The 144,179-nt window shown below is 38.1% G+C and overlaps 1 long non-coding RNA gene across 2 annotated transcripts; it reads right to left on the bottom strand.

Moving 5' to 3' along the window:
- Nucleotides 1-44,399: 44,399 nt before the first annotated feature.
- Nucleotides 44,400-109,020, bottom strand: LOC147379447 (uncharacterized). Of its 2 annotated transcripts, none has more exons than XR_015133151.1 (3): nt 108,507-109,020; nt 71,241-71,384; nt 44,400-44,505 (listed from the first exon to the last, which is right to left on the bottom strand). It is a non-coding gene; the product is annotated as an uncharacterized LOC147379447 (long non-coding RNA). The 2 variants fall into 2 exon arrangements; XR_015133149.1 differs by lacking the exon at nt 108,507-109,020 and adding an exon at nt 89,356-89,490.
- Nucleotides 109,021-144,179: the final 35,159 nt, after the last annotated feature.

The following is a 144,179-nucleotide window of genomic DNA, read 5'->3' as shown; positions in this document are numbered from 1 at the left end:
GCTGATTCCCAGCTACTTCAGTGTCACATGGTAGGACCTGGAATATTCACTGTTATTATACCCTACATGCCATGGGGTGTCCTGATTAAACAGTATTTCTGGATGTGTGTGAGCATTTTCTGGGTGAGATTAGCAATTTAATCAATAGACTCAGGAAAACAGATTTCCTTCCCCAACATAGGTGGGTATTTTGAGGAACTAAATAGAACTAAACAAAGAAAAAGTAGGAATCCCCCCTTTTGGCCTGACTCACTGCTAGAGCTGGAATGTCTTGTTTTTTCCTATTCTGGACTCAGGTTGAATTATACCTGAACAATACACTTTCTTGGTGGGATTTCTCATCCTCTAAAATCATGTGAACCAAGTCCTCATAATAATGATGTATATACATATGTGTATATATATATATATATATATATAAGTATCTGAATACAGAAATCTTCTATTGGTTGTTTTTGTATGGAAAACTGTAATATATTCATATCTCAGATATGCCCATGTTCAGACCAGCTCTGGACTTATAATTACATTCAATGATCATTCTCTAATATTGAGTAAGATTTGGTCTCATTCAATATCTGGTGCAGTACCACCATACAATAGTTTTTAGGGATCAACTAAAAATGAAGCAAGGGAATTAGAGAAAAACATCTACATCTGCTTCATTGACTATGCTAAAGTCTTTGTGTGGATCACAACAGTGGAAAATTCTTAAGGATATGGGAATACCAGACCACCCCATCTGCCTCCTGAGAAACCTGTATGCAGGTCAAGAAGCAACAGTTAGAACTGGACATGAAACAGTGGACTGGTTCCAAATTGGGAAAGGAGGATGCCAAGGCTGTACATGGTCACCCTGCTTATTTAACGTAAATGCACAGTACATCATGCAAAATGCTGGGTTGAATGAAGCACAAGCTGGAATCAAGAATGCCAAGAGGAATATCAATAACCTCAGATATGCAGATGATACCACTCTTATGGCAGAAAGTGAAGAGGAACTAAAGTGCTTCTTGATGAAAGTGAAAGAGGAGAGTGAAAAAGCTGGCTTAAAACTCAACATTTAAAAATGAAAATCATGGCATCCGTTCCCATCACTTCATCGCAAATAGATAGGCAAACAATGGGAACAGTAACAGACTTTATTTTCTTGGGCTCCAAGACAGTGACTGAAGCCATAGAATTAAAAAATATGCTTGTTTTGCGGGAAAAAAAGCTATGACCAACCTAGACAGTCTATTAAAAAGCAGAGACATTACTTTGCTGACAAAGGTCTGTATAATCAAAGAGTTGGACTATAAAGAAGGCTGAGAGCCGAACAACTGATGCTTTTGAATTGTGGTGTTGGAGAAGACTCTTGAGAGTCCCTTGGAATGCAAAGAGATGAAACCAGTCAATCCTAAAGGAAATCAACCCTGAATATTCATTGGAAGGACTGGTGCTGAAGTTGAAGTTCCATTATTTTGGCCACCTGATGTGAAGAGCAGACTCATTAGAAAAGACCCTGATGCTGGGAAAGATTGAAGGCAGGAGGATAAACAGGCAACAGAATGAGATGATTGGATGGCATCATTGACCCAATGGACATGAGTCTGAGCAAACTCTGGGAGATGGTGAAGGACAGGGAAGCCTGGTGTCTTGCAGTCCATGGGGTCGCAAAGAGTTGTATATGACTGAATGACTGAACAGCAAAAATGAAGACCCATAAAAAGGGCTTGCTAAACAAAGTATACACACATGCATCTGTTCTAGATAATATTAGAGTTTAAATGAGCTAAGATCAATAGGAAGAATAATATACAAAAGAAAAAAACCTCTCACATATATGAATAGATTATACATATTAATATTAAATAGATGGTTGAGGACCCCTTGAACATCCATCATACAGTAAGAATTGCCTCCCTGTTTCTAATCTTTGACTGCAGAACTAAGAGGTTTGTGAAGAGTCATGATTATTGCTTTTTGTGTCTACTATGAACTAAATACGAATGTATTAAACATGACTATATTTAATCTTTAACATCTTTAGTTTATATAATTTCTGGAGATAATTATTCTCAACCTCTCCATTAAATATGCAAAAGTAGCACTTTTTAAAAAGTTTTGCTTTAAATTTATTAGAGCTACTATACTTGAAAACTGTGAAAGATTTTCTTCATGCCACAGAAAATATTTTTGTTCATTCTATAGAAATTAATTTTATAGTCTGAATCTTTAGGTATTTTAGATCTGATAAACTTTTGATAGACATGTATTTTAATACATTTTTAATTTGTGAGTGTCTGCTTTAAGTATTTACTGAGGTAACGTGCAGCATTGTGTAACACAGAGGGGAAACTTTAAAAAGTTATTTTTCTTCATATTATTCCTCAAATCCTTCTCACCCAAGAAATTACTTTCAGCAAATCTCCCCTTTCTTTATTAGAATATCCAGCCCTGACTGACCCTCTTTCCTCAGAAATCCTCCCCTTTTCCCCTTTGATCCTTTCTTCTATTTTCTTTAGAAATAAATATACTGAAAATTTTAAAGATTAATGATACCTTAAACTTAATATTTTATAATAATTGCATTTTTTTTCTTTTATAAAAAATAAAACACTAAAGATACAAAGCTCCCTGCCTAACTCTCTCTGTTCCCATCTTTTCCTTATACCCCCCATCTTCCTCAACACTAATCTTTGGCTAGAATATAGGGATTATTATCCCTGTGAAGCTGTATAAGCCATTATTTTCTATGTGTGCATTAATAAATAATACGCAGCATTGTTTTGTGTACTTGCCAACCATAAATGGTTATGATGTTCATCCCATTCTGCAACTTGCTCATTCCTTCAACAAGTTATTCCTCTTGAGTACTGAGTCACATTCTACTTCATAAACCAAAAATTATTCTCATTTCTGTTGATGAGCATGTAAGTCATTTCATTTTTTCTATAACAGTCCCCCACATGTCTAAGCCCTCAGTTGTGTGTTAGTTGCTCAGTCATGTCTGACTCTTTGTGACCCTGTGGACTGTAGTCCAGCAGGCTCCTCTGTCCATGGAATTCTCCAGGCAAGAAAAGAATACTATTGTGGGTTGCCATTCCTGTCTCCATGGCATCTTCCCAACTCAAGGATTAAATGCCTGCATTGCAGGAAGATTCTTTACCATCTGAGCCACCAGGTAAGCTATCAAATTATGGTCCAGGAATAAACAGCATCAGTTGGGAGCTTGTGAGAAATGTAGACTCTCAAGGTTCACCCTAGACCACTGTATCAGAAAATGTACTTTAACAGGAGACCCCTTAGTTTGCATATTAATTTAAATTTGAAAAGCACAGTTATTTTACTTCTAACTATAGGTGCTACTATCACTGTTGATGCTACAGCTGCCATAGCTGTTATGTGTCCTTATAAAAATGCAAGAATTTCTGTACAAAGTGAAGTCATGAGGATCTAGCACATTCAAATTATCAACTCTTCTAAAAGTTGCTCTTTAAAAGGAGTGGACCTATTTACACAGTAACTAGCAATGTTAGAGAGTCCTCAGTTTTCCTCATCTTCTACAACAATTGATACAGTCATGTTTTCAAGTTTCTGACAGAACTTAGTCAAAATGATATTTTATTATTGTTTTAATTCAAATTTCCCTGGTCACCATAATGCTGAACCTTGGAAATGTTTACTGATAATCACTTCTCTCTTTTGTAAAGTGTCTATTATATAAATGTGTATTTTCTACTCTGGTTTTTTGTCTTTTTTTTTTTTTTTCTTAATTTAGAAGTTGATTATATATTGGGAAACCTATTTATTCCTCTCAATCTATTACAAAGATCTCTCATCCATGTTTTGTTGTTGTTGATCTTTTTAATTTGTTTATAGCACCTATTTCTCCTTTCAGAATGGAGAAGTCAAAGTTATTGTCCTTTATCATATGTCTATATGTGTATACATGTATATACATGCATGTTTTGTGTCATTTTTACCTAAGTTAAATTAATATGTACCTTTATGAGTATTCTAAACATACTTATTTGAAATATTTGGCCATATTTTCTATAAAATTACTTTCATCTGGAATAAATTCAATTACTAGTTGTTCATTTTGTTAGTAATTCTTATTACTAACTAGCATTTTGAAATTTTAAGTGCAGACCTATTTTTTAATTTAAGCTATGGTCATTTGTCTTTTGTATTTTGGGCTTAGTTTTACTTCTTTCTCCCTATCCACATACTCCTCTAGGTCAGTTTTGCAGTTTTCTCTTACAATGGCATTATAGACTTCCTTTTCCAAAAAACTGTATTTAACATCTTAGATATGGTTGTTGGGGTGGAGGAAGAAGGTCTGCTGTTAGTGCCTGGTTGCAGGGTGACAGGCAGGTCCATGACAATCTATGGATCTGCAGTCCCAGACAACAGGTCAACTTTCCGAGCCACCATTTCTTATTCCTCATTTATTATGAGGTAGGAAATTTGGACCAGGTCAGTGGGAAAAATGTTTGGAGTCACCCAACCCTTGACTTTTTCAGTCAAACTGGTTTTAGTCTATAGTCTCACAAAAAAGCTCTTTTTAATGTTAATTTCCCTGAAAAAGCTGGTTTCTCACCTAAATTTTTTGGACTCAGATCCCAACAATCTGGTGGCTTTTGCCTATTAAACTCTCCGTAATTCTGTTGTTTCTAGTCCATGGAGATATTTATTTGATTTGTCTGTTATGTTTTATCTTTCTATTTTTATATTTGATCTATCATCGCTATGGATTTGAAGTTTGTATTGCACTGGAGTATGAACTAAGCCATCTTGTCCGGAAGAAATGTCCTTTCGAATATGACTCAATCTATTGCCTTTCTTGTTTTTGGTTTTGCTTGTACTTTAAGCTAAATGATGCCTTAGGAAAACAAAGAAACCAAAAGATCTTCCTCCTAACAAGGCAATACCTTTTCTTTAATATTTTTGTCCAAGTCCATGAGGCTATTAATATTTGTATTTCATAGATTTTTGTGAGAATAAAAGTAATCATGCAGCAAAGCACCTAGCTCAGGTCTGGAATACATTAAACACTCAGTCAACTTAGGTCATCACTATTAATCTTTAAACCTGATTTGTTTATTGGTGGTTCAAAACATCATCACGAGTTTTTATAAATAGGTAACATACATCCAGCTCATATATTAAAAACACAGTGTGGGAGTTAAAATCCCCCCAAAGCTTCCTTAGTTACAATGAAAGAAAAAAAAATCATTCATTCCTCTGGTCTTGCATTTTATTCCTACAAGTCCTTTATGAACTATGATTGACAAGTTGCCTTTCTCCTTCTTTTACTCATTGAAACACAGATACTCACGTTGGAAAGAATTTTAAAGATCATTTATTTGCACTCCCTCAGTTTATAGATATAAAGGTTGCTCCTCAAAGAATAAACTATTTTTGCCCCATTTACCCAGCTAATGATTGATGTAATGGGTCTCAAATTCTGTTTTACTGCTTCTAAAACTCCTAATTTTATTTTAGGTCTTTTTTATATAAAAAATTATAACTCCCATTAAACCCCATTTATAACTTCCATTAAACCCTATTTATAGATTGATGATCCATGTACAACAAAGACTTTAAATGGAGATTAATAGATATAAAATGATACCACACTTTTCCTACTGCCCTGTTCAAATTCCCAACCTCATCATAAATCTTTCTATTAAACAGAAAGATTGTTTGTTCCCTGGTTTTCAAACTACCCACCTTTTTTCAAGCATATTCTTAACTTCATTCTATTAGAAAGAAGGAAGGACATAGAATTTCACCCAAATTTATTATGAACCACAAATAGATCATTTTGAAGTCTCTCAGAAATTATATTGTACACAGTGAACAAAGTTATACTACAAAATACCTAAATGTTACCTGAGATGTTTTCATTCACTATTATCTCTCCCTTGTGTTTCAACTTTGCCTAACTGAGGAAAGCCACATGGGGCGTAAGCGTACATGGGTTAACATGAGTCAATCAATGTGATAATATCTGCGTATACCTAACACAGGTGCATTCCATCTTATGCAGATCTAAACTTGCTAGCGCAAGTTTTCAGGCAACAGAACTTCCAATAGCTTCTCTGCCAGGAGAGCTGTCTCTGTTGACTGGCACTAATTATTATAATCATCCTACATAGAAGGTGCAACACTGCTGCCATTATGTTCTTCCCATGTCACAAGTAGAGTCTGTTTTTGGAGTTGAGTGCACAGCAGAAAATTGTCTCCTCCAGGCTCATAAAATTTCCACAAACAAAAATGAATTGATTTTTCCTATTTCTACACACATTACCAGGCATTTTAAAGGACAATATTTCTCAATTTTAGAAAATGTAAACAGATTTCACAAGACTGTAAGAAGTAATTATCTTGAAATCTGAAGGTTGGCTATCTAAAAGAGAATTTATATAGACATTTAAATTCCAACATGTCCTAAATCCTCACCCTCAGAATTCCATCTGAGTCATGGCTAGTCCTGGATAAGTTTAGGAAATTGATAATACTATCTCAGAAATACTCAATCTTGCTTTCTAAGAGTTTTTCTTATTTCAAAGCAACACTTTCTTACAGAACCAAGAATTCACTGCCCAAAACTTCTCCTTCAGTTTTAGCAGCCCTGCTTGTGTCAGGTTTCTTAATAATGGGAGGGGGTAGGGGAATGTGCAGGAGGACTCTTAGATATTCAGAAAACCCATTTTTATTAGCAATGTAACTTTGAAGAATTTACTTTGCTTCTTAGATTCCTAACTTATGAAACACAGGTAAGATTTCTGCTTACCAGGTTATTGTGAGGGTTTGTGCAGGTGATACACAAGAAAGAGTATTATAAGTAGTAGTTGATACCATATTAGTCATGTCTATACCAGTAAAAATTCAAGCCAGTGTACCATCTCTGCACACTGAACATTTCCTTAAATTATGAAGATCCAAATAATTTTAAGGTGTCAAAGACTAATGAATCAATGAGGTAGTTTGGGGACCAGACAGTCTTTTCCCTCGCCACAGAAATTGACACCTGCCTTCTGTGTGTGGATATCTGACACTGTCTCTAAGCCAATTTCAGTACAAAGAATTCCACAGTTAATAATTCAGGACATTTTTCAGCATTGAAGCTTGATGTTTCCATTGTTACCTAGGATCTAAAGCTACTTGCTCTTAGTTGCTAAATTATCTAGGAATTACCATAGTCACCCTCATGAAATATTACCTGAAATAAAACTATCATCAAGAAGTAGAGAACCCCAACTTAATCTGGCTTACACAAAGGAATTTATCAGCCCAGACATGAACTGGCTTCAAGCATGGATGAACCAGTGCATACAATGATGCCAGAAACCTTTCTCTTTCCATCTCTTGGTTCAGCTTGCATCTGGGTTGGCTTCTTTCTCAGAATGGTCTTCACATGAGGCACGATGATGGCCAGGTTCTCATCTGTCTAGATTAGCCACCCCCAGCAGAATAAGAGTTTTCATTTTCCAACAGTTTTCCCCCCCAAAAAACCAGGGAAGATCCACAGTGAAAGTTGTGGAAGGTCTGGCTTGGATCTGAGGCAGAACTGAGCAATTTAGAATGGAGAGTAGACAGTTCCCCAGAGAAAATAAAGTTGTTATGAAGACTCTTCAGTAGATGCTAGTCAGGCAAAAACAGAAGTCTGCTACATAACCCAGTCTCCATCATTCAAAACACTCTGGGTACAGGCCACCAGAACTTAAACTCACCAGATTCCATAGGAAAAGAAATCCACTTTATGGACAGCTGAGGTTGAGGTGCTTGATAAAAAGTCATAAAACTGAGGGTTCAGTTCAGTTGCTCAGTTATGTCCGACTCTTTGCAATCCCATGGACTGCAGCATGCCAGGCCTCCCTATTCACCACCAACTCCTGGTGTTTACTTAAACTCATGTCCATTGAATCAGTGCTGCCATCCAACCATCTCATCCTCTGTCATCTGCTTCTCCTCCCACCTTCAATCTTTTCCAGAATCAGGGTCTTTTCAGATGAGCTGGTTCTTTGCATCAGGTGACCAAAGTATTGGAGGTTCAGCTTCAACATAAGGTTCTTCCAATGAATATTCAGGACTGATTTCCTTTAGGATGGACTGGTTAGATCTCCTGACTGTCCAAGGGTATCTCAAGAGTCTTCTCCAATATCACAGTTTAAAAGCATCAACTCTTCAGCACTTAGCTTTCTTTATAATCCAACTCTCATCCATATATGACTACTGGAAAACCACAGCTTTGATTAGACAGACCTTTGTTTGTAAAGCAATGTCTCTGCTTTTTAATAAGCTGCATAGGTTGGTCATAACTTTTCTCCCAAGGAATAAGCATCTTTTAATTTCATGGCTGCAGTCACCATCTGCAGTGATTTTGGAGCCCCCCAAAATAAAGTCTGTCACTTTTTCCACTATCTCCCCATCTATTTGTCATGAAGTGATGGGACCAGATGCCAATATTTTCTGAATGTTGAGTTTTAAGCCAACTTTTTCACTCTCCTCTTTCAATTTCATCAAGAGGCTTTTTAGTTCTTCTTCACTTTCTGCCATATGCGTGGTGTCATCTGCATATCTGAGGTCATTGATATTTCTCCTGGCAATCTTGATTCCAGTTTATGCTTCATTCAGTCCAGAATTTCTCATGATGTACTCTGCATATATGTTAAATAAGCAGAGTGACAAAATACAGCCCTGACATACTCCGTTCCTTTCCTGATTTGGAACCAGTTTGTTGTTCTATACCCAGTTCTAACTGTCATTTCCTGACCTACATACAGATTTCTCAAGAGGCAGGTCAGGTGGTCTGGTATTCCCATCTCTTTCAGAATTTTCCACAGTTTGTTGTGATCCACAAAAGGCTTTGGCTTGGTTAGTAAAGCAGAAGGAGATGTTTTTCTGGAACTCTCTTGCTTTTTGGATGATCCAATGGATATTGACAATTTGATCTCTGGTTCCTCTGCCTTTTCTAAATCCAGTTTGAACAACTGGAAGTTCAAGGTTCATGTACTGTTGAAGTCTGGCTTGGAGAATTTTGAGCATTACTTTACTAGCATGTGAGATGAGTGCAATTGTGCATTAGTTTTAGCATTCTTTGGCTTTGCCTTTCTTAGGGGTTGGAAGGAAAACTGACCTTTTCCAGGCCTGTGGTCACTGCTGAGTTTTCCAAATTTGCTGGCATATTGAGTGCAGCACTTTCATGGCATCATCTTTTAGGATTTGAAATAGCTCAACTGCAATTCCATCACCTCCACTAGCTTTGTTCTTAGTGATGCTTCCTAAGGCCTACTTGACTTCACATTCCAGGATGTCTGGCTCTAGGTGAGTGATCAAACCAATGTACTTACCTGGGTTGTGAAGATCTTTTTTGTACAGTTCTTCTGTGTATTCTTGCCACCTCTTCTTAATATCTTCTGCTTCTGTTAGGTCCATACCATTTCTGTCCTTTATTGAGCCCATCTCTGCATGAAATGTTCCCTTGGTATCTCTAATTTTCTTGAAGAGATCTCTATTTCCATTCTATTGTTTTCCTTTATTTCTTTGCATTGATTGCTAAGGAAGGCTTTTTTATCTCTCCTTGCTATTCTCTGGAACTCTGCCTTCAAATGGGTATATCTTTCCTTTTCTCCTTTGCCTTTCACTTCTCTTCTTTTCACAGCTATTTGTAAGGCCTCCTCAGACAGCCACTTTGTCTTTTTGCATTACTTTTTCTTGGAGATGGTCTTGATCATTGCCTCCTGTACAATGTCACAAACCTCTGTCCAACGTTCTTCAGGCACCCTATCTATCAGATCTAATCCCTTGAATCTATTTATCACTTTGACTGTATATCCTAAGGAATTTCATTTAGGACATACCTGAATGGTCTAGTGGTTTTCCGTACTTTCTTCAACTTAAGTCTGAATTTGGCAGTAAGGAGTTCATGATATGAGCCACAGTCAGCTCCCAGTTTTGTTTTTGCTGACTGTATAGAGTTTCTCCATATTTGGCTGCAAAGAATATAATCAATCTGATTTCAGTATTGACTATCTGGTGATGTCCATGTGTGGAGTTTTCTCTTGTGTTGTCAGAAGAGGGTGTTTACAATGTCCAGTGCATTCTCTTTGCAAAACGCTGTCAGCCTTTGCCCTGTTTTATTTTGTACTCCAAGCCCAAATTTGCCCATAACTCCAGGTATTTCTTGACTTCCTACTTTTGGATTCCAGTCCTCTATAATGAAAAGGACATCTTTTTTGGGAATTAGTTCAAGAAGGTCTTGTAGGTCTTCATGCTGCTGCTAAGTCTTCATGCTGCTGCTAAGTCACTAAGACAGAGTCATGTTCGACTCTGTGTGACCCCATAGACGGCAGCCCACCAGGCTCCCCCCGTTACTGGGATTCTCCAGGCAAGAATATTGGAGTGGGTTGCCATTTCCTTCTCCAATGCATGCAAGTGAAAAGTGAAAGGGAAGTCGCTCAGTCATGTCCAACTCTTAGTGATCCCATGGATTGCAGCCTACCAGGCTCCTCCATCCATGGGATTTGCCAGGCAAGAGTACTGGAGTGGGGTGCCATTGCCTTCTCCAGTAGGTCTTCATAGAACCATTCAACTTGAGCTTCTTCAGCATTACTGATTGGGGCATGGACTTGCATTACTGTGATATTGCATGGTTTGCCTTGGAAACAAATGGAGATTATTCTGTCGTTTTTGAGATTGCATCCAAGTACTGCATTTCAGACTCTTTTGCTGACTCTGATGGCTACTCCTTTTCTTCTAAGGGATTCTTGCCCACAGTAGTAGATATAATGGTCATCTGAGTTAAATTCACCCATTCTGGTCCATTTTATTTCACTGATTCCTAAAATGTTGATGTTCACTCTTGCCATCTCCTGTTTGACCATTTCCAATTTGCCTTGATTCACGAACCTAACATTCCAGGTACCTATGCAATATTGCTCTTTACAGTATCAGATGTTACTTCCATCACCAGTCAAATACACAACTGTATGCTGTTTTTGCTTTGCCTCCATTTCTTTATTCTCTCTGGAGTTAGTTCTCCACTGACCGACGCATTTAGCACAGGCGGCTTCAACTGGTGCACTTAGCGCGGTGAGAGGAGCTACCCGATGTCCGAGGTCAGAGGCAGAAGCCGGGAGGAACCCATGCCCAAGGGAAAGTGGCCAAGAGGAGTTACCCATCATCCGAGGTCAGGGGCAGCAGCCAAGAGTGCTAGGCTGCCACGGCGCAGGAACAGCCTAGAGGTGCTACCCCACGCCAGAGGCCAGGGGCCGCAGCCCAGAGGAGCAACCCCACCTCCAAGGAGCGGTGCCTGCATGGGCACAGGAGGGCCTAGAGGAGCTATTCCATGTTCAAGGTCAGAAGGGGCAGTGGTGAGGAGATACTCCTAGTCCAAGGTAAGGAGCAGTGGCTGCGTTTTGCTGGAGCAGCCGTGAAGAGATACCCCACGTCCAAGGTAAGAGAAACCCAAGTAAAACGGTAGGTGTTGCAAGAGGGCTTCAGAGGCCAGAAACTCTGAAACCATACTAACAGAAAACTAGTCAAACTAATTACACTAGGACCACAGACTTGTTTAACTCAATGAAACTAAGCCATGCCTGTGGGGCCACCCAAGACAGGCGGGTCATGGTGGAGAGGTCTGACAGAATGTGGTCCACTGGAGAAGGGAATGGCAAACCACTTCAGTATTCTTGCCTTGAGAACCCCATGAACAGTATGAAAAGGCAAAGTGATAGGATACTGAAAGAGGAACTCCCCAGGTCAGTAGGTGCCCAATATGCTACTAGAGATCAGTGGAGAAATAACTCCAGAAAGAATGAAGGGAAGGAGCCAAACCAAAAACAACACCCAGTTGTGGACGTGACTGGTGATAGAAGCAAGGTCCGATGCTGTAAAGAGCAATAATGCATTGGAACCTGGAATGTCAGGCCCATGAATCAAGGCAAATTGGAAGTGGTCAAACAAGAGATGGCAAGAGTGAATGTCGACATTCTAGGAATCAGCAAACTGAAATGGACTGGAATGGGTGAATTTAACTCAGATGACCATTATATCTACTACTGCGGGCAGAAATCCTTCAGAAGAAATGGAGTAGCCATCATGGTCAACAAGAGTTCGAAATGCAGTACTTGGATGCAATCTCAAAAACGACAGAATGATCTCTGTTCGTTTCCAAGGCAAACCATTCAATATCACAGTAATCCAAGTCTATGCCCCAACCAGTAACGCTGAAGAAGCTGAAGTTGAACCGTTCTATGAAGACCTATAAGACCTTTTAGAACTAATACCCAAAAAAGATGTCCTTTTCATTATAGGGGACTGGAATGCAAAAGTAGGAAGTCAAGAAACATCTGGAGTAACAGGCAAATTTGGCCTTGGAATACAGAATGAAGCAGGACAAAGACTAATAGAGTTTTGCCAAGAAAATGCACTGGTCAGAGCAAACACCCTCTTCCAACAACACAAGAGAAGACGCTACACATGGACATCACCAGATGGTCAACACCGAAATCAGATTGATTATATTCTTTGCAGCCAAAGATGGAAAAGCTCCATACAGTCAACAAAACAAGACTGGGAGCTGACTGTGGATTAGATCATGAACTCCTTATTGCCAAATTCAGACTGAAATTGAAGAAAGGAGGGAAAACCACTAGACCATTCAGGTATGACCTAAATCAAATCTCTTATGATTATACAGTGGAAGTGAGAAATAGATTTAAGCGCCTAGATCTGATAGATAGAGTGCATGATGAACAATGGATGGAGGTTCGTGACATTGTACAGGAGACAGGGATCAAGACCATCCCCATGGAAAAGAAATGCAAAAAAACAAAATGTCTGTCTGGGGAGGCCTTACAAATAGCTGTGGAAAAAGAGAAGCAAAAATTAAAGGAGAAAAGGAAAGATATAAGCATCTCAATGCAGAGTTCCAAAGAATAGCAAGAAGAGATAAGAAAGCCTTCCTCAGTGATTAATGCAAAGAAATAGAGGAAATCAACAGAATGGGAAAGACTAGAGATCTCTTCAAGAAAACTAGAGATACCAAGGGAACATTTCATGCAAAGATGGGCCAATAAAAGACAGAAATGGTATGGACCTAACAGAAGCAGAAGATATTAAGAAGAGGTGGCAAGAATACACAGAAGAACTGTACAAAATAGATCTTCATGACCCAGATAATCACGATGGTGTGATCACTCACCTAGAGCCAGATATCCTGGAATGTGAAGTCAAGTAGGCCTTAGGAAGCATCACTAAGAACAAAGCTAGTGGAGGTGATGGAATTGCAGTTGAGCTATTTCAAATCCTGAAAGATGATGCTGTGAAAGTGCTATACTCAATATGCCAGCAAATTTGGAAAACTCAGCAGTGGCCACAGGATGGGAAAAGGTCAGTTTTCCTTCCAATCCCAAAGAAAGGCAATGCCAAAGAATGCTCAAACTACCACACAATTGCACTCATCTCACATGCTAGTAAAGTAATGCTCAAAATTCTCCAAGCCAGACTTCAGCAGTACGTGAACTGTGAACTTCCAGATGTTCAAGCTGGTTTTAGAAAAGACAGAGGAACCAGAAACCAAACTGCCAAAATCCGCTGGATCATCGAAAAAGCAAGAGAGTTTCAGAAAAACATCTATTTCTGCTTTATTCACTATGCCAAAGACTTTGACTGTGTGGATCACAATACACTGTGGGAAAATCTGAAAGAGATGGGAATACCAGACCACCTGACCTGCCTCTTGAGAAATTTATATGCAGGTCAGGAAGGAACAGTTAGAACTGGACATGTAACAGCAGACTGGTTCCAAATAGGAAAAGGAGTAAGTCACGGCTGTATATTGTCACCCTGTTTATTTAACTTATATGCAGAGTACATCATGAGAAATGCTGGACTGGAAGAAACACAAGCTAGAATCAAAATTGCCAGGAGAAATATCAATAATCTCAGATATGCAGATGATACCACCCTTATGGCAGAAAGTGAAGAGGAACTAAAAAGCCTCTTGTTTAAAGTGAAAGAGGAGAATGCAAAAGTGGGCTTAAAACTCAACATTCAGAAAATGAAGATCATGGCATCTGGTCCCATCACTTCATGGGAAATAGATGGGGAAACAGTGGAAACAGTGTCAGACTTTATTTTTGGGGGCTCCAAAGTCACTGCAAATGGTGACTGCAGCCATGAAATTAAAAGATGCTTGCTCCTTGGAAGAAAAGTTATGACCAACCTAGATAGCATATTCAAAAGCAGAGACATTACTTTGCCAACAAAGGTCCATCTAGTCAAGGCTATGTTTTTTCCAGTGGTCATGTATGGATGTGAGAGTTGGACTGTGAAGAAAGCTGAGCACTGAAGAACTGATGCTTTTGAACTGTGGGTGTTGGAGACTCTTGAGAGTCCCTTGGGCTGCAAGGAGATCCAACCAGTCCATTCTGAAGGAGATCAGCCCTGGGATTTCTTTGGAAGGAATGATGCTAAAGCTGAAACTCCAGTACTTTGGCCACCTCATGCAAAGAGTTGACTCATTGGAAAAGACTCTGATGCTGGGAGGGATTGGGGGCAGGAGGAGAAGGGGACGACAGAGGATGAGATGGCTGGATGGCTGGATGGCATCACTGACTTGATGGTCATGAGTCTGAATGAACTCTGGGAGTTGGTGATGGACAGGGAGGCCTGGCGTGCTGTGATTCATGGGGATGCAAATAGTCGGACACGACTGAGCGACTAAACTGAATTGATCTCCAGTAGCATATTGGGAACTGACCAACCTGGGGAGTTCATCTTTAAGTGTCCTACCATTTTGCCTTTTCATACTGTTCATAGCGTTCTCAAGGCAAGAATACTGAAGTGGTTGTCCCTTCCTTTCTCCAGTGGACCACGTTTTGTCAAACTCTCCACTATGACCCGTCTGTCTTGAGTGGCCCTACATGGCATGGCTCATACCTTCATTAGTTAGATAAGGCTGTGGTCCATGTGATTAGATTGGTTAGTTTTCTATGATTGTGGTTGAGGGTGTGTGGTGCTAACTGCCAGGTTTTACAAAAATCAGTGTGATATTCCTCCTAGAAATTGAGCTAAGAATTATTTTCAAATTTAGTGCCCGTTAAAACTAATTGTTACAGAACCATTTTCTGTATAGTGCAGAAAAGAAATATTGTGCTCTTTGTAAAACCCATATTATATAAAGCCAGAGTGTTTTTTACATTTTAACTTAATTTTCTGTGGGGTAATGGCTTTCTAGAACTTTGGAAACTGCAGACTGATGATAAAGCCTCATGATACTCTTTGCAAGTTGCAGGACCTTGGCAAAATTTGTCAACCACTAAGGCCTCAGTGGGTTTATCTGCAAAATAGAACACTATTGCACTGACTAAATGCAGAAGACTTAACCAGAGGAGCCTTTGAGCATTTTCAATACAAAGAAAATTCATAGTTTCAAGTAAAAATAAAAGGTACAAAAGGAAAAATAATGTTAAGGGCATAAAAACACCTATATACTTCTATCAAAATTTTTATCTAATGAGATGAAATCCTGTTTAAATATTAATACCATTATAGAGAAATGTTTACTTATCATTCTTATCCAAATGTCTTAGAATAAAGAATAAATATTTTCCTCCAAACCAATTTGTCATTATAATGAATTAGAGAGATGGCAAATATTGTTTAGAATTTTCTTCTGAAAATAGAATAATGGAACAAAATGCCAAGAACATTAGACCTCTGTCTTGGTTTTCTCTCCAACATTTAGACAAATTTGATAGGTGCTTATCACTGTATGTGCCACTACCAACAGTACTCCCTATGTTCTCATATGACACAGACAATAGGAGAATCAGTGATAATTAGAAAAATTCTTTAAAGCTAAACAAAAAGAGAACATAATATAAACACAAGAGAATGTTTTGAGGGAAGAAAAATGTTTTCCTTGAAATCCAAGCTACTTGGTTTTTTTAATTCCACGAGTTTTGTTCAATTAGAGACTTTGTATTAAAGTTGTCCTTTTTGTCTATACTTTGCCTTCTGCTTCAGAGTTCACTTATATTAAATCTAGTACAGTGGCTAAGGACACAGGCCTTATCAGGTAAACCCGAATTTCAGTCCCAACAACATCACTCCCTAAGTGTGAAACTTTAAATAGATTAAATAACCATTCCACTTCTGTTTTCTCATCTGGAAAATGAAAATAACATTTTTATCTACTTCAGAGAATTCTTATGGGGGAAGGATAAGGTAATACATATAAAGTTAACTGCAAAGAGCCTCACACAAAATAAGCACATGATAAATATTATATATTATGGCTATTATTTCTATTTCATATAATAAGCATCATTTCACTGCTTAGATAAGAAGGTCAAGAAGTCTATCACATGTAAGAGGTCACTGTTTAATAGTTGATGCTGTTCCTAAGTAGGTACAGATTTTCACAAACTGGCATAAGGATAAAATGAATCTTATCTTTAACCCCAAAGTACAAGTTGCTCATGGATAAAATAAACATTTCTATTTCTATCTAGGAAAAGAAGATCACATTTATTAACCACACTGAAATACAAGAAAAATCATTGCTGTTTTGTTCCTTCTAGTACACACAGGCCCCATGAAGAATGAGTATGTAAAACTGGAACATTTCTATTGTGAACATGCCTCACTGTTCAAATCTTCTTTTCTGCCTATCTCAATTTACTCCCCTTGAATGCTCAAGTTCATAGAATGTCTTTGTAAGAGGATTTACCACACTGTATTGCAATTTTTTTGGTTTCATGCTTACCTTCCCAATTTGACTAGGAACTCTTTAAAATGTCTAAATGGTAATTATATTTTATTTCCAGAGTTTAGCACACTGCCGGGTAAATAATAAGCATGCAATAAAAATGTATCAAGCAATTTAATTTGTACAGAGACTTTTCAAATCTCCTTTAACTTACATATGAGAGATTTCTTCAGAAACATTATGTCTTAGCCATTATTGCAATCAGATATTCTTCCTCATTAAGGGTTTAAGAAGAGCTATAATCCCTCTTCTATAGAAGCACATAAATATATGTGAAAAATACTGATTTTTAAAGCATTCCTATTATTATATTCAAAGGCTTCGGGTCATCTCATTCAAGAATACAGAAAAACTAATCTTAATGCTTTACTGAAACTCTATAGGATTTGAGAAATAGCATGTGAATCACTTGTATTAGTAAATGAGTCATGATTCTGCATATGAATAGACCATATGAAAAGACCATTCATAAACCATTTTTTAGACCCCATCTGATATTTTTGTAATCTGTCTATGGACACATCAATCTGGATCTCTCTTTAGTTTGAATATGGTATATAAAATACTAAAATATAGTTCTTAATATAAATATTTCTTAATGTATATTCACATTTTTTATTTCAAATGATGTATTTCTTAGCTTTGAAGTATAAATATTTTTGTAAAACCATTTCCTTTACAAATTTGACCAGGCTACAGAAATATGTAATCTCTCTTTATTCAACTCCTAAAACTCTAGCAGAAATACTTTCAGCCTATTCATGTATGATACTGTCTTGGAATCTTCCACTTTAACTATTTTCAACACATTTTCCAAATGCTAATAAAAATATATATCTCTATCAGAAAAACAAGCAACCCAATCAAAAAGTGGGAAAAAGACCTAAACAGACATTTCTCCAAAGAAGACATACAGATGGCTAACAAACACATGAAAAGATGCTCAAAATCGCTCATTATTAGAGAAATGCAAATCAAAGCTACAATGAAATGTCACCTCACAGCGGCCAGAATGGCCATCATCAAAAAGACTACTAACAATAAATGCTGGAGAGTGTGTGGAGAAAAGGGAACCCTTTTGCACTGTTGGTGGAAATGTAAATTGATATAGTCACTATGGAAGATGATATGGGGATTCACTTAAAAACTAGAAATAAAACCACCATATGACCCAGCAATCCCACTCCTAGGCATATTCCTTGAGGAAACCAAAATTGAAAAAGGCACATGTATCCCATTGCTTATTGCAGCACTATTTACAATAGCTAGAACATGGAAGCAACCTAGATGTCCACTGACAGAAGAATGGATAAAGAAATTGTAGTACATATGCATAATAGAATATTACTTAGCCATAAAAAGGAATGCATTTGAATCAGTTCTAATGAGGTGGGTGAAACCAGAGTCTATTATACAGAGTGAAGTAAGTCAGAAAGAGAAAGATAAATGCTGTAGACTAACACATATACACGGAATCCAGAAATGTGGTACTGACAAATTTATTTGCAGGGCAGCAATGGAGAAACAGACATGGAGAATGGACTTACGGACATGGGGAGAGGGGAGGAGAGAGTGAGATGTATGGAGGGAGTATCATGGAAATTTACATTACCATATGTAAAATAGATAGCCATCGGGAATTTGCTGTATGGCTCAGGAAATTCAAACAGGGGCTCTGTATCAATTTAGAGGCATGGGATGGGGAGGGAGATTGGGGGAAGGTTCAAAAGGGAGGGGATATTATATGTATACCTATGGCTGATTCATGTTAAGGTTTGATAGAAAATAACAAAATTCTGTAAATTTTGAAAATAACAAAATTCTTTAATCATCCTTCAATTAAAAAATAAATTAATTTAAAAACTACACCAAAAAAAAAAAAAAAAGCATATGTCTTTAAACTGTTGTAAAGTTAAAGCCTAAGTATTTAAGTGGGATTTTCCTTTCAACCTCAAAATAAGTCATTTTCTTTTCTTTTGAAAAGCACAGCCTCTCTTTCCCTAATTTTAAGTATGAAGTGATTTTTAACACTTTGTAGTTTTGAAAGGATCCTAATATTTTAACTCATTATGCTAGTTCAGAATTTAATGTGTTTTCTTTAACACTGGGATTAGGGAACAGATTTCAATGACCTTTCTTTAGGACCATTAATTTTGACCTAGAAGGCAATAGTAACACCCATTACAGTAGATGCAGAGAGTCATATTCTTGTGGAAGTCAGCATACATTTTCTTTATGCCAAATGTCTAGTTTCTCTAATTTATTTGCTGCATGTCCAATGCAATCACAACATGTTAAAACTGTATTTTAAAGCCTGTGTATTTCAGCAAGATTCACTCAGAATTCATTAAGGAAAACAAAATCTTTAAGTAGAAAAGACCAAGTATTTGAAAAGCAGTTGCTTGTCTTTCATATAGATTTGTTCATAGACCTTGGAATTCATGGAGACTTCAAGCTTAAGCTTATGCTTTTGAGATTCTAGCCTGCTTGCTCGTCATCTTCCTTTCAGGACTATCTGCCTGACAGAATTTGGCTTTGCTTAGCTAGCACCTACAAATGCTTTGGGGCTTCCCGGGTGGCACTATTGGTAAATAACCCGCCTGTCAATGCAGGAGACTAATACCCTGGAGAAGGGCACAGCAACATACCCCAGTGTTCTTGCCTGGAGAATGCCATGGACAGAGGTACCTGGTGGACTATTGGGTGCTGCTAAGTCGCTTCAGTCGTGTCCGACTCTGTGCGACCCCATAGACGGCAGCCCACCAGGCTCCCCCGTCCCTGGGATTCTCCAGGCAAGAACACTGGAGTGGGTTGCCATTTCCTTCTCCAATGCTCTATGGGGTACAGAGTTGCAAAGAGTCAGACACGGCTGAAGCAACTTAGTATGCAGGCACGCACAATTGCTTTAGCCAGTTCCTTGTCAAAAATCCTAACGGTTCTCTGGGTTGAATTTTGATAATCTACTATCACTAGTGTATTATAGGATATTATATGCAAAATCAAAACAGCACTAGAACCTACATACTTCATGATCCTATCCAATGTGGGAATGTGAATGTCTTCTAAAGAAACCTGAATTTCTATATCCAGAGATTGTTATACTCCTTTGTGCTTACTATAAAAAGACTGTAAAATTAAGATTTGGTAGAGTTTTAGATTTAAGCCTTAACTCGTAACTCTGGTGCTGAGCAATTTTGAAGAATTATGTAATTCCTTTCATATGGTAAAAAGGCCCTGAATTTATAATGATATCCAACAGATGTGATTTCCAACTTCTTCCTAACTTTGAATTCCCAACCCATCTTTTTTATGTTTCTAAGTCTGTTCAAAAAAATCACATGAATTTATTACTTTAAGAGTAATAATTATACAGAGTGAAGTAAGCCAGAAAGAAAAACACCAATACAGTATACTAACGCATATATATGGAATTTAGAAAGATGGTAACAATAACCCTGTGTACGAGACAACAAAAGAGACACTGATGTATAGAACAGTCTTATGGACTCTGTGGGAGAGGGAGAGGGTGGGAAGATTTGGGAGAATGGCATTGAAACATGTAAAATATCATGTATGAAATGAGTTGCCAGTCCAGGTTCAATGCATGATACTGGATGCTTGGGGCTAGTGCACTGGGACAACCCAGAGGGATGGTATGGGGAGGGAGGAGGGAGGAGGGTTCAGGATGGGGAACACATGTATACCTGTGGTGGATTCATTTTGATATTCGGCAAAACTAATACAATTTTGTAAAGTTTAAAAATAAAATAAATAAATAAAAATTAAAGAAAAAGAGTAATAATTGGATATTTTTAAGATTAGAAAGTATATTCTATCATGATGAAGCTGAGTAAGCTGGTTGTTTTTATATGTTGGTCCCAGAAATATTTTTATCAAAATGGCATTTTTATTTATTGCTCTGATTACTTTTACTGTATAACAAAAATTACACTACTGCTGTTCTATTATACATTATGGTTACAAAGATTTGATAAATCAACATATTCACTTTACTAAATCTACATTATTGTTTTAGTTATTTAATGGAAAATTACTACAAATAACATGACATCAAATTAGTTCACAAACCTGGCCATTTCAAAAATAGTGAACCAGATGATTTAGAGCATATATTCAACATTACTGGACTTTACATTCTTAGGTTCAACAATTTTCAAGTTCCATTTAAGATCTAAGAGTTATAGTAATTTTTAATTTCCCTGAAGCATACATTTAACCACATCATTGACAAGTTTTTCAAAAAGAAGTTAGTCAAATAAGCAAATGGAAAACACACCTCATAGCACCTTCATCTTGGTCTACTTAAAAGGAAAAAAAAGAAAGAATTATCTTGTGAAGTCTTAAGATTAAAATACCCTAAAACATCTTATAATTTATGTTTTTTTGCATAAAACATTCAAATGTCCTTCCAAGTTTTGTCTATTATTTGTTGGTTTATTGATCGGTTTTGTTAAGAGCTATATTTTCTTAATGGGATATAACATGACCATCTTTCAATAATATCAGTTTTACATCAGTCAAGTAAGCATGTTGTAGACACTTTTCTTCATCATCTCCAGTTTGTCAGCACCTTATCTGAACTGAAACCTAGAGAAGTAATTTACATATTTGCTTCTTTTATATCAATCTTTTCAATTATATCACATTTTTAGCTAACTTACAAATTAAAAATCTAATATTATGAATGGGATATCTCTATAGTGGGGGGTTGGGGGGCAGAGGAGACAGAAACCTAGAAATAAAAGAAGAGAGCAAGAGAGTGAGCATCCTTTTCCTTCTATACTAGGAAAAAAACACAACCATTTCTTTCAGACACCATTTCTGTTTTCATTTCTTTTTCAAACAATAAGTCAGTGTACCATTTTTCTAATATTTTCTGTGCATGCCACAATAAAAGCCATACTGGTCTCTCCTGTTATTTTCTGTGACGTTGGCAGGAGAAAGTAACACCTAAAGGAAACCTGACTGACGTCTCAACATCTGGCCTCCTTTCTGCCTCTTCCAGACCACATGATGGTCAACAGAGCCTGTTTTCTCAACACAGATGCTTACCACAAAAGACTTAATGATGGTAAAAGAATAGAATCCACATAAACTACATAGAAAAATGAGAACATTGTTACAAATAAATGTTTAATTTATTTTTACATGTTTCAGTTCAGTTCAGTTGCTCAGTCATGTCCGACTCTTTGTGAGCCCAGGAATCACAGCACTCCAGGCCTCTCTGTCCATCACCAACTCCCAGAATTCACCCAAACTCATGTCCATCGAGTCGGTGATACCATCCAGCCATCTCATCTTCTGTCGTCCCCTTCTCCTCCTGCCCCCAAACCCTCCCAGCATCAGAGTCTTTTCCAGTGAGTCACATCTTCGCATGAGGTGGCCAAAGTATTGGAGTTTCAGCTTTAGCATCAGTCTTTCCAATGAACCCCAGGACTGATCCCCTTTAGAATGGACTGGTTGGATTTCCTTGCAGTCCAAGGGACTCTCAAGAGTATTCTCTAACACCACAGTTCAAAAGCATCAATTCTTCAGTGCTCAGCTTACTTCACAGTCCAACTCCCACATCCATACATAACCACTGGAAAAAACATAGCCTTTTCTAGACGGACCTTACTTGGCAGAGTAATGACTCTATCTAAGTTGGTCATAACTTACCTTCCAAGGAGTAAGCCTCTTTTAATTTCATGACTGCAATCACCATCTACAGTGATTTTGGAGCCCCAAAAAATAAAGTCTGACACTGTTTCCCCATCTATTTCCCATGAAGTGATGGGACCAGATGCCATGATCTTTGTTTTCTGAATGTTGAGCTTTAAGCCAGCTTTTTCACTCTCCTCTTTCACTTTCATCAAGAGGCTTTTGAGTTCCTCTTCACTTTCTGCCATAAGGGTGGTGTCATCTGCATATCTGAGGTTATTGATATTTCTTCCAGCAATCTTGATTCCCGCTAGTTCTTCCAGCCCAGCATTTCTTATGATGTATTCTGCATAGAACTTAAATAAGCAGGGTGACAATATACAGCCTTGACGTATTCCTTTTCCTATTTGGAACCAGTCTGTTGTTCCATGTCCAGTTCTAACTCTTGCTTCCTGACCTGCATACAGGTTTCTCAAGAGGCAGGTCAGGTGGTCTGGTATTCCCATCGCTTTCAGAATTTTCCACAGTCTATTGTGATCCATAGAGTCAGAGGATTTGGCATAGTCAATAAAGCAGAAATAGATGTTTTTCTGGAATTCTCTTACTTTTTTGATGATCTAGAGGATGTTGGCAATTTAACCTCTGGTTCCTCTGCCTTTTCTAAAACCAGCTTGAACATCTAGAAGTTCACAGTTCATGTATTGCTGAAGCCTGGCTTGGAGAATTTTGAACATAACTTTACTAGCGTGTGAGATGAGTGCAATTGTGCAATAGTTTGAGCATTCTTTGGCATTGCCTTTCTTTGGGATTGGAATGAAAACTGACCTTTTCCAGTCCTGTGGCCACTGCTGAATTTTCCAAATTTGCTGGCATATTGAGTATAGCACTTTCACAGCATCATTTTTCAGGATTTGAAATAGCTCAACTGCAATTCCATCACCTCCACTAGCTTTGTTCATAGTGATGCTTTCTAAGGCCCACTTGACTTGACAATCCAGGATGTCTGGCTCTAAGTGAGTGATTACACCATCGTGATTATCTTGGTCATGAAGATCTATTTTGTACAGTTATTCTGTGTATTCTTGCCACCTCTTCTTAATATCTTCTGCTTCTGTTAGGTCCATACCATTTCTGTGCTTTATCGAGCCCATCTTTGCATGCAATTTTCCCTTGGTGTCTCTAATTTTCTTGAAGAGCTCTCTAGTCTTTCCCATTCTGTTGTTTTCATCTATTTCTTTGCATTGATCTCTGAGGAAGGTTTTCTTATCTCTCCTTGCTATTCTTTGGAACTCTGCATTCAGATGCTTACATCTTTCCTTTTCTCCTTTTCTTTTCACTTCTCTTCTTTTCACAACTATTTTTAAGGCCTATCCAGACAGCCATTTTGCTTTTTTTGCATTTCTTTTCCATGGGGATGTTCTTGATCCCTGTCTCCTGTACAATGTCATGAACCTCCGTCCATAGTTCATCAGGTATTCTATCAGATCTAGTGTCTTAAATTTCTTACTTCCACTGTATAGTCATAAGGGATTGATTTAGGTCATACCTGAATGGTCTAGTGGTTTTCCCTACTTTCTTCAATTTAAGTCTGAATTTGCAATAAGGAGTTCATGATCTGAGCCACAGTCAGCTCCCAGTCTTGTTTTTGCTGACTGTATAGAGCTTCTCCATCTTTGGCTGCAAAGAATATAATCAATCTGATTTCGGTGTTGACCATCTGGTGATGTCCATGTGTAGAGTCTTCTCCTGTGTTGTTGGAAGAGGGTGTTTGCTATGATCAGTGCATTCTCTTGGAAAAACACTCTTAGCTTTTTCCCTGCTTCATACTCCAAGGACAAATTTGCCTGTTACTCCAGATGTTTCTTGACTTCCTACTTTTGCATTCCAGTTCCCTCTAATGAAAAGGACATCTTTTTTGGGTGTTAGTTCTACAACGTCTTGTAGGTCTTCATAGAACAATTCAACTTCAGCTTCTTCAATGTTACTGGTTGGGGCATAGGTTTGATTACCATGATATTGAATGGTTTGCCTTGGAAATGAACAGAGATCATTCTGTCGTTTTTGAGATTGCATCCAAGTACTGCACTTCGGACTCTTTTGTTGACCATGATGGCTACTGCATTTGTTCTAAGGGATTCCTGCCTTCAGTAGTAGATATAATGGTCATCTGAGTTAAATTCACCCATTCCAGTCCATTTTAGTTTGCCGATTCCTAGAATGTCAGTGTTCACTTTTGCCATCTCCTGTTTGACCACTTCCATTTGCCTTGATTCATGGACTTGACATTCCAGGTTCCTATGCAATATTGCTCTTTACAGCATCGGACTTTGCTTCTATCACCATTCACATCCACAACTGGGTATTGTTTTTGGTTTGGCTCCATCCCTTCATTCTTTCTGGAGTTATTTCTCCACTGATCTCCCGTAGCATATTGGGCACCTACCGACCTGGGCAGTTCCATTTTGCCTTTACTGTTCATGTGGTTCTCAATGCAAGAATACTGAAGTGGTTTGCCTTCAGTGGTCCCTTCTCCAGTGGACCACATTCTGCCAGACCTCTCTACCATGACCCTCCTGTCTGGGTGGCCCCACACTGCATGGCTTAGTTTCATTGAATTAGACAAGGCTGTGGTCTATGTGATCAGTTTGGCTAGTTTTCTGTGATTATGGTTTCACTGTGTCTGCCCTCTGATGCCCTCTTGCAACACCTACCGTCTTACTTGGGTTTCTCTTACCTTGGACATGGGATATCTCTTCATGGCTGCTCCAGCAAAGCACAGTCGCTGCTCCTTACCTTTCATGGCCGCTCCTCCTGACCTTGAATGTGGAGTAGCTCCTCTCGGCCCTCCTGCACCCTCGCAGCCACTGCTCCTTGGACATGGCATTGCTCCTTTCAGTTGCCGCCGTGACATCGGGCGTGGCGTAGCTCCACTCGGCCACTGCCCCTGACCTCAGACGTGGGGTAGCTCCTCTCAGCCGCTCCTATGCCAATGCAGCCTGGCACTCTCAGTCTAGACACTAGCGTTTGGTGACTCAGACAGGAAAGAATCTGCCTGCAATGGAAGAGACCCAGGTTTGATCCCTGGGTCATGAAGATTGCCTGGAGAAGGGAATGGCTACTCACTCCATTATTCTTGTCTGGAGAATTCCATAGACAGAGGAGTCTGGTGGGCTACCATCCATGGGTCACAGATAGTTGGACACAACTGAATAACTATCACTATCGCATTTTTTTCTCTCCAGAGTTCATGTTTAAGCAATAATTTCTATCCTTCTCTTTCTTCCCCCACCTCTCAAATTTTACATTTAAATGGGTCATCAAGAAAAGGTGGGGAAGTGACTTCTATAGAAAGCAGCAACTCACTACTATGCAGAGCTTCCAACTCTGTTTCTGAAAATTTTCAAGCATGTAGAATACACCAATGGCTTCTTTCTTGCCAATCCAAAGACCTCTTTAAAATTCTCATCTCTCTTGACCTCTCTACAGGATGTGACACTGCTAAACCTGCTGTTATTCTTGAAATATTTTATTCCAGTGGCTTCTTCAATAGCATCTCCTCCTTACATTTCCCAGTACAGCTCTGACTTTCTCCTTTATTCTCTTTTAACAGTTCCTCCTACTTTGCCCACCATCTAGGCCATGGGTTCTCTGTGGTTTGTTCAGCTCTTTTCTCTTCATTCATCTACTTAACACAAACTGTTTTATTTCTTTTGAGATTTTTAAAGGATAGTTTTGTCTTTTTTCCCCAGGTTTACTGAGTTATATTTGACAAATAAAATTACATGTATTTAAATACATGTAAAATGTGATGAGCTGATACATGCATGTATTATGAAATGATTGCCAAAATCAAGTTAATTAACACACCCATCACTTCACAGTCACCCTTCTTTATTTTTGTGGTGAGAATACTTAACACTGACTCTCTTCGCGAATCTCAAGTATATAATACAGTATTATTAACTAGAGTCACCACGTCATACAATACATTTACAGAAAGCTTATATCCGTTGACCTACATCTCTTTATTTCCTCTCAACTCCCAAACCCTGGCAACCACCAGTCTACTTATTTTTGCCATCAGCTCACATTTTTTTAAGATTCCACATAAGTGATACTATACAGTATTTGTTTATCTTTTTCTGGATTATTTTGCTTAGTTTCATGCTCTCCAAATTCATCCATGTTGTTTCAAATGTCAAGATTAATGTTTTTCTGAGGGTAAATGATATTCTACTGTGTTTATGAATGTTTATGTATTACATTTTCTCTATCCATTCATTCATTGACATAAACTTGGTTGTTTCCATATCTTGCCTACTGTGAATAATGCTCAGTGAACTTGAGAGTACAAATATCTACTGATTTCATTTCCTTTGGATATGTATCCAAAAGTAGAATTGTTGGATCATATGGTAGTTCTATTTTCAATTTTTGAGGAATCTCCATACTGTTTTCCACAGTGGCTAAATCAAGTCATATTTTTAACAACAGTGTAAAATGGATTTTTTTTTTCATTTCCTTGCCAACACTTGTTATCTCCTATTTTTTTGAAAGTTGCCACCCTAACAAGTGTGAGGTGACAACTCACTGTGATTTTGATTGGTACTTCCCTGATGATTGGTGATACTGAGCATTTTTTGAAGTACCTGTTGGCCATTTGTATGTGCTCTTTGGAAAAATGTTTGGGTCTTTGCCCTATTTTAAATCCAATCATTTGTGGGTTTTTTTATACTTCAATAGAGAATCTCAAACCTAGTTGCAAGTTTAGCATCACCAAGTGAGTTTTTGAAATTTAAAATATTTTGTTCAAGCGTGTGCTAGACATTGGAATTTTAAAATTTTTCCAGGTGGTTCTAATGTGCAAGAAGTTTAAGGACCACTATTTTCAGAGGTACAGGAAGAATGACTGACTTGAAAAAAAAAAGGGGCAGGGGCAGAAAAGGGATTGTGAAGCAGCTTTTAGAAAATGTATACAGAATTCTATAAAGGTAAGTTTCTTCACAGAGATAACAGAAGTAGGCAGTCATTGGGCTCAACTGAGAAGCAGACTGACATTAGAATTGTTGTACCTACCTATCCTATTTGAGTCTTTTAAAAAATGCTCACCTATATCCTTCAATTCAAAGTGTGTTCTGTAACTGTCCCTAGGAACTTGTTAAAATACAGAACCTCAGTCCAACCTGGGATTTCCTGAGTCAGAATTGGAATTTTAACAAGAGTGCAGATACAGAAATGATACATCACTGGGTTCCTCAAGCACTGATTTCTTCTAAGTGTAGACCAAAAGGATAGAAAGCTTGAGAATTCAATGTGTTATCAGGAGTGAACAGATCAACATTATAAACATGAGCTAGGTAGATGCAGGAGGGTAGGAAGGAAAGGGCATATGGTGAGAAAAAAAAATATTAAGATCCACGTGCTAGAAAGCTGGTACAGTTAAAGTTTAGAAGGGTGTGGGAGGACTTGTGCAGGTGTTCTGGCTGCAGTTGTGTGTGTGTGAGTTGCTCAGTTGTGTCCAGCTCTTTGCGATCCCATGGACTATACAGTCTACAGATTTCTCCAGGCCAGAATTCTAGAATGGGTAGCCATTTCCTTCTTGCGAGGACTTTCCCAACCGAGGGATCGAACCCAGGTCTCCCAGAATTCTTTGATTCCTGCAAAAATCATTGCAGGCAGATTCTTTACCTGCTGAGCCATGAGGGCTGCACTTGTAGGAGCTATTAAATCACTGGAACATGGGGAAAGTTGCTTTATACTTGAGGAGTTAGCTAAGGAAAACAGAGATAAGGGACCAGATGGATAGCTCTGATAGGTTCTTGGAAGACAGTGACACTCAAGCTTAACAGTTTGGTAGCTTTAGTGCAGAGACCAATATTCTATCTAGGTTTAAGATGCTAGTGTCTGTGGCATGTACAGCAATATCCTATAGACCAAAAAAAAAAAAAAAAAAAAACTGAAAATGAGGAATTAGCCCTTCATAGATTGGTATGTGTATTGAACAGAGGCAGTCAAAAAGGGGCCCTCTTCCTGCCACAGTTTCATGCCTCTAAAAATCCTCTGTATTTCACCTATTGGCCCCACCCTCCCCATAACACCTGACAACCAATGATCTTTTTACTGTTTCCATAGTTTGGCCTTTCCCAGAATGTTATGGTTCAAATTCTACAGTAAGCATCCTTTTCAGATTGGCTTTATTCATCCTGTGAAATAGTAAATTAGTTGCTACTGAAAATGCAGTAGCAATTCCTATACAGCAAATCTGTATAGGATTAAACATTATTATAGTCACAGATATGAATGTTTACTCCTATAACATTAAAAGCATTAAATTAAATCCTTGAAGTAGAAAAAAAAAAAAAAAAGATATAGCAACAAATACCTGAAAAAAATGAGTAAAAAGCAGAAGCAAATCTATTATAAGTTGAAACTATGCTCATATGGCTCCAGTATTCTTGCCTGGAGAATCCCATGGACAGAGGAGCCTGGCAGGCTACAGTCTGTGGGGTCACAAGAGTTGGACATGACTTGGCAACTAAACTGCTACTACTGTGCTTATATGGAAAGCCAGCAATTTTACCACACAGAATTTAAGGAAAACTTAAGTTTTTCTGGGTACATGTGATTTAGAGAATTGATTAACCAAGAATTTACTCAGGAGGTTCTTGATATTGAAAAGATGCTATCTCTTATCAATACAACAAAACGCAAATTGAGCTTGTTAGGTGTTAGTTTTCCTAGGAACAGAAAAGGTAGCTCCTATAAGGCCCAGTGGGAAATCCTACAAACAGTATTTCCTACATCCATGTATCTTGAGGAATTACTATACCAACCCTAGGAAAGCAGGCTACAGAAAAAGTTAGACTGTTTTGTTGTAACAAGACAACCTCTACAGGTTATATATATACATATATATATATACATATATACATATATGTATATATATATGTATAGGGAACCAGACATATTTTCTGTGATCTAATTTTTATCTTGCATAGTGTAACAAAAATATTTACTTGCTTTTACTTTGTAATTGTCTCTATTAGAGAATAGAAGAATCCCATACAAGGTAATCTAACATTAATGATAAAGTTCTAATTAGACATCACGGTTCTCCATCATTTGGGTACTATAGTATGAGCAAAGGCCATCCTTGATCAGGAACTCTCAAGATATAATGGAACTGAGGAAAGAAAAGGCATTCTTGTGTCTTCTTCTCAAACTCTAAAACAATTCCACTGTTAGTGAAAAACTTCATTGGAGAATCAAAAACTGATGACCACATGTGTCTTACCTAATTACTATTTGATGTAATCCCTCATTTAAAATATATACATAGGAATATATACATGTACGTGTGTGTGTGTGTGTGTGTATACATATAAAGACTGATAGATGATCTGACTCTTGAAATTCTGAATGCTTCACTAACTTACGATTATAACATATCTTTCTGAGGTTCTATACCCAAATTTAACTAAAATAGCAGTCCCTTCCTTCCTTTCCTCTTTCCTTTCTTCCTTCTTTTCCCTGTGCCTCCTCTTCCTCCCTCCCTTTCTTTTTATAGTAACCTCTTCCTTTCTGATGATAAACAAAAAGAAAAAAGTTTAGAGGATCTACCAAGGATGCTTTTCTTAAAAGGAGCTATTATTAGGTTTGGGTTATAATTGTAGTTTGACTTCGAAACACCTTTATTGCAAAATAGTTCACATAACATATAATTTGCCTCTCTAATTGGCACAATGCAATGGTTCTCAGCATATTCACAGAATTGTGCAACCATTGCCACTATTTTAGAACATCTTCATAATTCTAAAAAGAAACTCCATAGAGGTTAGCATTCACTTCCTATTTCTCCCAAACATCAATGCCATTCCTTAGCCCTAAGCAAACACTAATTTACTTTGTCTTTATAATCTGGCCTATGCTGAACATTTGATGCAAATAATATCATGTAATATATGGTCTTTTGGAACCGATTACTTTCCTCCGGTACAATGTTGTGAAGGTTCATCTATTTTTGTGTCCAAATTATATTGCACTGTAAAGATATATCACACTTTGTTTATTCATCAACTGCTGGTCATCTGCATTGTTTCCATTTGAGGGCTGTCATGAAAAATCTTGGTATGAACATTCATGTACAAGTTATTAAATAAACAAATGTTTCAGTTCTCTTGGGTGTATACCAAGGAGTAGAATTTCTAGGTCATATGATAACTCTATTTAACTTTTGCAAACTAATAAACTGTTTTCCACAGGAGTGGAAATTTTACATTTTACATTTCCATCAGCAATGTATATGGATTCCTTTTTCTCTACATCCTCACTAACATTTGCTGCTATCTGTCTTTTGATTCTAAACATGATAATCAGTATAAAGAGGTATCTTATTGTGGTTTCAATTTGTATTTCTCTAGTGACTAGTGCAGAGAAGGCAATGGCAACCCACTCCAGTACTCTTGCCTGGAAAATCCCATGGACGGAGGAGCCTGGTAGGCTGCAGTCCATGGGGTTGCTACAAGTTGGACACGACTGAGCGACTTCACTTTCGCTTTTCACTTTCATGCATTGGAGAAGGAAATGGCAACCCACTCCAGTGTCCTTGCCTGGAGAATCCCAGGGATGGTGGAGCCTGGTAGGCTGCTGTCTATGGGGTCACACAGTTGGACACGACTGAAGTGACTTAGCAGCAGCAGCAGCAGCAACAGTGACTAGTGATGTCGAGCATTATTTCACATGCTTATTTCCCATTCGTACATATTCTCTGGAGAAATTCAAGTCAGATTCTCTGTCCATGTTTTAATTCAGTTATTTGTCTTTGTATTATTGTGTTATAATATATATACTTTATGTATTCTGAATACCAGTACCTTTAGACACATTGTCTCCCACACTGGAGTTTGTCCTTCTCACTTTCTTGATGGCATCTTTTGAAGCACACAAGTCTTTAATGTTGATGAAGCTCAGTTCATTTTTTCTATATCACTTATGTCTTCACGTTATATCTAAGGAGCCATGACTGAGCTTCATCAGGGTCACTAACATTTACTCATATATCCTTCAAAAGACACTACAGTTTTAACTCTTCCATTTAGTCTATGATTTATTTTGAATTAATTTTTGTACATGGTATGAGGTAGCAGTCCAAATGCATTGTTGTACATGTGATTATTCAGCTTTCCCAGCACCACTTTTGGAAAAGACTATTCTTTCTCTACTGAATCATTTTGAAAACTTTGTCTAAAGTCAATTGATTGTAAACGTAAGGGTTTATTTCTGGAATCCCAATTCTATTCCACTGACCTATACCCCTATCCTTATGTTAGTACCATACTGTCTCAACTACTATAGATTTGTAATAAATACTGAGATCATGAAGTATCAGTCTTCAAACTTTGTTCTTTAGTTCAAGATTGCTTTGACTACTCTGGGCCTCTTGTATTTTCAAATGAGCTTTAGAATCAGTTTCTCAATTTCTGCCTTTACAAAGCCCGATGTGATTTTAGCAGGAATAGTGCTGAATCTGTAAACAAATTTTTAGAATGTATTCACTTCCTGTATCTGCTGTAACAAGTCACTAAAAACTTGGTGGCTTGAAAGTATAAATATTGCTTCTTTCTCAGTTCTGAAGGCCAAAATTCTAAAACAAGGTATCAGCAGGGTCACATTTTCTTTGGAGGTTCTAGGAATACTCTCTTCCTTGTATCACCAGCTACTGGTGGCCACTGGCATTCCTTGACTTGTGGCCACATACTACAATCTCTGCTTCTGTGGTCACATTGTCTCTTCTTCAATCTGTATCAAGTCTCCTCTGCCTCACTTTTCTAAGAATATATATCAAGATCTTTAACTATACATGCAAAGACTCCTTTTCTGAATATGGTAACATTCAGAGGTTTCAGGAATTAGAAAGAGGACATATCTCTTGAGGGGATCACAATTTAGCCCACTACAGGAAGTATTCCCATTATAACAATATTATTTTGTAATCCATGAACACAAATGTCTTTTCGTTTGTTTAGGTCTTATTTAATTAATTTTGTTGTTTTTAGTGCAAAAGAATAGCACTACTTTTGTTAAATTTACTTCTTTTTTTTATTTTTGATGCTATGAAAAATGGAAACAATTTTACTTTATTTTCAGATTGTTCGTTTTTATATTTGTAAATACAAGCAATTTTGTATAGATATTATGCTTTGAAATTCTGCTGATTCATTTCTTAGTTCTAATATCTTTTTAGTGAACTCCTTAGAATTTTCTACATACAAGATTATATCTGCAAATTGTCTATCTTCAAAACTAGAAATAGGTCTATTCTCTGATTCTAATTTGGTTATTTTTCTTTTCTTTTTTTTATGTTTTACATAATTGCTCTAGCTAGGACCTTCAGTACAATGTTAGATGAAAGTGTCAAAGTAAATATCCTTGTCTAGTTTCTGTTTTTAAGGAAAAACTGAGGCTTTTTCATCAAGTGTGATATTGAAAATGTGTTTTTTTCATAGATGCACTCTCTTAGGTTGAGAAGCTCCCTTCTATTCTTAGTTTCTTGAATTTCTTTTAGTCATGAAAAAATGTTGGATTCTTTCAATTTTTTTTTTTGCATTTATTGATTTTGTCCTTTATTGATACGGTGTACTACATTAAATAATTTTTTGATGTTAATACAGCCTTGAATTCCTGCAATAAATTCCCACTTGGTCATATGCTATAATGCCTTTTATGTGGCTAGATTTAGCTCTCTAGTATTCTGTTAAAGATTTATGCATCTATACAGGTGCTGTTTATATGTAATCCTTCTACAGGGGTTAATCTTTTATGTCATACTTTATGTTCATAAAGTTCTTTTAAAGAATTACCTATCTACAATTACTCATATGAATTACCATGAGGTATCTCAGCATCCCTCATGAACCATAAATGTAGAAGGCACTTACCTCCTTCTCACTTCCAAGAATGATTAAATTGTATCAGAGTCATATCATGAATTTCCTTTTATTTATTTTAGAACTGTTGCTTAAAATTCCATTACAACTGCATTCCTTAGTGAAAATAATGTTTTAGTCTCTCAGTTGTGCCCGACTCTTTGTGACCTCATGGACTGTAGCCTGCCAGGCTTCTCTGTCCATGGAATTCTCCAGGCAAGAATACTGGAGTAGGTAGCCATTCCTTTCTCCAGGGGATCTTTCCAACCCAGGGATCGAACCCAGGTCTGAGCCACCAGGGAAGCTATCAGAGTTAATATCAAAGTCCTCAACAAGGAAGTTCCTGTCCCCTGGTATTAATATTTCAATAGCGAGTACCACTTTCAGAACTGAGTTCCATAGTTATAGTGATTCTCAGCATGAATGACAGAAAATAGAGCTAATGATATTGCACCATTCTCCACCCAGTTCAGAGACCTTATAGTTTCTACAACCTAACACTGCTCCACAGGTATTAATTACTTCTTAAGAGCCATGCATATGGGATATATACCATATCTTTTCATACAATACTCTTGAGTCAAGGACTCAGATATAAAAATACAGATAATCTGAATTATCTAAAAACACACATTAGGTACTTTATTTATAGTCTGACTTCAGTTTCCTGGGGTTACTGTTAAGGTTAAATAAAAGTGTATATTTCAAGTGTCAGGCCCTATGCCAGATACAATTAGCAAGTAATAAATGGCATCCTTTTGTTTTTACAGATAGATGAGGATTAATGGAAACTGTTTAGTAAAGTACTTAGGATCTACAAAAGGCTTGCAAACTCCTCAAAAGATTTTGGTATGGCTGTTGCACTGATGATAACGAGGATACTGAAGACACTAAATCCAGAAACACGGTTCAAATCCTAGCCCTACTATCTGTTCTCTACCTGAGACTGACCAAGTCCCTGAGCCTTATTTTCATCACATATAAATGGAGACGATGCCCATTTCCCAAAACTGTTGGGAGAAGCAAATGAAATGATGTTTAAGACAGTATTACTTATAGTGTAAAGCCAAGTATCAATATTTCTTATTCCCATAACCGATGCAATTTTGCATAAGTAGAACAACCATTCAGTAACCTTTGAATTGAAATCTATTGAATTTTAATACATCATTGTACATGTGTGGAATAATTAGGTTGTCATATTTGATTATGTTCAGATATCAATAATAGTTGCTTGAGATGTATGGCCAAAGTAGCAGAGTAGGAAGATTCTGAGCTCACCTTCTCCTAGGGGCATGCACGTGTGCACACACACACACACACCCAAAAATAAAAAAAACACAACTATTTATCTATTTATAGAGCTACCATCTACAAAAATGACGTGAAGATCAGCAAAAAATACTTTTCACAACTAAAGATATAAATAAAGAAGTATAACAAGATGGGTAGAAATGGAAGAGACACAGGATACTCAAGACCCACACCCCTGACTACGCAACCCACAAACAGGATGGTAATCACAATTGGAGAGGTTCTCCCCTAGGAGGAAGAGGTCTGAGTCTCACATCAGGCTCTGAAGCCTGGCGGTCTGACACCAGGAAGACAAGCCCTTAAAATACCTGACTTTGAAAGTCAAAAGGGTTTATATACAGGAAAGCTGGAGTCCTTTAGGAAATAGACTTCTCTTGTAAATGGTGTGTATGAAATCACTGCAAGTCCTAGCACAGAAGAAAGTAATCAGTAAGGAGCCTAGTCAGATCTACTTGCTGATCCTGGAAGAACCTCCCAAAGAAGCAGGAATCAACTGGGATTTCCTTTGAGGTCACAGACACTGGCAGAATGGTTATCATCAAAAAAGAAAAAAAATAATAATAAATAAATAACATATATTAGTGAGAATGTGGAAAAAAGGAAACCATAGTAACTATTATAAGGATAGTAAATTGATGCAGCCACTATGGAAAACAATATGGAAGTTCCTGTAAAAATAAATTATAGAACTACAATGATTCAGCAATTGATTGAATATGATTTGAATTGGCGATTCCACTTCTAGGTTTTTACCCAAAAACACAAAAAATTGAAAAGATATATGCATTTTAATGTTTGTTGCAGTATTATTTATAGTATCCAAGCTATGAAGGTAAAATTAAGTCTCTACCAACAGATGAACATATAAAGATGTGGTGTACATACATATGTATGTGTTTGTATATGTACAAACACACACAATAAATACACAGTGGAATATTAGTCATAATAAGTGAGATCTTGCCACTTGCAACAACATAGGTGAATCTAGAGGGTATTATGCTGAGTAACATAAGTCAGACAGAGAATGACAAATATTACATGATCTCCCTATAATATAGAATTTAAAAAATAAAAATTCATAGATATATAGAGGACTAAGTGGTTATCAGAAGAGAGGAAATGGGGCTTTGGTGAAATAGTGAAAGGGGATTAAGAGGTAAAACCTCCAGTTATAAAAGAAATAAGCCATGGGAGTATAACATACAGCCCAAGGAATATGATCAGTAATATTATAATAATTTTGTATAGTGACATATGGTTACTAGAGTTCATGGTAGTGATTGTTTCACAATATATACAAATATGAAATCATTATATAGTATACCTGAAACTAACATAATATCATATGCCAATTATAATTCAATTAAAAAATTTAATAAAAAATTTTAAAATGTTTAAAACACATCTCCCCAAATAATATTTGCTTTAGCAGTGAAATGTTTAAAGTTCAGAAATAATCTCTCATTGAAATAGCACCTAACAAAAAGCATTTAGAGACTGCTTTTTGGCAACAACTTTAAAACTTAAATTTTATCTAGAAGAATCTATACAGCATCTTTAAAAACAAAGGAGTTTAGGGCAGAGGAAAAAGAGTTCCAGCTGTATCTTTATTCCAGAGGATAAAGATAAAGGTGCTTGGGGTTAGAGAACTAAAATTGTTCTGGTTTCTGTCCCTCTGCTAAAGGAAATCTTCATTAAGATGTTAGAAGGAAAAATGCCCAGCTAACCTGTAACTAGCTTCCTAACTTTTCCAATAAATAGGAAATCCCAGGGACAAGGTTCTGACCCATGGCAATCTAATAGCTTCTCTACAGTAAAGCAGCAATGCTTTTCAGAAGCAATTTCTAAACAAATAACAAACACAGAATGTGCCCTGTGTGACCCCAATGAAATCATTTGACACCACTGAGTCCCATTTTTTTCTATCTGCAAAATAATACTACCCCCTATCCACATTCAAAATGTCGTCATGATAAAGGAGTTGATTCTCTAAAAGCACAGGGAGTCTGAGAGATGAAACATGCTCTATGAACACAAAGCACAACCCCTTAATAATTTATAAGTTCTTGTGTTTCTGTTTTGTTTAGTTTTTGATACTGAGATCTGGAGTGGTTATTTTAGAGAACTGTTTTTCTGTTCTATTTTTTCACTTATATAAGAAAAAACTGTGTAAGTGAAAGGTCTTGCTACAACTTCAGAATCAACAGCACACAAGACAGTAACTACAAGAGAACTTTCTGAAATATCTGCCATAGTTACAGACTGTCATTTATCTTTTTTCCTATGTAAGACTCCTATCCACTCAAGAAATATTTATTGAAGCTAGACTTCCCATCAAAAATTGTACAAGTGAAAAATCAGGTCACCATGGTGATGAAATATCTGACTTTGCTCCCACATCAGAAGAAGACAACTAACAACTATTCAAGAACAAGATACCACTGAAAGAATCCTAGAATATGAGGGTGAAGCAGAAGCAGTTCCCTGCATCTCAGTGATGAAGACAGATTTCATGAGAAGGTTAGAGAAGTGGCTGCACTTTGATCACTTTACCTCTCCTCCAGGCCAGTGAAGCACCACAGCAACAGCTCCCCTGAATCTCCAGCTCCTCCAGTGGGAAAAGAGAACCCACAGAAAACAAACAGCTCTCTCCCAGCACTGAAATCACTTAGTGGGAGCTCCTATTCTGATCTTGCTCTACAGGCACTCTGAATGTGACAGATCACGGAAGAAAGGCTTGGACCTACTGGCATACAAACCTTGGCGAATTGAATTCATACTTGCAGCACCCAAATAATAATAACCACCATAGCTTTGCTGATTTGCAGAACCATGTTTGGGGCTCACTTTGATCAGGGATCTCAGCAGGGTGCAGATATGCCTAATTTGGATACTCAAACAATGAGTTTTCCAGTCCTAAAGCCTGGCTTACTTATGCCTAGGCAAGCAGTTACAGCCTCACCTACTGTGGAGAGGACCATCTAGCCCATTATGGCAAGAAAGACTACTCATAACAGCTTGGATATTTGTGTTCCAGTGGTGCTCTAGTCCAGAGAGTGGACACAAGTCTCCAAACCATCATAGCCCCACAGCCAGCTGTGTCAAAAGCCAGCACATCCACCAGAAGGCTGGCACCACCGCTGGAATGCCCTAGGTCCCACCCACCAGTGAGCTAACACCAGCTCGGGGAAACCACAACCAGACACATAAGAATCTGAGTCCATCAATCAGCAGGCCAACATCCACTCTAGGAACCCCAGGGCCCTGTATTCAGGGACTTTGTAACCTGGTTTTGCATACCAGTGAGCAAGCACTAGCCCCAGAACCCTCTGGCACTGTTGACCAATGAACCTACACCAGTCCCAGGGCCCTGCAGTCAGAGTGCCCAGAAGCTGGCCTCACCCACCAGTGGGAGGAAACCAGACCTGAACCACCATAGACTACATTCTCAGTACCTAGATCAGTTACCAGCAACAGCTATATACAAACCTCATGGTGACCTAAAACTGAAAATTTATGATAGACAAACACAAAAGAATCCAAGCAAAACACTTAAGACACTGATAAAATCACAAGGAAAGAAAACAAAAGAATCAGATCAGATCAGTCGCTCAGTCGTGTCCGACTCTTTGCGACCCCATGAATTGCAGCACGCCAGGCCTCCCTGTCCATCACCAACTCCCAGAGTTCACTCAGACTCACGTCCATCGAGTCAGTGATGCCATCCAGCCATCTCATCCTCTGTCATCCCCTTCTCCTCTTGCCCCCAATCCCTCCCAGCATCAGAGTCTTTTCCAATGAGTCAACACTTTACATGAGGTGGCCAAAGTACTGGAGCTTCAGCTTTAGCATCATTCCTTCCAAAGAAATCCTAGGGCTGATCTCCTTCACAATGGACTGGTTGGATCTCCTTGCAGTCCAAGGGACTCTCAAGAGTCTTCTCCAACACCACAGTTCAAAAGCATCAATTCTTCAGCGCTCAGCCTTCTTCACAGTCCAACTCTCACATCCATACATGACCACAGAAAAAACCATAGCCTTGACTAGATGAACCTTTGTTGGCAAAGTAATGTCTCTGCTTTTCAATATGCTATCTAGGTTGGTCGTAACTTTCCTTGCAAGGAGTAAGCGTCTTTTAATTTCATGGCTGCAGTCACCATCTGTAGTGATTTTGGAGCCCAGAAAAATAAAGTCTGACACTGTTTCCACTGTTTCCCCATCTATTTCCCATGAAGTGATGGGACCAGATGCCATGATCTTCGTTTTCTGAATGTTGAGCTTTAAGCCAACTTTTTCACTCATCACTTTCACTTTCATCAAGAGGCTTTTGAGTTCCTCTTCACTTTCTGCCATAAGGGTGGTGTCATCTGCATATCTGAGGTTATTGATATTTCTTCCAGCAATCTTGATTCCACCTTGTGTTTCTTCCAGTCCAGCGTTTCTCATGATGTACTCTGCATATAAGTTAAATAAACAGAGTGACAATATACAGCCTTGATGGACACCTTTTCAAGGAACAAAAAGAACTACTAAAAGCCAAATAATTAACATAATGGGAAAAGTCCATAATTGTCAATAATTATTCTAAATTATCAATACCCATTGATAAAAGAAAAAGCAAGAGAATTCCAGAAAAACATCTACTTCTGCTTTATTGGCTATGCTAAAGTCTTTGTCTGTGTGGATCACAACAAACTGTGGAAAATTTTTTAAAGAGATGGGAATACCAAACCATCTTACCTACATCCTGAGAAACCTGCATGCACATCAAGAAGCAACACTTAAAACCAGACATGGAATTACATACTGGTCCAAATTGGGAAAGGAGTACATCAAGGCTGTATATTGTCACCCTGCTTATTTAACTTATATGCAGAGTACATCATGCAAAATGTCAGGCTGGATGAAGCACAAAATGGAATCAAGACTGCCAGGAGAAATATCAGTAACATCAGATATGCAGATACCACCACTATGTCAGAAAGCCAAGAAGAACTAAAGAGCCTCTTGATGAAAGTGAAAGAGGAGAGTGAAAATGTTGGCTTAAAACTCAACACTCAAAAAACGAAGATCATGGCATCTGGTCCCATCACTTTATGGCAAATAGACGGGGAAACAATGGAAACAGTGAGAGATTTTATTTTCTTGTGCTCCAAAATCACTCCAGATGGTGACTGCAGCCATGAACTTAAAAGATGCTTTCTCCTTGAAAGAAAAGCTATGACCAACCTAGACAGCATATTAAAAAGCATAGATATTACTTTGCCAACAAAATCCATGTAGTCAAAGCTGTGGTTTTTCCAGTAGTCATATGTGGATTTGAGAGTTGGACCATAAAGAAGGCTGAGCACTGAAGAATTGATGCTTTTGAACTATGGTGTTGAAGAAGACTCTTGAGAGTCCCTTGGACAGCAAGGATATCAAACCAGTCAATCCTAAAGGAAATCAATCCTTGACATTCATTGGAAGAACTGATGCTGAGCTGAAGCTCCAATACTTTGGCCACCTGATGCCAAGAACTGACTGATTAGAAAAGACCCTGTTGCTGGGAAAGATTGAAGGCAGAAGGAGAAGGGGACAACAGGGGACAAAATGGTTGGATGGCATCACCAACTCAATGGACATGAGTTTGAGCAAACTTCAGGAGTTGGTGATGGACAGGGAAGCCTGGTGTGCTGCAGTCCATGGGGTCACAAAGAGTTGGACATGACTGAGTAACTGAACTGAACTGATGCTAACTTTAAATAGATTAAATGTTGAATCAAAAGACAAGAGTCACTGAATGGATAAAAAACAAGATCCATCTATGTGCTGCCTACAATATCCCTGGGCTTTTCTTGTGGCTAAGCAGTAAAGAATCCACCTACAATGAAGGAGACATGAGTTTGATTCCTGGGTCAGGAATTCCCGCCTGGGAAATACCATGGACAGAGGAGCCTCAGGGAGCTACAGTCCATGGAGTCACAAAAGTGGTGGACATGACTAAGCAATTAAAATGACAGTAATAAGATACTCAATTTAGACATAAAGACACACATAAACTGCAAGTGCAGGAAGGAATGGAAAAAGGTATTACATATCAATGGAAAAAAACAAATTCAGGGCAACAATATTTATAACAGACAAAAGAGTTTTAAAAAGACTGTAACAAGCATTACATAATGATCAAGAGATCAATCTATAAGATATAACAGTTCTAAATATATATGTACCCAACATATGAGCATCTACATACAGAAAGCAAATATTAACAGAAATAAATGGAGAAATTAACAATAACATAATAATAGTAGAAGACTTTAATATCTTACATCCATTAACAGATCATTCAGACAGAAGATCATTAAGGAAGTACTGGCCATCTAGGATACATCTGATCAGATGAATTTAATGGATATATATAGAACATTTCATCTAAAAGCAGAAGAGTACACATTATTTTCAACGTATTTGGAACATCTTCCAGGATAGATCACTTGCTGTGACCCAGAACAAGGCTTGGTAAATTTAAGACTGAAATCATGTCAAGCATCTTTTCAGACCATAAAGCTATGAGACTAGAAATCAGCTATAAAGAAGGTGTTGAAAACAACCATGTGGAATCTAAACCATAGATACTAAAGCAATGAGTGACTGAAGAAATCAAAGAGGAAATCAAGAAATTCCTAGAGACAAATGAAAATGAAAATGCAATAACCCACAATTTATGAGATGCGGGAAAAGCAATTCTAAGAGGGAAGTTTATAGCAATAGAAGCCTATCTCAGAAACAAGGAAAAAATATAAAATGAAAACCATTACCTTACACCTAGATGGACTAGAAAAAGAACAACAACAACAACAACAACAACAAAAAAAAACACAATGTTAGTAGGAGAAGAGATATCATAAAGATCAGAGCAGAAAGGAATGAAATAGACACTAAAAACAAAAGAAAATATCAATGAAACTAAGAGCTCATCCTTTGAAAACATAAAGTAAATTGATAAACCTTTATCCAGACTCATCAGATAAAAAGGAGTGCCAAAATCAATAAAACAGAAGAAATCACAACCAACACCACAGTAATACAAGGGATCATAAGAGATCACCATGAACAATTATAAGCCAATAAAATTAACAACATAGAAGAAATGGATAAATTCCTAGCAATATACAATTTCACAAGGCTGAATTATAATGAAATAGAAAACATGAATAGACCAACTACCAGAAATGAAATTGAATCAATAATTTAAAAACTCCCAACAATAAAAGTCCAAGATGAGATGCATAAATTTTTATCATACAAGTGGAGAAGAGTTATTATCTAACTTCTGAAATTACTCCAAAATATTGCAGAGGAAGGAAAGCTTCTTAACCCAGAAGACAAGGTTAGAATCACCCTTATACCAAAATTAAAGATGCCACAAAAAAAGAAAAACCAAGGCCAATATCACTAATAAATATATAAAAAATCTTCAACAAAATATTAGCAAACTGAATTCAATGACATATTAAAAGAATAATACATACAATGACATATGAAAGAACAATACAACAATGACATATTAAAAGAACATGATCAAATAGGATCTATCCCAGGCATGCAAGTATGATTCAATATCCATAAAATCAATGATACATCACATTAACAAAATGAAAAATAAAAGTCACATGTTTATGTCAATTAATGCGTAAAAAGTTTTTGTCAAAATTCAACCTCCAGTCATAAAGAGAACACTCAACAAAGTGGGTACAGAGAGAACATAACATAATATGCCCACATTCATGCTCAGTCGTGTCCCACTCTCTGTGACCCCATGGACTGTAGCCTGCCAGGTTCCTCTGTCCATGGAATTTTCCAGGCAAGAATAGTGGAGTGGGTTACATTTCCTTCTCCAGCAGATTTCCCAACCCAGGGATTCAACCTGCATCCCTTATGTTTTCTGCATTGGCAAGTGCTTTCTTTACCACTGCACCACCTGGGAAGCCCAATAAGCACACTGCTGCTGCTGCTAAGTCGCCTCAGTCGTGTCCGACTCTGTGCGACCCCATAGACGGCGGCCCACCAGGCTCCCCCATCCCTGGGATTCTTCAGGCAAGAACACTGGAGTGGGTTGCCATTTCCTTCTCCAATGCATGAAAGTGAAAAGTGAAAGTGAAAGTGAAGTCGTGTCTGACTCCTAGTGACTCCATGGACTGCAGCCTACCAGGCTCCTCCGTCCATGGGATTCTCCAGGCAAGAGTACTGGAGTGGGTTGCTATTGCCTTCTCCGAATAAGCACACAATTAACACCATACTAAATGGTGAAAGCTAAAAGCATTTCCTCTAAGATCAGGAACAAGATGAGGATGTCTACTCACATCTCTTTTATTCAACATAGTATTGGAAGTCCCAGCCATAGCAATCAGGACAGAATAAGAAATAAAAAGCATCCAAATTAAAAAGGAAGAAGTTAAACTGGCACTGTCTGCAGATGACATGCTAGAAACCATAGCAAGTCCTAAAGATGTCACCCAAACATTAGAATTAATAAATTAATTCTGTCAGGTTGCCTGATTCAAATTTACTATACAAAAATCTGTTGCTATTTTATACATTAAAAACAAACCATGGCTGATTCATGTGAATGTATGGCAAAAACCACCACAATATTGTAAAGCAACTAGCCTCCAATTAAAATTTTAAAAATATATAAATTAAAAAAATTTTTTTAAACCAGCAGAAAGAAAAATGAAGAAGACAATAACATTTTCAATTACATCAAAAAGTATAAATTACCTATGAATAAATCTAAATCAGAGGTAAAAACCATGTACTCTGATACTTATAAAAGACTGATGAAAGAAATTGAAGATGAGACAAATGGAAAGAAATACCATATTCTTGATTGGAGTGAGATAAATCAGACAGTAAATGATTAATACTATATAATTTCAATTATATGGGGAATCTTAAAAAAAATGAACACAATAACAAAACAGAAACATTCTTAGATAATGAGGACAAATATTTAGTTGCCAATAGAGGACAAAATTAGAGCAGGAGTGAAATAAGTGAGGGAGATTAAGGGGTACAGAAGTACACATTTCTGTTGCAAGATAGATGAGTCATGGGTATGAAATGTACAGTGTGAGGAATATAGTCAGTAATTATGTAATACTTTTTTCTGTATGGTAACTGCTGGTAACTAGACTTATTATTGTGATCATTTTGAAATGCATAGAAATATCTAATTACTGTGTTGTATGACAGGAACTGACATAGCATTGCTGGTCAATCATACTTCAAAAACGAGATCAGATTTGTGACAGAGACAGAGAGTAGGTGGGTAAAGAGGAATTGGACTAAGGCAGTCAAGAGGTTCTAAGATAATTAAGTAGAGAGATGTAATGTACAATATGATGATCATAGCTAACACTGTTGTATATAGGAAAGTTAAGAGAATAAATCCTGAGTTTGCGCAAGAAGAAATTCTTTTTCATTATTCCTTTCTTTTCATTTTCTTGTATCATATGAAAAGATGGATGTTAGTTGAACCTATCATGGTAGTTATTTTATATATATATATATTTACAATATATATAAATCAAACCATCATGCTGTATGCCTTAATCTTATGCAGTGAAGTATATTATTTCTTATTAAAACTGGGGAATAAAGGAAGCCCAGATACTCAAGACAAGGTTAGGTCCCATCTTGCTGCTAAGTCGCTTCAGTCGTGTCTGACTCTGTGTGACCCCATAGACGGCAGCCCACCAGGCTCCCCCGTCCCTGGGATTCTCCAGGCAAGATCACTGGAGCGGGTTGCCATTTCCTTCTCCAAGGTCCCATCTTGGAGACAATCTAAAAGAAGACAGATGCAGAAACAAAGAGTCAAAATGTGATGCTGTTACCACTATTTGTAAGGTGGAACATGGCCATGGAAGTGGCTAATTTATTGTTTGGTTTGATTCATTTTAATCAATGATAGCCACTATTATGGCTGCTGGAGCCTCTTTGAACCATGTAAGACCCAGCCGCTGGGCAAAGGAAAAAACCAAGACTACTAGTCTGAGAACAAGAAGATCTAAGCTCTGGGCCCACTGCTGACATTAATTAGTTGGGTAAGCCTTATGTCACCATCTGCAAAAAGGTTTGCTAGGTAATTGCTAAAATTCCCTCCTGCTCCCACATTTACAAAACCTTCCTAGCATTATTTTTCTTGCTATTCACCTTTTCTTCCATCTCCTCAGCACTGTGTCTTTAAATCATTTGAAGAGAAACTGAATATTTATTTTCCTTTATCAAGGAAAACCAACACTATTATTAGGACAGATGAGAGACAGACCACTGTCCAGAAAATGAGATTTCAAACTGACCCTTTGTAAACCTACCAAAAACCGGCCTATATGCATGCTTTTCTGCTCTCTGGAAGATGCCTGGGCCCTCTCCGATGTTTTTATGGGGTTACAAAACAGATTAGTTTAAGTGGACTGACAGCACCAGCACCATTACAGTATGTAAATGAAGGGCCCTGACAAAGCTTCCCGAAGGGAAATGGATGAACGAATTGGCTAAATCAACTACGTATGAAAAATTGATCAACAAAGTACCAAATAATGAACAGCCGTAGGACATTTCCACTGCTCGAATAAAGAAAACAGATGATTTTTCAGTTCAAGTTCTCTGTTGTTAACACTTGGAAATACCTAGGCCTCTGTGACCCTCAAGAATTATGAAGTCAGGACCCACTCGCAAAACAGGCTCAGGATGAAATAGCTCAGGCTGCCAGAGTAGGGCTGGGGAGCTGACAAGAAACAAACTGCCTACCCAGCTGAGAACTGTCAAAACTTCACACACACACACACACACAGGATATTTTAAACAAGCCATTATTTGAGGGTGGCAAAGGAAGCAGGGAATGCTTGGGTTTTTTCCCCATCCCGAACTTCAACTTTGGATTTTGAAGCAGAAAAGGCAGCTTTATTTAGGATAATGGTTTGACCAAACCCTATATTTCTGTGAACTCATGTCACTTTTACTCTGCAACCAGCTTAGCTTCCTAGCATTCCAGGAACAAAAGCCTCAGCTGGGAGAGGAACAACTCTGATATGGCCTCTCCGCTGAGCTTCCTGGGCATGTATGTGTAAAATCCACCTCCTGTGCCTGGGGATGCCAGAACCCCAAATCCCACATGCAAGCTCAGGCCATCAGATAAGTGCTCTTGACTCCGAGGGGATTCTTTTGCTCTCACCATGTTTATCGCTTCTGATTTTCCTTTCAAGGGTTTTTAACTGACATTTCAAGTAACGTCAGACTCAAATTCAGTTTGTCAGAATGGATGTGCTCTGCTCCTCCTTTTAAGAGAAAAGCTTAAAGCTCAGTAATTAAAATGCTGATTAACTTTTAAATACTCAAGAGTTTTATTTTGCTTCTGAGAACCTCACACTTCAAGCTGGGATTCTTTACGTGGGGCCGAGGGGTGATGTTTATTATTATCAAATGTGGAGTATTAAGAAAAAGGGCAAGGGAAACTCAACTGAATGCGCCAGTGACAGTAGGAACATAAATGAATCCCAAGGAGGAGTGTAAGTTCTGTGGAGCATAAAGCTTTGCAAATGTCAATGACTGGGAGAGACTGGAGCACTGACCTTCAGGTGTGGCAAGGGGGAAAATGATATAGCAATGGGACCGGAGATGTAAGAAGGAGACAGATCACAGAAAGGAGGTTGATTCTAAGAGTAATAGGAAGACAGTCAAGGTTTTTAAGGAAGGACCTGATGTGAGCAGATAGGCTCTTAAATAATATGTTTCAAGAATTTTAATACCCACTGCTGGGCATACACACTGAGGAAACCAGAATTGAAAGAGACACGTGTACCCCAATGTTCATCGCAGCACTGTTTATAATAGCCAGGACATGGAAGCAACCTAGATGTCCATCAGCAGATGAATGGATAAGAAAGCTATGGTACATATACACAATGGAGTATTACTCAGCCATTAAAAAGAATACATTCGAATCAGTTCTAATGAGGTGGATGAAACTGGAGCCTATTATACAGAGTGAAGTAAGCCAGAAAGAAAAACACCAATACAGTATACTAACGCATATATATGGAATTTAGAAAGATGATAACAATAATCCTGTATACGAGACAGCAAAAGAGACACTAATGTATAGAACCGTCTTTTGGACTCTGTGGGAGAGGGAGAGCGTGGGATGATTTGGGAGAATGGCATTGAAATACGTATAATATCATATAGGAAATGAGTCGCCAGTCCAGGTTCGATGCACGATAGTGGATGCTTGGGGCTGGTGCACTGGGACGACCCAGAGGGATGGTATGGGGAGGGAGGAGGGAGGAGGGTTCAGGATGGGGAACACATGTATACCTGTAGCGGATTCATTTCGATATTTGACAAAACCAATACAATATTGTAAAGTTTAAAAATAAAAAATAAAAAAAGAATGTTAATTACCTATCAATGTATTTATCTGCACACTGAATGCTTACTTATATGCTAGTTAATATTCTAAGGACTTTACATAGTGTCCTATGAGATAGGTATGATTACTATCCCTCTTTAGGGTGGCTCAGACAGTAAAGCGTCTGTCTACAATGCAGGAGACCCGGGTTCAATCCCTGGGTTGGGAAGATCCCCTGGAGAAGGAAATGGCAATCCACTCCAGTACTATTGCCTGGAAAATCCCATGGACAGAGGAGCCTGGTAGGCTACAGTCCATGGGGTCGCAAAGAGTCAGACACGACTGAGCGACTTCACTCTCACTTTTCACTTACAGATAGTAAGTGATGCACAACAGGTCAAGTCACTTGCCCAGGGTAACACATCTTATAAGTGGCAGAGCTGTGATTTGAGCTCAAGCAATACGACTAAAGCATTTTTGAGTTTTAACCCATCGTAGCATTACTTCCGGAGAAGGCAATGGCACCCCACTCCAGTAGTCTTGCCTGGAAAATCCCATGGGCGGAGGAGCCTGGTAGGCTACAGTCCATGGGGTCTCGAAGAGTCGGACACGACTGAGCGACTTCACTCTCACTTTTCACTTTCATGCATTGGAGAAGGAAATGACAACCCACTCCAGTGTTCTTGCCTGGAGAACCCCAGGGATGGAGGAGCCTCGTGGGCTGCCGTCTATGGGGTCACTCAGAGCTGGACAGACTGACGTGACTTAGCAGCAGCGGCAGCAGCATTACTTCAATGCCCAGTCAAAGGTTATTGACAGTACCCAATATCTACAACACAAACTGTGTGTAAAATAATTTATCTAAAATTCATTCTAGTTTTTACTCTTCTCATTAGACAGCATTATTAAATACAACGAGTTCTGTACTTTCCACTATTTTTCATTTTCCCACTGAATGAGGGGTTTTAGATATTCATGGTCAAGTGCTTCATGTGAATTTTCCTTAGGAAGTAACTCAGAATGATGATAACGTGTAACATAATCCATAAGACAAAAACCCTTAACCTTCAAGTATCCCTTTTCACTTTTCTACTGTAATTGACACATTTTCCCTGAGGGTACTTCTTTCATTTCAGCCATTGTAGCTGTTACATTCTCTCCCAAAGATAAAGAGGTTGCCTCTACTTTGCTCCTCTAAATAACCCTTAGACCAAACCTCTTCCCTTCTCCTTCAAACCCCACATGCTTCTCATCTTTATTCAGTCACATAGTGACCTTCATGGTATGTCTCATCTAGTGACTTCACCCCTTTTATCTGGGCCAGCCCTTCCTTGACTTCCTTCTTTAGCCAGTTTAGACTTACCATCTTATCTCCATAACTTATCATCATAATAATACTCTTATAGATGCCTCATGTGGCCTTCTCTCTCCCATCACAATTGCCTGGAAACCTCCTGAATAAACTCAACTGTTTTTTTTCAGTCCCTGACTCTTGAAGCCAGAAAAGAGCTTCGACAGTATAAATCTGTGATTGCCAACTTCAAATGCACTTTATACTCCACTTCTGCCTCAAGGGAGTGTCTGACCTAGGCCACAGGCAGATTATTTGGGAAACGTTGCAGATGTCTGAGCATGACCTCATGCCAATTAAATTAATTTCTAGGGATTAGGTAAACTTTAGAATATTTTTAGTGCTTCTCTTGTAGCTCAGCTGGTAAAGAACCTGCCTGCAATTCAGGAGACCCCAGTTTGATTGCTGGGTTGGGAAGTTCCCCTTGAGACAGGATAGGCTACCCACTCCAGTTGTCACAGGCTTCCCAGGGGTTCAGACTGTAAAGAATCCGCCTGCAATGCAGGAGACCTGGATTCTATCCCTGAGTTGGTAAGATCCCCTGGAGGAGGGCATGGCAACCCACTCCAAATTCTTGCCTGGAGAATCACATGAACAAAGGAACCTGATGGGCTACATTCCATGGGGCTGCAGAGTTGGACATGACTGAGTGACTAAGCACATGGTTTTTTAGCATGTTTTTAAACTGCTTGGATGATTCTAACATGAAGCCAAAGTTTGTTTACTTAAAAACAAAACAAAACAAAACACTGCTGTTACCACTTTCAGCTGCTGATCTCATTCCACATTTCCATGAGAATCAGAAGCTATTAGATGAGAAATCCTTCATCTTCCTCCAGCAAGTCCACAGAACACTGTCTATTCTATCTCCAGATTTTGTTACAAATCGGCCCACATTTCACTATCTCTACTCACAGCCCTAGCCCAAATCACCATCATCCTTTACCTGATCTCTGAAGCTTCCCATCAGCATCTCTAATTCTACATGTTTTGTTTGCTATAAATCATTCTCCACCCACCTTCTAGACTGCTGTTGTAAACATTAAAAACATTCTATGACTTCTTATCTCACTGAGATTACAATGAGATAATCCTTGCCAAGGCCTTCAATATCTTTGTCCTCCATCCCCTCTTTAATTACTAAAGTGCATCCATTGTACACTCCATTTCTCTCACCAAATAATTCAAACACTAGCCTCCACCATTCCATAAATCAAGAGCCTCCTATGCTGCTGCTTCTGGCATGACCTCTGGCCTACCATCATCCCCACTTCCACCTTTAGACTGGCTAACTCCTACTCATAGTCAGGCTTTCTATCCAAGTACCTCTTCCACAGAGAGAAGTTTCGTTTCCCAATAAAATTCTCTTCCCTCCTATTTTTCTTTCTTATTAAATCCTGAGTTTTCCTTCTTAATACTTCTCATTTTTTGTAATCATTATTTCAAGTTTGTGTTTAGATATTTAATGGAGATAAATTCCATGAGGTCAGGAGCCATGCTGAATTCTTCTCCAATACATGCAAAGTCCTTAGTTTGTTTTCTGTCACATGGTGGAAAAGCAATTACCTATCTCCTGGTAATTTGCTATGTTAAAAAATTTGAGATCATTCTGAGCTTGTTTTCCAAGGAATCTTGGTGATTGATTCCCTACAATTTCTTTTCAAATTAAACCCAAACAATAATCTATTATGACTGTAATGTTGTCAGACTATATTAGACACACTTCAGATTTGATTACACCATCATTCTGGCCATATGTAAAGTATTCTTTCTCATAAAAATTCATGAATAATTATGGCCTCTGATATCCAGATTATAGTCTATTCTCCAATACAACACATCTAGGATTAACTGCATATCAGTGTATGTCTCCATCTGATAAATGGACTATCTTTGTCTTTCATTTCTTACTTTGTCATTTGATCAAATTAAATTGTTATATACTAATTCAATTTTATTGTCACTCAAAGCCTCATCTTTTGGCTGTACTGATCATTTTCATGAATGTATTTTCAATTTAATTTACTCTTTATCTGAATACTTTTGTTCTATATTCTTTGAATTGTTCTTTCATTAATTTTTGAGTTGGATGCTAAACTCATTAATTTATATTCATTCTCCTTTTCAACTATAAAAATGAAGGCCACATAAATAACCTTCTGTATCACAGATTGGCAAATTGCAGCCTGCAGACCAAATCAAGGCCCTGGTATATTTCCCCAGGGCTAAGAATGTTATTTACATGTTCAGAGTTGTAAATACAAAATGAAAAAGGAATATGTAACGAAAGCATGTGTAACTCAGTTTAGTTCAGTTCAGTCGCCCAGTCATGTCCAACTCATTGTGACCCCATGAACTGCAGCTCACCAGGCCTCCCTGTCCATCACCAACTCCTGAAGTCCACACAAACCCATGTCCATTGAGTCAGTGATGCCATCCAACCACCTCATCCTCTGTCGTCCCCTTCTCCACCTGCCCTCCATTTACCCAGCATCAAGGTCTTTTCAAATGACCCATAGCTCTTTGCATGAGGTAGCAAAAGTACTGGAGTTTCAGGTTCAACATCAGTCCTTCCAATGAACACCCAGGACTGATCTCCTTTAGGATAGACTGGTTAGATCTCCTTGCAGTCCAAGGGACTCTCAAAAGTCTTCTCCAACACCACAGTTCAAAAGCATCAATTCTTCTGCACTCAGCTTGCTTCACAGTCCAACTCTGACGTCCATACATGACCACTGGAAAAACCATAGCCTTGACTAGACAGGCCTTTGTTGGCAAAGTAAGGTCTCTGCTTTTTAATAAGCTGTCTAGGTTGGTCATAACTTTCCTTCCAAGGAGCAAGCGTCTTTTAATTTCATGGCTGCAGTCACCATCTTCAGTGACTTTGGAGCCCCCCAAAATAAAGTCAGCCACTATTTCCAGTTTCCCCATTTATTTGCCATGAAGTGATGGGACCAGATGCCACGATCTTAGTTTTCTGAATGTTAAGCTTTAAGCCAACTTTTTCACTTTCCACTTTCATCAAGAGGCTCTTTCATTCTTCTTCACTTTCTTCCATAAGGGTGGTGTCATCTGCATATCTTAGATTATTGATATTTCCCTGTCAATCTTGATCGAGCTTGTGCTTCACCCAGCCCAGCATTTCTCATGATGTACTCTTCATATAAGTTAAATAAGCAGGGTGACAATATACAGCCTTGACGTACTCCTTTTCCTATTTGGAACCAGTCTGTTGTTCCATGTTCAGTTCTAACTGTTGCCTCCTAACCTGCATACAGGTTTCTCTAGAGGTAGGTCAGGTGGTCTTGTATTCCCATCTCTTTCAGAATTTTCCAGTTTATTGTGATCCACACAGTCAAAGGCTTTGGCATAGTCAATAAAGCAGAAAGAGATGTTTTTCCGGAACTGTCTTGCTTTTTAGATGATCCAGAGGTTCATGTAGTGTTGCCAATTTGATCTCTAGTTCCTCTGCCCCTTCTAAATCCAGCTTGAACATCTGGAATTTCACAGTTCATGAAGCCTGGCTTGGAGAATTGTGAGCATTACTTTACTAGTATGTGAGATGAATGCAATTGTGCAGTAGTTTGAGCATTCTTTGGCAGTGCCTTTCTTTGGGATTGGAATGAAACTGACCTTTTCCAGTCCTGTGGCCACTGCCGAGTTTTCCAAATTTGCTGACATATTGAGTGTAGCACTTTCACAGCATCATCTTTCAGGATTTGAAATAGCTCAACTGGATTTCCATCACCTCCACTAGCTTTGTTTGTAGTGATGCTTCCTAAGGACCACTTGACTTCACATTCCAGGATGTCTGGCTCTAAGTCAGTGATCACACCATCGTGATTATCTGAGTCATGAAGATCTTTTTTGTACAGTTCTTCTGTGTATTCTTGCCACCTCTTCTTAATATCTTCTGCTTCTGTTAGGTCCATACCATTTCTGTCCTTTATTGAGACCATCTTTGCATGAAATGTTCCCTTGGTATCTCTAATTTTCTTGAAGAGATCTCTAGTTTTTCCCATTCTATTGTTTTCCTCTATTTCTTTGCATTGATTGCTGAGAAAGGCTTTCTTATCTCTCCTTGCTATTCTTTGAAACTCTGCATTCAAATGGGTATATCTTTCCTTTTCTCCTTTGCTTTTCACTTCTCTTCTTTTTACAGCTATTTGTAAGGCCTCCCCAGACAGCCATTTTGCTTTTTTGCATTTCTTTTTCTTGGGGATGGTCTTGATTCCTCTCTCCTGTACAATGTCACAAACCTCTCTCCATAGTTCATCAAGCACTCTGTCCATGTGTAGCTCAGAAAGCCTAATAATATTCACTTACTGGCTTTTTACAGAAAAAGTTCTCTCTCCTTGATGTGAACAAGGCTTTAGCTGCATCCTGTACTTTTGTTAGATAGTTCTTTATTTATCACTTAACTGTATTTCTATGCGTCATTATAATTTCATCCTTGGCCTATAAATTATTTAAACACATCCTTTTAATATCCTACTGAGTGTCAATTTGTATTTTGTGTAATTGTTGATACTAACTTATTTTCGGTAAGATGACTTGGCATGTTTAATTGAAAATATTTGATAGAAGTGCAGATTTACTTCATGACTTACCATATGATCTATATTTTTGCATGATCTATGTGCACTTGAAAACAATCTGTATCTTTGAAGTGTTGGTTGTATATTTTTACTCATTCATTAAATATAGTTGTTTAATCTGTTTGTTCAAATCATCTATATATTTATTGACATTTTGTTCAATCTATTAACTACTAGGTAAGAAAGGCTAATCTCTCTCATAAGTGATAAATTTATCAATTTTTCCAGTACTTCCAATTATTTTTGCCATATATATCTTGAAGCTCTATTGTTAGTTGCATACAAGCTTAAAATCTCTTGGTGACTTGAACCTTTAATCTTTATAAATAGGGGACTTATCAACATTAGCAATGCTTTCTGCCTTCAAAATAATCTTTTCTGACATTAATATACTTACAGCAATATTCATCCAACTACTATGGTTCATCTTTTCATATCACTTTATTTCTATCATTACTATATCACTATAAATAGAAGTTAATTGGATATTATAAATATATGTAGACCTCAAAGTCTTAATCAGAAACTGTACTTTATTTAAATTTTTTGCTGATATATTTTAATTCCTTGCTACCTTATTTTGCACCTTGTTTTTCTACTATTTCTGGTTTTATTTCCAACTTAGTTCTAAACTCATTCTATTTTTTCCAGCAGAAAAAATACACTCCAATTACCATAAAAATACTGAAATGCATAGTTAACTTGACAAAGTTTATGGTTAATCAACTTATTTACCAGTCTTCTTAATAAGGACACCACAGTGCTTAAACTGTAATTATCTCTTCATATTCTCTTAGTTTCTCTTGCTTATCTTAAATTCCTTCAAATTAGACTATAAATATCATACTTATTCTCTTTTTGTTTAACAGTTTATCTAAATGCTTGTCATGTCTTCTTGCTTAAGTGTTCTTTATGCAGTCAGTCCTCACCATTCCTAGATTCTGGATTTTTGAATTTGTGTATTTGCTAAAATTTACAACCCCTGAATCAATCACTGTGGCACTTTCACAGCCATTCACAGATTATATGCATGCTCAGAGCCACAAAAAATATGAGTCCCTCAATATATATGTTCTAAGATGAGGTAAAACAAGATAATACTCAGCTTTCTTTCAGCTTGCAGTCTGTAAACAAGGGTCCTTTTCATGGTCTATTTAGTGCCATGTTTTTTGTATTTTTATTGGTGATTTCATTATTTAAATAACCCCCAACCATAGTTCTGAGGTTCTGTCTAGTGTTCTTAAGCACAGGAGACTGTGATGTGCCTTTCAGAGAATTTATGTCTGTTAGATAAGTTTGTTCAGACATGAGTTTCAGTGGGGTTGGCCATGAGTTTAATATTAATGATTGAACAATAAAAATAAGGTTTCCTTAAACAGAAACACCCAAAAGTCAAGGTCATATATGAATTGGTTGGCAAAAATATTACGATCAAAGACTCACAGAAACCTAACTGTATTTCCCCTAGGAGAAATGCTTCAGTAATTTCTAACGTAGTGTTCATGGTGAATTCACAAAGCATGACTGCACCACATAACAAGAATCAACTATATCATGATTTTCCTTCTTCTTGGAATATCTTATTTTGAAATATCTTAATGAGTCTATTTGCTGTAAAAATTCAAGTTTTCATTTCTTTAAGTATGGTGGTGATTTAGCCACTAAGTCATGTTCGACTCTTGGGGCCAAAGACTGGAGCCCAGCAGGCTCCTCTTGTCCATGGTTTTCCAAGGCAACATACCGGAATGGGTTGCCATTTTCTTCTCCAGAGTTTCTTCTTGATCCAGGGATCAAACCCAAGTTTCTTGCATTGCAGGCAGATTCTTTACCTCTGAGCCACCAAGAAGTTCTATAACTTCATCTTTTTTTCTTGAAAGACAGTTTCACTAAATAGAGAATATCAAATTGATAACTGCTTTTACCACACTGAAACTGTTTCTTCATTGTTTTCTGTTTTCCATTATTACTACTGAGAAATCAGCTATTAGGCTAATTGTGCCTTTTAAAGTAATTTCTTTTTTTTTTCTTTGATCACTTTTAAACATCTTTGCTTTGCTGTTCTAAAACTTGCTAAGCTTCTTAACTGACGTTTTTCTTCAGTTCTGGAAAATGAAACTTTAGTTGTTTTTCCCTCTGAATATTTTATATCCTCCATTCTCTTTTTCTGGCACACTGAAGAGATACATTTTAAATCTTCTCAATCTATGCTCCATCTCTCTAAAACTTAACATTTTTAATTTCTCTGCTTGCTTTTACCTGTGAATATTTTCTTTAGATTAGCTTCAAACCACTATAAACTCTCCATTATATTTTTCTGAACTTTTACAATCTATTGACTAAGTCCAATTATTATATATAATAGTTTCTAATATTGAAGTTTAATTCCTTTTCTTAAAACTTCCTACATTTTATATTCTCTTGTTCCTTCATTATTTGCAATGCCTATTTTATCCCAAACATAAACCTTTTAAATTTTGTATCTGCTTAGTTGGCTCAGTGATCAAGAATCCACCTGCAATGCAGGAGATGCAGGTTTGATCCCTGGTTTGGGAAGATAACCTAGAGAAGGAAATGGCAACCTGCTATAGTATTCTTGCCTGGGAAATCCTATTGACAGAGGAGCCTGGTGGGTTACAGTCTATAGGTGTCACAAAGAGTCGAACATGACTGAGCACACATGCACGCACACACATTTCTGACATCTGCCATCCACAAAGTTTAGATTATTCTGTTCACTATTCCAGCTTATGCTTCTACATAGTGATTTTCTATCACTGTCACCTTATGATTTTTTACTTGTTTTCATAATCTTTGCATCTTTTTCTATGGTAAGCTTTTGAAGTCTGGGCTTAAATTCTTTCTCTCTAGAGAGGATCTGCATTTGGTTCTTCCAGGTATATGGGGACACATCTGACCAGAGACCAACTGAAACTAAATTTCCAACTAAATCCACAAGGTTTAACTCCTTGCCCTTGGCTAGAAAAATGCTCTGGGATGACATTTCCTTTCTCATTCTACCCAAGCCAAGAAAGACACAGGCTCATTTTTGCCCATAATCCCTGAGAGGCAGGTATTTCTGTAGTTCACCACTTGGTTATTCACTCTCAGAGGATCCTGACTAATACAAAGTGAGCAGCGAAATACAAAGAAGCTGCAAGAGACTAAAAATAACTGTGTGTATGCATAGCTGGGGCAAATTCTAGACAACAAGATACAAAAAAAGACTCACAAATTCCAGTTGTCACTTCTAAAGAGCCGGAAGCAAAAACAGGGAACAAAGCAGGGTAATGCACATGCTCCTGCACTCAATACCATCAAGGACACCCAAACCCCTCTGGCCCGACCCCTGGACATACCCTACCCTCACTCCTATATACACCCTTATGTAGAGAAGACTGCATCTCCCCAGAAATCATATATCAAAGCCTAATCCCCAATGTGACTGATTCGGAGATAGGGTCTGATTTGGAGATAGGGTCTATAAGAAGGTCAGTTCAGTTCAGTTGCTCAGTTGTGTCCGACTCTTTGTGACCCCATGAATCGCAGCATGCCAGGCCTCCCTGTCCATCACAAACTTCTGGAGTTCACTCAGACTCATGTCCATTGAGTCAGTGATGCCATCCAGCCATCTCATCCTCTGTCATCCCCTTCTTCTCCTGCCCCCAATCCTTCTCAGCATCAGAGTGTTTTCCAATGAGTCAACTCTTTGCATGAGGTGGCCAAAGAACTGGAGTTTCAGCTTTAGCATCATTCCTTCCAAAAAATCCCAGGGCTGATCTCTTTCAGAATGGACTGGTTGGATCTCCTTGCTGTCCAAGGGACTCTCAAGAGTCTTCTCCAACACCACAGCTCAAAAGCATCAATTCTTCGGCGCTCAGCCTTCTTCACAGTCCAACTCTCACATCCATACATGACCACAGGAAAAACCATAGCCTTGACTAGACGGCCCTTAGTTAGCAAAGTAATGTCTCTGCTTTTGAATATGCTATCTAGGTTGGTCATAACTTTCCTTCCAAAGAGTAAGTGTCTTTTAATTTCATGGCTGCAGTCACCATCTGTAGTGATTTTGGAGCCCAAAAAAATAATGTCTGACACTGATTCCACTGTTTCCCCATCTATTTCCCATGAAGTGATGGGACCAAATGCCATGATCTTCGTTTTCTGAATGTTGAGCTTTAAGCCAACTTTTTCACTCTCCACTTTCACTTTCACCAAGGGGCACTTTAGTTCCTCTTCACTTTCTGCCATAAGGGTGGTGTCATCTGCATATCTGAGGTTATTGATATTTCTCCTGGCAATCTTGATTCTAGCTTGTGCTTCTTCCAGCCCAGCATTTCTCATGATGTACTCTGCATATAAGTTAAATAATCAGGGTGACAATATACAGCCTTGATGTACCCCTTTTCCTATTTGGAACCAGTCTGCTGTTCCATGTCCAGTTCTAACTGTTGCTTCCTGACCTGCATATAGGTTTCTCAAGAGGCAAGTCAGGTGGTCTGGTATTCCCATCTCTTTCAGAATTTTCCACAGTGTATTGTGATCCACACAGTCAAAGGCTTTGGCATAGTCAGTAACGCAGAAATAGATGTTTTTCTGGAACTCTCCTGCTTTTTCGATAATCCAGCAGATGTTGGCAATTTGATCTCTGGTTCGTCTGCCTTTTCTAAAACCAGCTTGAACATCTGGAAGTCCATGGTTCACATATTGCTGAAGCCTGGCTTGGAGAATTTTGAGCATTACTTTACTAGCGTGTGAGATGAGTGCAATTGTGTGGTAGTTTGAGCATTCTTTGGCATTGCGTTTCTTTGGGATTGGAATGAGAACTGACCTTTTCCAATCCTGTGGCCACTGCTGAGTTTTCCAAATTTGTTGGCATATTGAGTACAGCACTTTCACAGCATCATCTTTCAGGATTTGAAATAGCTCAACTGGAATTCTATCACCTCCACTAGCTTTGTTCATAGTGATGCTTTCTAAGGCCCATTTGACTTCACATTCCAGGATGTCTGCTTCTAAGGTAGTTAAGATTAAATGAGGTCATGAGGGTAAAGTGCTAATCAGTGGGGCTGATGTTCTTGTAAAAAGACAAAGAAGCACCAGGAGCTCCCAAACACAGAAGAAAGGCCATGTTGAAGACATAGCAAGAAGGTACAGTCCATGAGGTCACAAAGAGTGATTCAAGACTGAATCAAGAATCAAGGTCATGACTGAGTGACTGAACAACAGCCAGCTACAAGCCAGGAAAAGAAGCCTCACCAGAAACCACCCTGACTGCACATTGATCTTGAACTTCCAGCCTCCAGAACTGTGAGAAAATAAATTTCCACTGTTTAAGCCACCTGATCTGCATTATTTTGTGATGGCACTCCTAGAAGACTAATATAAAAATATGGATATATTAAAATAAGCTTAAAAATACACATTCATAATAGAAAGATATATTTGTATTAATATCATGACTGACTTATACAATGGGATGTTTTTTCAAACAATATACAGTAGAACAAAACAAAACTTCCCCATGTCAGTTGAACTTCACTGATAGCTTAAAAATATCAATAGTTCATGCCATCTAATATACACTGATAACATTTTTTGATACCTGCACCAATGAAATTTTTCATTTGTATCTCATCTGGAAAAATACAAAGCATTCACAATAATAAACTAAATCTGTTCATATAAGACAAGATATCTTACAGTCAGTACTTGCTTAACACTCTTTTAAAGAGATGAAGAAAGAAAAATAGGACACACAATAAAGACTATTTTTAGATAGAAAATGAAGACATAGTGTCAAAATACTTTTAACCCAAAGGATAATAAATATACAGTATAGTAAGTGATGCAGCAAAAGCAGTATTGTGAAAATTTACGGATTTAATTGTTTATATTAAAAAAAAAGAGGAAAGGCTGAAAATTCAAAGATCTGCACTTCCAAAGACAGAAGTAGAACAGAAAATCAGAACTTTAAAAAAACAGAAGGGAATGACAAAGGAAAAAGTAGAAATCAGTGAAGCAGATATAAATAATAAACATGAAATAAAACATTTTAAAACCATAATTGGTTCTTTAAAAAGATTAGTACGCTTCACAAACTACTACTAAGATTGATCAAGAAAAAACAGAATGAAAACACTAATCATCATATAAAGAAATGACATTGAAAGAAAAGTAAACAGATACTATGAATAATTTTACACCAATAAATTTGAAAATTTGGATGAAATAGACAAACCACTTTGAAAATACAGCTTACTAAAAAAGACCACAAATAAAATAGTAAATCAAAATATATACCTATCCAGTTGAATCTATTACTTGAAATCCCCAAAATATGTCAAGCTTCCATACTTGTAACCATAAATATTCCCTAGCCAAAAGGTTTTAGCATAAACCCTTTTAGGAAAAAAAGAAAAAGAAAGAAAATGTCTCTAAGATTTTGGAAGGACTAGCACATCTTGATTCAAAAAGCAGAGGCGGACCAAAGAAACCTTAATCACAAACTAGTCTCTCTCAAACATAAACCCTTAACAAGATATTAGTAAATATAACTCAGCTATACCTAAAAAGGATTGTATAACACAACCAAGTGAGATTTATCCCAAGAATGAAAGGATGATAAATCAATTTTAAGAAAAACAAATAGTAAGGTATTATAGTATTGATTTTTGAGACTGAGATGTATATAATGTAATTTTTGTAAAATCTTAAAGTCTCTTTCCAAATCAACTTAAACTATATGAAAACAAGTTAAAAAACCAGGGTGTAAAACCAATTTCAAAATACTCTTACAGTATACTTGCAGTAAGGTCTTAAACCAAAACTTATACTAACAAGTAATCTCAAATTCGGGTCTAACTTAAGTTTGTAGTGGTGTTTTATCTCAACAAGCTAAAGTAAAAGATGTTCATTTAAATTAAAAAAAAAATCTACAAATAATAAATACTGGACAGGGTGTGGAGAAAAGGGAACCCTCCTACTCTGTCAGTGGGAATGTAAATTGATACATCCATTATGAATAACATTATGGAGGTTCCTTAAAAAACTAAAAATAGAGCAATCATATGATCCCAGAATCCTACTGCTGGGCATATTCCTGGAGAAAACCATCATTCAAAAGGACACATGCACCCCAATGTTTGTTTCAGCACTATTTACAGTAGCCGGGACACGGAAGCAACTTAATGTCCATCAACAGAGGAATGGATAAAGACGATGTGGTACACAAACACAGTAGAATATTACTCAGAAATAAAAAAGAACAAAATAATGCCATTGGCAGCAACATGGATGAACCTAGGAGGCTGCCTAAGTGGTACTAGTGGTAAAGAACCCGCCTACCAATGCAGGAGACATAAGAGACTTGGGTTTGGTCCCTGGGTGGGGAAGATCCCCTGGAGGAGGGCATGGCAACCCACTCCAGTATTCTTGTCTGGATAATCACATGGAAAGAGGAAGCTGGAAGGCTACAGCCCATAGGGTTGCACAGAGTTGGACATGACTGAAGTGACTTAGCATGCATGCATGCAAAAATGGACCCTAGAGATTGTCCTGAGTGAAGTAAGTCAGACACAGAAAAACAAGCATCATATAATATCACTTATATGTGGAAAATAAAAAACTTATTTATAAAACAGAAGTAGAATTATTGACATAAGAAACAAATTTATGGTTGCCAGGGGGAAGGGGTAGGGGGGAAAAATATTAGGGGATTGGGACTGATATACACACACTACTACATATAAAATAGATAGCTTATAAGAACCTACTGTATAGTATATTGAACTCTACTCAATACTCTGTGATGGCCTACGTAAGAAAAGAATCCGAAAAAAATAAATAAATAAAGCGTAACTGATGCTATTCCCCAGATGAAGTATTGTATGATTTCTCTTCAGTGCTCTTTCATTTTTTTTTATAAATCCAATGATTTATATGGTATCCTTATAAACAATATTTATAAATTGTTTAATTTCCAGTAAATTACAAAACTATTTTTATGCTATGCACATAGCATTTGCACTCACATTACTAAGAACAATACATCAAATTTTTGTCCAGTATAAGTGAATGACCAAGATATCATCAACTTCTTACTGTACAGACAGAATTTATTACCTGCTAAAGTAATAACAATGCCATACTTAAACCTGTTAACATTAGGTAACAAACATTTTTGTCACTAGAAATATTCTGTGTTTATATTTTAAGCAAATATGTTATGAAATTAATTAAGCTATAAGCTGAATTTCATTGCTTTCAAAAGGGACTACTTGTATAATAAAAAAACTTCATCTCTCTCAAGTTAATTAATTGAATGAAATATCATGTAATCAAATTTTAACATAGTTGCTAACATTTTCCAGTAGGTTATTTCAAATATGAGTCTTCAAACTCTTATTCAAAGTAATAAATTATAGTGAAGATCAATTTAATACTATATCCCATTAAGATTTTGAATGAACTATTAATTCTAACTTTGTAATTAACCAATTGAAGGTTTTATGGCTACATATACTGTTGTTAATCAAGTTTTATTTTCATTATTGGTCATAATAAAGTACTAATACTGTCTCTTAAAATGTTCATAAGCCTAATACATATTTTTTACCTGAAATATTTCTTCAATAATCTTGGGAAAGTCACAGATACTATAAATAAATTTAACTACTTTCCAGTTACCTAAGGAATTTAAAAGCTTAAAAGTTAGGGTAATGTTTCAGTAGACAAATACAATGTTCAATTAAGATACTGCATTCTCACATAATACAAAATTTGGAAAAATCATCTATTTAATACCAGTTACCAGTTAACTTTTTACCCAGCTAATTTTGCTCTATGTAGAAGAAAAAAATGAAGTAATATTTATTTGGAGGAAGAAATAATTGAATAATAAGTTTTTCAGTTGTTTTTGGAGAACATGAATTTATACACATGAGTGCTGATATTATTTTTTCTGATGTTAGAGGATATGGTAGAAAAGAAGATTTATGTCAGGTGTCAAAGCTCTCAAAGAAAACAGATTAATTGGGAGGTCAGAAGCAAAAAGCAACCAGAGAGGCACTGGGTCACACATGTAGGTGGCACATACCTAAAAGCAGAAGAATATAAAAGTGACAACAGGAGCAAGGAGAAAATCAAAGACCTGAAAAAAATAACATAATCACTAGATATTTACTAAATAAACATTTGCTGAATATGTGTTTCAAACAAGTGAATTAAAAATGAATGGATAAATGTGATAACATCATTTCTGCTTTCTAGTATAACAAAGTATGGGAGATTAACCAAGTATGGGAATATAATGAAGTATGGAAGAAAGAAAGAAAAAAAAGTAAGATTCCCAAAGAAGAATTTAATATTGATTAAGTCAGGGAAACAAGCACATGTCTTTAAAACACAGATTTGAGAGTGGTTACAGGGCAGGAGGAGGAGGGCTCAACAGATTATGAGATGGTTGGATGGCAGCACCAATTCAATGGACATGAATTTGAGCAAACTTTGGGAGATAATGAAGGACAGGGAAGCCTGGTGTGCTGCAGTCCATGTGGTTGCAAAGAATCGGACATAACTTAGCGACTGAACAACAGAGAAGTTGAAAGGAGACTGATTATCAGTGCCTAAAATATTCAGTTTTCAATTGGTGTACAAAAAATATTTGTTGGTAATATTAATGGAATCTAAGAAAAAATGACTATGCAAACACAAAGGCATCACTTTTTGGGAAAACATTTCTTGCTACATATACCCATAACATCCTTTTAAAATATCTAATACTTGTTTAAAACTTTGACTTCCCAAAATAGACTGTGTATTCCCTGATGAAGGAATTATGTTCAACATTTTGCCATTTGTCTCAAAACTTACTATGGTGCTTGGCACATGATAAACATAAACAAAATGTGAATGAGAAAGAAGAAAATAAAGAAGAGAGAAGGTGAGAGAGGGAGGAAAATGAGATGGAGGGAGTAGCAGAGAAAACAGGTTGGATAATGGAGGAAAATTAAGGTTGAAAATAAAGCCATGCTTAAATTGATTCCATGGCAAATCTCTCCAAAGAACATAGATGTAAAACTCATCAAAATACCAGTAAATTGAATTCAACACAGTATTAAATTCTATATGTAATTTACTTCAAGTTCACAAGGATGGTTTAACATCTGAAAATTGATTAATGTGATATATCATAGTAATAAGACAATGGATAAAAACCCTATGATCATCTCAGTAGCTATATAAAGAGTATTTAACAAAATTCAATATCCAATTAAGATAAAAACTTTCAACAAAGTAAATATACAGGAAACATATTTCAACATAATAAGGCCAAATATGTAAAGCGCACAGCTAACATCATGTTCAATGATGATTCAGGAACAAGACAGGAATGCTTACCTTTGCCACTTTAATTTAACACAGTACTAGAAGTCTTAACTAGAGTAACTATCTTCCCAGGTGGTGCTAGTGGTAAAGAACTTGTATGTCAGTGCAGGAGACATAAGAGATGTGGGTTTGAGCCCTGGATCAGGAAGGTCCTCTGGAGGAAGGCATGGCAACCCACTCCAGTATTCTTACCTGGAGAATCCCATGGACAGAGGAGCCTGGCAGGTTATAGTCCATAGGGTCACAAAGACTCTAACACAACAGAAGCAACTTAGTACTAGTACTAGAGCAAATAACCAAGAAAAAGAAATAAGATATCTAAGTCAGAAAGGAAGAGGTAAAACTCTATTTTCAGATGGCATATTATACTTTGAAAGCCCTAAACACTCCAAAAAATCATTACAAAAAATTCAGTAAAGTTAAGGAGTATAAAATCAATGTACAGATATCAAGTACATTTCTATACACAAATAACAAACTATCAGAAAAAGAAATCAAGCAATACCTTTAAAATTTTATCAAACCAAATACCTAGAAATAAATTTTATCAAAGTGAGATCTATATACTGAAAACTGTCACTGATCGAAGAACCTGAAGAAGACACAAATGAAAGGAAACATATTCTGTGCTCACAGATTAGCATTAAAATTGTTAAAATATTCATACTCTCAAAATGATCCACAATATCAATGCAATCTCTACCAAAATTCCATCATTTTTCACAGAATTTTGTTTTAATCTAAAATTTGTAGGAAATGCAAAAGACTTCAAATATCCAAAGAAATTGTGAGGAAAAAACAAGAATCAGGAGACATCAAACTTCCTGATTTCAAGCTAAACTAAAAAGTTATAGTCATCAAAGCAGTGTAATACATGCATTAAAAAGGCATATGTACAATGGAACAAAATAGAGAGTACAGAAATAAACTCATGAATATATGGTCACAACAAAATTATAACAAAGTAGCCAAGAATATAAAAAGGAGACAGGATAATGTTTCCAATAAATGGTGTTGGAAATCCTGGGCAGCCATATGCAAAAAGGTGACGTTGTATCCCACTCTTACACCAAATGCAAAGATGAACTCAAAATAAAATACAGACTTGAATACCTGAAACCATAAAACTAGAAGTAAATATAGAGGGTAAACTCCTTGATAGTGGTCTTGACAATGAATTTTTTGGATTTGATGCCAAAAGTAAAGACAACAGATGCAAAAATATGATGATGTAGTTTCCTCTGACTACATCAAATGAAAATATCTATCAACAAAATGACATCAACCTACAGAATGAGATAAATATCTGGAAACCATATATCTGATAAGTAACTAATATCCAAAATGTGTAAAGAAGTTATGCAAGCAAATAGCAAAGAAAAAAAAATCTGATGAAAAAAAAAAAATGGCAGAGGATCTGAACAGCTATTTTTCAAAAGAAAATCAATGGCCAACAGGTACATGAAGAGGTGCTCAACATTATTAATCATCAGGGAAATATAAATCAAAACCATAATGAGATATTACTTTATACTTGTAAAAAATGGCTATTATCAAAAAGATAAAAAATAACATGTTTTGATGAGGATATAGAGAAAAGGGAACCCTTGTGCACTGTTTGTGGGAATGTAAACTGGTTTAGCCATTATAAAACATACAAAGTTTTCTCAAAAACTTAAAAATATAACTAGCATATGATACAGCAATTCCACTTCTTGGTTACATACCATAAGGAAACATAATCATTACCTCAAAGAGGTATCCACATCCTTATGTGAACTGCAACATTGTTTACAATAACCAAGACACAGAAATAACCTGTCTTTACCAATGAATGAGTGGATAAAGGATGTGGCATATACATATGTCTATAAATACATACAGATATATGTATATATTCAGTTCAGTTCAGTTCAGTCGCTCAGTCGTGTCCAACTCTTTGCGACCCCATGAATCGCAGCATGCCAGGGCTGTCCATCACTAACTCCCAGAGTTCACCCAAACCCACATCCATCGAGTCGGTGATGCCATCCATCCAGCTCATCCTCTGTCATCCCCTTCTCCTCTTGACCCCAATCCATCCCAGCATCAGAGTCTTTTCCAATGAGTCAACTCTTCACATGAGGTGGCCAAAGTATTGGGGTTTCAGCTTTAACATCATTCCTTCCAAAGAACACCCAGGGCTGATCTCCTTCAGAATGGACTGGTTGGATCTCCTTGCAGTCCAAGGGACTCTCAAGAGTCTTCTCCAACACCACAGTTCAAAAGCATCAATTCTTTGGTGCTCAGCCTTCTTCACAGTCCAGCTCTCACATCCATACATGACCACAGGAAAAACCATAGCCTTGACTAGACGGACCTTTGTTGGCAAAGTAATGTCTCTGCTTTTGAATATGCTATCTAGGTTGGTCATAACTTTTCTTCCAAGAAGTAAGCGTCTTTTAATTTCATGGCTGCAGTCACCATCTGCAGTGATTTTGGAGCCCCCCAAAATAAAGTCTGATACTGTTTCCACTGTTTCCCCTCTATTTCCCATGAAGTGATGAGACCAGATTCCATGATCTTCGTTTTCTGAATGCTGAGCTTTAAGCCAACCTTTTCACTCTCCTCTTTCACTTTCATCAAGAGGCACATATAAATTGGAATATTATTTGACCATAAAAGAGAAAGAAATCCTGCCATTTACAACATTTGAGAAGGAACTTAGACCATGTTATCACCTAAAGCAAGAGATCTTTCCAATATGCCTAAGAACTATAGTTTTTGCTGAAATCCCTGTAACTTTAGGAGGTCAATTAACCTGGGAAGCGACCCCTTCTGTCTCAAGCCACTTGTTTTATTGGTAGACGAGTCATTAATTTTCTATTCCCCCTGATAGTTCTCTCCTGCTGATCTCCTCTGAACCCATAAATATTTTAATAGTATAAAAGTAATTAATGAAAACCTACTTATTATTTTTTAAAGTATTGAAAGAATGCAGGTGAAAGCAAAGACCCCTTTGACCACAACTTACAAAGTCTTCCTTTTAAAATTTCTGCATCTAAATAAAGATATAAGTAATCCTAATGACTTTTTTCCTTAGAGACTTCTAAGAACTTTTAAACTCATTTTTAAGACTTTAAAAAGAAGCTATAGAAACCTTAACACCTCTCATTTATCCAGTCATTAATCTATTATTTAAAAAATGTTATTTAGTGGCTATTTTGTTTGGGGTCCTTGCAGTACACTGAAGATACCACAGTGAATAAAAGAGACATGGTATCAGACCTTAGGCACTTACTACTTAAAGGAAGAAGTAGATATAGAATGAGAAATTTATCTGCCTCATAAAATTACCTCAAATTCAAATTTGCCAGATCTGTACATAGACAGATAAGACTAATACGATTTTCTACCATTATTTATTTTGTTCCTAATTTATCCTACCAGAAATGTCCAAACATGAATGCTGAAAGTAAACTAGCCCAGGTAACATTCTTCAGAGCCAGAGTCAAACAAACATAACCATATATCTTAGTTCATATTGTATAGAATTTTAGTTTTCTTGGGGTCTTGCTGAAGTTAAAATGCCTGCATATTGAAATACATTAATCATATAGTCATATTAATCAAGTAAAAGTTGGATTCAGTCAGTTCAGTCACCCAGTTGTGTCTGACTGTTTGTGAACCCATGGACTGCAGCACGCCAGGCCTCCCTGTCCATCACCAACTCCAGGTGTTTACTCAAACTCATGTCCATTGAGTCAGTGATGCCATCTAACCATCTCATCTTCTGTCATCCTCTTCTCCTCCTGCCTTCAATCTTTCCCAGCATCAGGGTCTTTTCCAATTAATCAGTTCGGCACATCAGGTGGCCAAAGTATTGGAGTTTCAGCTTCAGCATTACTCCCTCCAATGAATATTTAGGACTGACTTCCTTTAGGGTTGACTGGCTGGATCTCCTTGCAGTCCAAGGAACTCTCAAGAGTCTTCTCCAACATCACAGTTCAAAAGCATCAATTCTTTGGCACTCAGATTTCTTTATAGTCCAACTCTCACATTCATACATGACTACTGGAAAACCCATAGCCTTGACTAGATGGACCTTTGTTAGCAGAGTATGTCTTTGCTTTTTAACATGCTGTCTAGGTTGGTCATAGCTTTTCTTCCAAGGAGCAAGCATCTTTTAAGTTCATGGCTGCAGTCACCATCTGCAGTGATTTTGGAGCCCCCAAAAATAAAGACTCTTACTGTTCCCATTGTTTCCCCATCTATTTGCCATGAAGTGATAGGACCAGATGCCATGATCTTCGTGTTTTGAATGCTGAGTTTTAAGCCAACATTTTAACTCTCCTCTTTCACTTTCACCAAAAGGCTCTTTAGTTCTTCTTCACTTTCTGCCATAAGGGTGGTGTCATCTGCATATCTGAGGTTATTGGTACTTCTCCCGGCAATCTTGATTCCAGCTTGTGTTTCATCAAGCCTGGCATTTCACATGATGTACTTTGCATACAAGTTAAATAAGCAGGGTGACAATATATAGCCTTGACGTACTTCTTTCCCTATTTGGAGCCAGTCTGTTGTTCCATGTCCAGTTCTCACTGTTGCTTCTTGATCTGCATACAGATTTCTCAGGAGGCAGGTCAGGTGGTCTGGAATTCACATGTCTTGAAGAACTTTCCACAGTTTGTAGCGATCCACACAGTCAAAGGCTTTGATGTAGTTAATAAAGCAAAAGCCAATGTTTTTCTGGAACTCTCTTTCTTTTTCAATGATCCAATGGATGTCCACAATTTGATTTCTGGTTCCTCTGCCTTTTCTAAATCTAGCTTGAACATCTGGAATTTCACAGTTCACGTGCTCTTGGAAGCCTCTCTTGGAGAAGTTTAGCATTACTTTGCTAGCATGTGAGATGAGTGCAATTGGGCAGTAGTCTAAACATTCTTTGGCATTGCCTTTACTTGGGATTGGAATGAAAACTGACATTTTCCAGTCCTGTGGCCACTGCTGAGTTTTCCAAACTTGCTGGCAAATTGAGTGCAGCACTTTCACAGCATCATCTTTTAGGATTTGAAATAGCTTAGCTGGAATTCCATCAGCTCCACTAGCTTTCTTCATAGTGGTACTTCCTAAGGCCCACTTGACTTCGCATTCCAGGATGTCTGGTTCTGGTTGGGTGATCACGTCATCGTGGTTATCTGGGTCATGAAGATCTTTTTGTATAGTTCTTCTGTGTATTCTTGCCACCTCTTCTTAATATCTTCTGCTTCTTTATTTCTGTTCTTTATTGTGCCCATCTTTTTCCATTTTCAGGTGGAAACTTGGATTACCTAGACCATTTATCCACTGTGATCACTGTTTTGCTGACATATATAGTATGCATGCATATTTCCAGATATATGAAATTTACAAACTTTCAAGGGAATCAGTTATACTATTAAACAGATATTAGTTTCCAAATTGAATGGAAACATATTTTCCTATGACTTCTGTCCATTTTCCCATTAAATTATTTGAAGTCATATAAAATAAACCTACTTTTCTTCTATTAATATTCTTCAGACTCTTATACATGGCAGGGAGCAATATCACATGACTATGTTCATGTTTTGGCATAGCCAGGGCTGACTGAGCAAATACTACTGGCATCTTGAGTTTAAAGTTGTATGAATGGCAAACAGATCTTGAAAGTTAAAGACAGAGGCATCTCCTCTGGAGACATTCATTTATTTTTCAAAAGGCAATAGATCCAGGGGTCTTCACCATTTCTCCAGAGATGATTTACATTGTTTATATTACAGAGCAAAGTTCTATATTCATCTCTGTCCCCGATTCTTCCCTCCCTTTTTCTCCATCCTCTGAGAGATGAGGAGGAATAACTATGTCACCAGCCTCTAAATAAGCCAAGAGATCCATAATTTAGGAGTTTCTGTCCCTACTGTATGTGCAGGTGACATATTCCTTCATTATATTACCATATAGGGGGATGAGAAATAAACTGATTAAAGTGTTGCATGAGTAATTAAAATATTATCTGAGGCAGAAACCTCTTACTTTTCATGCCAGAATAAAATAAATGCATCTATAACCATTTATCAAAAGATAGCTATTATTAACATAGCTATTATTAAGACTTCTCTTCTTCAGACCTCATATCTTGAGATTCTTCAAGCTAATTATCAATCCCCTCAGCACATTAATAATATTTCACTATTAGCATGTCAATTTGCTACTGTCTTCAAAAAATAGGCCCCTTGAATAAAGTAATAACTAAGACATAGGAAATTATATTTCAATCTTCTTAATCCAACTTTACATGTTTGTATTAGCATATGGAAAAGGATACAATGCAAAGAAGATCTTTCTCTGTGTCTTTTGTTGATGAGACATGACAATAGTCTTCCTTAGACTACCTAAATTCACTTGAAAAGCTGTTTCCAGCCTTCTCCAAGCCTGACTTAGATATTCTTTGGCAGTCTTGGAATCCTGCCCATAGACTACTGGAAGAGGTACACAGCATTTTGAGTAACAGTAGTGTCTCAGAACATGAAAGCAGGTTTCAACACCTGCTTTCAAGTCATCTTCAGATATAATCACACAAAATAAACTTAATTATGAATTAAACTTTTAAATCAAGTTATCCATTTGCGCAAAGTGAATTCTGAAGGCTACAATAAATGTTATGGGAGGTGGGCACATAAGGAGAATAAAGTCAAAGTTTGCCCAAAATCTTAGAGTATGTGATATAAGTTTGGATCTAGAGTCTCAAAAGCTAAGAGTTTAGACAGAGCACACTATCAAAATGTTAGGCCAACTAATACATGTAATAATCATTTCTGAGCATAAACTTATTTGCTGGGAACATTTTTATATCTCCTAGAAACATTCTGGGATATTTCCTGGTCTGACACATCAGGTGTAATCTCTTAAACATTTACAGCTCTGAAGGAGACAATTTACTAAATAGTCATGTATTGTCCTCAGTAAAGAAACATTTGAGTAAGTAGAAAGCCATCTTTCTAAAATAAATTTTCTGTTAGAAAAAAATTGTGCCCACTTCTTACATGATCTTTTACTTACCTCACCAATTTGATTTCCCTATTTTCCTTTAAAAGATGCCTACTATGTGCTACAAACAACCTAACCTACAAACTTTCAGGGATATGATATGACCTTTTAAAAAGAAGTCATAACCTAGGTCTCCTGTTTTAACCACTGTCCCAGTCAATTTGAAATGCTAAAGCTAACCCTTTTTCCTTAACAATAATTATCAACAAAAATTAATTCATATAATTACTATAAGTGGATCACATGTTTTACCTATCAACAAAGATACTCAAAGCAATACATCTTCGCTCTTCATCCCCAAATTTCCCAACCTCGCCAGACTGGTTTTTCTTCTAAACAGAGGGAGCAATTTCATTATTTTAACTGGTAATGTCATTCCTCTCAGACCTGCCTCTATTCATTTCTATTCTGGTATTCTCTTTTAGAATTTTGCTTTTGGAATTGAACAGCTTTCAAAAAGAGAAAGCTGGTGTCTAAAAAAATGGGCTCCTCTCTTTAATGCCTTGGTTGACAGGGTACACAAGTACTCCAGAAGTTTACCTAGCTAATGAACTGCTCCTTGAACTTGGCAACAGTCTACACTTTCAAATGCCAGAAACTCCCAAGGAGCTTTGGATTTCAGCTAATTTCAGCTACAAATGATTCCTACAGTGTGTTTCTTCCATTAATTATGCTTAAGAACAAGTTCATTGTCAGCATGGATTTTAAAATAACCTTTTTCCAAAGGTTTCTTGTTGCATTAGAGCCCCTTTGCACTCCTCTGTCACTGAAACCCCGTGGTACTCACTCCAGGGAGGCGCTCAGCGTCAATGTGTGTCTCCTGTCTTCCGTGGCAGCTGATCCATGTACTGAAGTGACAACGTGACATAGGAATCCCATCCTTTCTAAGAACAGTCCTGCTTGATGTCTTTTTATTTTTCAAGAGGAGGTACTGTGAAGGAAAAATATTGGATGAGATAATTATTAGCATTATCATTTTCATGATTGCTATTATCAATCTCTGAACATTAATCCCTATGTGTTTTCCTGAGATTACACACCTTACCAACCACTCCAACAAAACCAACCAACCCAAAACAGTGGCTGAGCACCCACGTCAGCACTTTTAATATAGCTCAAATTAGTTTAGCTCTCGCTCAAAAAACACTTCATTGTTTCAGGTTGTTAACCACAGTCTTATAAAATGAAGCATGTTTACTGTCATTTCGCAAAAGTCATTTCTTCCTTTACTATTTTGGCACTGAAGAATTTCAAAGATATCAGTGTGGGGCTGTTATCGTGCACCAGCCAAAGCTGTCAGGCCTCATTACCTCCAAGACAAAAATTACAGACTAATGCATTAAACGCATGACTAGAAACACGCCGGGCACCCTCTCCGTTCTGCGGTAATGGGATGACACCCGCCGCCCGCAAGCTGAACTGCAGCCTGTTCCCCTCCCCCTTTGCATCGCACTGCACAGAAGTGGAGAGATGATAAACACCCAAGTCAAAATCGAATTGCTGGGTTTACTGCCGGCAGGACCCAGCAGCGCCGCTGTTCCTGTGAATGCAGTGCATTCATTTTCACAAACCCCATTTCAAGGAGTCTGTCATGAAGCAAACACACTTCTTATCTGCCTGAATATTAGCATAGCAGCTCCTGGCCCCCATTTATCTCTTCTACAAAGGGAAGAAGAAGTCAATTTGAGGGGCTTGTTCTGATTCTATAAAATAAATTGCTTTCAGTGATTACAGAATGATGTCATCCTGGCTGATGTGGATTGATTTTTTTGCAACTATTTTTAATCTTCCAGTCACTTTTTAAACATGCACTTTTGTTTCTCTGTGAGGTTTATATCTCAGACTTTACAGGTAAGTCCTGGAACACATCGGGCATCTCCAAAACAGACTGATGAGGTGACATTTTAAAACCCAACACGCTGATGGTGACAGTGAAGTGTCCCTCCTCCTGCTTATGCATCTATCGTATACACTGGGCCAAAAAAAAAAAAATCTCAGTTATTTCTTCCTGCCCAAATTTAAGCTATAAACTCTAGCCTCACTGCCCTAAATCATTAATGTTTATGGTGGACACCTGTGAGATCTACGCTGACCAAAAAGAAATGATGGAGCTTAAATGTACAACAGATAAATACATTGGTCTGTCTGTGTATGGTGCAGAGAGAATAAGAGCTTTGTCCTGAGATGGAAGGAGTCATTTTCCTGCCTTAACTAGGCAGATGCCTGAGCAAACCACTCAGATTTCCAATCCGGAAATTTTTTTAATTGTCAAATTGTAGAAAACTTGCATGAAAGCTTAGATCATTTGAGAAAATAAAACAAAAGAGGAAGAACGTAAGCTTTGCTGTGAGACTGACCTGGTATGAATAAAGGCTCTACTATTTAAGCAGTTGGGTGGCCTTGGGCAAGTTTCCTAATCTCAGTTTCCCCTTATGTAAAATGAGGAAAAACAATGCCTATTTTATAGGGTTGTTGGGAGGAGTAAGAACTATAAAGTATGAAGTTCACAGCAGGGAATTAGAACACAGCACGGTACATTAGAAAAATTCAGTGGGTGTTAGAGGTTATTATTATTTAACTGCAAATATGTTTTTAATTTATCTATTGAATATTTTCATTTGCTAAAATGTTATGAGTTTTATAGTCATAGAATAAGTATCTCAGCTATTCCACCTACTTACAGCAATGTTTTCTAGGATTACTATCTCCCTCCTTCTCTTTTAATGTTGATCAATTACATTAAGTGCCTACTCAGCTGTGAACATCTTCCAAGTCATAACTGTGAGTCTTTGGGTGAGCACGTTATTGGCTCACATGGACATGTGGGCATAAGTCTCACCCTTCCTTCACTACCCTTCACTTCCCCTAAGTTGTGAAGTGATCAGAATTCAAACACAATACTGTCCCCTCATTTTCCAGTTCAGTATTTCATTTCTGTTATCCTAATACAATACACATTAGTGGCTTTAGAGTGTAATTTAACCTAACGCTTCCCTCCCCCTTAATTGATCACCCGTGATGACCAGTGCATTATATGTTAGGTCCTGGAATAAATCATTAGATCATAGTCTCTTCCTTCTAGGAGAGTTCAGTGCAGAAGGGTGAAGTAAAATGCCCAAATAACTGAAATAGAAGATTTCAATTATTAAATGAGATAGCATTTAAGAAAAATAAAAATCCTACAGAATTATTATACACTAAGAGAACTAGAAACAGCTTCTATGAGATGGCATTTGGCACAAGCCTTGATATATGCTTAACCTATTTTTAAATTAGAAAAAATGGGATGGGTTTGGGAGGTAAAATAGACACAAAAATAAAAGACAATTCAGGTAGATGAAACTTTTGTATAGGCACTAGTAGATGTAAATCATATTGCTGTTTTGTTGAGTCACTAAATCATGTTTGACTCGTTGTGACCCCATGGACTGCAGCACACCAGGCTCCTCTGTCCTCTGCTATCTCCTGGAGCTTGCTCAAATTCACATTCTTTGTGTCATACTGAAGAGGATTTTAACTGCTTAAGTAAAATTTGGTTCTGAAATTGTAGGCAACGTTAAACACTAGAAGTGTTTGAACAGAAATAAAAAATATTTTCGCTTTCAAAAGAAATCTAGTAGCAATGTGAAAGTAATATCATAATGGAGACTGATGAGATATTAGGACATCAATAGAATCCTACTTCAAGAAATAACTAACAAGAGCCTGAACCTTAAGCTCCGCATTGGTAAGAAGATTCTTTACAACTAGCGCCACCTGGGAAGCCCAATGTGGTATTACACTCCTGGTAAAATACCTATTACAGAAATTTGTTCATTTAAAGGTGGATAAGTTCATTCTAAAGGACATTAGCCCTGGGTGTTCTTCGGAAGGAATGATGCTAATGCTGAAACTCTAGTACTTTGGCCACCTCATGTGAAGAATTGACTCATTGGAAAAGACTCTGATGCTGGGAGGGATTTGGGGCAGGAGGAAAAGGGGATGACAGAGGATGAGATGGCTGGATGGCATCACTGACTCGATGGACGTGAGTTTGAGTGAACTCCAGGAGTTGGTGATGGACAGGGAAGCCTAGCGTGCTGCGATTCAGGGGGTCGCAAAGAGTCGGACATGACTGAGCAACTGAACTGAACTGAAGTTCGTAATCGGAGAAGGCAATGGCAACCCACTCCAATACTCTTGCCTGGCAAATCTCATGGAGAGAGAAGCCTGGTAGGCCGCAGTCCATGGGGTCGCTAAGAGTCAGACACAATTTAGCTTCTTCACTTTCACTTTTCACCTTCACCTTCACGCACTAGAGAAGGAAACGGCAACCCACTCCAGTGTTCTTGCCTGGAGAATCCCTGGGATGAGGGAGCCTGGTGGGCTGCCGCCTATGAGGTCGCACAGAGTCAGACACGACTGAAGCGTCTTAGCAGCAGCAGCAAGTTCATAATAAATAACCGGGTCATCTCTTCCTTTCATGGATATCAACTTCTTATCACATTCTATTCCACACAGATTGATGGAAAAGCCTAAGAAGGTCACTCTGTCTTAACTTGTCACTTAAATGCAGCACTAGGAGCAGGGCATGTTACTCTCTCCTTTCTGCAGTGCAGAGGAAATGGAGATCAGAGATTAGGCCTGTAACTGACTCCATCCGCACAGACTCTTTTCTGAGCTATTATTACGGGCCGTATAAGGCCATAGGCAGACATGAAATATATCTCCTCTTCTCCATTCCTGGGAAAATAACTTAAATTTTCTACTTTTATAAAGCATTTCTTTTTTCTTCAATGGATTCAAAATGTGCTTTTAATAATCCTTTCAATAGCCCTCTGAAGGAAAATTTTATACAAGAATTATCATTCTGTCCTTACAGATTGGGAAAACTAAGCAGAGAGATTGAGTGTCTTGCCTGAGGCCATGAGGCAAGTTAATTTTAGAGCCAAGAATAGTCATCTTTACTGTTTCTCTGACACCTTAGCACAGGCTGCATCACTGTGAGTACATTTCTTGTGAACTGTGTCAAAGGCAGCAAGTATTACTATGATACCCACATTCTAGGTGCTGATAAATATAACCAGTATGATGACTATCACAGATGAGAATCAAGCTCTAGAAAAGGAAGATCATTAGGTTATACTCTCACCTCTCTTTTCCTCATATATTTATCTTATTTATAAAGGTCTCCTATGACCTATGTAAAAAAAAAAAAGTGAAAGTGTTAGCCACTCCATCGTGTCCAACTCTTTGCTACTCCATGGACTATAGCCTGCCAGGTTCCTCTGTCCATAGAATTCTCCAGGCAAGAATATTGGAGTGGGTAGTCATTCCCTTCCCCAGCGGATCTTCCCAACTCAGGGATCAAACTCAGGTCTCCTGCACTGCAGGCAGATTCTTTACTGTCTGAGCCACCAAACTAATCTTTTCCATTTTTATTTATTTTATCCAGTTCCTCACCAAAGCTGAAGTTTAGGCAGTTTAAGGTTCTACCCAGTGGGGCAACTTGCTTCTCAGAATCACATAATATATTTTGTCTTACCTTGTGCTCTCACAATTAAAAAAAAAAGACACAAAAATGTTGTAAGCTCCAGATGTATTATTTAATGAATTTGGTATTTGTATTAGAGATGGTTTTCTCTGGTGGCTCAGTGATAAAGAATCTGCCTGCCAATGCAGGAGACAGGGGTTCCAACCCTCAGTTGGGAAGGTCCCTAGGAGTAGGAAATTGCAACCCACTCCAGTATTCTTGCCTGGGAAATCCCATGGACAGCCTGGCAGTCCATGGGATCATAAAGAGTCAGACATGACTTAGTGACTAAACAACAACAACAGGTCATAAGTAATAGGACATCCAACTATCAGAGATGTGATGGAGATAGGCAATCTCTGGATTGATTCAGTAACATAATAATATCACTGCATCCCTAGGCTCCTGGACTACACCCTTTTTCATAATGACACTTCTTATTACCTCATGATGTTAAGAGGGCTGCTTTGATTGGGCATCAAATCCTTATTCAAAAATGGAAATGAGAAGTGGCAGAATGGCCCTGGCTGTGATGGACCGCACAGAAGTGTGGCCAAGAGGAGCTACCCCACTCCCAAGGTCAGGGGTGGCAGCCGAGAGGAGCAACCCCTCATCCAAGGAGCAGTGGCTGCATGGGTGCAGGAGGGCCAATAGGAGCTACTCCACATTCAAGGTCAGGAGGGGCAACCTCAACCAAGGTAAGGAGCAGAGGCTGTGCTTTGTTGGAATAGCCGTGAAGAGATATGCCATGTCCAAGGTAAGAGAAACCCAAGTAAGATGGTAGGTGTTGCAAGAGGGCATCAGAGGGCAGACACACTGAAACCACAATCACAGAAACTAGCCAATCTGATCACATGGACCACAGCCTTGTCTAACTCAATGAAACTAAGCCAAGCTGTATGGGGCCACCCAGGACAGGTGGGTCATGGTGGAGAGGTCTGACAGAATGTGATCCACTGGAGAAGGGAATGGCAAGCTACTTCAGTATTCTTGCCTTGAGAACCCCATGAACAGCATGAAAAGGCAAAATGATAGGATACTAAAGAGGAAGTCCCCAGGTCGGTAGGTGGCCAATATGCTACAGGAGATCAGTGGAGAAATAATTCCAGAAAGAATAAAGGGATGGAGCCAAAGCAAAAACAATACCCAGTCGTGGATGTGACCGGTGATAGAAGCAAGGTCTGATGCTGTTAAGAGCAATATTGCATAGGAACCTGGAATGTTAGGTCCATGAATAAAGGCAAATTGGATGTGGTCAAACAGGAGATGGCAAGACTGAATGTTGACATTCTAGGAATCAGCGAACTAAAATGGACTGGAATGGGTGGATTTAACTCAGATGACCATTATATCTACTACTGTGAGCAGGAATCCCTTAGAAGAAATGGAGTAGCCATTATGGTCAACAAAAGAATCCGAAATGCAGTACTTGGATGCAATCTCAAAAACAACAGAATGATCTCTGTTTGTTTCCAAGGCAAAATATCACGGTGATCCAAACCTATGCCCCTACCAGTAACACTGAAGAAGCTGAAGTTCTATGAAGGTTCTATGAAGACCACAAGACCTTTTACAACTAACACCCAAAAAAGATGTCATTTTCATTATAGGGGACTGGAATGCAAAAGTAGGAAGTCAAGAAACATCTGGAGTAACAGGCAAATTTGGCCTTGGAATACAGAATGAAGCAGAGGAAACACTAATAGAGTTTTGGCAAGAGAATGCACTGGTTATAGCAAACACCGTCTTCCAACAACATAAGAGAAGACTCTACACATGGACATCACCAGATGGTCAACACCAAAATCAGATTGATTATGTTCTTTTCAGCCAAAGATGGAGAAGCTCTATACAGTCAGCAAAAACAAGACCGGGAGCTGACTGTGGCTCAGATCATGAACTCCTTATTGCCAAATTCAGACTTAAATGGAAGAAAATAGGGAAAACCAATAGACCATGCATGCATGACCTAAATCAAATCCCTTATGATTATACAGTGGGGTGAGAAATAGATTTAAGAGACTAGATCTGATAGACAGAATACCTGATGAACTACGGACAGAGTTTCATGACACTATACAGGAGACAGGGATCAAGACCATCCCCATGGAAAAGAAATGCAAAAAAAGCAAAATGGCTGTCTGGAGAGGCCTTACAAATAGCTGTGAAAAGAAGACAAGCAAAAAGCAAAGGAGAAAAGGAAAGATATAAGCATCTGAATGCAGAGTTCCAAAGAAGAGAAAGAAGAGATAAGACAGCCTTCCTCAGCCATCAGTGCAAAGAAATAGAGGAAAACAACAGAATGGGAAAGACTAGAGATCTCTTCAAGAAAATTAGAGATACCAAGGGAACATTTCATGCAAAGATGGGCTTGATAAAGGACAGAAGTGGTATGGACCTAACAGAAGCAGAAGATATTAAGAAGAGGTGGCAAGAATACTCAGAAGAACTGTACAAAAAAGATCTTCATGACCCAGATAATCAAGATGGTGTGATCATTCACCTAGAGCCAGACATTCTGGAAGGTGAAGCCAAGTGGGCCTTAGAAAGCATCACTATGAACAAAGCTAGTGGAGGTGATGGAATTCCAGTTGAGCTATTCCAAATCCTGAAAGATGATGCTGTGAAAGTGCTACACTCAATATGCCAGCAAATTTGGAAAACTCAGCAGTGGCCACAGGACTGGAAAAGGTCAGTTTTCATTCCAATCCCAAAGAAAGGAAATGCCAAAGAATGCTCAAACTACCACACAATTGCAATCATCTCACACACTAGTAAAGTAATGCTCAAAATTCTCCAAGCTAGGCCTCACCAACACGTGAACTGTGAACTTCTAGATGTTCAAACTGGTTTTAGAAAAGGTAGAGGAACCAGAGATCAAATTGCCAACATCCACTGGATCATCGAAAAAGCAAGAGAGTTCCATAAAAACATCTATTTCTGCTTTATTGACTACACCAAAGCCTTTGACTCTGTGGATCACAAAAAACTGGAAAATTCTGAAAGCGATGGGAATACCAGACCACCTGACCTGACTCTTGAGAGACCTATATGCAGGTCAGGAAGCAACAGTTAGAAATGGACATGGAACAACAGACTGGTTGCAAATAGATAGGAGTATGTCAAAGCTGTATATTGTCACCCTACTTATTTAACTTATATGCAGAGTACATCATGAGAAACGCTGGGCTGGATGAAGCACAAGCTAGAATCAAGATTGCCAGGAGAAATATCAATAACCTCAGATATGCAGATGACACCACCCTTATGGCAGAAGTGAAGAGGAACTAAAAAGCCTCTTGATGAAAGTGAAAGTGGAGAGTGAAAAAGTTGGCTTAAAGCTCAACATTCAGAAAACTAAGATAATGGCATTTGGTCCCATCACTTCATGGGAAATAGATGGGGAAACAGTGGAAACAGTGTCAGACTTTTATTTTTTGTGGCTCCAAAATCACTGCAGATGTTGATTGCAGCCATGAAATTACAAGACGCTTACTCCTTGGAAGGAAAGTCATGACCAACCTAGATAGCATCTTAAAAAGCAGAGATATTATTTTGCCAACAATGGTCCGTCTAGTCAAGGCTATGGTTTTTCCTGTAGTCGTGTATGGATGTGAGAGTTGGACTGTGAAGAAAGCTGAGCACTGAAGAATTGATAGTTTTGAACTGTGGTGCTCGAGAAGACTCTTGTGAGTCCCTTGGACTGCAAGAGATCCAACCAGTCCATCCTTAAGGAGACCAGTCCTGGATGTTCATTTGAAGGACTGATGCTGAGGCTGAAACTCCAATACTTTGGCCACGTCATGAGAAGAGTTGACACACTGGAAAAGATCCTGATGGTGGGAGGGGTTGGGAGCAGGAGGAGAAGGTGACGACAAAGGATGAGATGGTTGGATGGCATCACCGACTCAATGCACATGAGTTTGGGTGAACTCCAGGAGTTGGTTATGGACAGGGAGGCCTGGCGTGCTGCAATCCATGGGGTCGCAAAGAATCAGACATAACTGAATGACTGAACTGAACTGAGTACTAGCAACTATCAGGTATCTATGTCTTATCAGGAAATAAGAGTCTATACTAAAATCTTTCTAGGAGAATTTTGTTCCTATTTCTTTGACTAGACCTATATCATGAGGCCACCTCTAACTTAAAGAAAAGCCAGAAAAATTTATCCTGGCTTTACACACAAGAGGAAGAAAGACAAACGGAGATGGAAACCAGGTATTAATCACAATTCTCATGTCAATCTGTGGAGACTTGTAAAACATAGTATACATGTCCATGACTTTGGTTTTGTAAAACCATATTTTTTGCATAATGCAAAATAATAATTTGAAAATAAATCAAAGAAATGAAGGAAATAAGGATAATGGAGAAATGCTGATGTGAAATGATTTAACAACAATACAATATTGTAATTAACCTCCAATTAAAATAAATAAGTTTATATTAAGAGAGATTAGATGTAACTGGATAAGCTGAAAGGTACCTTTTACAAGGAAAATTCTGATACCCTTTTGAAATATTCTGTGAAAATCCACATAGAGAATCAGAGTATGTAATTCAGCTTATCTGAGCTCACAATTTGAGTTCTTAGTTATTTTTTACTCCTCCTTTAATAATAATGTAATGGTCAGGATTACTTTATAAAGATAGCTTCATGTGGTATTACTTATACCCTTTCAGTAAAATAATTCTTAACTTGCCAATCATTCAGTAAAATATTGGAAATGAATATAGAAAAGTGCACTTAATTTTCTTATTTCCAATGTGTACTTCCAGTATATCTAAGAGATGCTTGATATCCAGTCATAATTGGGACTTCAGCAGATAATTGAGTTTTCCACCTACAGATCCTAGGAGTCCAGAATTTTCCCCTCCGTGGACCAGCTCAAAGACTGACCAATCCATCAGGATTCAACAAAACTCCAACTGGCAAGAGTAAGGCATATCAAGAAAGCATTTTAAATGGCACCTTGGAGTTGATACTGTGATAATTTCCAATGTTACTGCCACTCTGCTGTATGTATTTTAAATAAAAGCATTTTATTATTCAGTCATGTTCTGTAGCAAGTAAATCTAGAGTGGCACCACGTTATAAATTTAATAAGTAAGTATGGTTGTCCATTGTGATGTCTTAATGCCAAGCACAAGAAACGCTCTTTTTCCTCATTTTCCTAAGGTCCAGTAAGTGTTAAGCATTCTCCAAGATAAGGGGAAATTGAGCTGCTAATCTTCTAAACTGTTTGCATCTACTACTCTGATAATAACACCATCATCAGCAACATAGTAACAAATCTTTATGGATCAATTCTACTGTGTCAGGTCCTGTACTAATTACTTTGTGTCTCAATGTATTCCTCACAGTAACTCTATAAGGCAGAAAACATTATCCCATTTTATAGATAAGAAAACTGAGGGTTAAGGATATCAAATAACTAACCTATGAGAAAACATCTTAAGTCATTCCTACCAACATTCTAGGTCCCAACCAGTAATGCTGAAGAAGCTGAAGTTGAATGGTTCTATGAAGACATACAAGACCTTTTAGAACTAACACCCAAAAAAGATGTCCTTTTCATTATAGGGGACTGGAATGCAAAAGTAGGAAGTCAAGAAATACCTGGAGTAACAGGCAAATTTGGCCTTGGAATATGGAATGAAGCAGAGGAAAGACTAATAGAGTTTTGCCAAGAAAATGCACTGGTCGTAACAAACACCCTCTTCCAACAACACAAGAGAAGACTCTACACATGGACATCACCAGATGGTCAACAACAAAATCAGATTGATTATATTCTTTGCAGCCAAAGATGGAGAAGCTCTACACAGTCAGCAAAAACAAGACCAGGAGCTGACTGTGGTTCAGACCATGAACTCCTTATTGCCAAATTCAGACTTAAACTGAAGAAAGTAGGGAAAACCATTAGACCATTCAGGTATGACCTAAATCAAATCCCTCATGATTATACGATGGAAGTGAGAAATAGATTTAAGGGCCTAGATCTGATAGACAGAGTGCCTGATAAACTATGGAATGAGGTTCGTGACACTATACAGGAGACAGGGATCAAGACCATCCCCATGGAAAGGAAATGCAAAAAAGCAAAATGGCTGTCTGGGGAGGCCTTACAAATAGCTGTGAAAAGAAGAGAAGCCAAAAGCAAAGGAGAAAAGGAAAGATATAAACATCTGAATGCAGAGTTCCAAAGAGGAGAAAGAAGAGATAAGAAAGGCTTCTTCAGCCATCAATGCAAAGAAATAGAGGAAAACAACAGAATGGGAAAGACTAGGGATCTCTTTAAGAAAATCAGAGATACCAAAGGAACATTTCATGCAAAGATGGGCTCGATAAAGGACAGAAATGGTATGGACCTAACAGAAGCAGAAGATATTAAGAAGAGATGGCAAGAAAACTCAGAAGAATTGTACAAAAAAATCTTCATGACCCAGATAATCACGATGGTGTGATCACTGACTTAGAGCCAGACATCCTGGAATGTGAAGTCAAGTGGGCCTTAGAAAGCATCACTACGAACAAAGCTAGTGGAGGTGATGGAATTCCAGTTGAGCTATTCCAAATGAAAGATGATGCTGTGAAAGTGCTACACTCAATATGCCAGCAAATTTGGAAAACTCAGCAGTGGCCACAGGACTGGAAAAGGTCAGTTTTCATTCCAATCCCAAAGAAAGGCAATGCCAAAGAATGCTCAAACTACTGCACAATTGCACTCATCTCACATGCTAGTAAATTAATGCTCAAAATTCTCCAAGCCAGGCTTCAGCAATATGTGAACCGTAAACTTCCTGATGTTCAAGCTGGTTTTAGAAAAGGTAGAGGAACCAGAGATCAAATTGCCAACATCCGCTGGATCATGGAAAAAGCAGGAGAGTTCCAGAAAAGCATCTAATTCTGCCTTATTGACTATGCCAAAGCCTTTGACTGTGTGGATCACAATAAACTGTGGAAAATTCTGAAAGAGATGGGAATACCAGACCGCCTGACCTGCCTCTTGAGAAATTTGTATGCAGGTCAGGAAGCAACAGTTAGAACAGGACATGGAACAACAGACTGGTTCCAAATAGGAAAAGGAGTTCGTCAAGGCTGTATATTGTCACCCTGTTTATTTAACTTCTATGCAGAGTACATCATGAGAAACGCTGGACTGAAAGAAACACAAGCTGGAATCAAGATTGCCGGGAGAAATATCAATAACCTCAGATATGCAGATGACACCACCCTTATGGCAGAAAGTGAAGAGGAAATAAAAAGCCTCTTGATGAAGGTGAAAGTGGAGAGTTAAAAAGTTGGCTTAAAGCTCAACATTCAGAAAACGAAGATCATGGCATCCGGCCCCATCACTTCATAGGGAATAGATGGGGAAACAGTGTCAGACTTTATTTTTTTGGGCTCCAAAATCACTACAGATGGTGACTGCAGCCATGAAATTAAAAGATGCTTACCCCTTGGAAGGAAAGTTATGACCAACCTAGACAGCGTATTCAAAAGCAGAGACGTTACTTTGCCAACAAAGTTTCGTCTAGTCAAGGCTATGGTTTTTCCTGTGGTCATGTATGGATGTGAAAGTTGGACTGTGAAGAAGGCTGAGTGTCGAAGAATTGATGCTTTTGAACTGTGGTGTTGGAGAAGACTCTTGAGAGTCCCTTGGACTGCAAGGAGATCCAACCAGTTCATTCTGTAGGAGATCAGCCCTGGGATTTCTTTGGAAGGAATGATGCTAAAGCTGAAACTCCAGTACTTTGGCCACCTCATGCGGAGAGTTGACTCATTGGAAAAGACTCTGATGCTGGGAGGGATTGGTGGCAAGAGGAGAAGGGGATGACAGAGGATGAGATGGCTGGATGGCATCACTGACCCGATGGACGTGTGTCTCAGTAAACTCCTGGAGCTGGTGATGGACCGCGAGGCCTGGCATGTTCGATTCATTGGGTCGCAAAGAGTCGGACATGACTGAGCAACTGATCTGATCTGATCTGACCAACATTCTATAAGAAAGATTTCTGTTTGTATTCTAGCCTTCTAGGTACACTAGAAAACCCTCTCAATCCAGAAAACATAGGCATGTCTAAGGCAGCATAGGGCTTACCATAGCACAGATTCTAAATAAAGCATTATTAAATTAAAATGCACTCTTCAACTGCTCACATAACTTGTTTTAATCTTTCAAGGAGCATTACCTTTTTGAAATAATAAAGAATGCAATGGAAAGGAGGGACAGGGACAGTTCAACTTACTGTCAACAAGGAAGCCTTTACATACCATCTTCCATGAGGTATATTCTCTAACAATGCAGACCTGTGGTTACAAGAAAGCAAGTGAAGTCAAACAGTTCATAGCTTAATTGTCTTCTAAGTTTTTATAGCACCAAGAAAAGGCGTGACCCTACCAAGCAAGCTGGCAGGAAAAAAAGGCTTCTTAAAACCTTATGACCTTGAAGCACTCATCTCTGAAAATTTCTTTCACCCATAGGCAGGCATATTTATCTATCATCCTATATGTGAAAGAAAATGAAACTATGGCAACAAGTTTGCTAAAAGAAATAGATTTAGAAAAAGAAAAAAACACTTGGGTGCATTTGTAGCCCAGTTCTTATTTCCAAAGTAATCTCACGTGAAAAGTCATGGATGTCTTTTAACATGACATCCATGTGAAAAACGTCAGAGTGATATATTTATAGGGCTTAATTCCCTAGCTATCTATACATCCAAGGGAGATCTGGCTTCTAAGGAATATCTGAGTGCCAAACAATAATAAACATTCAGGCTTCCCAGGTGGTTCAGCAGTAAAAAGAATCTGCCCCTCAATGCAGGAGACACAGGTTCAATCCCAGGGACAGGAAAATCCCCTGGAGAAGAAAATGGCAGTATTCTTGCCTGAAAAATCCCATGGACAGAAAAGCCCAGCGGGCTATAGTCCATGGGTCACAAAAGAGCTGAACATGACTTAGTGACTCAGATCAGATCAGATCAGTCACTCAGTCGTGTTCGACTCTTTGCGACTTCATGAATCGCAGCACGCCAGGCCTCCCTGTCCATCACCAACTCCAGGAGTTCACTGACACTCACGTCCATCGAGTCAGTGATGCCATCCAGCCATCTCATCCTCTGTCGTCCCCTTCTCCTCTTGCCCCCAATCCCTCCAAGCATCAGAGTCTTTTCCAATGAGTCAACTCTTCACATGAGGTGGCCAAAGTACTGGAGTTTCAGCTTTAGCATCATTCCTTCCAAAGAAATCCCAGGGCTGATCTCCTTCAGAATGGACTGGTTGGATCTCCCTGCAGTCCAAGGGACTCTCAAGAGTCTTCTCCAACACCACAGTTCAAAAGCATCAACTCTTCAGCACTCAGCCTTCTTCACAGTCCAACTCTCACATCCATACATGACCACAGGAAAAACCATAGCCTTGACTAGACGAAACTTTGTTGGCAAAGTAACGTCTCTGCTTTTGAATATGCTATCTAGGTTGGTCATAACTTTCCTTCCAAGGGGTAAGCATCTTTTAATTTCATGGCTGCAGTCACCATCTGTAGTGATTTTGGAGCCCAAAAAAATAAAGTCTGACACTGTTTCCACTGTTCCCCATCTATTTCCCATGAAGTGATGGGGCCGGAGGCCATGATCTTCGTTTTCTGAATGTTGAGCTTTAAGCCCACTTTTTAACTCTCCACTTTCACCTTCATCAAGAGGCCTTTTAGTTCCTCTTCACTTTCTGCCATAAGGGTGGTGTCATCTGCATATCTGAGGTTATTGATATTTCTCCTGGCAATCCTGATTCCAGCTTGTATTTCTTCCAGTCCAGCGTTTCTCATGATGTACTCTGCATAGAAGTTAAATAAACAGGGTGACAATATACAGCCTTGACGAACTCCTTTTCCTATTTGGAACCAGTCTGTTGTTCCATGTCCAGTTCTAACTGTTGCTTCCTGACCTGCATACAAATTTCTCAAGAGGCAGGTCAGGCAGTCTGGTATTCCCATCTCTTTCAGAATTTTCCACAGTTTATTGTGATCCACACAGTCAAAGGCTTTGGCATAATCAATAAAGCAGAAATAGATGCTTTTCTGCAACTCTCTTGCTTTTTCCATGATCCAGTGGATGTTGGCAATTTGATCTCTGGTTCCTCTACCTTTTCTAAAACCAGCTTGAACATCAGGAAGTTTACGGTTCACATATTGCTGAAGCCTGGCTTGGAGAATTTTGAGCATTACTTTACTAGCATGTGAGATGAGTGCAATTGTGCGATAGTTTGAGCATTCTTTGGCATTGCCTTTCTTTGGGATTGGAATGAAAACTGACCTTTTCCAGTCCTGTGGCCACTGCTGAGTTTTCCAAATTTGCTGGCATATTGAGTGTAGCACTTTCACAGCATCATCTTTCAGGATTTGGAATAGCTCAACTGGAATTCCATCACCTCCACTAGCTTTGTTCGTAGTGATGCTTTCTAAGGCTCGCTTGACTTCACATTCCAGGATGTCTGGCTTAGGTCAGTGATCACACCATCATGATTATCTGGGTCGTGAAGATCTTTTTTTATACAGTTCTTCTGAGTTTTCTTGCCATCTCTTCTTAATATCTTCTGCTTCTCTTAGGTCCATACCATTTCTGTCCTTTATCAAGCCCATCTTTGCATGAAATGTTCCTTTGATATCTCTGATTTTCTTAAAGAGATCCCTAGTCTTTCCCATTCTGTTGTTTTCGTCTATTTCTTTGCATTGATCACTGAAGAAGGCTTTCTTATCTCTTCTTGCTATTCACAACAAAACTGTATAAAAGCTTCCACAAACATTGACTCTAATTTATCAAAATAATATAAATTTCTTAAGGTATCTATCCAATATTTTTATAAGATTTGGTATCTCATATTCTTCACTTTTAAGAAATAACTTAAAAAAATGCTGTGTCTGTGCATAGCCACACACATACACTCACACATGTAGGTGTTTATTTAATTAGAAGAGCAATATTTTGGAAGTCCTAGTTGTGATATGAAGTTGATAATATCTGTGATATGATGTCCTACCAGCCATATTTAATCTGATTTGATGTTTTTCCTCTTATTTAAAACTTGTTTGACTGTCATTTGAGGTAGATATCTTCTACAAAGTTGCCATAAACACTAAATGAGCAAGTACTGTACCAATGCTCCTCAAGAAAATACTAGGTTAGGTTCCTGGGAGTCCCTGGTCACATTGCCATCAACCAATGAATATTAATCTTCTTTACATATGTTTCTGTTAAAAGATACTTGATTTAATATATACTGATATTCATCAACTTTGAACTCTGGACAACAGCACTCTAATTCCTAAGCCAAGCTTTTCTAACATGTGTTTTTTCTTCACAAGGGACTTCACAAGCTTCTTGTGGTTAGGAATAGTAGACAGCATTGTTCTTTTTTTTTTTTTTTAATTAATTTTATTTTATTTTTAAACTTTACATAATTGTATTAGTTTTGTATTAGCATTGTTCTTGTTGGCCACATTAAACAGCAAAATCACCAATAAAAAGCACAAAGATATGAAAAAGGAAATGCAAAACTAAACAAACATAAAAAGGGACGTGTTTCAGTCTGGAAGCTGAAACAAGAAGGGAGGGCGTAGTTTTGATCCATTTCAGCTGGAAATGTTACCTGGAGGCAACTAAAATTTTTCCCACTTTGTGCATGTCTGCGAATGGCCTTCAAAGTGCTGAGAGTATTAACTTTGGGGTTCCAAATAAATTTTAGCAAGCAGATGAATAAACAGAATTGGCTAATAATGAGGACTAACTGTACTTGGGAAAAATTAAAAATCAAGCTCTGATTTTCTTAGATATAATTCTTTAGGTTAGATAGAAATCCTGGAATGTATTTGTCCTTAATATTTGAAGGTGTGTAGATGTCCTGCTCTAATTTTTGTATGATCCTAGATCTCAGAAAATGAATAGATCAGGCATGTTAAAAGATGCTTAATATCATTAATTATTATAGAAATGCAAATCAAAACAACAATAAGATATCACCTCACACCTATGAGAATGACTATCATCAAAAATTCTATAAATAAATGTTGGAAAGGATATAAAGAAAAAGGGAATACTTGCACACTGTTTATGGGAATACAAATTAGTGCAGTCACTAGGGAAAACAGCATGGAGCTTCCTCATAAAACAAAAAGTAGAATCACCATATGATCCAGCAATTCTGCTCCTAGATATACAGTCAGTAAAGAAAGAAAATGTTAATTTAAGAAGATACACTTGCCCCAGTACACATAGCAGTACTATTTATAATTGTCAAGGTATAGAGGGCATGAGATTAAGGGGTACAAACTACTATGTACAAAATAGATAAGCAACAAGGATATATTGTTTAGCACAGGGAATTATAGCCATTACCTTGTAATAACTTTTAATGGCATATAAAAATCCTCAACATCATTAATTATTAGAGAAATGCAAATGAAAACTACAAAGACATATCACCTCACGATGGTGAGAATGGCCAAAGCCAAAAAGTTTATAAATAATAAATGCTTGAGAGGGTGTAGAGAAAAGGGAACCCTCCTATACTGTTGATAGGAATGCAAATTAGTGCAGCCACTATGGAGAGCAGTATGGAGGTTCCTTGAGAAACTAAAAACAGAGTTACCTTATTATCCTATGATCCCACTCCTGGCAAATATCTGAAGAAAACCATAATTTGAAAAGTTACATGCACTCCAGTGTTCACTGTAGCACTATTTACAATAACCAAGAAATGGAAGCAACCTAAATGTCCATCAACAGAGGAATGGATAAAGACGTGGTACATATAAACAATGGAATGTTATTCAGCCATAAAAAAAAAAATGAAATAATGCCATTTGCAGCTCCATGAATGGACCCAGATATTCTCATACTCAGTTAAGCAAATCAGGGAAAGAAAAATGTATGCTATCACTTATATGTGGAATTAAAAAAAAAGATACAAATGAATTTATTTACACAACAAAAACAGACCCATGTACACAAAGAACAAACTTATGCTTACCAAAAGGGAAAGAGGGGAGAGGATAAACTGCTGCTGCTGCTGCTAAGTCGCTTCAGTCGTGTCCGACTCTGTGCGACCCCATGGACTGTGGCCCACCAGGCTCCTCCGCCCATGGGATTTTCCAGGCAAGACTACTGGAGTGGGGTGCCATTGCCTTCTCCTGAGGATAAACTAGGAGTTTTAAATTAACATATGCACGCTACTATATATAAAATACATAACCAACAAAGACCTACTGTATAGCACAGAGAACTATACTCAGTATTTTGTAAAACTCTATGAGGGAAAAGAATCTAAAAAATAGACATAAAATGTATATAACTAGACCAATTTGTTGTACACCTGAAACTAACACAATACCGTAAATCAGTTCAGTTCAGTTGCTCAGTCGTGGCCGACTCTTTGCGACCCCATGAATTGCAGCACGCCAGGCTTCCCTGTCCATCACCAACTCCTGGAGTTCACTCAAACTCACGTCCATCGACGTAAATCAACTATACCTCAATTAAAAAAACACTGAATCACTACACTGTATGCGTGAAACTAGCATAATATTGTAAATCAACTATACTCCAATTTTTAAAAGAGAAAATGAAGAGAAGGCAGGCTCCAGCAGACTGATGAAGGCATTGATTTGCAAGGGTCCAAGAAGCCAAAGCCAAAACAAAAAGGCTGATTCCAAATTGTTTATGTCATGTTAGTTCTAAGTGACTTTCATTCATTTATTCAGCAAACAATTTATCATCATACTCACTTTGTCAGGCTATAGGTACAAAAACCGAATGCATTATAGTCACTCCCTTCCAAGACTATTCTCAGCTTCGTGGGGATTGTCTATAAGCCAAATGTTTGTAGCTCTTTCTGCTTACACAGGAAATGGAAATGCTGGCTTGTATTTGCTTCCACATTTATCTTCCCACACTTTTCCTGGTCTCCTGGACAGATCACACTGGGACAGTGGGGTGAAGATTAAAATAATGACCATATCTCCTTCCCTGAGGGTTTGTATAGGCTGAGATGCGTGTGAGAGCAAGATGGAAATTGTCAGAGAACATATTCATGTTAACCCATTATCATTGACAATAATGGGAACAAAGTCATATCATTATAAGTCACTAGCTTAGTTTTTTCCAATGAAAGAACAACTATTTTGAAAAAGTACCATATATTGATTTTTAGAAAGCTAATATTTTTTAAGACATGCTGAAAACGGCTGGTATGTACTTTCCCTTGTAGTTTAAGGATTTCAGACCATCAATATAACCATGTAACAAAGATTTATCATGCCTCTGCTAACAGAATGTAAGTTGAAATTCAATGCTGGTACAAATAATTTATATTTCTAGAAATGAATTTTTAATATATAAAATTAAGAAACAGTAACACAAGTTCATTTGCAGATGATCTGAACCTGAACATACTGCATTGAAAGTGATTCACATCTTCTCAAACTTGCATTGACAATGGTGGTAGCATCATCAATTGTTCCAGTCAGTATGTGACAGAAGAGAGTCTTAAATCATATCTTAAAGTCAGTTTTTTATCATCCTTTTCTTAACCCTAACTATCCTATTCTCAAGAGCTGTATACTGCATATATTTTTATCCTCATTTTAACAGTATTCTATTTTAACAGGTTCTAAGATGTTCAGGAGATCAAAGCAGTCAATCCTAAAGGAAATCAACTCTGAATGTTTACTGGAAGGACTGATACTGAAGCTACAGCTCCAATACTTTGGTTATGTGATCCTAAGAACTGCCTCATTGGAAAAGACCCTGATACTAGGAAAGATTGAAGGCAAAAGGAAAATGGGGCAGCAGAGGATGAGATGGTTAGACAGCATCACCTACTCAATGGACATGGATTTGATCAAACTCCAGCAAATAGTGGAGGACAGAGTAGCTTGGAATGCTTGAGTGTGTGGAGTCACAAAGAATCAGACACAGCTTAGAAACAACAGCAGCACCAGATGTTCATTATAATGTATCATTAATTTCATCTATTTTTCCTGATAAACTAAAAAAGTGAATTGGTCACAAAAGAATTAAGTGTCCCAATTCTTCTCATGTTAATAGAGTGCTAGTATATTTGTATGTTCTTTGCACAAAGGAATAGCATTTCTCACTTTGGTAAACATGATTCTGAGGGGATGAGCTCACATCAGTAATCATGTGACTATAGCTTTACCATGGCATTACCATTAGCACATGCTCACCTACACACCATTCAGTATACAAGCACTTATTAAGGGTCTGCTACTTTCCAGGTACTACTGAAATAATGCTGCTATTAGAAACCACTGGACCACACTGTCTAATTTTAATAGATACTAGGCAGAGTTTCGTCTTGTCTAGTGATTAATACTGCTGCATATATCTCACCTAAAATTAAAGACTGGAAAGGAAGTCATACTTTGAATGCTGACTATATGTTGAGCACCATACTAGAAGTTCTTTTTACAAGTGATCTCATTTAAGCCTTATATTAAACAAGAAAGGAAAGTCATCCAATATTTACAAATGAAGAAGCTGTGTCTCAAAGAGAATAAATACATTTTACCATTCATATGCAATTTTATAGTGGTAGAACTGGAAATCAAATCCAGTTTAATCTGAACTCTATTCCATTCCACTCTTCTTTGCTTTTTGGAGTTATGAAAACACCCCTATTTTCAGGAATCCACCAAAGCAGGCACCCTTAAGTGGACAATATCCCATGTTCCTATCAAGGAGTGGATGTCTTTATGTTCAGTCAGTGCTTCAGAAAGAATCCAGTGTCATTTGTAGGTGAGAGTAAGTGCCAGGAATGGCATCATAGCTGAAGGACAGATTAAGGGTTTAGGGTAAATAAAATTTAAAATTCTATTTCCACTCTTACCAAGGAACATCTTGGTCTATAATTTTTCTTTCTTGATATTGTCTTACAGTGAGTTTACCAGACACAGATACATTCAAGAGCTAAATAAACCTATAAAATTCCTAAGGAAAAAATAGAGTCCCTCCCTTTTGGGGATACTAATGTACACAGCTCCCAAAATCCCTGGGAAATAATATGGGATCACATTTATCACATGCTTATACTTCTTTTGTTTCATTGATTGCAAGTGGCTTTAGTCTAGACTTCCCAATGCCTTCTCCAAGTCTTTTTCTTCTGCATAAAACATAAAATTCTCAAGCGTGGAGTATACAATTCATTGCAGCCACCAGAAGTCACTGATTCCTGCATTTATTTTTTCCAGATTTCAAATCTATTTTTCATGCTGCTTGTCATATAGGGCTGACATGTGTCACAGGATGCTGCTACATGCTGAAGTGATGCATAACCAGACAAAATTTTCAAAGAATAATACATTTTAAATGCCTGTTTAGTTTGATGTACTCAGAAAATTGCCCCCAAAATCAACATTCATGATAGTAATATAAAGAGAACAAAGATATTTCTCATTCAGGCCCAGAAAAGCTCATAAACAAACCTCAAAGAGAGAGTCTCCAGCTGACTTTAAATGCACAGAGTTAACAACATTTATTAAAATATCATTGAAAGGTTGGCTGCCAATATCCTTTCAACTCTCTCCTTGATATCCTACAGTCTTGGATTTCAGTCCCCTCAGATTCTCATTTAATTGTGGTGCTGATTCTCTCTGAGCTCTCTGGAGAGCCCTTTGTTTACTAAGGATCAGTTTTTCTCATCTTTTAAATCTTGCCTGTACTCTGGAAATTATTATGAGCCAAATGAAATGAGAACAGGAAGAAGAAAGTCATTTTTATCCAATAGCACAGCATTTATTCGCATATTTCTGTAATAAAACACACACACACACATGTACACACACACACACACATTTATGCACACACATAATCTGTATGTATGAATAAAACAGTATCACTGAATTAAATCAATATAATAAGGTGTCACAAAGTAAGTGGCAAGGCTTGCCATAGCCTGGTGACCTATGATTTGGGCAAAAACTCTGGATAGGTTACAAATCAAGAGAACTAAATACCATCTCCACTTCACTGTGAAGGTGAATAAAGTATAAAAATAAAGAATCATCACGCCACACTGCCTGCTCTATCCTAACACACACAGATGCACATACATACTATCATCTGGACTCACATCCCATACAGAAGCAGAGAAAATGCTGTCACAATTTTATCATTTGGCAAATTTCTTCATGCAGAGTGGGCATGGTGAAATAAGGAAAAGATGAGAAAGTTGTTAATAAGGTGGGAAAATACAGCATTCCTTCTAACAATACCTTAAATGTTACTTTTCTATATTAATAGGAAGTATTCGTACTTGACACTTTGAGTCATTCGGAACAGCTGTGAAATTCATTCATCCCACGTGGCTTCCGGGCTGTGTTTTCAGTGCCTTCTAATCTCTTAGGTCTCAACTCTTGCCGCTTGCCCTCATTATTTCTGGTACACAACACTAACATGTTGTGCGGAGCTGCACAAAATTGCCAATAATGAAAATTTTAGGCTATAAAAATGGTAGTCTGATGTTCCATCTCAGAATTCAGTTTACCCATCTCACCGTGTCACTTCTTGCTGCACTCTAATCTTCACTGCGGTTAGCTTTTCTTCACTTGCTTTCCTATACCCAGTCCTTTCCAAGGCTTCTTGGATAATTCTGACTCATCCCTTAGGTCTCTGTTTGTAAGCCTCTTTCTTTAGCAAATTTTTCACTGAAAAAAAAAGGCAGGGTGGTGGGGGCAGGGGATGGGTTCTGTGCTCTTCCTTATCAGAAAAGGATGTGTGTGTGTATCTCTCTCTCTCTCTCTCTCTCTCTCTCTCTCTCTATATATATATATATATATATATATATACATACACAGGATATATATATATATACAGGATATATCTGTCTATATGTGTGTGTGTGTGTCCATATATATATATATAAATATTTGGGATTCCACTGTTGTTCTCACATGTAGCTATCTACAGCATCTGCTCTTTGGAATACAGTCCTGTCGTATCCCTCTATCCACTTTATTTTTCTGTTTCTGACAACTCACCCCATGCTAGAAATACCTGCATAGGTTATGGATGTATTCATTCTGCAAGGTTTTTAAAGCTTATTTCAATGACATTACCTTCCTCAGCTGGATAAGCAATCACAACAACCTGCTGCAAATGTGTTATTCCCCAAATTGGATAAATTCCCCCAAAGTCTAGACTTTCTGCTCAAAACTAGCAGAAATGGTTTCTATTAAAGTGATGGGAAAAGCTATATTTGTCACCTTATTAGTCACCAGTACAAGTCCAGATGCTGCCAGTCCCTAATCTGATTCTTATCGATATGGATTGAATATCTGTGCAGATGCTAGGATGATTCAGAAAAACAGCCCCATGAGATGCTATTATAGATCCAAATATTACTCCCACTGTTGTCTGAGCCTGAATTCTTTGAAGTGGAAAAACTTTTCTAACTTGGCAAAAATCTACTGCTGATTTTTAAGGGGTGTTTCTAATACATTTCCAGTGGATCAACAATAGCACAGACACAACTTTTCAATTTTATTTTCAGGAAAAGGGGTCACCATAGTAGGACAGCAATTATTGATGTTAGAGAAAGACAACCTAAAGAGTTTTCTTCTATGAAAATGTATCTCAAGATAATATTTTCATGTAATTACTATCAGATATCATGAAGCAAAGATACAGGACAATACTGAAATTTGGATAATAAAAAATATGGACTACTAACAAAAGTGCCACACTTCAGGTTATTTAAACTAATTCCTTAATATTTAGGGTAAAAGAGCCACTAAATTTAGTACAGTCATAAACAAACTTAGTGCCCAGAAAAAGAAGTAAAAAAAAATTTACATACATTAAAAACAATTTTGTCCTGAAATATATTCATAGATACACAAAAGTAGAAAGGAATGATTTTTAGAACTACATATTTCACATCAAAATCAACCAGATTAAACAATCTATTGAGTGAAGTATATTCAGCTATTTCATTTAACAACTATTTACCAATATTTATCTAGTACTACCAGACCACCTGATCTGCCTCTTGAGAAATTTGTATGCAGGTCAGGAAGCAACAGTTAGAACAGTTAGAACTGGACATGGAACAACAGACTGGCTCCAAATAGGAAAAGGAGTTCCTCAAGGCTGAATATTGTCACCCTGTTTATTTAACTTATATGCAGAGTACATCATGAGAAACGCTGGACTGGAAGAAACACAAGCTGGAATCAAGATTGCCAGGAGAAATATCAATAACATCAGATATGCAGATGATACCACCCTTATGGCAGAAAGTGAAGAGGAACTAAAAAGCCTCTTGATGAAAGTGAAAGTGGAGAGTGAAAAAGTTGGCTTAACACTTAACATTCAGAAAACGAAGATCATGGCATCCGGTCCCATCACTTCATGGGAAATAGATAAGGAAACAGTGGAAACAGTGTCAGACTTTATTTTTCTGGGCTCCAAAATCACTACAGATGGTGACTGCAGCCATGAAATTAAAAGATGCTTACTCCTTGGAAGGAAAGTTATGACCAACCTAGATAGCATATTCAAAAGCAGAGACATTACTTTGCCAACAAAGGTTCATCTAGTCAAGGCTATGGTTTTTCTTGTGGTCATGTATGGATGTGAGAGTTGGACTGTGAAGAAGGCTGAGCGCCGAAGAACTGATGCTTTTGAACTGTGGTGTTGGAGAAGACTCTTGAGAGTCCCTTGGACTGCAAGGAGATCCAACCAGTCCATTCTGGAGGAGATCAGCCCTGGGTGTTCTTTGGAAGGAATGATGCTAAAGCTGAAACTCCAGTACTTTGGCCACCTCATGTGAAGAGTTGACTCATTGGAAAAGACTCTGATGCTGGGAGGGATTGGGGGCAAGAGGAGAAGTGGATGACAGAGGATGAGATGGCTGGATGGCATCACTGACTTGATGGATGTGAGTCTGGGTGAACTCCGGGAGTTGGTAATGGACAGGGAGGCCTGGCATGCTGCGATTCATGGGGTCGAAAAGAGTCAGACATGACTGAGCGACTGATCTGATCTGATCTTATCTGATCTAGTACCTACCACTGTACTGTGCACAGCAAAGACAGGGGCAATGAATAGAAGAAACTGATACACAGAAGTGCTCAGTAGGGAGTAAGAATAAACAAACAAAAAGGAAAATACAACTAACAAGTACCGTAATCCATCACTCCATCTTCTGTAAACCCTGGAAAGAGTCTAGAAGGACACATGTCTGTAGGACCTCAGCAGAAAACACAAATTCACAGCACAGTCTTAAATATTCTATTACACTGATTTGTTTCCACCAACCAAAATATTTCACCAACATGCAAACAGTTAAGAGCCATCACAACCATAGCACATGCCCAGAACAGAGAGTTCAGGTTTTTGTTACTTGCTGGTTTTTAATGCTTCTGATTAATTAGCCACAGAGAGGTACAGGGGTAAATAAAGCTACTGAAATTTATGCTCAGAATCATTTTTCCATGTTTTACTTTCTGAAGCTTCACGGCAGCTTCTTTTGTGTCCAACCTCAACTCTCCCCAGAAACTTCAAAGAGCTTAAAATTAAAAGGCCTGAGAGATGAGGGTGGGGGAGGGATAGATAGGGAATTGGGGATTGATTTCCTGTGGTCATGTGAGAGTTGGACTGTGAAGAAGGCTGAGCACTGAAGAATTGATGCTTTTGAGCTGTGGTGTTGGAGAAGATTCTTGAGAGTCCCTTGGACTGCAAGGAGATCCAACCAGTCCATTCTGAAGGAGATCAGCCCTGGGATTTCTTTGGAAGGAATGATGCTAAAGCTGAAACTCCAATACTTTGGCCACCTCATGTGAAGAGTTGACTCATTGGAAAAGACTCTGAAGCTGGGAGGGATTGGGGGCAAGAGGAGAAGGGGACGACAGAGGATGAGATGGCTGGATAGCATCACTGACTCAATGGACGTGAGTCTCAGTGAACTCCGGGAGTTGGTGATGGACAGGGAGGCCTGGCGTGCTGCGATTCATGGGGTCGCAAAGAGTCGGACACAACTGAGCGACTGATCTGATCTGATCTTATCTGATGTATATACTGTTATATTTTAAATGGATAACCAAAAAGGACCTACTATATAACACAGGGAACTCTGCTCAGTGGTATTTGGCAGCCTGGATAGGAGGGGAGTTGGGGGAGAATGGAAAGGTCCACCTAGTTAAGCTATGGTTTTTCCAAGTAGTACGGATGTAAGAGTTGGATTATAAAGAAAGCTGAGTGCCAAAGAATTGATGCTTTTGAACTGTGGTGTTGGAGAAGACTCTTGAGAGTCCGTTGGACTGCAAGGAGATCAAAACCAGTCAATCCTAAAGGATATCAGTCCTGAATATTCATTGGAAGGACTGAGGCTGAAGCTCCAATACTTTGGCCACCTGATGGGAAGAACTGACTCACTGGAAAAGACCCTGATGCTGGGAAACATTAGAGGCAGGTGTAGAGGGGGACGACAGAGGATGAAATGGTTGGATGGCATCACTGACTCAATGGACATGAGTTTGAACAAGTTCCAGGTGTTGGTGATGGACAGGGAAGTCAAGCATGCTGCAGTCCATGGGGTCACAAAGAATCAGACACAACTGAGAGAATAAACTGGACTGATATGTGTGGTTGGGTCCCTTAGCTGTTCACCTGAAACTATCCCAACATTGTTAATCAGAAAAGTTAAAAAAAAGCCTTTCACACGATGATGAATTATAACAGCAATGATCAAAATCACCTGACTATTCAGAAGAGATAATTACAAAGGATTATTATATTATAACAAAAGAAAGCAGCAAGCAGAGGAAAATGATAGGGAAATTTATGTATATACTTTAACCAAAGACAAGATTGAATTTTGTTTGTTTTTTCTTTCTGGAGCTAAAGCTCTTAAGATAAACTCAATTCTTACACAGAAAATCCCAGGCTGAGAAAGAGATTTCTTAAGTCAAGAGGAAACTTTTCTTTGTCAGGTGGCCTTTGAACTTGTTGAGCTGAATCTATCAACGGGGTCAATTCCATTGCACTTTCAAAGTAGCTATGGTTAGTTTTTCCATTTAAAGTGAGCACTTACCTTTACCACCATGTGCCACCAATTATGTAGAATGAGATTATAACCAAAGGGTGAAATAAGAAATTCTAAATCTCATACACTTTGAGGTTTAAAACCTATTTGTGTCATCTACTGCACATTTTAGGGATCTCACACATTTTGTGTGTCTTATCTTTTTCTAAGAAATAAAGATAAAAATAAGTAAGGTCACAACCTGGAGAAGAGACAATACCTTTGCCAACAGAGCCAACATAAAATAAGATTTCATCTGTTAGATGATCCTGGCTGAATAGCTAAATTGTGCTATATTTTGAAAATCCATGACATAGACGACTTCTCTGGCCAGTAGGGATTAAGAGGAACCACATGTACCTTAATGACTAAAACAACTAAAATTCTGTGCTAGAGAGAATAGTTCTTAGCCATTGGACGTTAAACAGTGCAGAAGTGTGATTCCTGAGGGAACAAAACAAAGAAGGTGATCTCTAAGATTACCTTAGCTTACCTCCTTGGAAAAATTTGCTAAGGCACCTGGAAGGGAAACCGATAAAGTGAAATTGTCTCACTTAAATGAGGAGACAGAGCTGGAGTCCAGGGGGAACAAGGTGGTTTTGGAGAACTGAGGACTCAAGGAATAGAGGTACACAAACAGTAAACTCCAAAGATCTACACTTCCCCAAAGCAGTCTTGTTGTTGTTCAGTCACCCAGTCGTGTCCAACTCTGCGACCCCATGAACTACAGCATGCCAGGCCTCCCTGTCCTTCACTATCTCCCGCAAGTTTGCTCAAGCTCATGTCCATTGTATTGGTGATGACATCCAGCCATCTCATCCTCTGATGCCCTTTTCTCCTTCTGCCCTCAGTCTTTTCCAGCATCAGGGACTTTTCCAATGAGTTGGCTGTTCACATCAGATGACCAAAATATGGTTGTGAGAGCTGGACCGTAAAGAAGGCAGAACATCAAAGCAGTCTTAGTACTGATTAAATCATGAATGTGAGGAAACAACTCCAGGCCAGGATTAGAAGAAATAATCCTCAGAGTTTACACAGGGCTGGAAATAATTTATACTGTCATCAGCCTGAGTGACAAAAATTCTTATAATTTACAAGATGTCAGGTAGACTAGTCAGAGTGCTCATTAGTGGAGCTAAATCTACACTAAACACCTAACTAATCTGAAAAGATCTGGTCCTGGTCCCACCTAACAAGTCTGTAAAGACACAAAAGGATCAATAAATTTAATGAAGTCCCGGGCCAACACCTAAGAATATTCAGAAAAATACAAAAATATCCAGCACCTAAAAAGAAAAATTTCAATTTTGGGAGATGCCCAAAAGGTATCCAATCAAAAAATTACTAGACATACAAAGAAGTTAGAAAATACAGCCCAGAATAAGGAGGAAAATAAATTGATAGAAACAGAACCAGAAATTATACATGATAGACTCTTCGGACAAGGATATTCAACCAGTTATTAAACAGCTACTTGAGCTATGTTACATACATTCTAGAGGGCAGAAAGAAGACTGAGCATGTTAATTAGAGACATACACTCCTAATAAGATGCACTCAGAGTACATCATGTGAAATGCCAGGATGGATGAATTACAAGCTGGAATCAAGGCCACTGGGAGAAATATCAACAAACTCAGATATGTAAATGGAACCATTCTAATGGCAGAAAGTGAAGAGGAACTAAAGAGCTTCTTGATATGAAAGAGGAAAGTGAAAAAGCTAGCTTAAAACTCAACAGTCAAAAAAACTAAGATCATGGCATCTAGTCCCATCATTTCATGGCAAATAGATGGGGAAAAAATGGAAATAGTGACAGACTTTATTTTCCTGGGCTCCAAAATCACTGCAAATGGTGACTGCAGTCATGAAATTAAAAGACCCCTGCTCCTCGGAAGAAAAGCAATGACAAACCTAGACAGAGTACTAAAAAGAAGAGACATTACTTTGCCAAAAAAGTCCATATAGTCAAAACTATGATTTTTCCAATAGTCATGTATGAATGTGAGAGTTGGACCACAAAGAAAGCTGAGCACCAAAGAATTGATGCTTTCAAATTGTGGTGTTGGAGAAGACTCTTGAGTGTCCCTTGGACTGCATGGAGATCAAACCATTCAATCCTAAAGGAAATCAGCCCTGAATATTCATTGGAAGGACTGATGCTGAAGCTTCAATACTTTGGCCACCTAATGTGAAGAGCTGACTCTTTGGAAAAGACCATGACACTGGGAAAGATTGAGGGCAGGAGGAGAAGGGGATGACAGAAGATGAAATGGTTCAATGGTATCACCAATTCAATGAACATGAATTTGAGCAATCTTGGAAAATAGTGAAGGATAGAGTAGTCTGGCGCTCTGCAGTCCATAGGGTCACAAAGAATCAGACATAATGACTGAATATCACCACCCAAAATCTAACTTCTGGTAAGGAAAACTATAGAATCTAAAAGGAAAAACACATGGAGTGTTATTAGCAGCAGATTAAACAAAGCATAAGAAAAGATTATTTCACCTAAAGACACAGCAATAGATATTATTCAAATTGAAATACAAAATAAGGGGGAAAAGTAGTATTTTAAAAAGGAATGGAGCATCAGTAAGTTATCTGACAGCTCAGGCTATCAGTATCCATGCAACTGGATTCTCCAAAGGAGAATGGAGAAAAGTAGAAAAGAAAAACTACTTGAATAAATAAGATCCAAAATATTCCTAATTTTATATAACTATAAACTCACTACTCCAAAAATTTCAACAAACCTCTAGTAATAGAAACATGAAGAAAACTATCCAAGGGAATAGATTCCTTAAGAAGTGACAGTGAGAAAATCTTAAAAGCACACAATTTAGAAAAACAAAGAATGATAGTATGTTTTTCATTTGAAGCAAGGCAATCTAAAATATAGTGGAGCAGTATCTATAAAGTGGGAAGAAAAAAAAATCTATCATCCTAGAATTCTATATACAGTCAAAGTATTTTTCAAACATGAATGAGAAATAATGCATGTTTCAGACATCAAATTGTTGAAAGAAATCATCACCAGCAGATCTGTGGTGCAAGAAATGATATAACAGAAGTCCTTCACACTGAAAGAAACTATACCAAAATACAGATTTGTGCAAAGAAATGAAAAATACTTTAAGGAGATGAATCTTTTGAATGGTATAAAAGGACACTAAAAATTGAGACACTAATACAAAAAATATTGGGCTTTCTCGGTGGCTCAGCAGTAAAGAATCCACTCACAATGCAGGAGCAGCAGGAAACCCGGGTTTGATCCCTGGGTTGGGAAGATCCCCTGGAGGAGGGCACTAACCCATTCTATAAGGATGAAGTACATAGTTTGTTGAGTTATTTTGTCGATTATATCCCAATAACAATACACGATATACTGGTGAAGTATTGCAAAACTTCTTTCATATGTGAGAAGCCTTGACTGTCACTTCTATACATGAAAGAATACTTGGTTAGAGACTAGGATGGGAAATACTGTGGGAAGCTTTCCATTACTATCTTAACCAGAAATTCTCACTTACATACTTTTAATGCAGATATTTCCCATTTTGTTACAAGTGTAGCAAGACTTGAACTATTTATAATTCAGCACTATAGGTCCTTAACCCCTGGAGTATATTAGGTTATCAATACTTGCTTGATGCACAAAGATAAACACATGAATAAATACATAAATATTTAGCCTCTAGAAAATTAGAAAGTTTCAGTTCATCCAAACAATCCTTATGCATAAATTACACAAGAACTCAGTCTTAAAATTGAATCCCATGGACAGAGGAGCTTGTCAGGCTATTGTCCATAGGGTCGCAAAGAGTTGGACACAACTGAAGTGCCTTAGCATGCACAACACATACTAAAGCATTAGGTTACCACAAAAGAAAGAAAGTGAATTCGCTCAGTCATATCTGACTCTGAGACCCCATGGATGGTTGCCTGCCAGGCTCCTCCGTCCATGGGATTTTCCAGGCAAGAATACTGAAGTGGGTTGCCATTTCCTTCTCCAAGGTTACCATATGCAACATTTACAATGAAAATGGTTAAGAACCACTTTTGTGACTCTTGCAGCCTTGGCCAGGTGGACAGGAAAAGAGGTCAGAGAATTAGAAGATTGAATTTGCTGCACACTCTTTTAGGAGGGACTTTTGCCACAGAGGTCCCCACCACCTCTTTTGGTAGGGAACATGGGATGCTTTCTATTACTGCTCAAGCCTGGGGAATAGAGGTGTCTGGAAACATTTGGAGAGTTCATATTTGGAGTCATGGAGGACTTGTCCCTAACTCACATTTGATAAATGTCACCTAATGCCTGCATGCAGGTCAGGAAGAAACAGTTAGAATTGGACATGGAACAACACACTGGTTCCAAATAGGAAAAGGAGTACGTCAAGGCTGTATATTGTCTCCCTACTTATTTAACTTATATGCACAGTACATCATGAGAAATGCTGGACTGGAAGAAACACAAGCTGGAATCAAGATTGCCGGAAGAAATATCAATAACCTCAGATATGCAGATGACACCACCCTTATGGCAGAAAGTGAAGTAGAACTAAAGAGCCTTAGTGAAAGAGGAGAGTGAAAAACTTGGCTTAAAGCTCAACATTCAGAAAACGAAGATCATGGCATCTGGTCCCATCACTTCATGGGAAATAGATGAGGAAACAGTGGAAACAGTGTCAGACTCTATTTTGGGGGACTCCAAAATCACTGCAGATGGTGATTGTAGCCATGAAATTGAAAGATGCTTACTCCGTGGAAGGAAACTTATGACCAATCTATATGGCATGTTAAAAAGTAGAGACATTACTTTGCCAACAAAGATCTGTCTAGTCAAGGCTATGGTTTTTCCAGTGGTCATGTATGGATGTGAGAGTTGGACTATAAAGAAAGCTGAGTGCTGAAGAATTGATGCTTTTGAACTGTGGTGTTGGAGAAGACTCTTGAGAGTCCCTTGGACTGCAAGGAGATCCAACCAGTCCATTGTAAACACAATCAGTCCTGGATGTTCATTAGAAAGACTGATGTTGAAGCCGAAACTCCAAAATTTTGGCCACCTGATGTGAAGAGCTGACTCATTTGAAAAGATCCTGATGTTAGGAAAGATTGAAGGCAGGAGGAGAAGGGGACAACAGAGGATGACATGGTTAGATGGCATCACTGACTCAATGGACATGAGTTTGGTAAACTCTGAGCGTTGGTGATGGACAGGGAGGTCTGGCGTGCTGCGGTTCATGGGGTCTCAAAGAGTCGACATGACTGAGCAACTGAACTGAACTGAATGCTACAAAATAGAGTCAGCATATCTTGTCCTGACTGTCAAGTTTCTCAAGCAAGTGATGTGGATGTTTCCTAGAGTAAGCAGGAACTATAAGGAAGAGGGTCACTATCAACCAATCTTGGGTGCTGTTCTACAGAGCAACCTAGAGAGATGATGGGATCACAGTAGTAAGTACTCGAAAGTAGAAGTGAACACCAGATTGCAGAAAAAGGTATTGCAAGCAACTGCCTTAAAAAGGCAGCCATCTGCCCAGACAAATTTTAGAGGTACACACTAGAAAATGGTAAGTGACCATGTTTAGAGTAAAAGACCAGCGTTGAGTACGCAGAAGACTTTTCTCTATATATCTTATATACTGTTTGAGCCTATTTCTTTCCTTACTATGTGGCATTGTGGCCTTCTGCCAAAAGAACCTTTATTTTGTTCAGGAAACAGTGTGTCCAGTTCTGAGTGATAGATTTCAAATGTACATTAGTCATAATAATTATGTCATGACTATATACATAACAATGAGTCATGACAATTATGTTCCCTGATTTCCGAAACCCCTAAAAAGAGGGAGAGCATGCAACCTATAAGTAGACAGTCTGTACCACCTTTTACCTTTTGCCTCTCTTCTTTCTATAAATGCCAAACTTCTGGCTGGAGCAGGAGCATACATGCTACAGTACTGGGAAAGGACAAAAGAATCACACTCTGATCCTCACATTGTGAATGAAAGTGTTAGTCGCTTAGTTATGTCCAATTCTTTGTGACCCCATGGACTATAGCCTGCCAGGACCCTATGTCCATGGTATTCTCCTGGCAAGAACACTGGAGTGGGTTGCCATTTCCTTCTCCAAGGGATCTTCCTGACCCAGAGATCAAGCCCAGGTCTTCTGCATTGCAAGCATAAGGGCTTCCCCAATAGCTCAGACAGTAAAGAATCTGCCTGAAATGTAGGAGACCCCAGTTCAATTCCTGGGTCTGGAAGATCCACTACCCACTGCAGTGTTTTTAGGCTTCCCTTGTGGCTCAGCTGGTAAAGAATCCACCTGTGGAGGGAGAACAAGATGGCGGAGGAGTAGGTGGATATGGAATATATCTCTCTCCACAGATACATCAGGAATACACCTTCAGACACAGAAGTGCATACAGAATACCAGCTGAGAGTGTACAGGAGTACCTGACCAGCAGAAGAGAATATATAGAACCACACAAAACTCAGTAGGATGAAGGAACTAGGGGGAACAACAGGAGTGTTACTAGGACTGGACCTGCCCTCGGCTGGAGGGGGAAATGAAGCAGGGGTCCGATTCCCACATCCGGGCAATTGTCTGAGTCAGAGGAGAAACACTTAAGGCTGAGAGTGAAACAGCTGATCTGTGGGACCCCAGCCAGGGTGCCCCTTTAAGTGCCTGATGTGCTGATCTATAGAATAGCACCCCAACCAGGGGGCCCCTCTAAGTGCCTGATGCACCGGACAACAGAGAAGGACCCCAGGTAAGGGAGCCCTCTAAGTGCATGAATGGGTGGAACTATGGAGAAAGACTAGCCAAAGAGGCCATCTGATTGCCAGCCACCAGAGGCTTGGAAAAAGACTCTGATAGAGCCATAACTCCTACAGCTGAGGCAGTCTGTGTCACTGCACACTTGGTGCCTCCAGGGTCCCCGTGACCTAAGCAGTTGTGCCACCTTCACACTCAACTCTCACTGGGGCAGAGCTCCCACAGGCAAAAAAAAAGAGAGAAAAAAAAAAAAAAAAAGTCTTGCATCTGCATGTGCAGTCACTTCAGTTGTTTCCAACTCTTTGCAACCCTGTGGACTGTGAACTGCCAGGCTTCTCTACTGGGGGGTGGGGGTTGGGGGGGGCGGTTCTCCAGGCAAGAATACTGGAGTGTATTGGCCAACACTGGTTGCCATACCCTTCTAGAGCACTATATTTCCTACTGCCCTAGCTACCAACTCCCCTGAATACCTGGTGCTGTCAGAACCCCTGTGACCCAAGCAGCTGCAACACCTCTGCACCTGGTCCTCACTGCGGCAGACCCAAGTCCTCCAGGACAGCCTCAGGAGCAAATCCCAGTGGATGATCCACATGCAGAGGTGGATATAAAACCACAATTGAAACCCAGGGGCAATGAAGCTTAGGAAGAAGACTCAAAACCTTCCCACCAGCTGTACAAGCTGCAGATTAAATCCACACAATCAACTAGGCAGACTCTGTCTACAGAATATATAAAAGGACATTAAGAACTCCCACAAAAGAAAATGCACTAGTTCTGATAGCTGTGGACATTGGAGGCAAGAACACACAGGAGTAGTACTAGATAAGAATCTGAGCTGCACCCACAGCAGGTCCAGAGACCAGCACAGTGTTGGAGGGCATCCTAGGGAGGTGAGGTGAACTGTGACTCCCAGCAAGGGAAAGGACCCTGACATCAGTGACTCAAGGAAAACATTATTCATGTGTTTTGACTTCTTCTTTAGGGTCTTTTGGATTATTTTTCTTTTTTCCTTTTTTTGTTCCCCACTGTTATACTTGTCTATTTTATTAGCACTATGAAATCTAGTTAAGATTTTAAGGTGTTGTTTTTTTTAATCCACATTTTATTGTTATAAACTTCTGCCTCTACATTGTCCTTCTATAGTTCTGTGGAGTTTTCTTTTTTTTTTTTTTTTAATTTCCTCTCCCCCACTCCCCACCTTTTTTTTTCTTGTCTCTTTTTATAATTCTTATTTTTAATTTTTAACCTATTTTTTTCTACATTTATTCCTTTGTTTCCTTTCCCTACTGTTCTTTTCCCCCTGCAGTTAATCTTTAATGTATATAAATCTTCTTTATCTACCTCTATTTAACTTTGCATATATATTCTTTCTCTATTTTCTTTCTTTCCTTTCCTCTCAACATATTTGTTAGTTTTGTTTTTCTGTTTGTTTGTTTTTGCTTTATTCTTCACTTGGCACCTTGCTTCAGTATTGTTTTCCATTTTATGCTTTAGTTAGCTTTGTTCCTGGTAGATATAATATTTGATTTCCTTTGTTCACTGGATCAATCTATTGTACTTTATTTTTGTTGAACTGTTTTGATTTTGTTTATGGATGTGTATGTATATATTTCATTATTTTAATTATTATTTGCCTGATTTTGTAACCACCATTTGTCTGGGGTTCATCTTTGGTTTCTTGTTTTGGAGTATGTGTTTTAATCTCACTTAATATCATAGCAAACCACTTGTGGAATCTTCATTCCTGACCAGAGAGATCAAACCCTGAGCCTTTGGAGTGAGAGTGCTGACTCCAAGACCCTAGACTACCGGAGAACTAACCCTAGGGAGTATCAAATAGTGAGAACTCACACAAAGGAAACCACTTCAATACCAGACCCAGCACCACCCAATCACCAGTAGCACCCTGTGCAGGACCCCTCATCCAAACAACAAACAAAATACAAACCCAATCATCAACAGACAGGATTACCAGCTTACTCAGCCTTGCCCATCAGAGGAAAAACAAACAAACAAACAAATCTCAGCATAAATCTCACCTTATACAAAGCTTACACAAACCACTGGACAAACCTTTAGGAGGGCAGAAACCAAAAGGAAGGAAGAATACAACCTTGGAGCCTGAGAAAAGGATACTTCAAACACAATAAGTGCAAAAAAAATTTTTTTAAATAAAGAAATAAAGAAAAGAAAAGGTAGAGAAATGCTGCACAAATGAAGGAACAAAGAAAAAAAACACAGAAGTCCAAATAAATGAAGATGAAATAGGCAAACTACCTGAAAAAGAATTCAGAATAATGATAGTAAAGATGATAAAAAATCTTGAAAATATAATGGAGAAAATGCAAGAATCAATTAATAAAGACCTAGAAGGATTAAAGAATAAACATACAGCAGCAAACAACACAATTAATGAAATTAAAAATACTCTAGAAGGATTCAATAGCATAATATCTGAAGCAGAAAAAAGAATCAGTGAGCTGGAAGGTAAAATGCTGGAAATAACTTCTGAAGAGCAGAATAAAGTAAAAAGAAGGAAAAAAACTGAGAATAGTCTCAGAGATTTCTGGGACAGTATCAAACACACCAACATTCAAAATACAGGGGCCCCAGAAGAAGAAGAGAAAAAGAAAGGGTAGGAGAAATTTTTTGAAAAGATTATAGTTGAAAATGTCCCCAACATGGAAAAGGAAATAGTCGATCAAGTTCAAGAGGCACAGAGTCCCATACAGGAAAAACCCAAGGAGAATACACCAAGACACATACTAATCAAACTAACAAAGACTAAACACAAAAAGAGAATATTAAAAGCAACAAGGGAAAAACAACAAGTAACATTCAAGGGAAACCCCATACATTTAATAGCTGATCTTTCAGCAGAAACGCTGCAGTTTCTGCTGCAGAAGGGACAGAACTCAAACAGAAAGGAATGGCAGGATATATTTAAAGTACTGAAAGGGAAAAATCTACAACCAAGATTACTGTACCCAGCAAGGATCTTATTCAAAACTGATGGAGAAATCAAAAGCTTTTCTGACAAGCAAAATTTAAGAGAATTCAGTACCACCAAACTGGCTTTACAACAAATGTTAAAGGGACTTATATAATCAAGAAATACAGGAGAAGAAAAAGATCTACAAAATCAAACTCCAAACAATTAAGATAATGGCAATAGGAGTAAATACATCAATAATTACTTTAAATGTAAATAGATTAAGTGCTCCAACCAAAAGACACAGACTGGCTGAATGGATACAAAAACAAGACCCATATATATGCTGTCTACAAGAAATCCACTTCAGACCTAAAGACACATATAGACTGAAAGTGAGAGAATGGAAAAGCACATTCCATGCAAATGGACAGCAAAAGAAAGCTGGAGTAGCAATCCTCATATCAGACAAAATAGACTTTAATGTAAAGATTACAAGAGATAAGGAAGGACACTACATAATGATCAAGGGATCAATCCAAGAGGAAGATAAAACAATAGTAAGTATCTGTGCACCCAACATAAGAGCATCTCAATACATAAGACAAATAGTAACAGACATAAAAGGAGAAATTGACAGTAACAGAATAATAGTAGGAGACTTTAACACCCCACTCACACTATTAGACAGATCATCAAAACAGAAAATTAAAGGAAACACAAGTCTTACATGATACATTGGATGAGATGGATCTCATTGATATCTTCAGGACATTTCATCCAAATGCAGAAGAATATACCTTCTTCTCAAGTACACATGGAACATTCTCCAGGATAGGCCACATCTTGGGTCACATATCAAACCTCAGTAAATTTAAGATAATTGAAATCGTATCAAGCATCTTCTCTAGCCACAATGCTATGAGACTAGATATTAATTACAGGAAAAAAACTGTTAAAAACCCAAACATATGGAGATTAAACAATATGTTTCTAAATAACCAACAGGTTACTGAAGAAATCAAAAGGGAAATCAAAAATCTTCTAGAAGCAAATGACAATGAAAGCATGACAACTCAAAACCTATAGGATGCAGCAAAAGCAGTTCTAAGAGGGAGGTTTATAGCAATACAATCCTACATTAAGAAACAAGAAAAACATTGAATAGACAACCTAACTTTACACCTAAAGCAACTGGATAAAGAACAACAACAAAAAATTAAACCCCCCCCCAAAAAAAACAAAAAAACCCAAATTTTCTTTTCTGAAGAAAAGAAATCATAAAGATCAGAGCAGAAATAAATGAAAAAGAAATGAAAGAAACAATAGTAAAGATTAATAAAACTAAAAGCTGGGTCTTTGAGTAGATAAACAAAACTGACAAACCTTTATCCAGACTCATCAAGAAAAAAAGGAGAATCAAAACAAATAAATCAGAAATGAGGAGAGGTTACAACAATGAAGAAATACAAAGGATTGTAAGAGACCATTATGAACAACTATATGGCAGTAAAATGGATAATCTGGAAGAAATGGACAGATTCTTAGAAAAGTTCAATCTTCCAAGACTAAACCAGGAAGAAATAGAAATTATAAGCACTGAAATGGAAGCTGTGATAAAAAAGCTCCCAAAAAACACAAGTCCAGGACCATTTGGCTTTACAGGAGATTTCTATCAAACATATAGAGAAGAGTTAACATCTATCCTTCTAAACTCTTTCAAAAAATTGCAGCAGAAGGAACATACCAAACTCATTCTATGAGGCCACCATCACCCTGATACAAAAACCAGACAAAGACAACACACAAAAAAATAAACTACAGGCCAGTATCACTAATGAACATAGATGCAAAAATCTTCAACAGAAGTTTAACAAACAGAATTCAACAACACATTAAAGAGCTCATACCCATGATCAAGTTGGGTTTATTCCAGGGATACAAGGATTCTTCAATATAAGCAAATCAATCAATGTGATACATCATATTAACAAATTGAAAGATAAAAACCATATTATAATCTCAATAGATGTAGAAAAAGCCTTTGACAAAATTCAACACCCATTTATGATTAAAACTCTTCAAAAAATGGGGATAGAAGGAACCTACTCAACATAGTAAAGGCTATATATGATAAGCCTGTAGCAAATGTTATTCTCAATGGTGAAAAACTGAAAGCATTCCCCTTAAGATCAGGAACAAGACAAGGTTGTCCACTTCTACCACTATTATTCAACATAGTTTTGGAAGTCCTACCTACAGCAATCATAGAAGAAAAGAAAATAAAAGGAATTCAGATTGGAAAGGAAGTAAAGCTCTCACTGTTTGCAGATGACATGATACTGTACATAGAAAACCCTAAAGATAGTATCAGAAAATTACTAGACCTAATTAGTGAATTTAACAAAGTTTCAGGATACAAAATCAATATACAGAGATCACTTGCATTTCTATATACTAACAATGAAAAATCAGAAAGAAAAATTAAGGAATCAATTCCATTCACCATTGCAACAAAAAAAATTAAATATCTAGGAATAAACTTACCTAAGGACACAAAAGAACTATACACAGATAATTATAAGACACTAATGAAAGAAATTGATATAAACAGATGGATAGATATTCCATGTTCTTGGGTAGGAAGAATCAATATTGTGAAAATGACTATACTGCTGCTGCTGCTAAGTCACTTCAGTCGTGTCTGACTCTGTATGACCCTATAGACAGCAGCCCACCAGGCTTCCCCATCCCTGGGATTCTCCAAGCAAGAACACTGGAGTGGGTTGCCATTTCCTTCTCCAATGCATGAAAGTGAAAAGTGAAAGTGAAGTCGCTCAGTTGTGTCCGACCCTCAGCGACCCCATGGACTGCAGCCTTCCAGGCTCCTCCATCCATGGGATTTTCCAGGCAAGAGTACTGGAGTGGGATGCCATTGCCTTCTCCGAATGACTATACTATCAAACCCAATCTACAGATTCAATGCAATCTCTACATACAGCCACTATGGAAGATGGTATGGAGATTCCTTTAAAAACTAGGAATAAAACTACCATATTCCCCAGCAATCTCCCTCCTAGGCGTATACCAAAATTGAAAAGGACACATGTATCCCATTGCTTATTGCAGCACTATTTACAATAGCTAGAACATTGGAAGCAACCTAGATGTCCATTGGCAGACGAATGGATAAAGAAGCCCTGGTACACACACATAATGGAATATTACTCAGCCATAAAAAGGAATGCATTTCAATCAGTTCTAATGAGGTGGATGAAACTAGAGCCTATTACACAAAGTGAAGTAAGTCAGAAACAGAGAGATAAATGTTGCATACTAACAACGTATATACGGAATCCAGAAAGATGGTACTGAAGAATTTATTTGCAGGGCAGCAATGGAGAAACAGACATAGAGAATGGACTTATGGACATGGGGTGAGGGGAGGAAAGGGTGAGATTATGGAGAGAGTAACATGGAAACATATTACCATATGTAAAATAGATAGGAAACAGTAATTTGCTGTATGGCTCAGGAAACTCAGGTGCTCTGTATCAACCTAGAGGGGAGTGATGGAAAGGAGATGGAAGGGACATTCAAAAGGGAGGGGATATATGTATACCTAAGGCTGATTCATGTTCAGGTTTTACAGAAAACAAAATTCTGTAATGCAATTATCCTTCAATTAAAAAAAATTTTTTTTTAAAGAGCATTAGGAAACAATAAATGAAAAAAAAAGAATCCACCAGCAATGCAGGAGACCTGGGTTCAATCCTTGGGTTGGGAAGATCCCCTGGAGAAGGGAAAGGCTATCCACTCCAGTATTCTGGCCTGGAGAAATTCATGGACTGGATAGTGTGTGGGGTTGCCAAGAATTGGACACAACTGAGCGACTTTCACTTTCTACATTATGGAAACAGTAAATCAAAGCCAGAACCTCCCGACATCTTGTTACCAAGATCACAAACATGCCCACCAGCTGCAGCAGCTCACTTTTGAAAAATTGTTAGAAATGCACCTCAGGCCTCACCCCAGACCTACTGAATCTGAAACAACATGTTATTGACAAGATTCTAGGTGATTCATGGACACATCAGAGTACAAGAATCACTACTCTACAGAAAAAATAGCCCCATTTAAGTTGTTCTCAGATATAACATTAAGTGAAGATAAAAGTATTTTAATCATATGTATGTATTGCATTCTCAATGTTTAAAAAATTACCCTAAATAAACACGTGATATAAAAAAAAAATATATTGAGGTAAACTTTAAAAAAGGTTAAGGGCCTTTTTTTTTTTTTTTTTTTTTCCTTTTAGCATAGGTACAAACGAGTTAAAAAAATAGTAATGGTAAGTGAGCTTGCTCTTCCTTTCAGGATCAAAAATAACTTCAAAATAATTACAAGTGTGTAAGTTTTAACCTGTTGGCCATCTTGTATAAAAGCTGTCAGTTCAGTTCAGTTCCTCAGTTGTGTCCGCATGGACTGCAGCACGCCAGGCCTCCCTGTGCATCACCAACTCCCAGAGCTTGCTCAAACTCACGTCCATTGAGTTAGTGATGCCATCAAACCATTTCATCCTCTTCTCCTCCTACCCTCAATCTTTCTTGGCATCAGGGTCTTTTCCAATTAGTCAGTTCTTCCCATCAGGTGGCCAAAGTATTGGAGGTTCAGTTTCAGCATCAGTCTTTCCAATGAATATTCAGGATTGATTTCATTTAGGATTGACTGGTTGGATCTCCTTGCAGTCTAAGGGACTCTCGAGAGTCTTCTCCAACACCACAGTTCAAAAGCATCAATTCTTTGGTGCTCAGCTTTCTTTATAGTCCAACTCTCATATCCATACATGACTACTGGAAAAACCATAGTTTTGACTAGATGGACCTTTGTTGGTAAAATAATATCTCTGCTTTTTAATATGCTTTCTAGGTTTGTCATAGCTTTTCTTCCAAACAGTAAGGTGTATTCTTGCCTTGGGAACCCCATGAACACTATAAAAATGCAAAAGGATATGACGCTAAAAGATTAACTCCCCAGGTCAGTAGATGCCCAATATGCTACTGGAGAAGTGTGGAGAAATAACTCCAGAAAGAATGAAAAGACTGAGCCAAAGCAAAAACAATGCCAAAACAGCTATAATAAAAACTGTAGCTTAATATTTAAAAAGCTACAATAATGAGCTGATACAGATTTATAGATATAATCAGTTTTCAAAATTTTTATAAAGCTGTTCTTATTGGCTCTAGATTTGAATTTTATCCAATGTTCAAATGTAAGCAGTGCAATAATTCTATCAAAATAAATTCTTTGTATATACATGCATGCATGCTCAGTGGCTCAGTCATGTCCAAGTCTTTACAACTTCATGGACTACAGCCTGCCGGGCTAGTCTGTCCGTGAAATTTTCCAAGCAAGAATACTGGAGTGGGCTGCCTTTTTTATTTGGCTGGTGTTTAAATCCTAGATGCTGACTAAAAGGCACAGACTCAAATCACCTGCATTCAGTAAAAACAAGTTCCCACCACTAGCATTTTCCATTTCTGCTCACTGCTCAATTGAACTGCTTATGTATCCTGGCTCTGCTATAAAGAAATTCTGGGCTCAAATCCCAGGATTGATTCCACTGCCACAGGATTGTCAGCTACAGAATTCTTTAAAATGTTCTTTCCTTCTACATTTATTTAACTCAAAGATTTGAAGTCTTAGTTGCCAAAAGTTTTACACTAACAAAAATTTCACAGGAGAACTAAGAGAATCAGAAAGCAGTGACTGAATCAATCATTTTCATACCCAGATGCTGACTGTATCTATAGAATAGAAAATGAATGTATTTGGTAAACTAAAAAGCTATATACAGTGTACTCATAAATACATTTTACAAACATGCATACAAGGCTCAAGTAGAACAAGGCTGAGGAAGTAACTTATGCATATAATCTCCATCAAATATCTAACAGCATCACTGCCATTCTGATTTCATCATCACATTTTATATAAAGAACAGAGGAAAAGGATATTAAAGTAACTACACCTTTGGTTTCATACCAATATTGAAAATATCTGAATGATTATGACTTTGTAAAAATCCCATCAAACCAATTATGCATTGAAAGTGTTTTTATTTTAGTTTATGACTACTTTCAAAACCCACCTCGGCAGCTATTTTTCAATAATCAAAGTCTGAAAGGCCTTGTACATCTCACAGCACTCTAATTTTCTCTTTCTTTCTCTTTCTCAGGTCTATACCCATGTCTCCTATTTGACTATGAGCCCCACCCCATCCCTGGGACTTTCCTAGGTGAACCTCTCTCCATTTCTTGTGCTCACAGAAATACAGTTGCTCTGCTTTGCTTATTGTTCCATTGTATCAATGGATGGCTAAGAATTGTCTTGCTTGCTTCTGAGAGACTAGTTTTAAAGGTGGTGATTAGGAGTGAAATGATAAAGTTGCCCTAGGGCTGAGTGGAATTAAAATAGAAGGCCTTGGATTCCTGTCTGCTAATAATTAGCTGAAAGACTGTGAATCAGGCTCCTAACCTCTCTGAGCTTCATGTTCTCAGTCAAGAGAGGGGTTTGCTCTAGATTCAATTGACCAAAGGAACAACTATGATCCCCAAACCCCATCCCAACCCCCAAGCTCTTTAACTTTCTGAGCACACGCTTAGGGGGCTTCCTCCCCAGCCCTCCCATCCCTCTGTTTTCATGCACACAACTGAGAAAAAGTTCCCATGGGCCCTCTCAGAGAACATGCTTCACAAGATTCAAAATCCAGTTGCAAAGACCTTTCCAACATGATTACTGTTTTAACTATAGGTAAGGTAGAAGCCTACAGACAAATTTTAATGAATTCACACCAAATTGTCATACCTTTAAGTGATGCAGCAATTCAAAATCAGGTTTCTCCTCCAAGATTAATTATGGCTGTCTGACACTATTACCCGTTGAAATGTTTTAAAAGCCCACAATAATACCTAGAATTTCAAAAAGTGTCACACACCAGCAATTCCTATTAGTGAAAATGGGAATATGACAACTGAATATAACCAGAGAGGGAAAGGTGCCCCAGGTAGTTTTATAATACACACGGCAGGATGAAAGCTGCACTGACCTTGGCAGGACTACCCAGGACACCTTTCTATTAGGCTAAGGTTTCTTTTTAAATGATTTGTAACCTGGGAAAGGAAGAGGAATTCTGTTGTCAACAACCAATTATGCTGCTTGGTGTCACCTTTTCTGTTTCCTGACACACATTTGCATTGCAATTGCCAGAGAAAATTTCTCTTTTCCCTTCTAATTGGGTTGAATTGCTCCTGGATCTTTCTTCTGGTCCCCAAAAGCAATAATGAGAGGGTGGAATACTTTAAGCTCAGTGGTAGAATTATTTAAATTGCTTACAAATGGATGGATTCTTATGCCAAGGTAGGTGTTTCCTTCTCCTCCAGCTCCTTCCTTCCTTCCCCCACCCCTCTCTTTTTTTAAATGAGTTTCCTTGGTTATATTCTTTCTTACAGACATCCAGTTGCATTTGTTTGTTTTCACTTTGTCTTTGGGTGTGTAACTCTACATTTGTGGCTTCAAACTGTGCTTAAGTAACAGATCAGTGACACCCCCCTACACTAGGAGGGTCTTGCTGTATATTTTATATGCAGTCTGTTCTCATTTCTTAGGCAACACAAACCTGGGTATGGAGAGGAGAAAGGAAAAAAACTGCCTTGAGGCAAAATCTGTTCTTGTGGAATTCAGAAAGCCTTTGTCAGGACTTTCCACTTCTCTATCTAGGCTTTTCCAACATCCTTTCCTGCCCTCTCTCACTGTGAGCTCTCTTCCCCACTCCACCACAGTTCCCCATCTCTCCAAAATTTCATCAATATCCCCTTGCATGTGGGGAAAATTATGAACAAGTACACATAAAGAGGTTAAGTGTATAATGTACTTGTCTCTTCCAAAGGTATTATCAGTGTTTAAACTATGTAAATCATTAATGGTGAATTTTGTTGTTGTTGTTATTTTTCAGTTGCTACGTCATGCCTGACTCTTTGCGACCCCAAAGACCCAGCATCAGGGTCTTTTCCAATGATGTCTTAGATTCTGCCTTATCTGTACTTTTTAATGATTCTTAGAAGCAGGATGTCTTTCTATTCACTCTAGATATTGCTACATAAGCAGCCCTCTATTCATTTGGTTTGCTCTGCCTAGAACTATTCTAGAGTGGTAAATGGTACCAGAGCCTATATCCCATTTCTTTAATACCTTCTCATAACATCCACATCATTCACAGCATTTATCACAGACATAAACACATGTACCTCCATCTTCTGTTTATTAGCTAGTTCCTTTGGGGCTTCCCTGGTGGCTCAGATGGTAAAGCGTCTGCCTGCAATGCGGGAGACCTGGGTTTGATTCCTGGGTTGGGAAGATCCCCTGGAGAAGGAAATGGCAATCCACTCCAGCACTCTTGCCTGGAAAATCCCATGGATGGAGGAACCTGATAGGCTACAGTCCATGGAGTTGCAAAGAGCCAGACAGGACTGAGCAACTTAACTTTCACTTTCACTATCATTTACCACCTTATGTTAGTTTTGGTTCCTCTGCCAAAACACAGAACAAGGTTATCAAGGAACACTGATACCCATCTATAAGATATCCCTTTGTATCAAAGATACTCCTTTCTTTCAAAGGGGCACAGAATTCTGGTTGATAAATGGTAAAGATCCTATCATCAGTATAATATTGCTCTCTGCTGACTTTGAGATCCTTCACAGATGGCATGAATGCTAAAATGGTTACATTATGGTACATCAAATCCATAGTGTGATATTTTTTATCAATTTAAATAACCAAAAAATTCTATGCTATGTGGTCTCTAAACCCTATCTAAATAATGTGCTGCATGAATATCTCATTAAAATGTAAGGAAAAAGGAAGGAAAGCAACTGCTCAAAAGGCCAGTGTATTCTGAACCACGAGGCGGAAAAAAAATGGTGACGGAACAAAAAAGATAAACTGAGTCAGAACGGGTATTTTTTTCTACATTTAAAAATTTTTCATGAATAACTATGAATAAAATAATGAGTTAATCAACACTCCTTGCTTTCAGAGAGTCCTGTACCTAGTACCAGAGAGAGAAATAAAGCACGCGCGCACACACACACACACACACACATCACATAGACAATACGCAATGGCAAACTGGTAAGTAGTCTGAAGAGAGATTACAAGGGGCCCAAGAGCATATGGATGGAGAAGGAAATGGCAACCCATTCCAGCATTCTTGCCAGGAGATCCCATGGACAGAGGAGCCTGGTGGGCTATAGTCCATGGGGTCGCAAAGAGTCAGACACGACTGAACGATTCTCACTCACTCATTCAAGAGCATATGGAAGGGTATCATGACCCAGTCTACTGGGCCCAGGAAGATGAAAAAGAAATATTTCATTTGTGATCTGAAGGGCGAGTAGTTTAAAGAGGTAAAGAAAGTTCAGAAAGCACTGCCTTGACAGATCTTGAAAAGACTCTGAACAGGAAGAAAATCTGGGCTATTTTAATAACAGAAAGAAGGTCAGAATGGCAGTATTCAAGAGATCAAAAAAGAGTTTGACATTGCATAAGCTGGGAGAAGTAGGCAACAACCCAACCATAGAGGCCTTTCAGATAAACTATGTTAAGAATTTTGGTAAAAATCAAAAGCAATTGGAAGAAATGGAAGTCTTTGGGCTGTTTGAATACAAAAATGATCACACAGATTACACAATGAAGAATAAATCAGACAATACAGAAAGTTAATATGGGCAAAATTCTTAGTAGATACAACAAACACATTCACAAAATAATTCACTTGATAATTATAGTTTAGAATAGGGCAGTGCTTGTAAAAAGAGATAAATGGAAAGATTGGGGACATATTTCAGAGGTAAAAGATCTATGTTTGATGCTATTTACTGAAACACATTTGCTCAATCAGGATTGTTGGGGACTCAATAATAGACATGTTGAATTTGGGGTGTCTCTGAGAGTTCAGTCCCTGGGTCAGGAAGATCCCCTGAGGTAGGAAGTGGCAGCCCACTCCAGTACTCTTGCCTGGAAAACTCCATGGACAGAGAAGGCTAGCCGGCTATAGTCTATGGGGCCACAAAAAGTCACATATGACTTAGTGACTGAACATACACACACACACTGAGAGCTATGAGGATGTAACAAGTAGGTAATTCACAATGCAGTTTTACAGTTCAAAGGAGAAGACTAATTTAGAGATTAGAAGTGAGGCATTTTTGGCATACAGATGAATTGATGCCCTGGTTAAGAATAAAGAAGAGTTAAAGTTTTTGAGAATGCTGAAAGAAGATAATCCCAAAAAAGGATCTATGCAAAATAATGAGGGTCTGGCTACCTATCAGTGATCAGTGGAGGAGAACATCTTTTAGGAAAAGAAGGATAAAACCTTAAATGAGTAAATACAGAGATACATTTGGTTATGGGATATTTCAAGGGAATGAGAAGGAAATCAATATGGACAGAGACTCAGAATTTTGTATCCTTCATCTCATGACCAATAAAATAGTGTCATCCACAAAGCAGAAGTTTAATAAAGAAAGAAAAAAACAGCAATAAAGAAAAGTCAAAAAGAGTCTAATTTGACAAAGGATTTTTGCATGGGGTTGGAGAAGAAACTCATCATTTAATTCAAGTGTGTTTCTTCTCTATATAATATAAAGGACTCTGGGGGTGATTGAAGGAAGTGGTACAACACATTTATTTCTAGTTAAGAAGATCACTGCTGCTCCTTTAACCATTTGTGAGAATGTCAGGGAATAAATCAAAGAAAAAGGTTAATTTTGAGGAAACATTCATTTTATAGTATAATATACCAATAAAATGATATTTCCTTAGATTCAAAAATAAACACAACTGCCTCATTTCATGTCATTTTTCAATTGCTCATTTACCATAAAATATCAACACTCAATACTTTTAAGTAAAATTAAATTTCCACTTCCCTTCAGTTAAGGTTTTTATTTAAATATTTCACTAGAAATTTTATACTTCTACTCAAGGCTGCTATTAGAGCCAATAGGTGAGACAAAGCTATACCAGGGCAAGAAATCTGATTTACTCTACTTTCCTTCAAAAAAACGTTGAAAATAGCAATTTTTTGCAAAAGTAAATATTTTAATTTTTTAATATTATACTTTTAAAGAGAAAAAGTACTTTTTAAAAAAGATATAGTTTTTGAATTGAATAAATTTTGCACACTTTAACTGAAATTTAGCATGCTATCCAAGGCCTACTGAAAATAAAAATAAATATTTATGTTGTAGGCCACTACATATGTATGCTAACACAAGTAAAGCTGTATATGGTCAAACATTCTATAATCAACTATGTCATTCTTTCTTCATCCAGAAGACTCTACAGACTCCTGACTTCAGGCAAATTTGCTGCCATTGACCATACTAATAGGATGAAACTGGTAAATAATATACACTGAAACGTCAGTGTTTTTATTCAGAACCACAAGATCACTTGTCTTTATTCCTTCCCATGTATAATATTAGTTCTCTTCTCCCAATATATACCAACATCCTTCTTGTTAATATCTTTCTTTATTGAAATATAGTTGATTTACAATGTTCTGTTAGTTTCAGGTGTACAGCAAAGTGATTCAGATATACACATACATATAATATATATTTTTCAGATTCTTTTCAATTATAGGTTGTTACAACACACTGAACACAGTCCCCTGTGCTATAGAGGGAACTGTAGCTATATTTTACCTTTTCTCCCCATACTACTTGGCACAGTGTGTCTTCATAGTAAGTGATCAATAAATCATCCATTGTGCATCTTGTTGTATGTGTGCCAGGGTCCAAAGTTGGAATTGAAGGTCATTTCATATATACAGTCAGCAAAAACAAGATGTGGAGCTGACTGTGGTTCAGATCATCAGCTCCTTATTGCAAAAGTCAGGCTTAAACTGAAGAAAGTAGGGGAAATCTCTAGGCAATTTAGGCATGACCTAAATCAAATCACTTATGATTATACAGTGGAAGTAAAAAATATATTCAAGGGGTTAGATCTGGTGGACAGAGTTCCTGAAGAACTGTGGATGGGGGATTGTAACACAGGAGTTGGTATAGGAATCAATGATCAAAACCATCCAAAAGAAAAAGAAATGCAAGAAAGCAAAGTGGCTGTCTGAGGAGGCTTTACAAATAGCTGAGGAAAGAAGAGAGGCAAAAGGTAAGGGGAAAAGTAAAGATATACCCAACAAAATGCAGAGTTCCAGAGAACAGAAAGGAGAGATAAGAAGGCCTTCTTAAATGAACGATGCAAAGAAATAGAGGAAAACAGTAGAATGGAAAAGACTAGTGATCTCAAGAAAACTAGAGATATCAAAGGAACATTTGCAAAAATGGACAATATAAAGGACAGAAATGGTAAGGACCTAACAGAGAAGAAATTAAGAAGAGGTGGCAAAAATACACAGAAGAACTGTACAAAAAAGGTCTTAATGACCCGGATAATCACAATGCTATGGTCACTCACCTAGAGCCCGACATCCTGGAGTGTGAAGTCAAATAGGCCTTAGGAAGTATTAAGATGTAAAAGTTGGGTTTAGAAAAGGCAGAGGAAACAGAGATCAAATTGCCAACATTCATTGGATCATAGAAAAATCAAGGAAATTCCAGAAAAACACCTATTTCTGTTTCATTGACTATCCAAAAGCCTTTGATTGTGTGGATCACAACAAACTGTGGAAAATTCTTAAGAGATGGAAATTACAGACCACCTTAACAGTCTCCTGAGAAACCTGTATGTGGGTCATGAAGCAAAAGTTAGAACCTTACATAGAACAACAGACTAGTTCAAAATGGGGAAAGGAGTATGACAAGGCTATATATTGTCACCATGCTTATTTAACTTATATGCAAAGTACGTCCTGCAAAATGCCAGGCTGGATGAATCAGAAGCTGGAATCAAGATTGGTGGGAGAAATATAAGCAACCTCAGTTATGCAGATGGTATCACTCTAATGGCAGAAAATGAGGTGGAACTAAGAGCCTCTTAGTTCCTAAAAGCGGCAGCTGCGACGGACCGCCCAAGGTCAGGGGTGGTGACAGAGAGTGCCAGGCTGCAACAGTGCAGCCAGGAGCGGCGGAGAGGAGATACCCCACGTCCGAGGTCAGGGGTGGCAGCCGAGACAAGCTACCCTACAACCGAGGTTGGGGCAGCGGCCGAGAGAACAACCCCACGTCCAAGAAGTGGTGGCTGCGTGGGCGCAGGAGGGCTGAGAGAAGATACCTACTCTACGTTCTACTCTACGTTCAAGATCAGGAGGGGTGGCCATAAGGAGATACCCCTCGTCCAAGGTAAGCAGCAGTGGCTGTGCTTTGCTGGAGCAGCTGTGAAGAGATAACCCACATCCAAGGTAAGAGAAACCCAAGTAAGACGGTAGGTGTTGGAAGAGGACATCAGAGGGCAGACACACTGAAACCATAATCACAGAAAATGGGCCAATCTGATCACACGGACCACAGCCTTCTCTAACTCAATGAAACTAAGCCATGCCCGTAGGGCCACCCAAGATGGACAGGTCATGGTGGAAAGGTCTGACAGAATGTGGTCCACTGGAGAAGGGAATGACAATACTTCAGTATTCTTGCCTTGAGAACCCCAGGAACAGTATGAAAAGGCAAAATGATAGGATACTGAAAGAGGAACTCCCCAGGTCAGTAGGTGCCCAATATGCTACTGGAGATCAGTGGAGAAATAACTCCAGAAAGAATGAAGGGATGGAGCCAAAGCAAAAACAATACCCAGTTATGGATGTGACTGGTGATAGAAACAAGGTCCAATGCTGTAAAGAGCAATATTGCATAGGAACCTGGAATGTCAGGACCATGAATCAAGACAAATTGGAAGTGGTCAAACAGGAGATGGCAAGAGTGAACATTGACATTCTAGGAATCAGTGAACTAAAATGGACTGGAATGGATGAATTTAACTCAGATGACCATTATATCTACTACTGTGGGCAGGAATTCCTTAGAAGAAATGGAGTAGCCATTATTGTCAAAAGAGTCCAAAATGCAGTACTTGGATGCAATCTCAAAAATGACAGAATGATCTCTGTTCATTTCCAAACATACCATTCAATATCACAGTAATCCAAGCCTATGCCCCAACCAGTAATGCTGAAGAAGCTGAAGATAAACAGTTCTATGAAGACCTACAAGACCCTTTAGATTTAACACCCAAAAAGGATGTCCTTTTCATTATAGGGGACTGGAATGCAAAAGTAGGAAGTCAAGAAACATCTGGAGTAACAGGCAAATTTGGCCTTGGAATATGGAATGAAGCAGGGCAAAGGCCAATAGAGTATTGCGAAAAGAAGGCACGTGTCATAACAAACACCTTCTTCCAATAAGACAAGAGAAGACTATACACATGGACATCACCAGAAGGTCAACACCAAAATCAGATTGATTACATTCTTTGCAGCCAAAGATGGAGAAGCTCTACACAGTCAGCAAAAACAAGACTGGGAGCTGACTGTTGCTCAGATCATGAACTCCTTATTGACAAATTCAGACTTAAATTGAAGAAAGTAGGGAAAACCACTATATGATTCAGGTATGACCTAAATCAAATCCCTTATGATTATACAGTGTAAGTGAGAAATAGATTTAAGGGACTAGATATGATAGACAGAGTGCCTGATGAACTATGGACTGAGGTTCATGACATTGTACAGATGACAGGAATCAAGACCATCCCAAGAAAAAGAAATGCAAAAAAGCAAAATGGCTGTCTCATGAGGCCTTACAAGTAGCTGTGAAAAGAAGAGAAGCGAAAAGCAAAGGAGAAAAGGAAAGACATAAGCATCTGAATGCAGAGTTCCAAAGAATAGCAAGAAGAGATAAGAAAGCCTTCTTCAGCCATCAATGCAAAGAAATAGAGGAAAACAACAGAATGGGAAAGACTAGAGATCTCGTCAGGAAAATTAGAGATACCAACGGAACATTTCATGCAAAGATGGGCTCGATAAAGGACAGAAATGGTATGGACCTAACAGAAGCAGAAGATATTAAGAAGAGATGGCAAAAATACACAGCACTGTACAAAAAATATCTTCATGACCCAGATAATCACAATGGTGTGATCACTGACCTAGAGCCAGACATCCTGGAATGTGAAGTCAAGTGGGCTTTAGAAAGCATCACTACAAACAAAGCTAGTGGAGGTGATAGAATTCCAGTTGAGCTATTTCAAAACCTGAAAGATGATGTTGTGAAAGTGCTGCACTCAATATGCCAGCCAATTTGGAAAACTCAGCAGTGGCCACAGGACTGGAAAAGGTCAGTTTTCATTCCAATCCCAAAGAAAGGCAATGCCAAAGAATACTCAAACTACCACACAATTGCACTCATCTCACTTGCTAGTAAAGTAATGCTCAATATTCTCCAAGCCAGGCTTCAGCAATACATGAACTGTGAACTTTCAAATGTTCAAGCTCGTTTTAGAAAAGGCAGAGGAATGAGAGGTCAAATTGCCAACATTTGCTGGATCATGGAAAAAGCAAGAGAGTTCCAGAAAAACATCTCTTTCTGCTTTATTGACTATGCCAAAGCCTTTGACTGTGTGGATCACAACAAAGTGTGGAAAATTCTGAAAGAGATAGGAATACCAGACCACCTGACCTGCCTCTTAAGAAACTTATATGCAGGTCAGGAAGTAACAGTTAGAACTGGACATGGAGCAACAGACTGGTTCCAAATAGGAAAAGGAGTACGTCAAGGCTGTATATTGTCACCCTGTTTATTTAACTTCTATGCAGAGTACATCATGAGAAACGCTGGGCTGGAGGAAGCACAGCTGGAATCAAGATTGCCGGCAGAAATATCACTAACCACAGATATGCAGATGACATCACCCTTATGGCAGAAGGTGAAGAGGAAGTTAAAAACCTCTTGATGAAAGTGAAAGAGGAGAGTGAAAAAGTTGACTTAAAGCTCAACATTCAGAAAATGAAGATCATGGCATCTGGTCCCATCGCTTCATGGGAAATAGATGGGAAACAATGGAAACAGTATCACACTTTATTCTGGGGGGCTCCAAAATCACTGCAGATGGTGACTGCAGCCATGAAATTAAAAGACGCTTACTCCTTGGAAGGAAAGTTATGACCAACTTAGATAGCATATTCAAAAGCAGAGACATTATTTTGCCAACAAAGGTCCATCTAGTCAAGGCTGTGGTTTTTCCAGTCGTCAAGTATGGCTGTGAGAGTTGGACTGTGAAGAAAGCTGAATGCCGAGGAATTGATGCTTTTGAATTGTGGTGTTGGAGAAGACTCTTGAGAGTCCCTTGGACTGCAAGGAGATCCAACCAGTCCATTCTGAAGAGATCAGCCCTGGGTGTTCTTTGGAAGGACTGATGCTAAAGCTGAAACTCCAGTACTTTGGCCACCTTATGTGAAGAATTGACTCATTGGAAAAAACCCTGATGCTGGGAGGGATTGCTGGCAGGTGGAGAAGGGGACAACAGAGGATGAGATGGATGAATGGCATCACCGACTCAATGGACATGAGTTTGGTTAATCTCCTGGAGTTGGTGATGGACAGGGAGGCCTGGCGTGCTGATTCATGGGGTCGCAAAGAGTCAGACACTACTCAGTGAGTGAACTATACTGAACTGAAGAACCTCTTGATGAAAGTGAAAGAGTAAAGTAACAAAACTGTCTTAAAACTTAACATTCAAAAAACTAAGATCATGGCATCTGGTCCCAACACTCCATGGTACATAGAAGGGAAAAAGTAGAAACAGTGACCGATTTTATTTTCTTGAGCTCCAAAATCACTGGGGATGGTGACTGCAGCCATGAAATTAAAAGACGTTTGCTCTTTGGACGGAAAGCTATGACAAACCTAGACAGTATATTAAAAGCAGAGACATCCGTTTGCTGACAAAGGTCCATATAGTCAAAGGTGTTTTTTTTTGTTTTTTTCCAATAGTCATGATCAGAATATGAGAGTTGTACTATAAGAATGCTGAGTGCTGAAAAATTGAAGCTTTCAAACTGGTGCTACAGAAGACTCCTGAGAGTCCCTTGGACACTAAGGGTATCAAACCAGTTAATCTAAAAGGAAATTAACCCTGAATATTCATTGGAAGCATTGATGCTGAAGCTGAAGATCTAATACTGTGGCCACCTGATGAGAACTGACTCATTGGTAAAGACCCTGATGCTGGGAAATATTGAAGGCTAAAGCAGAAGGGGATGACAGAGGATGAGATGGTTGGATGGTATCACCAACTCAATGGAGGTAAGTTTGAGCAAATTCTGAGGTAGTAAAGGACAGAGAAGCCTGGCATACTGCAGTTCATGAGGTTGCAAAGAGTCGGATAGGACTTAGGGACTGGACAACAAATGATTTTTGCAGTAGTCATATATGGATATAAGAGTTGGACCATAAAGAAGGTGAGCACTGAAGAACTAGCGCCTTTCAATTGTGCTGGAGAAGACTATTGAGAGTCTCCTGGACTGCAAGGAGATCAAACAAGTCAATCCTAAAGGAAATTAACCCTGAATGTTCATTGGAAGGACTGATGCTGAAGTTCCAATGCTTTGGCCACTTGATGCAAAGAATCAACTCATTGGGAAAAAGCCCTGATACAGGGAAAGATTGAAGGCAAATGGAGGAGAGGGCATCAGAGGACGAGATGGTTAGATAGCATCACCACCTCAATGGACATGGGTCTGAGCAAACACCAGGAGATAATGCTACTGGGAAGCCTGGTGTGCTGCAGTTCATAGGATTGCAAAGAGTTGGGCATGACTTAGTGACTGAACAACAACAATCAAGAAATAGTAATAGCAAAACATTTATCAGATCAGATCAGTAGCTCAGTCGTGTCTGACTCTTTGCAACCCCATGAATCTCAGCATGCCAGGCCTCCCTGTCCTCCCATCACCATCTCCCAGAGTTCACTCAGACTCATGTGCATCGAGTCGGTGATGCCATCCAGCCATTTCATCCTCTGTCATCCCCTTTTCCTCCTGCCCCCAATCCATCCCAGCATCAGAGTCTTTTCCAATGAGTCAACTCTTTGCATGTGGTGGCCAAAGTACTGCAGTTTCAGCTTTAGCATCATCCCTTCCAAAGAACACCCAAGGCTGATCTCCTTTAGAATGGACTGGTTGGATCTCCTTGCAGTCCAAGGGATTCTCAAGAGTCTATACAGGCTTTCAATATGAGATTACAGGGCTACCCTGGTGGTGTTAGTGGTTTAAAAAAAAATGAAAAACAAAAAACAAAACCACCTCTCAATGCAGGAGAAGCAGGAGATGTGGGCTTGATCCCTGGGTCAGGAAGATCCCCTGCAGAAGGACATGGTAACCCATTCCCTTATTCTTGCCTAGAGAATCCCATGGACAGAGGAGCCTGGTGGGCTACAGTCCACAGTGTTGCAAAGAATTGGACACAACTGAAGCAACTTATAATGTATGCATTAGAAGTTTAGATAGGATTTAGTAAGTAGAAGGTTACCTCTAGACCTTGTGTAATGATTTTTGGCATCAATTACATTTTGCAAAAGATGTTTCCTTCCATAGACCCATAGATGTAATTTCTTTTTAAAATGTTTTCAGAAAATTATGACAATAAAAGAGGCTCCCTCTAGTTATTTTCTTGCCCCAAGAATCAATAACCATTCAACGTTCCTGAAAATATCAACATCTAGCCAGTAACTACCAAAATATCATTGCCAAGTAATAGATATTTGAGCTGCCTATATCTTGACTCCTCCGATAAGAACTGACCCTCACCACAACATCCTAGGAGGACAAGCAGAGCAAATGGAAGCCCAGTCCACAAATTCCTAGGCTCATGAGCCTCAGCTCCTTCACAGAAAACAAATTCACATGGGATGCAAAGTAACCGAAAAGTACAAAGGAGCAAAAGCAATCAAAGCCTGGAGGGGAAATCAAAACTATTTGAAGCAAGATTTTCTACTTCTGATGGTTATTGTTTATATGTTATTTACTACTTAGAAGAAAGTTTTAAAGAAAACAGGTAAAGATATGCACAGCATATGTGTGCCTAGGAGAAGCTTCCTTTTATTAGTAATGCACCATTTCTTATTAAAAAAAATAAAACAATGTATCAGGGGAAAAATGTTACAGAGTTTTATATAATAAAAGAAAATAAAATAAAGTTTTATATAATAAAGAATTTGTCCAGTCTTCAACCTGAGTTCCTGCACTTTATATAGAAGCTTCACATTTGAGACTCTCTTGAGACCTAAATTAATGTGTCTCTTCATTTGGCTGTCTTGATTTCATTCTTCATTAAAAAATTGTAGTTACAACTAGAGCACTTTCTTGAGTTCAATGAATCATTCTAGCAAGCTATCAGATCTGAGGGGATAATAGGAACCCCTGACTTTGTAGCCTGAGAACCCTGGAGCGTGTGGCTGGTATCTGACATGAGGGGAACTTAGAGGAGGCTGGTGACCTCAGCATATGCTTTGCACTACGCAGTTAGTGCCAAAACTACCTTACTGGGTAAACCACAAACTGAGGGGGGAAATATTAGCATCTTATTATTCCCATTCACGAAGACCAGAATTGAAAGAGACACGTGTACCCCAAAGTTTATCACAGCACTGTTTACAACAGCCAGGACATGGAAGCAACCTAGATGTCCATCAGCAGATGAATGGATAAGAAAGCTGTGGTACTTATACACAACGGAGTATTACTCAGCCATTAAAAAGAATACATTTGAATCAGTTCTAATGAGGTGGAGGAAACTGGAGCCTATTATACAGAGTGAAGTAAGCCAGAAAGAAAAACACCAATACAGTATACTAACATATATATATGGAATTTAGAAAGATGGTAACAATAACCCTGTATATGAGACAGCAAAAGAGACACAGATGCATAGAAGAGTCTTTTGGACTCTGTGGGAGAGGGAGAGGGTGGGATGATTTGGGAGAATGACATTGAAACATGTATAATATCATATATGATACGAGTCGCCAGTCCAGGTTCAATGCACGATACTGGATGCTTGGGGCTGGTGCACTGGGACGACCCAGAGGGATGGTACAGGGAGGGAGGAGGGAGGAGGGTTCAGGATGGGGAACACGTGTATACCTGTGGCGGATTCATGTTGATATATGGCAAAACCAATACAATATTGTAAAGTTAAAAAATAAAATTAAAATAAAAAAAATAATAATAAACTTTTAAAGATCATCCAACTAAAAAAACTTTTTACTGAAGTATTTCTTCCATTACTATGTGCCATGTCAGGCTGTGTAATTCATGTAGCTTTATTTTTTTTCTTTCCTGCTTCCCCATGAAAACGGAATAAATAACTCAACCTCAATTATAGTCATTTTGTGATAAGGTATGCTGATAACTGTGACTGTGAGCACTGGCCATTTTTAATAAAAATAAGTTGTCAGCCTGACCTAAGTCATGGACTGGAAAGTACAACTTTCTTTAACTCATAATTCTTGATATTCCCATTCCTCTACTGAAAAAGAGATATTCCATATTTGCTTGAAAAATCCCTCTTCCATGCTCCTGTGATTTAATTTACTCAGTAAACTCAGTCTTCATTATAAAGCTAACTGAAGCTAAGTTCTGCCTAAGAAAGCAAATGTCAGCATTTCCAGATCTTATTTAGGATATTATCGACATATTATTTACACTGTCTAAAAATGGGATGATGACAATAATTTTCAAAATTCTTATTGACTGTTCAATATAAGAATACAATACTTTAAGTTAATTAATTAATAATAAAAAGAATACAATGCTTTTTCTCTATCAACAGTGACCAAAACTAACAATGATTCAAACTACAATTTCATTGTCTACATTATAAACGTAACTTTTACTATAATTTACAAATAATGGCTAACCAATTCATCATACAAATTTCTCCTGATTTTGTTCCCCTAATATAATTCTTACTGAGTTTTTCTTCATACAGAAAATCCTTAACTTGTCATCTTTCAAACTCTTTCTCACTGACTCTGTGTGTGTGTTCATGCACACACACTCCTGTGCACCCACATGCCCTTGTCAGTTTTCTAAACCCTATACTTTCTACCACACTTGAATGTGGGGGAGGGGATGAGGGGGCTGGGAGTGGAAGCAGAGCTCAAAATGAATGTTATAAGCTACCAATGTAGCTAACCCCCCACACTTAATACCAAGGTCCTACGGCAATACTTTAAAAAATAGCTGTCCTCTCCTTTAATACCCCAAATATTGGGTTTTGAAATGTAATAAAACAGAATTCTGGACAAGAACACTGTTACCTACCTAACTTGATGACTGACTTGCACATTATTGGCATTCCTTGGGCTGCCCTGATTCCCAGGGAAGTGGCCTTTCAAGCATAGCTAACAGCTTTCTAAAATTCTTCTCTAAACATTTCAGCTGTAGAACATTCTTCACCAAATTATGACTCAATGGCTCTGACTCAATGGCTCTTATGTGCAAACCTCTTTTCCATCTCAGTGGCAGACAATTGAGCCTGTCTTGAAATTTATGGACACAAACCATTATGAAAACAGCAAGGACATGAATCAGGAGGCAGACTGTAAGGTATGCGTGAGGCCAGACAGTACTCCCAGAGACACAGACCAGCTCTTGGAGAATCTAAGGACAAGAAACTTTAAGAAATTAATAGTTGCTGCAAACCCGTGATGGCAGACATCAAGCCCAAATACTAGTTTATTCTTTCCTTTAAGCCTCAATTTAAAAATAATTTTGGCTAGTAATCAAGAGGAAGGAATAGGCACATGCTGTAAGAATCTGAAATAGTATTTTTTTTTCAGTTCTCTTTTTTATATGCTGGAAATAATAGCCAACTCCTATAATATAATGCATGGCACAACTGTATGAGGTGAGAGCCCTATGTGACTGACTCTGAAGGGCTAAAAGGGAACTCTCACGCAAAGTTTTCTAAATTATCAGTTCAAGTACATTACATATACATCTTAAAACACTATACTTGTTTGCACTTAGTGGTGGTAAACATTTTACCTTTATTACTATATAAACCATCACATACATTTTACACATATATGAAACAACATAAACATTTCATACATATACGAAAACTTATAATACTAAGAAACTTTAGGAATTTGAACTGAATTACAGGCCATTCTTTTTAGGAAAAGATTGAGATTATGGACTACCATTTTAAAGCTAGAAGGTTATAACAACTATTGGGAGGAGGAAACACCATCTCATCTAGGTCCCTAGAGTGCCTTTTCTAATAAATTGCCAACAAAAAGTAAGGAGGCAGTCCCAAGTCCACTCCCACTTCTGACCCCAATTACAACTTGGGGTTCTTCAAGATGATCCTCAGGTTTAATGTTTTGCTTCATGTGTGCTAAGTCATTCAGTCTTATGCAACCCTTTGTGACCCTATGGACTGGAGCCCTGCAGGCTCCTCTGTCCATGGGCTTCTTCAGGCAAGACTACTTGAGGGGGTTGTTTATCCTCCTCCAAATGATCTTCCCAACCCAGGGATCAAACCCCTATCTCTTAAGTCTCCTGCATCACCAGGCAGGTTCTTGACCACTAGGGCCACCTAGGAGGATCAAATAAATCACTAAAATGTGCTCTGCTCACAATTATGGTTTATAATAGTAAAAGAATACATATTAAAATCAATACAAACATGGGACAAAGTCCCAGAAAGCCATATGCAGAGCTTTCAGATCTGTGGAATTGGTCTGTGGATCATTTCTGTGGAATTGGGGCCAATACTAGTTTCTCCCAGGAATGATATGGGACGGAATGTATGGAGTACTGCCAGCCCGAGAAGCTCACCTGAGCTTGGGTGTGCAGGGTTTTTATTTGGGCTTCAGACCATGGACATGCTGGATTGCCAGGTGGCTGACCCTTCGATTCCTGGTGGAAATGATTTGGCATGACCCAAAGCCCTCACCACAAATCACATTGTAGACTATCCAATGTGGACCCAAGATCCCAGGTAAACAAAGTCGTTCATATTAGGTAGGACATCCAAACAACTTAGAGATCACTTTCCAGGAGCTGAGGGCAAAGGCCAGGGCCTCTCTTTAAGCAGTGAAAGTCACTCAGTCGTGTCTGACTATTTGCAACCCCATGGACTATAAAGTCCATGGAATTCTCCAGGCCAGAATACTGGAGTGGGTAGCCTTTCCCTTCTCCAGGGGATCTTCCCAACCCAGGGATCAAACCCAGGTTTCCCACATTGTGGGTGGATTCTTTACCAACGAGCCACAAGGGAAGCCCAAAAATACTGGAGTGGGTAGCCTATCCCTTCTCCAGCGGATCTTCCCTACCCAGGAATCAAACCAGGATCTCCTGCATTGCAGGCAGATTCTTTATCCACTGAGTGATCAGGGAAGCCCTTCTGTTTAAGTAAGGTTCATTCTCCTGAAGTAAGGTTCATTCTGGATTACGCAGCCAGGAATAATTTTTCTGATCCAGGTGTTAATCCTGCTTTCAAAATTTCAGTTTGTATGAATTGTTAAATTGCTGTTTACTATTTTAAAAGCATCCTTCAGTTACACATACTTACTATAAATAAATTTATCAAAATATCACCCATATTTCCCTATTATTTGTATATGTTCTAAATTAGTAACACACACTTCAATAAAGTTTTGCTGTGTTTTAACATGGGATCAGCAAATTTACAATTCCAAAGATATCAGACAGTGAATTTTGCTAATATGGCAATAATATAATGACTAAGGAAGAAAAATCTGTGGTTTTATATTTTTCACCAAATAAGGAAGGATACATTGTGCCGAATTAATAGCACTAATTCACTTAAAAGATACTAGTGGCTTTTAATGTATGTAAGAAATGCTCTCATTTGAATCCGTATCACCATGATGACATTAGCTCAAAACAGTGACATTTTTCTATCTCTCTGATCTTGACTACTCTAAGTGCCTCATGTAAGTGGAGCCATACAGTGTCTTTTTGTGATTAGCTTATTTCACTTAGCATAATGTCCTGAAGATTCGTCATGTTGTACATATGTCAGAATTCCCTTCCATTTTAGGACTGAATGAATTTTATGTTTTATCTGTTTTACCAGACTAAAACATTAGGGGAAAATGACTTAATGTTGTTCAAATGTTACACACACAAATTTGATGTTTCAGTACATACTAAATTCTTTTCGAAATATTGCATCTTTAGAGAAGAATGTTATATACAAGAATTCCTAAAACAGCCCATCTAAAGTTGCGGCAACTACATTTAAAAACAACAAAAAACCATCATATGTCTATATATGGTAATAGAACATTTTTTGAATAACTAAATACAATTGAAGGTAAGACCAACCCAATCAAAAGAAATCAAGAACTCCAGGTACTAATGCACAAACTCCTTGGGCGGAATAACCCAGAGAGGAAGTATCATTATCATTGCAACACTGTGTTCTTCATACATTTTTTATGAACTAAGTTTTTCACACACTTTAGAGGTTAGCAGTGCATTACATTTTTGTCTGCTGCTTGATTTAACAGAATGAAATGCCCTAAAGGCATTTATTAAAACCAGAGGGGAAAATTGTGATTACTGTTAACCTCTGCCAGTGACTGATAAAAGCTTTCAGGAAACAAGTATCAAAGTGCACTCCAATCACCAAGTGAAATATGAGCTGTTCTGTCACTTACCATTCATTGTTGTTTAGTATTTAAACACTAACATTAATAGGCTTGTATCAGCTTCAACCTGGTTTTCCAGGTGGCACTAGTGGTAAAAATTCCACCTGCCTATGCAGAAGACATAAGAAATGCAGGTTCAATCTCTGGATCAGATCTCGTGGAGGAGGGCATGGAAGCCACTCCAGTATTCTTGCCTCAAGAATGCCATTGACAGAGTAGCCTGGTGGGCTAGACAGGCTGCAGTCCACAGGGTCACAAACAGTCAGATATGACTGAAGTTTCAATCACAGAGTCTATGCTCCAACTTCCAACTTCCAGAAATCAAATACACTAACATTTTGTAATTACAACCTGTAAAGCTTTCTCCTTTAGCAAATACTAAGTTATTGGTTTGCTTGTTCTTATAATTAAACTTTTGGAGCATCAGCTACATTTAAAATGCATTGGAATACTGACTCCACAAATATATCACCAACACAAGCTCTGTTGATAAGACAATTCTGAGTTTTCGATATCTTAGTATCTCAGAAATAAAAAGGCAAGGTCAGAATTTATAGAGAATTTAAAGTTTGGTTCAGTTGGGTCTTTCATTGAAGTAGAATTGATTAGGGTGGATTGTGTAAAGACTGGAATATCACAGTTTAAGACTGTTGCAAACAGCAGGATGAAGATTTTGAGGTAAAGTTTTGGGGGACTTTTAAGGGCTTAAATTACTAATACTTCTCACTGAAGAATTGACAGGTTTTTCTGAAAGTTTCCCTTATCAAAACTCTCCGAAAATAGAAAGGTTATGCTAATGAAGGCTATGGGATAGTACAATCCAGTTAAATAGACTGTACACTGCACTGAGGAGAGGCAACTTGAGTTTAATTGTCCTACTAGCTACTAGTGTTAATCATGTCAATCATGTCCGACTCTTTGCAACCCTATGGGCTTGCAAACCTGCCAGGCTCCTCTTGTCCATGGAATTCTACAGGCAAAAAGACTGGAGGGGGCAGCCATTTCCATCTCCAGGGGATCTTCCCAACCCACGGATCAAACCCGGGTCTCCTGCATTGAGGCAGATTCTTTACCATCTGAGCCATCAGGGAAGTCTTCAGATACAGCGGTATACTGTAATTTCTATGTGTGTGTATGTGTCAGGGAGGAGTGGCATCCTGAACCCCCATGTTGTTCCAGGATGAATTATACGGTTAAAAATTATAGTTCAATATAATCGACAAACAGATGTGCAATATGAAAACTGTGGCCAGCCCAATCAGTAAATTAAGCAGGAAAGTTCTAATTTTCATAATAAATGCACATTTGCAAAAAATTCAGAGTGGAATTATATTTAATAGTAAATGTCATTGTGCTTTAAAAATAGAATCTGATTAAATCAGTTTCACACATATTACTGAAATTATATAAAGTGCATAAAATAATGTTTGAAATGCTCTGCTATACAGAATCAGTATGTGAAAGAAAAAGGAGACTCAGATAAAATTCACTGGCAATGGTTAATAAAGAAATGAATGTTAAGGAGAGTTTGAAAGTAGAGTGGGGAAAATGATGTATTTAAAAGTATAGAGTACCTCATACATAATATGAAGGAAAGGGCAGGAGCCAGAGTAGAGGTAAAAAGTACATTTGATGTGAGAAGAAAGCAAGAGATATTTTGAAGTGGGCGTTTAGAAACTTTAACCTAGATGATCATATGACTAGTGGCCATTAAAGGAGCCAAATAATGTGAATACTGTGATAGAAAGAAGTCTCAGACTCTCTCTCCCTACCTGCTGAAGATGATTCTTTCTAAGGACCACATAGCTCTTTTTAAGTGCACATAAGGGGTGAATGAGTGAAGAGGAAGATTGGGAAAATGGCCAAGTTTTGATTTATTTACATAAAGAAGGGGATGAAAATATGCACACAGTTGGTGTGGGGCAGATTTGAAACCGTGAGAAGCATTATTGACAAAAAAAAAAAGAGTGAAAGAAAGGGAAAGGAGAAAGAAGAACAAGGCAGAGGCCCAGAAAAATCTGAAGGAAGGGAGAGAGAATGTGAAAGCACACGAGAGCAAGGGAGAGTGGCAGTAGGTTAAAGATTCTAAAGATCTGTTAGTCACTGCCATGGCATTTGACCTGGAAAGAGATGTCTAATAAGCATTTTAGATAGCTCTGCTACATGATGAGTGGTACTTTTTCATCCCCACACTAACCCCAGGCACATATAATGTATGCCTAGCAATGCCAAGACAGATCTCTCTTAAAGAAAGACAATTTCTCTAGAATAGATTTCACAGGACAAGGAAAAATCTCAATCAACTATTACTGAGCTGTTAAGAAAAATGAGGTCCCCCCCCTCAAAACCAAAATAGACTCTCCAAAGTTGAGGGCAAAGAAGAGCTTCTGATAGGGCATTTCTAACTAAAAGCTGGGAGGAAAGGGGAAGAGTGCTCACCTATTGAGTGTATACCTCCTGCCAAACTCTTCTTATTTTTTATTCCATTTAACTGGTATCACAGTTCCAGGAAGTCAGTTTCAGTAGTCCCATAATAGAGAGGAAGAAACAGACTTCCATCACTACATCTTGTGATTCCAACTTTTCTCAGGCTGGTTAACTTCTCATGAAAACTAAAGCATGAAATAAGCAAAGCCAGGGGAGCAGCAGTTACTCTTCCTCTGAATCTTTAGTTCACTGCTACTGCTGCTGCTAAGTCGCTTCAGTCATGTCCGACTCTGTGAGACCCCATAGATGGCAGCCAACCAGGCTCCCCCATCCCTGGGATTCTCCAGGCAAGAACACTGGAGTGGGTTGCCATTTCCTTCTCCAATGCATGAAAGTGAAAAGTGAAAGTCAAGTCAGTCATGTCCAACTCTTTGCAACCCCATGGACTGCAGCCTACCAGGCTCCTCAGCCCATGGGATTTTCCAGGCAAGAGTACTGGAGTGGGGTGCCATTGCCTTCTCTGCTTTAGTTCACTGGCCTCCACTTATAAGAATGTGTCAATAGCCTGAGTATATCTGTCTTACTTTCAAGCAATTTCTCTCACTAAAAGCCTCAAGTAGCAGATAAAGAGATCACAATCAATAGATTGAAGTAAATATTTTATTTTAGAGATGGGAAGTCATTTCCAGTTTTTGTCTCCAAACTTTATTTTTTGAATCCCTATCCTAGCTCCAAGTATTCTTCCAATCATGGGTCTTTGAATCGCTGTTAACCTAGAAGAGGAATTTTAACCAGTAATTTCATCCTTTTCCTAATTCTTTTTTTTTTAATTTATTTTTAACTGAAGGATAATTTCTTTACAGACTTGTGTTGGTTTCTCCCAAATATCAACATGAATCAACCATAGGTATACATATGTCCCCTCCCTACTGAACCTCCCTCCCACCACCCTTCCCATCCCACCTCAAATAATTTACCAAAGTATCTATTGGTACCTGAATCCATCTTTCTCGCTTTCATTGCCCACTAATTGGGCATCCTCCAAATGGGTAATAAAGTAGTCCAAAGAAGGCAACAGTAAGAGGAAAAAATTTTGGATAATTTGAAACTAGAACTTCAAACCATCACTTAAGCAAACAGGACAAGTTGCATAACACTAGAAGTGTATCTTTTAAGTTTTTATAAATTTTATACAGGTTTTAAAGGTTAGTTTCTATTTACAGTTATTATACAAAGTTCCTCTATATGCTTCTCCCCAGCTTAAATCTCCACACCCTGAGCTGGCAGAATACACTGCCAAGTAATGCTCATCCACATTTCAATGCAATGTTGACAATGCATTGAAACAAGGAAGAAAAGCTCAAGGAAAAAGGAAACATAGAATCACACTGAACCACTGTGTGAGGGATGATTGTGCTTATGAGGAGTTCCAGCAAATGAAAACCTCACAAGTTAAAGGTTAGGAGGATAAGGAAAAGGTAGAAAGTGAAAGTGGCTCAGTCCTGTTCAACCCTTTGCAACCCCATGGACTGTACAGTCAATGAGATTCTCTAGGCCAGAATACTAGAGTGGGTAGCCACGGCTCCTCCCAACCCAGGGATTGAACCCAGGTCTCCTGTATTACAGGCGGATTCTTTACCAGCTGAGCCACCAGGGAAGCCCAACAATACTGGAGTGGATAGTCTATCCCTTCTCCAGCGAATCTTTCTGACCCAGGAATCAAAATGGAGTCTCCTGCATTGCAGGCGGATTCTTTACCAGCTGAGCTACCAGGGAAGCCCAAGGATAAGGTAGAAGGAGCTTTCAATTTTCATAATGTAATGCAACCTGGGGTAAATGTGACAGAATTATATACATTAGTGAGATTTACAAATATAGTCATTAAGGGGAAAAAGTAAAGGTCACACTTTATTAAATTTACTTGTAACCCAATTTGTCATCCCTGTAAACAACACAGGTAAATATACAAATTAGATCCATGGTATTTGCTTTATATATATAAATCTACACTAGAATGAACTGTAATTTCTTAAATCACTTATACAGCTTTTCTCCCTGATGTAGGAAGAGCAGTATGCATTTTTAAATAATAAGAAAAAAAAAGGCACCATGGCTGAATCACAAGCAATAAAAGGAAAATGACATTATTGCTGAGGGTTTATGTTATGCAGGGTCCTGAGGGTGACTGAAAGGATTTTGTGGCTTTATTGTAAGAACATAGAAACACACCGCAGAGTTTTAAGCCAAAGTGTAACAATATTAGGTTTGCATTTTTAAAAAAGGTCATTCTGGCTTTTTTTAGGAAAAATATATTGAAAAGAGATAAGAGTGTGGTTTTGTGGGAAGCATTTAGGGGACAATCAAGGAGTGCTAGAGAGAGGTGACATTAGCTTTTGAACTAGACTAGAAAGTGCCAGTGGAGATGGAGAGAAATTAAGAACCAAAAAAAAAAAAAAATTAGAAGTTCGAATTCACTAAATTTAGTGGTTTCATGGATGTGTGGAGTAAGACAGTTGCCTAAGAATGGATTTCAGGCTTCTTGTATTAGTAACTGGGCAGATAGTCCTACAGTACTTTGAGGAAGAAAATACTGAGAGAAGATCATAAGTTGAGTTTTGAGGATGTTGGATTTGATGTACTTAAGACATCCAAGTACAGATGTAATGTAGATAAACAAGATCTTGAATTCTGAGGGAAGTAAATGAGAGACAGGAACCTGGAAATGATCCTCATATATATAAAAATTGAACTCATGTAAACAGATGAGAGAATCCAGGGACACAAAAGAGAAGGAAAGAAAAGGCTGCAAATAAACCTGGGAAATCCAACACTCAGATTTTGGGTACAGGAGAATTCAGCAAAGAGGATTATAAAAGATTCAGAACCATAATAGAAACACAGGAATTGATGATACTTACCGTGTGATAAGTAAGTGGGCTTCCCTGGTGGCTCAGACGGTAAACCGTCTGTCTGCAATGCAGGAGACATGGGTTCGATCCCTGGGTTGGGAAGATCCCCTGTAGAAGGAAATGACAGCCCACTCCAGTATTCTTGCCTGGAAAATCCCATGGACAGCGGAGCCTGGTAGGCTATTGTCCATGGGGTCTTAAAGAGTCGGACACGACTGAGTGACTTCACTTTCACTTTCACCATCAACCCAGGGAAGTTGAACTAGGCAGACAGTACCAGTCATTAGCATCATTATAGAAATACAGAACCAGTTTCTTTATTATAAAAAAAAAATAAAGTTTACTAGATCATATGTAATATAGACTTTTAATCAAATATACTAAAAAAATACTTCTGAAAAAAATTTTTTTTTTACTTTTTACTTTCAGTTTTGGTACCTGATCTATCAGAGCTAAAAATAATGTTTAAAAAATTAAAACTGGGTTATGCAAACATTTCAACTATTTTCCATGGGTAGTTAATCATTTTCAAAATCATCCTTTGAGGATGAGCATAGTGAAATCTATGAAAATACAATAATGCAAGGAAAACAGAAAATGCTACTAGAGTTAGGTGCTATAAATCAGGAAGCAGAATTCTGTCTTTACATAATTAAAGGAGAGAGATATTGAGGGTTTAGGACTAAATGGCAGATAATGACGAGTCTATCTCAGCTTCTTATCTGTAAATCAGAAGTAATACCACCTACAAGATAGAGCTAGAAGGGTCGAAACAGATGATATTGGTAAAACTGAACAGTAAGGACAGGCTAACAGAAACTATTCAGTAAACATTCATGCCTTGAAATGTCAAATTCAAATGAGCAAAGATTACTCCATTGGCAAACAGGAAAAATAATGAAGGATACCTTTGGCCTTTTCTATTTCTATCAAACTTTGCTAGAAGTCTCCATCACTGTGGAGATAATCCAATATGATGGCTGAGAATCATGACACTGGCAACAGATGGCCAAGGTTCAAATCCCAACTCTGCCATTTACCAGCCTGGGACCTGTCTACATAAGTCAACCTCCCTATGCATCGTTTTTTTAATTCATAAAATGTTAAAAACATTATCTACTTCACTGAATTCTTGTAAAGATTAAATGAATTGACATGTGTAACAAATACATATAACATTAATAGATGTAAGTGCTAAAAATATTCCTGTACAGAGTTAAGTGCTCAAAAGTGTGAGTTTTTAAAATTTACACATGTGAGTCAGAAGGTCTGTGGCAGGACATGAGATATTAATTTCTATCTTGGTCTTGCTGGTATTTATCCCTTTGAGGAAAGTTTTTTTTCTTAGCTGCCTTGAGAGTCACAGGCACCATGAAAGAAAAACTCCACTGAGTCACTTGATCTGAAAGATCTGAAGGTTAGGCATATGAAAAAAAGTAAACCAGATATCTCCACAAAGAGACCTGGGAGTATTTAGTATCTGGATTGCCAGGAGGGAGTGATATGACCCAGATAGAGATCAAGATCCCTGAAGACCTAGGAAAAGGAGACAGGTTCTACAAAAGCCATTAATTCACATTTTAAATGCACACAGCAGCCAAGATGGGGTTGGAGAGGAGGAGTTGCTGCATGCCTGGGAGCTTGAACATAATGCTTGTTGTTCATCCCCACTACCAATATCTGCTGTGAGTCTTTGGCCAGATCTGAACATACCAATGTCCCACAAGTTTCAAAAGGCTGATGTTCAATTGTGGCAGAGTGACAAAGCAGTAATATCATGGTTAGTGGTTAGTGCTATAAGGGAAAAAAAAGTACTGAGATGCTCTCACAAGATAATAAAGATACAGAGGAGCCAATATTCGCCAACAAAGGTCCATCTAGTCAAGGCTATGGTTTTTCCAGTGGTCATGTATGGATGTGAGAGTTGGACTGTGAAGAAAGCTGAGCACCGAAGAATTGATGCTTTTGAACTGTGGTGTTGGAGAAGATTCTTGAGAGTCCCTTGGACTGCAAGGAGATCCAACCATTCTGAAGGAGATCAGCCCTGGGTGTCCTTTGGAAGGAATGATGCTAAAGCTGAAACTCCAGTACTCTGGCCATCTCATGTGAAGAGTTGATTCATTGGAAAAGACTCTGATGCTTGGAGGGATTGGGGGCAGGAGGAGAAGGGGACGACAGAGGATGAGATGGCTGGATGGCATCACTGACTCGATGGACGTGAGTTTGAGTGAACTCCAGGAGTTGGTGATGGACAGGGAGGCCTGGCGTGCTGCGATTCATGGGGTCGCAAAGAGTCGGACACGACTGAGCGACTGAACTGAACTGAATATTAAATAATACAGGCTGTCTTACCAACACTTATGTGGGTACTTAGAATCAGTCTTAAATTTATTCAGAAAAAATAATTTAATGACTTTCATAATATCATAGGCTCAATTCAAATAAATAAGGTCTGTGTTAGAAATGTGGAGTACCCTACTACACTGACCTAGTTGAGGTTGTTCTAACCTTGTTCAAACTAATTGGACACGAACAGTTTTAACATCCTTTTGGAAGTTGTACCTAAGACTATATTAAGTTTAACAAAAATGGTGCAATGTCACAAACTACCTGATAGGGCATTGTGTAAGCTTTTTCTCTAAGTATGTAACATACAAAGTAGGAGATGCTTATTTTAGTAGTTATGCAGTACGATTTGAATTTGGTTATGAAAATCACTTTACTAAGGAACAAAGTTGCAAGATATAATGTTATGTCTATATTGAGTTTTAAAGGATATATGGACTTTTAAACACACAGAGTGCATCTTTAGGGAAGAGGTTGTCATGAATCGTGAACATGAGCATCTGGTCCTTATGTCAAGTTTGCCCTCTAGTAGGCAGAGATGTGTATGTCAGACCAACTCAGAGGATTGTACCAGCTATTAAACAGATTTCAATCATTGCCTTTGTTTGATCCTATGCTTGCCCGTCAACTTTTATTTTTAATTATTTTGCTTTCTAGGAAGACTGGTTAATAGAAAGAAAACATGCCAGGTCATGAATGTAGTTATATTCCTGACAGTAAATTAGTAAATAAGACAATACTGGAAGGACTGATGCTGAAGCTGAAACTCCAATACTTCGGCTACCTGATGTGAAGAGCTGACTCATTTGAAAAGACCCTGATACTGGAAAGATTGAAGGTGGGAGGAGAATGGGACAACAAAGCATGAGATGGTTGGATGGTATTGCCAACTCAATGGACATGAGTTTGAGTAAACTCCAGGAGTTGGTGATGGTTAGGGAGGCCTGACGTGCTGCAATCCATGGGGTCGCAAAGAGTCAGACACGACTGAGCGACTGAACTGACTGACTGAAGACTCAACATGTGAGAGTGTACTGCGTGTGTATTATAATTACAGTCTCTCCAAAAAATGACCATTGCAAGCATCTTAGAAAATACTTTTCTGTCATATGCAAATCTTTAGTCATCTTAACTGATTCATTTGGCAGTAGAAATGAAACGTTCTAAAGCCAGGAATAATATCACAGCAGCATGTTTTGACTGACTATATTCTTTTGCAAAAGAAACCAAGTTGAAATTTCAGGTAGAAATTGTTTATTACAGGAACTCTTAACTTTTGCAACAGAAGTTAAATCTCTGCTTACATGAGCTTCCACAGACAATCCTGAAATATGCTAAGTAAAACAAGATATCTAACCAAGAAAAAGAGTTTGCAGTCTCTAGAGTAATACATATTAAAGCTGTAGGACTCCTGAAATAGCAAAACATTATTGAAAAGCTTGACTGTTCTGCCTCCCACTCCCTGGAGTCTTCTAAGGATGGGTGCACTTCGCAATGTACTTAGGAGATTTAAACTTCACACCTACCTGTGAATGATGTTTCAAAGTCAAAGTGACAGGTAAAGCCCAGCATTTATCTAAGTATTCGTGGTTAATATTTTTAAATTGAACTTAGTGCTGTACAACAGCTAGAAAACTTTGTTTAGACAGAAAAATGTTTTCTCAACATCTTTAGTTATTTCAAAAGGACTGCATGGATTTTTTGAGACTGAATTCTGACTTCATGTGCAGTTTCAAAAAATTTGCTGGTTACATAGATGGGTACACTTCAATTCAGGGAGCTCTACACTTAAAGATTTGTATGCTTTTTTGTGTGCGTGATATACCTCAATTAAGAGAAACAAATAAAGCCACTGTAATTTCTTTAAAAAAAAATTTTGCTATTTTTGTCCTGTTTCATCCTTAGTATTTCAATAATGCTGATATTTTGTGCTAAATCTTACTGAATTTCAATAATCCACATCATATGTCAAAGTTTAGAATAAAACTTTCTGAATCTTTTCCAATAATTACACTTACTAAAAACAGTTATTCTATTTCCACACATCATATGCTCATGTGTCCATTTCAAGAGGATTTTTTTTCTCTGAAAAAATCTCTCCACTAATCCCCTCATTCCTCACATACTAATTACACATAACACATTTTTCCCCTGCTTGGAATCAAGCATTACGTGGTCTGCCTCAAAGTCCTACCTCAAATATTCATTCATCCTTTTAAAGAGTTTTTCGGGAGCGAAATCCAGTAGCTCGTCTCTGGCTGAGGAGAAAACAGAAAATGATTTGACTTGTTTTACTCATACTACTATCTCTGTACACTTCATCACTTAAATCAAAAACTTCCCATGTGTATTTCTCAGGCTAAAATATAAAAGTTGTAGGTTTTCAGATGTATCCCAAACTCTGTAAGATTTCAACAGTAACCTGTAGGTGAAGAACTTTCCACAGAATAAGACTTTCCAAACACCTGCATCTTATTTCTTTGTCATCTGAATTACTGTAGCTAGTTTTCATGTAAAAGTTAAGTGGATTGGTTTCTTGGTCAAGATGGTACCATTTGGAAAGCTCCCTTCCCCTGTATAAACCCAGACACAATAAATAATTAAAATGTCTTTAGATATTTTTAAATACCTAGCTGTGCTCAAAAAGAAAAAAAGTAAATATCTGTATTAAAAGATCAGTATTCATCTCCTCTTTAAAAAAGAGACAGGGAGGAAAGAAGAGAAAGGGAGAAAGGAACTAATGGAGGGAGTAAAAAACTGAGAGGAAAAAAACAGAGAAGCAAATCATACGACTATTTCACACAGAAATTGTCCCAACCCAAGGAACTCGAGAGAGAAATCTTTTCTGGAAATTGAGCTTATAAAATATAATAATAAAGTTTATGAGAAACACCTGCACCATGAAAGTTGGTACTAAAGATCTATAAATAAGAGATTTCCTATCTAAGAAAATAGAGATAAAAGAAATCTTTAAAGAGCTTTAAAAGCATGTATCTTTGAAAATCTTCAGAAACAAAGATACAAGTGACACCACAATATAAAATGGCAAGTTGTAGGATATGAATAGACAATTATTAAATAACTAGAACTAAATATTTAAAAGGGCAAATTAGAAACCTTAGAAAGAAAAAATGCTTATTAACATTTTAAAAGAAAGAACAGATGAACTAAATATGAGAACTGATAAAACCAAAGAGTGAACTAATGAATAGGAAACTAAAACAAATGGAATCTCAAAGAAAAGAATTCAGAATGAAAACATTGTTTTTTTAATTGGCTTTTTTTAATTGAGGTACTACAGGCATAGACAGAAAAAATACAACTTACACAGAATACAATTTCAAGAGGAGTGGATAAAGAGAATGGTGAGTAGACAGAGATGATGCAAAGAATTTTTCAGAATTGAACAAAAAGCATAAATCCTTGAATTTAAAAAGCCCCCTCCCAAAGTACTGAATAAGATAATAAAGATGATATAAAAGACACACAGACATTTTTTTAAAAAGAGAGAAACTGAACAGCATTGAGGATAGAGAAAATCCTGAGTTACAAAGATTACCAACAAAGGAATGAAAATCTGACTGATGGCATATTTCAAATTATCAGCAACATACGCAGAAAACAATGGCATAATACTAGCAAAAGGTTTGTGGGAAAATAAGAAATTAAAATTCTATACTCAGCCAAAATATAAAAAATATCAAATGGGAGAGGGAGAGGGTGGGGAGATTTGGGAAAATAGCATTGAAACATGTATAATATCATGTATGAAACGAGTCGCCAGTCCAGGTTCGATGCAAGGTATTGGATGCCTGGGGCTGGTGCACTGGGACGACCCAGAGGGAGGGGAGGGGAGGAAGGAGGGTGGAGGGTTCAGGATGGGGAACGCGGGTATACCTGTGGTGGATTCATTTTGATATTTGGCAAAACTAATACAATATTGTAAAGTTTGGAAATGGGATAAAATTTAAAAAAAAAAGAACAGAAAATATAAGGTTGTAAATTTATAA

This window comes from Bos grunniens, chromosome 1 (assembly GCF_055505025.1).
Source record: "Bos grunniens cultivar Pamir isolate PY7600 chromosome 1, Bosgru_T2T1.0, whole genome shotgun sequence".
Taxonomy (NCBI): Eukaryota; Metazoa; Chordata; class Mammalia; order Artiodactyla; family Bovidae; genus Bos; species Bos grunniens.
Note: the sequence above shows the minus strand (reverse complement) of the source record. Positions and strands in the feature narration are given on the sequence as shown.